This window comes from Symphodus melops, assembly GCF_947650265.1.
Source record: "Symphodus melops genome assembly, chromosome: 7".
Taxonomy (NCBI): Eukaryota; Metazoa; Chordata; class Actinopteri; order Labriformes; family Labridae; genus Symphodus; species Symphodus melops.
The window spans coordinates 19,598,891-19,740,959 of record NC_136697.1 but is presented as its reverse complement, the minus strand read 5'-3'; the positions used below and the strand labels follow the sequence as shown (position 1 = coordinate 19,740,959).

Genomic DNA, 142,069 nt, shown 5'->3' with positions numbered 1-142,069 from the left:
AAGACTGTACTTGAAGTGTTGAAGGATGTAGATTCAACAACAATTTAAATGATGTCATCAAAGACAAAAAATAGAAATGTAAATTCTAGGCTGTGAATGGGAGAGTATGCGTCTGCATGTACAGAGGTAGAAGTTCTTGTCACAGCACTTGTGGATTTGGGTCTGATTCCAGCCCTTCGCACATGTCATCCTTCTGGCTGTCCTATCCAATCAAGACAAACATAGCGCAAAAAAATAACTTTCATTCAGTTTGAAAGCATCTGGACCGTGGATTGTCACAAGAGGATTTAGAGATTTGTCATGCTTTTATTTATGTGTTCAATACAGGAACAGAGCATTAAATCTGTATAGGAGTGTGAAATCCAGCAAAGGAACAGGATGTTATTTTGTCCAACAGTATTAACAGACTCCTTTGAATGAGAATGAGGAAGACATAATTTAGGTTACAGCTCCCTCTGCTGGCTCAAGAAGGGAATTGTAAGAGGTATCCCTCAGATACGTCTTACAATAGCTTTACAATTTTCTACAAAGTACAAAAGTATTAAAAATGTATGAAATATAAAAGCTAAGAATAGGAATAAAATATACGCTGGATTTACCTTAAACATTCCATCTAGTCAAAAATGTGAGCCCTTTGCTGGAGTAGATGAACATTTGCAAAAAACAGTGATGACAGCTGTAAGTAAGCAGTATTGATATTGAGAGCAAAAAATCAGTGATACATATTAAAGTGCAATTGTGACAATCATGACTATAATGATGAATAAACATGACATATGAAGTGGACTTTAATGATACCTAAATTAAAGTGCAGGAGTGTAGACTAGTTAACAGCCGAAACTATTGACTAGAATAATAATGACGAGTATACAGACCGATAAAGTGAACTTGAGTGCAAGGATACTAAACTCACAGTTTTCTTTTGGTTGGAAAGATTTCCTGTATCTGTCCTTGTGGCAGCAGAGTTGGACCAATCTGTTACAGAAGATTCTCTGTTTACTGTCCAGTAGGTGGTGCAGAGGGTGATCAGGATTATCCATAATGGATACACGTCCTCCTCTCTGTCACTCTGGCCCCAGCGTTGCTCCCCCAACAGACCACAGTAGGGTACAATGCACTAGCCACAACAGACTGATAGAAAATCTCAAACATCTTGCTGCAAACATTAAAGGATTTCAGCTTCCTCAGAAAGTAGAGTCTGTTCATCCCCTTCTTGTAGACATTCTTGAGTGTTGGCCTTCCAGTTCAGCCTGTTGTCTATGTTGTTGCCAGGTACTTGTACCCCTTAACCACAGCCACATCCTCTCCCAGGATACACAGCGGTTGTGGCGCTGTCGTCTTCCTTCTGAAGTCAAAAGGTGTTTGTTTCACTTTAGTGATTTTTGGGAGGCAATAGTATTAGGGGGAGACACACCTCATTTTGTGTTTTCCACATAATGGTCTCACTGTGTACAGTGCGCCTTACATATTGGGGCCAATACCAAAAAAAATACAAAAAGAAAACCCTTTTCAAAGTGTCATCAGCAGACTTGCAGCAAGACAGAACTACTGGCAGTGTTTGTGACAGAACCAGAAGTGGTGGCTCACGAGTGATGGACCGCAATGATGACCAGTACCTAAGGACCTATACACCATTATGTTACTGCCACACAGCTCCAGGCCTGTTTACGAGAAGTGAGGTGGACTAGGGTTTCCAGACAAACCATTCACACCGACTCCACTGCTTTGGCTTGAATGCCATGACCGTTGCATGTGACTCCACTGACACCAAGACACCGTGGTGACCGCTCGAGTGGGCCAAAGACCATGTGACCTAGACAATGCAGGAGTGGTTTACTGTCCTGTTCACTGATGAGTGTCGGGTCACCTTGCACAGAAATGATGGTTGTCAGCATTGCTGGAGAAGGCAAGGTGAGCGATATGCTGAGGTCAACATGGTCCCCAGGGTTTGCTTTGGTGGAAGAGGCGCAACAGTCTGGGTGGGCATCATCAGTCAGCGCAAAACAGATTTGTTGATTGTAGATGGCTCAGTCACTGCACGTTCTTACCTCAGAGACATCATAGAAACCATCATTGTCCCCCAATTCCGCTAGCAGACCCCCAACTTTCTGTTCATTGATGATAATGCTCCACCACATTGTAGCAGAATTTTCACAATTTGACTTCAAGACGTCGGAGTGCCTCATATGCTATGGCTAGCAATGTCCACTGACCTGAACCCCATCGAGCACTTCTGGGACCAGCTGGAGCAGCGAGTAGATACTTGTTCTCCACCCCCACGTGACCTGGCAGAACTGCGTGTAGCACTTGTGGAAGAGTGGAACGCATTACCTTAGAACAACATCATTAGGAGCATGAGACGTCACTGTCAACCTGTCATTGTGGCAAATGGTAGAAACACCTGCTTTTTGGTTTTTTGGGGCTGTCTTTGTTATTGTCTAAATTTTTTGGGTAGTAAATATTGCACTAATGAAAATAGTGCTTCTCCTCATTCATTAAAAGTAATATCAAAGGGAACTAGTACTCATTTCTTTGAAATTCAAATCAAATAGAAAAAAAACTAATGTTAATGACAATATCCCTAACTTATTGTGAGTAGTGTAAACTACTCTCTCACAACCAGTTCAATTTCAGTATATCGATCTGCACCAGATGTTGAATAGGGGACCTTTTGATTTCCAAGCAAAGTCCTGAGAGACTTAGCTACTGCCACCCTCAATTGTGTAAAGTCTAAAATAATTAAATATTTCACCACTATTTATGGAATTCCTTTTAATCCAGGGCATTGGTTTGTAGCATTTGTTCTTTGTATTTTCTCAAGCATTATATCATTACATTTTGTCTGTACACATGGGGCACAAGTTAATGATTTGAACAGCAACATTAGCTGACAAGGTTCTAATGCAAATGATCTTTTTCTATTGTGAACAGACACAGCTAGGGAGTATTATTGAAGAAAAGAAGATTATTAGATTTATTTATTTAGCAAGATCCACAGTAGAGATAATGTTCATTATGAGCACAGCATCAACACATGCATTCCCAGAAAAACACTGTGAAATATTGATGAATTTTAAATCAATCTGATGCACATGGAAATGAGAAATATACAAGATGGGATTCACAGAAAACATCTAAGATCTGATGTGGTCAAGGATTTATTTTCTTGTGAAGGTCATACAGATGTTATTCACTCATCGAATTTGTAATGCAAAGTGATAAAGCACCAGAATGACAACAAGTAACCCTTTTCATGAAGCCATAATGTATTTTACAAATGCTTCATAATTAATGCATCCATTAGCATCCTCTTGGTTTTGCATGAGCTGCTCCACCTCATCCTCCTTCATCTTCTCACCTGCAGAAAGAAGATATCAAAAGATGTGACAGCTTAATCATTGCAAGACGGCTTTAAAAATCCAGCTTGCTATAAGACTGTTAAACTTACCGAGTGTTGCCAGAACGTGCCTGAGCTCAGCCCCCATGACTGTGCCGTTGCCCTCCTTGTCAAAAACCCTCAGACCCTCCACAAAGTCCTCAAATGTTCCACGGTCCTTTGCCTTGCAGATGTGTTGGAGTATGGGCAGAAACTGGTCAAAGTCAAGCATCTTGGTTTGCATGTCTGAGGGAAATTATTAAATTATTATTTAAAAAGATTGGATTCTAATAGTAATCTGTAAAGACTTCAGTCAAAACACTGTTTCACATATGAGTCTTTCAGATGCTGCTTTTGAATCTGATTATAGGTATCATTATAAAAAAATAAAGGGAACATTAAAATAACACATCCTTACACAAAGTCCATTGGTGGATGGAGCGAGACATGATTTCCCAGATGTGCTCAATTGGATTCAGGACTGGGGAACGGGCGAGTTAGTCCATAGCACCAATGCCTTCATCTTGCAGGAAATGCTGACACACTCGAGCCACATGAGGTCTAGCATTGTCTTGCATGAGGAGGAACTCAAGGCCAACCGCCCCAGCATATGGTCTCATAAGGATTCTAAGGATCTAATATCGGTACCTAATGGCAGTCAGGCTACCTCTTGCGGGCACATGGAGGGCTGTGCGGCCTCCCAAAGAAATGTCACCCTACACCATTACTGACCCACCGCCAAGCTGGTCATTCTGGTGGATGTTGCAGGCAGTAAAACGTTCTCCATGGTGTCTCCAGACTCTGTCATGTCGGCCACCTGTGCTCAGTGTGAACCTGCTTTTATCTGTGAAGAGCACATGGTGCTCGTGGTGAATTTGCCAATCTTGGTGTTGTCTGGCAAATGCCAAACGTCTTGTACTGACTGTTTGAGCAGACACATGCACATTTGTGGCCTGCTGGAGGTCATTCTGCAGGGCTCTGGCTGTGCTCCTCCTGTTCCTCCTTGCACAAAGGCGGATGTAGCGGTCCTGCTGCTGGGTTGTTGCCCTCCTACTCCCTCCTCCACATCTCCTGATTGGCCTGTCTCCTTGCGGCACCTCCATGCTCTGGACACAGCATACCTTCCTGCTACAGCTCGCATTAATGTGCCATCCTGGATGAGCTGCACCAGCTGAGCCACTTGTGTCGGTTGTAGACTCATGCTACCACAAGAGTGAAAGCAGCGCTAGCATTCAAAAGTGACAAAAACATCAGCCAGAAAGCATCTGAACTGAGAAGTGGTCTGGCGTCACCACTTGCAGAACCACTCCTTTACTGGGGGCGTCTTGCTAATTGCCCATCATTTCTACCTGTTGTCTATTCCATTTGCACAACAGCATGTGAAATCGATTGTCAGTCAGTGTTGCTTCCTAAGTGGACAGTTTGATTTCACAGAAGTGTGACTGACTTGGAATTACATCGTGTTGTATAAGTGTTCCCTTTATTTTTTTTAGCAGTGTATTATGTCAACGGCGGGTTATTCAGCATATTAATCTTAGTAAAAAACAAACCTTCAGGCTTGGGTTTTCCAAGGACATACATGATTTCAACATTCGTGGGATTCTGGCCCAAAGCTCTGATCAGATCACCACATTGGGCGTAAGTGATCTTCATCTCGTTGGCTGGTGTCCTGTCAAACAGCTGGAAAGAATCTTTGAAGTCTGGGGACAAATGAAACGGTTTGTTATTTTCAAAAGAGATTCAGCTCATGCCATTCAAGTGTGCATGCAGAATCTTTAAGAGAATGCCTTTAACTCTGCTGCATAGCGTTTAATGTTGGTGCTGCAGTACAAATTCAAAACACTGAAGAGGGTAGTCTACCCTGCTCCTTCCTCTCTAGAGTTGAGGCGTACACAGGTTGTCATGTGGCGGACACTGAGGCATCAGTGTTTAATGAGCTCTGCATAATTTCTGCTTTCTATTCTTTCTTCATTTTTCAAAAGCATTGCCAATATTTATCCTATTTGTACAACCTTTGTGGTTGTTGAGCTTATTAAGAAAGGCTTTCTATGTCAATTAGAATCAGTTATGTCTGAACCGGTTTGTTTGCTTTCTTGTTTCCATCACTGCAACACCTGTGGTTTACTGTTTGCTGGTCAACTGAGAGGCATCTAATAAAGGAATCTAGGAGTGTCTCAACGCTGCCTACCTTCTCTGGTCCAAACAAAGGCAGGCCATTCTTGGCTAGAATCTAACTTTATTTTAGAAGAAGGACATACTGGTTGCTAACATATTGCTCATTTAGATGCTCTAATGGAGAAACCATCGAAAAATGATAACCAGAGGTCCTCCACTCTACTTTCATTGACATCTGATTTCATCTCCTTTAAAAGGGATTGAGTCAGATGGATGTGTTTACTCTATTATGATATCATATCCCTAAACCACTGTATCATCAGCTGTTGCGAAACATTTCTCACACACTAATGGGCAGCTTGATCACACAAACCATTCAACCAGCCTATAAATAACTGATAGCCCATACGACAGCCTTACCCTCAATCTGCTCGGGGGTGAATTCAAGCTGAAACAAAGACACACAGGAAATTACAAAATGAGACGATTACTATGTTATTATAGTCTAGTTCATAAAGATAACAACTTTATAAGAATAATTGTGAAATTGTTGTGTGCACCCCATTGTGTCTTGGCAAAATATCCGGTTACAGTCAGCATCTGTTCCATCCACAGTGCATGGTTTATAATGACCTTGGGTCTCACATGCTCTTCTGTCAGTATGCCATTTGTTTGCTACAGCCAGATTATTTCGAGATTATTTGAGAAACAATTTTAAAAGACAATTTTGAGAACAACAAATCCCACTGGGATGAGTTATTAATTTACAAACCCATAAATTAAAAATGTGAAAGTTAATAAGGCAGTCCTCAACATGTTTTATTTTAAGTTTAGTATTAAGGAAAACCAAGCTTGCCCAGCTCACTAATCAAACATTTTTAGAGTCAAAAATGGTTAGGATGTCCTCTGATATTTCCTATAGTGTCAGTCTGATGTCTAACCATCGACAAACCTCCTCCCGAATGAGACGTCTGTAAAAATATTTTCCAAACACTTATCTAAGCACGTCTAAAAATGGATGGCGATGGATGTAATTATCTCTATTTTTCTTCCTCCCAGCTTTTATTAAACCCTTTTTTTTGCCCAGAGAGGAATGATGCAGGGTGGTCTGCTATTCATGGGCATAATGAAAATCATATTTTGTGGCTTTAACCATACTCTATTGTAACGTGGCAAGAAAACATTGCCCTGATGGGAAGGCGCCAAGTCAGTAGAAGATCTTTCCATGATATGTGCTGGTGTTTGGCCCTGAATCTCTCCTTAACATAAATCACAGATTCTTCTCTAAAACACCATTCATTACACATTTTTAAAGAGCAAGAATAACAGGAATTACTTGACGCTCTGACTAATCCTGTTTTGGCTGCAATGCCAAGATTATTTCACATGAGGTCTCTGATGCTCTTCAAACAGCAGCTTGACATGTCAGATGTATGTATATCTTGTATATCATACAAATAAAATCCTTCAATAACAACCATTTTTAAGTCTTAACCCAAGTGATAAGTGATAATTTAAGGATTAAAACCTTTAAGTGAATCTCAATTTTTAATTTCCTGTGCCTTGAACACAAATGTAATAATATATATTTTTTAAAAATGCCCCAATATATATTTTTGTTTCGTTTTGGTTTTTACCGTGACTGTTGTGGGGTCAAAGTCCGGGGTCTTAGGGCGCTCTGGCTCTGGGGCTTTTGGGGTTGCAGGTGCAGCCGGCTTCGGCTCCTCCTTCTTCTTCGGTGCCATTTCAGAAAGCTTTCAGGCTACAAAGGGGACGACTGACACAACAGTGAGGGATCCAGCACTGTGCATGAAGCCCAAAGAGGTCAGGCCTCTTTATCCTCTGTCCGCAGGTGTCATCTACACCCCCCTTGCCATGCCTGACCACAAATCCAACAATAGGGGGAGGACTATAAAAGGACATGCCTTTGTGCTTCTATTTAAGACAAAGGCTGCCGCGCATGTGGACATCATCAGTACATGGTTGATGCAAAATGATATTGGCTGAAACCTAGGGCCTAGAAGCCACTGTTAATCAGGCTATTCTTATCATCACAAGTGTGACCCTGAGTTAGCTCCCTAATCCTGGAGTGCTGACCTTGTTCAGCCAAGTGTGCTGGTTATTAGTAATAAAAGGGAGCCAGAAATTAATAACTGGCTGAATTGTAAGGGTGAAATTGTTTTAAACATGCCACATTGATGATTGTATGATGGACTAATCCCTATATAAATCCTTAATTACAGTCAAAACTCAGTATAAGCTTTATATCTCATGGTAAGTCTTTATCTAGTCTGATAGATCTGTAGGATTTTGAGAGCATTACTCATAAATTAGCTTGAGAATAAATGTCACAGGATGTTTAATCTATACTTCATGAGTGTAGTTTGAGGTTCACAAGCCACAAGGAGAACTAGAAGTCAAACATTAATCGATGGTGATGCTAAGTGCCACTTAGTGACGCTGCCGTTCATACTTGAGTGAGGATCGAGTACGTAGACAGAGTGCTAGCGTGGGTGATGTTTACTTTTGTTGTTGCTGTAATGATGAAATAAAGATCAGTTTGCTTGAGTGTAAATAATTGAAGAACATTCTTTAAGATATTTATTCAAAGGCCTTTCTTCCAGATGGCTTTCTAAACTACACACTGTCAGATAAGAACTATAAGCACACTTGGACATACTGAAAGCTTAAAGTGTCTTACCCTCAAACACTTTATCGCATTAACTTCAAGATTCTGTTTCTCACCTTTAGGGCCATCCAAATCACTGCACCACCCGCCTGGCTGTCCACCATGGCCCCCACCTCTGCAACTCAAAACACATCTTTTTAAACTTCCATATTCAGTCTGAACCATTATCCAACCTGTCTTATGGATCCCCTTAAAATGATTTTATACACTGTAAATTTGAATCTTTTAATGTTTATTTTGACAATTTATTGTTACATTGTTGTTCATGTTTTCAGCTTTAAAACATTTTATTCAATCACTTTCCCCCAAAATTATGTATTTTGTTTTTAGAGATTGATGGTCTCTTATGGAATGGACTTTGTGCTGACATACATGACCTGCCAGCTGCTCTGGGCTCATAGTTAAGCTTGGGCTCTGCATGCTGTTTGAAAAAACGTGTGTGCAAACTATTCAAGTCAACAGTGGCAAATGGTGAGTTTTGGCAAAGCAAGAAGTGAATCAAAATCATGGCCTAAATTATAATGAGTTTGCTCTTTCAGTGCCATACCACATTTATTTCTCTCATGTCCATCCATCTGCCTATAAACCTTTAAACCCTGAATAAACTAATGAGTCTGGAGGTTTCCTGTTCATAACAAAAAAGCAAAGACATTTAAATCAATATACCGGCATTGTATGAAATCAGAGATCCCTTCTGCTCTGCAATGACAAACACTAGTTATGACTACGATGTACAAGCTATAAACAAAATCATTTGATAGACAGTTTTGGCTTTTAAAAGGATTTTGCAGCTCATAAAATCATGAACGGCTGGAGAGCAAATTACATAAAGGATATGCATGGATTGCTTTTCGATTGTTACACATCTAGACCTTTTTATATCAGCTTGGGTCATGTTCTTCGCTGCTGCATGTTAATACACTAAACATTAACTGATATCCAGAATATTTCATCCATCAAATATAATGAGACATTTTTTTTTTTCAAATAATTTGGCTAATAATGCTTTATTTAGCTCTCACTCATGTGGCCTGATCTGTCCTGGAATAGATTGGACATTGGAGCAAAAAAATAATCACCAGATTAGAGCTGATGTATATTTAAGTCATGGCTTTAGTCTGTTTTTCATTAATTTCAAAAAGCACATGACTGAGTTTGTCAGTGTGTGGCTTGACCTAGCCTGCATAGAGACACACATAGAAACTGTGTATGTCAGTGTGAGTTTAAATGGACCCAGCCCTGTGTCACTCACTGCCAACCCTCTTTCAGATCCAATCAGGTGATTGCCATTGACAATCCTCAGCAACAATTCACAAAATGTCCAACCACGCAGTCAAGCTCTTGAGACATCCAAGACCTGTGCAGTTTGCTATTTCGGAATGAGTCTGTTGTCCGGCTGGCACTTAATATTGGAAAGGCTCCAACTTGGAACCATGAAACGACCTTCAGTGCAGCCTCTGCTGTACGCTGCTTTTACAGCGTTCCATTTTACTGAATGGAACCACAGCTGTTATATAATTACCCCTGAAAAAAGTGGTAGTATAATTCAGATGTCAGAAAAATTATATTACTGTTTTATATCAAGATGAAATCTTAGTTTGAAACAGCACAAAATAGAAGTTAAACGGATTAATTAAGCTTTCAGATTGACTCAAGTGTGACTCGTTGTTAGTTTGATCCAGGTGTCAGCCTGGAAGAAACACATTTGCCAAATCTGCCAAAGATAGCTTTTGGGATTGGAGGCATATTTTGGAGGGGGTTTTGGATGTTACCTGTAGTTTGTAAGACTTCTAGCCCAAAGTCCCCTTTCCGTGCTGAGCATTGTTTAGAGCAACGACTGGCAACATAAGAAGCTGATTAATAGCTGCATGCAGATATCTGCGATAACATTGAAGCCAGTAGCATTAAAAGACAGTCAAAAGCTTTCTGTATTTCTTTAATAATATTCCATTCTACCTGTTTTCCTCTTCAAACTGACTTTTACTTCTAGCAATAAAAAATTTGCATAAATACAGTACAATTAAGTGCAACTTCAAGATGTACTGTTTAGTGTTGGTACATTTAAATAACATTTTCAAACAGTTTCTTTTCATTGTGACTTTTTTATTCAACTTTATATCCGGACAAATCTTTTTAGTAATACTCTAAAAGATGTACAGCCAAAAAGAAGTCTTGAAAAGGAGATATCTTTTTGTACTTCTATCAGTCACATGAGACACACAAAGCGACAGACACATTATTACCTTTCAGTAAGAACTGTACTGCCAACCTTGGAGAGATTGTGTTTATTAAATAGCCAATTATTTCTGTTATTGAGAGGAACTATACTTTAAATTCAAGGTTCAAATGTAAAGGTTCTTGCTCTACAGCTCGGTGCTACGGATTTCTTGTAATTGGCTTATGAATCTCTTTTGAATAAATAAATTTTCACCTTGAAATCTGCCGAACATTCCTGATGGAGTCTTTGCTGTTCTCTTCTTGTATGATCCATGTGATTCCCTCAACAGCCATGCAAGTTGAATTCTACTGAGTTTGAGTTGGATGAGCTGGAGCTTTTTATTCATCTTTAACAATTTCTGCTGCTGGTAAGACCGACATGTCTTGTTACACATTATTTGACCTTTTCCAAAGGCTGCACATGAAAGTTGTTTGGATGTGTCATTCATCTCTTTTGCCTTGGTAACATCTTTTATGTCAACTAAGTTTAATGAATTTCACTCAAACCTTTAGTATGAAGAAACCTGCTGAAACCGGCTTTCCAGTAAAATTTGCATATCTTCAGACTGGTTCACATAACACTTTGATGAAGGCTGAACCACTGTCTGATGTTATTCTACTTCCCTTTTATTCCTCTAAGGCTGGATTGCTCAGTAATAGAAATATGGTTGTTGAAGGTAAAGTATTCATCCCTGAACCTTTTATTTACATATAATATCAGGTCAGCAGAAACCAATAACTCAGTGTCAAGGCTGACGTGATTCCTCTATAAGCCTGTTTCACTGTTGTCCACTAAGACCTCCTTGGTATCTACACTCACCTTGCTACATACATAGAAGTAACCATGAACTTTCTTGAAGATGGTTTTATGTTCTTTTATGGAGTCATCATTATTGAATTACATTGTTTTTGATAATAGGTAAGAAGTCCGTGCAATCTCGAAGAATACCAAGATGTTGTCTCTAAAGCAAATATGGCAATACAAGTGTTTGCAGATGTTTGGTTTCTCCTGTCACCAAACATTCTCAAGATCTGCCATTTTGAACGCCACGTAGCTGACAGTCAGTAATCAGTATTCTCTGTCTTGTTGGTCATTATAACAATGTGCAACAAACATAACAAACTGGATGTGAATGGTTCTGTCAGTGTTTGTTATCCAGGTTTGTGTTTTTTTTGTCTTTACATTGCTTATACTGTAAGCTAGTAGCACATGTGGTGTTTATACATTTCATTTAGGTTTCTGTTCTGTAAAACAGGTGTTATAGGACATGCTCCTTTTCTGAATTCTGCTTCTCCAAATGTAATGTTGACAACCATTGCAGTGCATTTGTAACAGAAGAAGGGTGAGGGTGTAACTAAAAAAAAAAAAGGTCTACCACACGATCATCCATTCATGTTAAGTGAATGAAAAAGGGTCATTAACTATCAGCAAGATTTCACAGAGACAAGGACACCAGGGCCATGAATTAAAAAAAAAAAAAGAATAAATATAAACCCCATAAAATATCAAGAGCGAGAAGAGTTTTGTTGAATGACTAAATATTTTGCTTTTTTTCTGGGTTTGTGTGTTGCTTTGCATGGTTTATGCATTTGTAGTGTGTTTGTTGTTTAATGATCTGCTTGAAGCTGTCTGAAGCAAGTTTTTCCATCTCCAGTACTTTCCTAATGATTTTTCACATGTTGATTGATTTGCATAATTATGTTTTTTTCCACTTTACACTTCTCACAGAAATCTTTGCAGCTGTTGCTGCGCATTAGAATGAAGCTCCTCCATAATGCAACTAACATTGACTTACAACACTGGAAGAGAGCAGAGAGACTGATCTGTTGCAATAGCTTGGCTTACCTCCTCTTGTGGACCAACGTCTGATGGATGATGGGAAACACGCCACTTATTGTGACTTTGATTTCTTTAAAATGCAGTATGAGGTGTCATATTAATAACTCACTCAACAGCCATGAACTCTCCTATGGCTTTACATTAGCTCTCTGTGCAGCTGTGGCCACACTGTTCCACTGTGATCATTTACCAGCAGTCAGGATATTGAGTGTCCAAGCCAATGCTAATTCTAATAAGGTGGTTAATATACACCAGCTGGATTCCTGGTAGATGCTGTGACGTGTTCACTATCAAATCCACAGAGCCGTCACTGAAATCCACAAGCATGTAATTATACTGTCCCCTGTCCAGCCAGGACCTCATGTGCTATCCAGCTCAGTGTGCAGAATTAGTGACAGTGCCAGTCTGCACAGGCTGCCCTCCAACATACACAGTGTTGCCATGTTGCTTGGCATGAATCCTTTAGTAAAGATAATATAAACAGGTTTTTAGGGACTCACAGCAGGATTTCCGTAAAAACATTTTAGCACTAATAAACAACATTTCTGCTTTTGCTGATGATGTGTTTGTGCATGTGCTGCAAATGGAGAACAAACAATTTATTGCATTTTGAACTATTCTTCTTTTCCAGACAACTAATGTGTTTTATGTGCAAAGAGTGTGTCATATTATGCATAGCTCTTAACATGGGGTTGGAAAGAAGAAAGAGTGCAAAGAACTGAATATTATCATAGCAGAAAGAAAAACAGAAAAAAGGGAAACAATGAGAGTACAAAAAAGGAAGTAAACATCTTCAGTGTCCGCTTGAGAAAAACAGTCATGCATCAGAGATTACAAGATTATGAAGAAGCAGAATATAATTTATTCACGAGCGGGATGCCACTCTACACGCCAAAATTATAAGTTGTCAACATCTGTGCTCTCAAACATCAGCATCTAAGCCCGCAGCTTAACCATAGCGCCCTCCTTTGGTCACAGGGGGGACTTACATGACCTGATACAAACACAATATAGTAAACCTTCCATTCAATCTCAGAATGAACGGGGAGCCTTCTGGGCACCATCACTGAATCATTATGAAATGTTCCAAGATGACTTTGTTTGTGTATAATCTGAAATCAAGTTGATGATAAATCATGCTCATTTCATTTTCTCAACTCTGTGTTGTTCATCTGCCGGCATCTACTCTGTCCCCTACAGTGAACATTTCTCTCATGGCATGACCTTTATAAAAACAACATCTGACCAGCTATAGTCTCTGTCCACTCATTACAAAACTGAGTGCTTTGAAGCAATGGTGTTTACCACCAAGTCATTTTGGCACCCACACTGAGTTGTGATCTCGGCACAGTGCAGACGCAGCATTACATTTAAAAACAAGTCTCTCCTCGCAGCTGTACTCCACTGGCCTGCTGCTGCAGTTTATTATTGATCAGAGAAATGAACCACATCCAACTTGTTTATTATACTGTTCTCTTCTACGGTCACATGCTCCTTTTTTGGTTCATTAGTGTCACTATGACTCGTTAATATTGATGACAACAGACATTTGCTAGTTGGTAAGACTGTGCACAGATACTTTAACCCTCATCAATGTCTTGTGATATAGACATCAGACATACACTCTTAAAAGAAGAAATTATTAATATAATAATTCCAAAGTGTTTTATATTAGTAATTCGTCAGTTGAGTTGATTTTATAACTGTAATGGTCTTTGACATAATTTGACTGAAAATACTTAAGTTCATGAAGTCATTAGAATCTCACAAAGCTCTAAAAGAGTCATTCACCTTTAACAGAACACAAACCTCTAGTATTTAGCACTTGTATGTGCTTTCTTTTTCTAAATGGGTTGTTTGTGTATAAAGGTTTGTCACCTAATTATTCACCTTGCTTCACAATAGTTAAATAAGAGAACGAAGAAAAAGAGCAAAAGTGTGATGAGTGGAATTTTGTAAAGTCTCTCTGAAAGTAGCTGCCTTTCCAAGTGGGGAGTTTTGCACACTGAAACTTTGCAACAGTGCTGATACTGACCAATCACAAACCAACACATGAGAGAGATGATAATACAAATCAAAATAACCTTTTTAGTTTTATTCACATTGTGTTGTCTAGAGTGTTTTCTGCGTAATTTACTCTCTTTTTTTTTTTTAGACATTTTACCATGACTGAATACCTTGAGCTTTATTATTTTCCCACAGAAACAGTTTTTGACTGTCTCCATTTAAAGCTACGGAAGGAGGTTAGTGCCACTGAAAATCTTTTTTCTCAGAATTCTGACTAAAAACTCAGACTTTTTTTGACTGAAGCTCAGAATTCTAACTTTTTGTCAAAAATTCTGAATTTTTACTTTTTGTCTGACACCAAGAATTCTGACTTTTTTCTCTTCAGAAAAATGTACGTTCTGACATTCTTAGAATTTTTTTTTTCTTCTGGTGGCTCTTACATATAAAGCTGTTCTGAAGTTTCTTAATTTTCTTAATTAAGGGACTTTTTAGTTTGGTATAATCTCTAAAACATGCACTGTGACTAATCATGGTCTATTACTTTTCAAAAGAAGGTCTTGTCATTTCTTTTTTAAGACAACATATCGTCGAGATTCTCGGAAAATGTAAAAGTTGAGAACCATTGTGTGTTGTGAAGAAAAATTCAAATTCAGACAAATGCAACTTTTGGTGGGAGTCGTGAGACCGTTCTGACAACTATGTTCTTCTTTTAATTTATGTGCCAACAGTTTTTCACTTGGACTTTCCCACTAGATGTTGACAGTAGTTACACCCTCACCCTTCTCTGTTCATGTGTCTGGTAGGGGTGACTTTTTTGCTACCACCAGTCATATTGCAAAACATCTTGGTTTCTTAGGAATCTGTTGACGATATTGGACATTGTTGACAGTCAAACACAACAACACATTGTATAATTAGAAAATGTGCTGATTCATGTTTTTGCACTGTAATTGCTTTAATTGTGGCTCTGAATTTTCAGTGTGATATTTAAATGTCTGCAGTGAATACTGTGTCAAGCTTTCTAATGAGGTGTTTTAGCATATGCCCTGGTTTGAATACAGCATTAACATCTGGCTTTCCAGTCCCACTAAACCTATAGCTGTTGTTGTTGATTCCAGATCACAGGCCAATAAATCAAAGGCTTGCTATTTCTCAGTTGTGTTTAGAGGTCTGTGAAAGTCACCATGCTGCCTTATCTTTTTAAACCATATGTTTGCTTTACATGGCCTCAGTAACTATAGATATCAAGAAGTATGAAAGACATCTGCAGTCATGAATGTTTCCGCAGCATCAGTGTGTATAACCCATGTCAGGATTTCAGGGATGAAGTTTCTTTGACCCCATTTGTTCCTTTTCTCTATTTCTGAGTTAAACCTTTGGGAGACCTGCGTGGGTGAGCTGTCAGCAACAAGACAACAAGAGCCGCTGCAGGACAGACAAGCTGACCCCGATCATACTGAAAGGAACCTCTTGAGGATTGTTTCATGACAAAAGAGGAACATTTCTTGTATGTGATGTTTGGTGTGCGAATCACGGTGACAGTACTGTATATGGGAATGATTAAAAATAAAACAATAAGGAAAAGCAATTGCAATCAGAATCTCAAGATCTCAAGTGCTTTTTTCCAAGGCACTGTGCGTTAACTAGGGGGACATTTCCATTCTCCTATATTTCTCCTATAGTGCATGTGAAGCATATAAATGCATTCTTCGTTTATGTTATAGGTAAAATGTGGGTGGAAACAAAAATAAAAGCTTTTTGTGACCAAAACATACATGTGCTTTGAATTTATGTGTTGCTTTTTACACACAAGGTATATGGTGGCTTCATACTTTTCAGTGAATATTTGAGGCTACTACAAATGGCATGTGTATAGATGCCTGCTTGTCCATCTGATTTTGAAAGATGTAAAAATAGAAAAACCATGTGCAGATTTTCCATTGGCAAAGATGAATGACAGAATCCATTGAAGAAGCCGGGATTGAGGAGGCTATCTAACATTTCCAGAGTGTTTGTGGGGGATTTAACAGGTTCAATTATAAGATAGAGAATAAAACAAAAGAGACTGATCCCAACCTGTGGCCATCTTTCTGGATGGCTGCACATTTCTCCTTCTTCTACTACTGTACTCCCATTGACAGTCTGAAAAAACTATGCCAATATGTAACCTAACAAAGATTCCACAAATGGATTTATAAAAGCTCTTTCTGACAAATGTGCACTTTCAGTGGATGCTTGGCTGGTCCAAATAATGACAGAAAATGACCACCTCTTACACCCCCAAAATATGTTCAATAATTGGCAGTATTAATAACCTCTTATGTGATTTGTTGCCTGCAGAGGATAACATTTTCCAAGGGCTTATGATACCTACAGGAGGTTGAGATGAATCATGCCAGATGGATTTCAATGATAAAAAGGGTTCCACAACCAGGATAAGTACCATGACCAGAAACAGTGGCACGGCGATATAATAACTGGCTTAGAGGCACGTCTAACCTTTCAAAAACAAGTGTCTGTTTTTTTTAAAAGAGGAACAGACCCTGAGACCCTGACAAATCGGAAATAGAGCTGAGATTATTCGCACATGTCATGAACAAGGGCTCCTCAATTAATCTTCTGTCGCTACAGTATGCGGAGATCCTACAGAGAAACAGTGGGACGCAATCCTCTGCATGGCACAGCAGCAAATGTATGCTCACATGTCATATTGCAATTTATGACAGCTTTCATATTGTTCTTTGCCTTTCACCACAGGAATAATAGGATCATGGTGTGAAAGATTACGGTGAAGGATATTTTTACAGTAACACTGAGAGGAAAAAGAGGAACAAAAAAATGAGAAGTGGAAAAAAGAAAGAATATTAATATTCTGAGTATCCTAAAAAGACATGCAAGTTCATTCTGCATGTATGAGTTAGAGTTGAACTGGTTCAGTTTTTCATGTTATCTTGGATATGTTGAGCAAGAGTCAAACAAGCAAAAATATACTGATTTTATGTTCTCATTTTTAAATATATTTCATTATTTGTATTTTACATTATGTATTGTTTGTATTCATATACATTTGATCCTTAATATACTGTGAAAATGTCCAATTACATGTCATTGATTTATAATTACAAACAACTATAATAAATGTATCGGACCCAGTGGTTTGGACCCTCTTGTTTATTGACAATAAACTTTAACTTAACAACAAAGGCAGAGTGGCTTAAAATAATCCTTAACAGAATTGTCAATAAGGACATTATGGATGCTCATAATGCACTTTCAAACTTTAACTCCCTTGACCTGCTTTTAGATTTCGGGTTATAAAGTCTAAGGACAATGTGTCACTTGACATAAGAACCTTAAACTTGTTATTGTCAGTGGGCCTTTAAATAAGGAGCTTTTGTTTAATTTTGTTTCATAACCACTTCATGCCTGCTTATGAAAGGTCTCGACGTAACACTGGTGCCTCTTTGTGACCCACAAAAGAAATTGAGACCAATCCAAAAATTTTAAAATGGACTTTTTCTAAAGTTATTCTGAAAGCCTATTCATGGGGATAAACGGTGTGATTTAAAAAAAAGCCATAAACAGCATGCCAACCTCAAGAGCTTTTGATAACATTTTCCCTGGAAAACTTTCATGGAGGGATGTACATTTGGTCGATCAACAGAAACAGGGGGATATTTTCCTTTCGAAAATACTTTGCAAGCATACAGAGGCCAGTGTCAGTGGAGATTGGACTTAGTCTTCAGGGACCACTGAAGTCATCAAATGAGGTTCCACAATGGTGATCGAGCATATAGGTCACTGATTAAATATGAGCCTTATCTCATCTGTAAGTCGTCACATCTTTGTTTCAGTGCTGTGTTCCTCATGCAGACAAACATGTCCGCATAACACGGACAAGTCTTTCATTTGCCTACAATTTCAACCATCCAACTTCCTCCAGAAACAACCATCCAGTCCAATATTGATCACTCGAAGCAACTAGAAGCTTTGACATTGCTGGGGTCGATGGATGAGCCAAACAACAAAGAACTTTCATCAAGAGGATCAACATGTACCAAACCATTGTACTTTTCCCCCCAAACAGAGGCTTGAGATCTTCTGCATCTCCTTTGAGACTAGAATAGATACCTTGTGTGTCTGCAGTGTGATACATTTGTTGCTATTTACAGATGTAAAGCTATATGGGTTTGGCAGATTAAAAAAAAAAAACGTGTGTTGGTAATGGATATAATAGGAATTAAAAATATATATATTTTTGGCACACCATTTTTTTGGGTCAATATGAGATGTATAAGATCCAATTCAAAGAAGAAGAATCTAATGTGAGGTTCAGAGGAAGACAACAAGTTGAAAAAGCAAAGAGATCAATCAGCAGGGTAACACCAGTGACTCGCGTTTATCACTTATTGCCAAAGTTGTCGCAAGGGAACAAAACAGAGATCTAAGTGTTAACTGTACTGTTTAGTTCCATGCAGTTAAAACAAACATACAAGGTTAATCATATAAAGGACCACAAAGTTATGAATTGATTTTATTTCACTTTATTTTACGAAACATGCTAAATTTAGGTTTTCATATGGAGATGGGGTTTTTTGACAAAGATATTCGCTAAAATATGCACAATATGTATAACTTATAATTATATTATAAACAATTAACTAATGTATATATACTTCTTCTCAATACCTAAAAGGGGGATCTAGACTATTCATATTTAATTGCATGTTGAGTTCAAGTCAGGGTCACATATGTTTCGATGAGAATACTTTTGGTTGCACATGTAATGAGGGCAGAATGATTAAAATTTAACTTAGTGTCATATCATGTGAAAACAGCATCAACAACGTGAGATTCCACCTCAGGATGGATGCCACGTGATTCGCTGTTGTGCAGAATCTCTGATTTCTGTGTTGCAGAAACACATGGCAGTGAATCACTGTGAACGATTTGAAAGCTTTGTACAGTGACTGTATTGCTGTTCTGCTGTATTTCCAACATTACAGTGAAGTGATTGGTAAATTGCACAATTATCTGCTGACATATAAAAGATTAAGTAGAAGGAATATTCAACTAATAGTTAAGCAGTAACATGCTTGTTGACTACCATGACCTCACATGAAAAAAAAAAAAGATTGGCCAGTGACAGTAACAGTATAATTGCAAGAATAAAGAACCTCAACATTTTTAGCTTCAGCTTTTGTCTCAAAAATCATACATAAAAGGATTCATTATGGAGCATGTCTCTGTCTTCTTGTATGATAAGTACAGTTTGGCTTTGTTACAAACTGACTTTTGAATTGTTGGGGGGGGAAAAAGCCTGTCTGACTGTTAGCCTCAGAAAAACAAAAAAATCTTTTTTCTATTTTTTTATAGATCAGTCAACACTACGCTATTCTCAGAATAAAAATGATTATTTCATTCACTTGATACATCGCAGATTCATGCCGTATTATAAAAACTACTTCTTTACAAGATTTTGAACAGAAGGCAGATGTCAGAACACATGGCGTTTGTTTTGTTTGGTATTAGAAAGAACAGCTGTGAAAATTGTATATGCTCCATGTCCTTGATTGTTGTTGACATAACTTTTTTATGCTGTACACAATGATGGAAGAATTATTCAGAGTATACTGCTTTCTCTCTTCATAGATTCTTGTTTTGACAACCAACAGTGCTCACAGAATCAATACAGTGGACAATACTACTCAGACTACGAGCAATGAACGCTTACAATACAAAATATTGATCAGGTTGCATTCAGCTCTTGTACTTCTATGCAGGAATTTTAGCCATTAGCTCTGTCTTTTGGGGCTGTTGGAAACGGTTCAATTCCTGGCAAAGACAAAATATGGAATTGCTACTGCATGGTTGAAGAGTTTCTAGTTTACACCAAAGAGCCTACTTCTTAGGCGCTATTTAGCAAGGCATTGCATCGCTCCAACTGCCAGGGGTGCCAGTCCCTGTGCATTATCTCACATCTGTCAATAAATTCACATTTGAGCTTAAGTGATGTGAAGTCTAACAATGATAATAATAATAATAATATTATTAATAATAATAATGTCATATAAATCTCTCCTTTTTTACCTTTCTATGTTTATGTTTTATTGTCTTTTTAAAACCTTGCATGTAAGGTGTCCTTGGGTTTTTTGAAAGGCGCCCTCAAATAAAATGTATTATTATTATTAATAACAGAGTAAAAAGGCTGATTGCCTTCAGAATATAGATAAAGTGTATAAAAGTGGAAGATTAAATTAAATAAAAAGGTTTCATTTAATGCTATAAGACCCACAGACTGCATTATAGAGAAATGGTTGGAAGTGTTTGGAGAGGAGAAACTATTCTGCAAACAAAATAATTGTTATGCAGATTTGTTTAATAGAGACATCAACAAGATCTTTAGACACATTGGTTTTGCTTTTAAAGAACATGTGCTGGTATTTATCCATTTAACTTGTTGAATTTCCTCATTTATTTTAAAAACAATTTTATTGTCACTATTTTCTAAAATAGTGGATTCAATGAAAAAGAAAGATAATAAAGTCTGAGGTCAAATAGGCTGCATTTGCTGCTATTATCATCATTCCTATTACTACCCATGCTGCTGTGGGGTCTGTGAGACCTCAAACAATAAGGAAGTAAATGTCAAAGTGGGGCCAAAGTCAACAAAACACACAAGTTAAAAAAATCAGGCTAGGATCAGACGTGTCACAATATATACGTCGGGGTAAAAAAAAAAGGGAAAAAAAACATGTTGCCTATATGCTACTGGCATGAAACAATTCATATTTCTTAAGTGTTGGATTACTAAAGGTCCAATGTTTAAAGTCCAAATATAAAGTCTGTGTAAGAAAAGTGTTAATGCAGCCTTGATTGAAATCCCAGCGAAGCAGCAGATTGACCTGTGTAAAAAGAGGGACGACTCCTGCATTATGTCTCGGTAATCCAATCCTACTAGATGCAACTTTTTGAGAGACTGCAGGGGGAAAAAGCGGTTTGGCATAGGCCCTGCGATCTGTTGAATGTGGAGTTTGTTTGAGGGGTGAGAAAATATGTCATTTCGGAGTCGTGGTTTATTCCCACGTAAGAGCTGGCGTACCAATCAGATGCCGTGACGCTCCACCCTACCTGCCTTCTCTCCGCCCCCCCTTTTCCATCCACATACTCACTAGTGAACACGACCTGCCGCCTGCCACATCTGGAGTCGCTCCACAACACGACAAAACTTCGACTTTTTACAACAACACTCAGGCGTGTGCGAAGTGTGCGTCCGTCAGGGTGACTTTTGGCTTTCTCTTGGGTAGTAAGTAGAGATTTAAAGTTAAGTTGACATTTCTGTCTTGTTTCGGAGATTTCTTTTTTGGGAGTTTCATACATTCTTAGCCACGCCAGTTTTTGATGATGCTGAACGCGATTTTTTCTCGAGAATAAAACAGCCTACATGATGACACATCTCCAAGTTGTGTCTTTATAGTTGTTTTTTTTTATATATATACAACAAGCCAGTGATAGTGAAGTGAAGCTTACCATATGTAGTTATTTACGTTCACGCAGGAGAAACGTGAAGGTCTGTGATTTCACGCTGTTTCTGTGGTTTAAATGCTGCATTTAAAGCCCGTTTTTGACCCTGCTGCTTCACTGCGCGTCAGTGGATCTATGCTGCGTTTATGGAGACATAAGTCACAGGGAATCAAACAGCGGAATTTAAACAGCGACTTGGTGATGGAGTGACACATTTAGGGCTTATTTTATTTAGTCCAACACTGATCTAACATTTGGAAAGGGGGAGTGGAACAAACCATAAGGCGCACGGCTCCATGCTGAAGTGTTTAAGTTAGTCTGAGGGGAAATTTAAAAGACCTAAAAATACAGTGTTGGTTTCTTTCCCTACAAAGAATCATTTGAACTTCCCACCGCAGAGCGAGAGCGACATAAATAGCTCTGACATGTGGATGTAATTTCAGAAGAAGGGGGGAAAAAAAGAGACAGATGCAGAGAAATAAAGAGAGGGAGAAAGAGAGAGCTGAGCCGGGCATATAGTAAGATTATAGAAAATTAAATCGAGGGCAGAGCGAGGCGATTACCGAGTTATGATTTCACAGGCAGCCGTAAGCATCGCGAGGCCAGATGGAGTAAGAATACACTCAAGTCACTCCACTTTGAAGAGAGTTAAGTAGCTTAAATTATTTCATCTGAGCATCATCAGCGTCTGTTTGAGGACTCTGAGAGGTAGAGCCGGCTCAGGTCCCGGGATGGGATCCGCTCTGCTGCTGTACAACCTGGACTTTCTGCTCATCTCACTGCTCAGCACTTTGTGCCTGGTAAGTCTGTTTTTTTTTCTCTTTCAAGAACGTATGCGTCCATATATCTTGTGCAATCAGCCAAATGGTCTCTTGATGTTCCCTTGATTTTTGCATTGTGGTCTGAAGAGGTACCGTCATACCTTCTCTCAGCAGAGAACATTGCAGCAGCCAATGAGGTGCCAGATTGGCAGCTATTATTGCAATAGGCAACTTGCATCAAGAGGATAAAATAACGAAATGACACATGCATATGTTGACTTGCAATTTACATGTTTATCTTGTGGTTTCAGCCATATCCACCATTAGATGCTTGCGAATCATGTGCAAAAATTTCTTGATTTGAAAATCACTGTCTTAAAACAGAGTTACAAGCTGATTTAAAGGCTCAAAAGAAAGTGGAGCAAAGGATACAATGGACACACGTTGTTGTTGTTGTTGTTGTTGTATTTGAGCTTCATGAATCAACTGCTGGAGACACAATTTTTTATCAGCACATGACAGGACAGAGGACTCTTAAAAGCTTGCTGGTGTGTTCCTATCCATGCATTTTTCAACAGTGTCATTACAAAACACAGTGTTTGTGTTCAGCAGAGCCTTGTGACCTAGTTCACTATATGATTGCCATTTTGTTAGTTGCACATTGTTGCTTTGAAAAACTCTCACCTGTTTGAAGAGAAGTGACTCTTACAGTCTGAATGGGAGTCAATATTTCATTCATAAATGCAGCAGAAGCAACTGAGCTTTTCCAATACGCTGATTGGGGTTGTCATTTTTTTTTTTTTTTTTTTTTTTTTGAAAGACAATGTGTTTGTTTGCAACAAGCCTATATTGAAAACAGCTATGGCAACAGTTAAAAGGACCGTTACAAATCACAGACACACACGCACATACATGCATACACAGTGCACAGGCAAAGCAGCGTACCAAGTTGGCTGTGTGTGTTTTGGCTGAGGCTGTTGTGCATTCAACAGGCAGTTCGCCCAGGCTCTGAGGTACGGTGCATTTTCCCACTGATGTGGTCCATCGCTGCACCGCAGTGGACCTCGAGGCTCATTGGTTTAGATGGCAGAGGAAAACAATTATAACATAGCTGTGTATTTATAGCTGATTCAACATTCAGACGTTAAAAGGCTCTGTCTGTGAAGGATGTTTATCTGCTTTTTTTTTTTTTACTTTGCTGTTTGCTTAGTCGTCGTCTCCACAAAAAGTCTTCTTTTTTCCAAACTGTGACCAAATGGGATGAAGATCTCACCGAAAGCCAAAATTAACAGTGGAAAGTCTGCGTATGTGTTTAAAGAAAGAAAACAAAATGTTTAAAAATCAGGACACGCAAGTTTGAAACTAAGGGGCTGTTCGATTCCTGAAGGTTCAGCGCATCAATGATTCGATGAACACAATGAACAGGTGGGAAACAGAAGTCGTTATTTTCTGACAGAAAGTTGCTGATAGGGGAACAGACAAGGAAACTGCCTCCATTGTGTTTTACACCTCAGCAGGCATGCTGCAGTGACGGCTCACTGACAAAGGACAACCTCGCAGAGCCTTTGTTCACTGTGACTGGCTGCCTCACTTACTCAGTTATTACATTTATTAAGCGGAAGCCGTGCTCGCAGGGAGCTCAGCGAGTGTTTAATTTCTACCTCATGACTGTGTTTTCCTCCCTGATGACTTGCATGTGTCTGTTCCACGATGGAATCATGACAACTTGTATCTACTATACAGCAAAGTGTAACCTCGGAGTGCGTCGACTGGGTTCATGGCTACGACTTAAACTTGACTTTTTCTCGAGAACAAATGGTCGTGTTCCTTCAACTTTCAAAGTAGTTATGTAAATGTTGTGATTGACTTAACTACTTCTACAATTTCACAAATCAAATTGTTTGTTTTTTTGAGGCAGAGCGCTATTCACAGGGAGGGAATAGCTCTCTGCTTAGTGTTTAGTGCATGCACACTTTGTGCTATCGTCCCCAAAGTGTACTGATGGACAGTTTTTACAGCATGTCATTATTATTTTCCCTCTCTCTCTCTCTCTCTCTCTCTCTCTCTCTCTCTGGAATCTACCCGATGTCCTTTCTCTAAACGAAGATACGAGACTCCCCAAGCTTAAAGAGGGAGTCTCTCACAAGATGTTCACAGACTTTTGAAATCACACAATATGAACTATATACTACAGATTAATTTAAGAAATACAATTCTACACTTCGTTTAGCAGACACTTTTATCCAAAGTGGCGTACATCCAGGTGTAAGTACATAAGCAAGGATCTAGAAAAGAGGAAACAATGTCAGTAAGTGCAAACGAACAGCTTTAAATCTGATTGGACACACAGGTGCTGACGGGCATTGCACAGAGAAATACAACATCAAAATGTACTTAATTATTGCTTTTTATACGTTACATCTCCTTTCTTTTGTCGTTTATAATGCAGCAAGCCTTTACAATTAGGGCTCCGAAAAGTACTAACTGTGTGACCCTGTAAGAATAGTCTTTCAGAGTAGCTTCATCCATTTCAAATTACCCCGGACGTAACTTCATAACGCTGATTAGAGTGTGGAATAATCTCTTCTCAATCTGTCTCTAGTAATTAGGGACAGCAGATTAGGCCTCTCTATGAGCTGCTGGTGTATTTTAGTGTTCATGAAAAAGGCTTTATATTGAACTGAATCACGAAGAAGAAAACTCCATTCTCCTTTTTCTTTAAGAAAAAAGAGAACTGAGTTTGGCCTGAAACATTTTTGGCAAATTAAGTTGTTGCTGATAATTTCAAGCAAAAATGCTTCAGTTCGTGTTGATTCCTTCTGGTAATGATAGTGACTCTGCAGCTCCATGCTGACAGTAAAATCAACCAAAAGGTTTCACAAATGATAAAACAGTTGACCCTGCTGTGTAAAGTTTGCTGTAATATTCTTAATTGCCACCATTTTAATTGACCACAATATGAAAAAACAATGTCAACATTTTTTAAAATTTATACATTACAATTGTTTTCATAATGTTAGAGATACATTGATGCACTTTGCAACATAAATGTGCACTGTGTTTGTTTTATCGCATCAGTTCTAATACTGAAAAGGTTTTGAAATGACTTCTGTCTTTTTTCATTTCAAGTACATCCATCCAAAGTCCATTTGAAAAGAAAGCTGAGTGACGTGCATGTGTAACCAGTAGGCTATTTCATGCTGCACTGAGTGTGCCACTCCAGACAGTTTGGCCGTGGCTTTGATCTGGTGTCCCTCTCATCAGGCCCCATTAAGACACAAGAGAGACAATAAAGGCCTGTCAGGACCAATGTGTTCATCTCAGTGTTCATTCAACTCGGTCTTGGGTCTTATTCCTTTTATTAAAAGGCAAATACATCCATATATATACTTCCCCAATAAAGGTTTCATATATCGGTAGTGCGGTTGGCATTTTGATTTGAAGGATCCATTTTCATTGTTTTTCTTACACGTGTGTGTGTGTGTGTGTGTGTGTGTGTGTGTGTGTGTGTGGTGCATAGCCAGACTTCATATTCTGACCTTTACTCCCGCCGTGTGTGAGAGTAGAAGCAATAGGAGGTGTGTCACCTCTGATTAAAGTAGCAGGAGTGCAAATTTGGATCAAAAAACGATCAGGATTTGTTTTGCTTCTTTCAGAAAGTATCAAATGTATATATTCCGCATTTTGTGACCTTCTGTTTTTCTTCTCAAAATGAACTGTTTTAACTAAAGGTAGTCCTTCAAGGAAGTCCCAATGTTGCAACAAATAGGCATTTAAATTCCCCCTAATCTCTTCCAAAAAAGCTGGTAAATCCTGAAGGGACTCATGATGTGATGCTTTGCTTGAGCTAATGTGAACGCTCACTTCTCCTAATGTGACATTACACAGACCAAGTCCAGGGAATACAGGCCATCTGGCCATTTAAATCCTTTTAACCCCCCCCCCACAATAAAAAAAATACAAACAAGCACATTATAAACCTTATGATGTACGCCATTAAGCAATTGTCTTCTTGACTTGGATTAACAATTAATTCTATGATAAGACATTCTTTTTCTCACTTCTTTTCCTGCTTTAACATGACTTTATAAACATATTACACATGTCCAATACAGAATGCACAGACACTGATGACTCAGAGTGTGCGGGTCAGACCGGCGATTAGCAAACATTTTGTCTTAACATTTGAAGAGTTAGTGAACTTTTGCTGACCGTTTGATAACACTCGAGAGCCTTTGTTGAAAGGAGGTGCCTGCACTGATGGCAAATTGCACGCGACAGTGGAGAGGATTTCTTGTGGTCATTGAAATTCTCTAAACATGGAGAAGTGAATGGTGATGTGGAAAAAACATCTTCAAATATCAAGAAAGGATCAAAATCTCAACATTCTCATAATTTTTGTCATCCTGATCGTAAGGACTAATTTGCAACTTACTATAATAATCATAATCATTATAATAATTAATTAATATATTATATTTGAGGGCGCCTTTCGAAAAAAAACCCAAGGACACCTTACATACAGGGTTTAAAAAAACCAAAAAGTTATGACCAGTTTAACCACTTATTTTTCTGAATAATGTTCATAAATGCACACAAACTCTGCTGATACGTTAGAAAATGTCTCTTTGTTGGGGGGTCTGAAGGTCTCTCAGAGAAGCTTTTTAGCACCAGAAAAGTCTGTTCTAACATACTGATACATTTTCGTACACACTTTAAAATGATTTGTGTCCTCTTTTGTGTCTTTAAATGTATTTTACAGTGACACATTTATTTGAAAACATGTAAGCTTTAAGTTCTTGTTTTTCTGTTCTATTTCAGCCCTGCAGAATCCCTTTGTTCATGTGTCTTTTTTTGACATCACTGGATTGACTTTAGTTTTGTTTATAGACTGACAGAACTTATATGATCACAGATGACCGAGTATGTAATTATTCTGTGACACGTGGTCATAGCAAGTTTTGCTGAAAAAAGATTTTCTATTCATAGAAGGGGCGGGACATTGTTGATTGACCGACAGTAACTATGGTTACACACTCTCCCCTTCCTGCTGCACTCTTAACGAGGAGAGAGAGCTGCTGATTGATATCACTTCGAGCAGCATGCATGGAAATACTGATTGTGATTGTACCAATTGTTTAATTTTTTTTTAATGTAAGTTTTTAAACATCGGACATCGCTCATATCATCCGTTTCAAAATGTCTTTACATTCTATATTTGGTTATCACGACAGTAACAGTTTTAACAACAGGATTATATCTCCATCAGTGACTGTTTGTTTGAGCTCTGCTCTGTTGGATTCTCAGCAGGCTGTTAACGTCTCTTGGTCTGGTCAAAAGAGTTTGTAGTATCGCCATCCAAAGTGCAAAGTGTTATTTTCACTTGTAAACGATCACATGTTATGTTGTTAATATCAGGTATTAGCTTACACAGCAAAGGTACCTCTGAACGTGTCCATGTTGCTTGTCCAACTTATTGCCAACTCTGAACTGAAATACCTTTAACTCAGGTGTGATGTGAGGTAATTGGAACGCCCCATTGTGCTCCCAACTCTGTGTTGAATTTGTGAAGTTGCTAAAGAGAAATACATTTCAAAACATCCAGTTAATCAGAGCATTTTTATTTTGTTTGGTAAAACTCAGTGTACAATATTTCTTCACTTCACTCTACAGAGCTAGACTTATTTGTCTTTATCCAAGGTTAGATGTGATTGGGTGACAATGGGTCAGAAAAGTCTTGAAAGTCGACTAACGTGTTAACAGGTTCAATAACGGCCTTCACCACAGGAAGCAGGAAGCTTGAGACAGACCTCACTTCTCAGGCTCCTTGAGCAAAATGTCATTCTTTGTGTCGCTTCAAAAACACCAGAAATAAAATTCTCTCAGCCCTCAGTCGTGTTGTTGTGCACGAGGAACTGTAGAGAAATAGAAATCAGCGGTATGGTGACGACGCTGAAGGAGTTTAGAGGGCGTTTTCTGGTCCACAGATGGTACTTATACCCAACGTGCTGAGATGTAATTCTCGACCCAAAGGTGCCACAGTTGAGACAGCCTGTTTGGTAATTTACTTTTAAAGCACGTAATGTGGATTTAAGCAGCACAGAGGTGTAAACTCTGTATCAGCTGCTGCTCTACACGGCTCAACGCTGTCGGTGACTCACCCGCTGTCGTCATTGGTCAGTTAACATGTTTGCATGAATTTTCCTGGGATCAGCAGCTCACAGAGGCAACTTGTAGTGTGGAAAAGCTACTCACACGCATAGCGTTATGCTGCGTATTTCAGTGCAAAGCTTTACAGTAGCAGAGTGAATTCCTGAAATACCTGCAGATTAATCTAATTACAAGAATTTTCAAGTCATAGCCATGGTTTTCTTTTTGTCCGGAATAACTGTCACATTTCTCCGTTTTTTTTTCAGGGCCTGTGAGTCAGACTCATAACATGCGTGTTAATAGGAGGGTCTTCAGTTACACCAGCCTGCTAAGGTTATAGCATGGCTGTGTTTGTTTCAGGAAAGGGGCTTGTTTTCTTGACTTACCGTGACCTCTGCCTTTTTTTTTTTTCGTGACTTTTCCACTTGAAGAATGTTAGGGTATGTGTAACTCAATGCCTTTTTTACACCTCAGTGAAAAAGTCACACCTCTATCGGATACTTTAATTATGTGCCAAGGCTGTTTGAACCTAAGCATTCTTACAGGTCTGCCATCAGCTAGCCTGTTGCCTTTATACGACTTATTTTTTAAAACCATCACACGTCATATTTGTCCTTTTTTTTCAATGAGCGATCCTGTAGATGAGGTAGCTCAAAAGATAAAGACTAGCTGTTGGATTTAGGTCAGAGTAGTTCAAAGTCAATATTTCAGATAAAAAAGAATGTAAGTTAAGTACTTGACACAGTTAGCAAAATAAAAGAAAGGACACTGAATGATCATGTTTTAAAAAAAAATAGAAATACACTATATTTAAGGCAAAATGAAAGTATACACATTTTTAAAGCTATAGAAATAGAAGTTCAACTAAAACCTTGATGGACTCTGATAAAAGATTGTCAAAGAAGGAACTTATCAGAGATGATATCAAAGATGCTTTCTGAAACTACATTCAGTTTCAATCTTGTACCTCGCCCCTTGTGATTTCCTTTCCTCATTGTGGACTTGTCAGAAAAGGATTATTTTTTTCCCATCAGAAACATCCGCGTGTCAGCTGAATAAAGGAGTCGTGAAGTCATGCTTCACGTCTGTCTTTGATAAGGTTTTCTCCTGCAAAGATGCTGTTGATAAATGGTGGCAGAAGTCTTTTCTCTCAAAAAGGTCTCTTAAGAAATTGTGTGACAGCCTTAAACAGTCATTTAAAACTGAACCATTCAAGAGGCCAAGGCCTCACTAAGTGGTTGTCGGTCTTTGTGTCTCATGTGGTCAGATTTTCCATCAGCTAGCTGCTGTATCAATATTGTGGTGCAGACTTCCTTGCGACAATATGCCTGGAATCTCATAGCACCTCAGTTGAGTGGACATGTGAAAATTCTCAACTATGTAGATGCCTTTGACTATCATTTCTGCTCTGCCCTGCCCCCGCTGTTTTCTAAAGGGATTCAATTTCAGATTTACAGAAGTTCCCAGACTTCTTCTGCTCTCTAAAAATTCATAAAGAATCCAGTGTGTAGACTGTCCTTTATCATTTACATGAATTATTAAGAGCAAAAATAGCAGGAGTTCACACATCCTCTCCAGTTGTTTTCGTGATTTGGAAGCAGCTCATACCTCGAGCAGGAACACTCCCCTGGCACACGGCTCATGGCTGAGAGGAGGGCACTTTTCTTAAAAGGACCTTTATTAGTTTCATTGCAAAAACTCTGGGGCTTATGGGTTTTCTAAGTATGCAGTTCACAGCTCCAGATTTTCCAGTAATAAGTAAGAAATCCTCATACAGCGGTACGAGGGAAATTCTCAGCCAGTTTACATCCAGATAACAGAGCAAAATTTGTCTCTTCTTCTCCTGCATTTTGGAGTTTTAAACTTGAGCCAGTGTGAGCACAACATCGTAATGTACTTGGACTTGAATTTAAATAACTTGTATAATACTGTAGAGACTTATTAAAGGGTTGGGCTGGACTGAAATGTTCTCCAATGTTAAGTTGTTAAAGGTCAGATTCATGATTTATTAAAAATGTCATCACAAAATATTGTGCGCGAGTACATGCTCAAACATGAAATGATATTGCTCATTGGTCAAAGTTCACTGTGTCTATCCCTGGTGGACTTCTGACGTGTGTGTGTGTGTGTGTGTGTGTGTGTGTGTGTGTGTGTGTGTGTGTGTGTGTGTGTGTTTAAGGACAGACACAGCCCTGTGGCACTGTGTACTCAGTGGCTATAGTTAGAAATACATTAAATGGCTAAACCACAGTAATTAGGTTGAAAATATTTGAGCAGTCTGGGATGCACTTATTATTTTGTTTTGTTTTGTTTTGTATTCAACCAAGCAGGTGATTCTGTTCATGAACTTCAAGTTTATGTGATTGTTGTTCCATCCATACCTACTGTATGTTGCACTTACAGAAGCTCAAAGGAAACGACAAATAAATAAATGAAAAAGGAACACATTCATTAAAAAAGATAATCAGACAATTAGTAAAACAATAACTGCAAATCAGTACAAGAAATTAAATGAGGCATAACAATATTTACAACATAGTACGGAAAATAGGGCCCCACCGATATGGAATATTTGGGGCAGATTCCGATATCGAGAGTAGGAAGAGGAAATAAGAGAAGATTAGATATCTTTATTGTCATTGTACAAGTACAATGAAATGCTGTGAGCAATCCAGTGCAACATATGCCATGTTAAAGATAATAAAAAAATAAATGTGCAAATATACAAACACTATAACAAAATGTGCTAATAAACAAAATTATAAATCATATACAAATGAGACTGTAAGAGTATGAATATGGGTCATTAATGCACTCTAAATAGACAGTAGCAATTAAATATACACAGGTTGAAGGTAACATATGCTGAGTAATAAATATATTGCGATGAATAAACCGTATCTGTAGAAATAGATAATATACACATTTATTGCATTGCGTCCGTAAAACGCAGTTATCAAACAATTATGGGAAAAAAAAAATTAAAAACAAAATGTTTTTTTCAATCCATATAGTAAACTCTGCTGACACGGGCACATATCTACGATAAAATGAGCCAATAACAGTAGTCACTTGATATGCTAATATCAGCCATTTTCATTAGCTGGCAGATCTGGCGGGTTCAAATGAAAATCATTTAAAAGGTAGTGTTTTTGTAGGTGTGGTGACACTGGCTGTTTCACCATCTTCTGGTGTGTGGAAAGCTGTTGCATCTTCTGGCTCTCTTCATTTGAATAGTGCAATATCTCCTACCAGATTGCGGGAGATCAAACAGTCCACTTGTAGGGTGGAAAGAGTGTCATACAGTAGATTAAATTGCATTCTGCATCATCAAGGGGAGAGACCCTGATTACTTTCTCATTACTTTCCCATCGTGCAAGGCTTCTTGTCAGAGGCACTGCAATCTGCCATAGGTACGAGGATCTAATTCAGCTTGTCCGGACACTCTAAACAATGCCCAGATAAAAGCTGATGGTGGTGACGATGATGATGATCCTCTTATACCTCCTGAAGAAGTGAATCCTCTGCTGCACTTGCTTGACCGGGTGAGCGGATTTCTAAAGCCATTTCACATATTGGGGGGGGGGGCTTCCACACAGAAGTAGCGGGCGAAGCAACAGAGTCAGCTATACGACGCTATACTGATAATATTTGCCTTCATATCAATTGCTATGTAGTCCAACGGAATGAGGACATCAACATGAGAGGACAGCACCATACTGGTGAACTGAAAACGTAATGCAGCTGTTGAATTACGTGCATGAAGATCGTAGCGGTCGCGTGCAGACACTTTATGCACCATTTAGAAACTTCACTCTATCTCATATCGGCTCGAGGGGAATTCTCTGTGTGGACTTGCTGCAGAAGAGAAACTCCGGGTGCCAGAGTCAGAGTGAGAAATGTGGCTGTTTGCTGTATGCATGTACAGCATACAGCAGATGGGAGATCCCTAGCGATATGGACGCCAGGAAAGTTCATGCTGACCCTTTACACAGCCCAGCCGCTGATGCACATTGGGGAGTGGTCAGCAGTAGTTCTGAAACTCACAAACTTATATTTTGTCTATTAGACATTCAGAAACAGATGTCCAAACAATATCTCACCAACCTCCACTCTGTAGGCTGTCTCTCTGTCGTCTCTGACGAGTCCCACTACAGCTGTATCGTCTGCAGACTTGATGAACTTTTGCACTGGATTTGGCCATAAAGTGTTTTGTGTGCAGAGTGAAGAACAGTTGACTGAGCATGCTATACCCTGAGGCTCATGTACTCAGTGTGAGGTTTTGTGCGGACACAGACTCTTTGAGGTCTGTCAAAAAAAATCAGAACTCATATTGCAAAGGTTGATATTCTGGCTTCTGTTACTTTGAGGCTTGCTTTGATGTGATCCGTGAATAGTTTTTCTAAGGATTTCATGACAGATGTCAGCGCCATATTACGACAATCATTCATTCAGGACATGGTTGATTTACTTTCTTTGAATCCTCTGGGTACGACAGCTTGCTTGAAAGAGACGTTGAACATGTATGTCGAGATAACTGCAAGGCAAGCTGAGCAAAACTCTCTTAAAAATCCCAACCAGGGTTGTAGCAGGTCCTGCAACCAGCATGGTTATTGTATTAGACAAGAACCTGAGCTCAGTGTGAATTGAGGAACTTTACTTGGTGTGCCTTTTATGTCTGTTGTTCTTCAGGAATAATTTGAATCACATTCTTTATAGGACACAATTATTGACACATTATTTTTCTATATATTAAAAAAAAAACCTAAAGTTGCTTTTATCATATTCACCTTTTATATCTCCCTAACTTTTCCTGATTCCATATCCGAATGATATCTGTCCAAAGAATCCCAGTGATTAGGTTGAGAAAACCATTAGTTTGAAAATGAAAAAATCTGTCAGAATGGAGTGAAAGAGAGAAAGAAGGAGCCTCGAGACTCAGGGAGGCATTCGACCATAGCATGATGTTCTAGCAGCTCCATCTGTACTCTCTGTATTGGTTTAAACAGGAAAAATGATTTCATAGAATGATTAAGATCATTTCACAGTTAGTGCAGTTACACATCCCTTGAGTACTCTTCAAAGATGAAACTATTTACAGTCTCAGAATCTACATTTTTATCTCTAACATTGTGAGGCCTGTTTCAGTTTAAAGAAGGGCTGAAAGACTTTGCACGCGCTGTGTTAAACTTAAATAGTGCTTGACAATGTGGTATCATCTAGATTTCATCCTTGGAAAGTTTGATCAATGGGAAACAACCAGCTTTGTATATGCAAGGAAAAAGAAAATCTAATATATGCTTAACCTTGTTATGTAGTATTTAATGAATCTCACCACGCTGTATGATACTGACTTACTCTGGTCTCACTCGTCCTACACTGGTTGCCTTTTGCCACAGACTCTGCCTTTAACACATGAATACAAGTCATTTTCAGTCAAATAAAAACACGGTTCACAGACCTCAGCACCGTTGACCTTGAAGTAAGTGGAAATTGAAACGCTGATGCTGACAGGTCAGTCGCAGGCCTCTCAGTGCACGGTGAACTGTGTATTTCATTACTGACCGTCTGAACATCTTTATCCTCATCTGTTTGCATTAGTATTTTGTGTCCCAGATATGTATCCCAGCTCTGATGTGATATGTATATTTCTATGTAGTTAATCCTTTAATGGCTCAGGAGATCTTTTAGTGGCTTTATGTGTGGAAGAACAGCTTTTTAGAGCAACCAGGCCTTAGAGCAACAAATTCAAAAGCGGTTCAATAAACTGAGTAAAAATATGAATGGTCAAAGCATACTTAGGGTAACAGAGATCTAGCAGTTAAAAAAAAAAATCTGTTTTGAATTAAGGCTCTACTGAAGCTATTTGATTTTTATTTTATCTTCTTTAACTGCACGTACTAATGATAATTGAAAGCTTTTCCCTGGAAGTCACTAAGGGAATTATGCTACGTGTTATTTATGTTAACCCTTTCAGCTGTGCTGAAGGGAGAAATGCAACATATGCAAATTTAAAAGATCATGTTGAATGTCATAGCAGGGCCTCCATGTTTATTCATTGTTTTATTCTGCAGAAAAGCCGTGGAGTAGGAATGTTAAATATAACCGCGTGCTTGAAATAATTAGCAGTACACTTAACTAATTGGCCTGTATATACATTTGTTTCAAGACACAAACAGTAGTTCATCCATTAGAGCTGTTGTATGTAATTAGTGAGCTCCGACATGACTTATTCTAAATTCTACTTGTTCCAGAATTATTTCTCTTAGGCGCTTCTACTTCAGCTGCTACCTCAGTCGATGAGTTCACTCTCAGCGGCCCCTTCAATAAGCGAATCAGAAGGGTGTGTTATTAGCAGGCAATGGGAGACACCTTGGGTGATTAAGTTCAATTTAGAAGCTGCAATAGGAAGCTACTTACAATTAGCAGTCTTGTACAAACAGTGACCTTGTCCTAGTTCTTGTAAGTAGAAAAAGGGGCTGATTGCTTGGAGTGTTGTCCTCCACGTGTCACCTTTTTGCCCTCAGCTCCTTCTGGACTGAGATTGTTAACCACGGCCAAAAACGCTGATTGCTTTGTGTTTTGCTCTCACTGGTAATGGCAGCGATTGATACAAGCTACACGACGGATGCTGATGAGTAATTGTAAGGCTTTAAAGCGAGTGTCGCACTAGGCTTCAAGGTGTCCTCTGGCTTACTTGGTACAAACCATGCTGCAAAATATAACTACCTCATAGACCATAAAATACAAATGTCTTGTATTAAACTATGCAACTATGTTAATTTTACTATTACACAAAACAAATGGAAAGAAGGAAATCCACATAATGAAGAAGCTGAACCCATCATTACTCAATATTGATCATAAAATAATTGCCAGGTAATTTCTGTCCATTAACTTTTGCTGTAGCTGGAAAGGGTTGATAATGATAAATTAAAGGGATGTATGAGATCTTAAGAGGTTCACAGAATTGTATACCTGATTCTTCAGTAAAATGTCCTTTTTGCATCTCTGTAGAAGAAAATGATGTGAAAGTAGTTTCACGATTGTTGACACTCTGTCTTTTGTTGACTCGATCTGTGCGAGAATTACAGGCATGAGCAAGCAGACGGATATGCATGATGAGCTCGTCGAGTGTGGTTCGATGATGGCTGCCCTTGCTGCTGTTTAGATTCGTGAAAGCGTTTGTCTGTAATGACACTTCTGCATTCATGGGGTTCAACAAAGGGGGAATAGCTATTGAAGACTCCCTGCAAAGGGCCAATTATGACTGACAGTGAACTGAGAGATCCAGCAGCGGCTCAAGCTTTTGTAAGCGTGCTGTTTTTGGTACCTTAGAGACAGATATATTGTGTCATCTGTAAAGAGTCTATACCTGAATGAACAGAAACAAGATCGTCCACCTAAACCACGAACAGTGACCTAATCCTATGTCATCTTTCATTTATGAAAATCTTACCTTTGGAAAGCTTTCAGACTTTTTTCTTGTGCCGGTGAGTATTTTAGTGAAACTCTGATTTAAAAATGCATGAATCCATTAACATGTACCTACTGTCAATTCTAATCAATTATATAGTGCCCTACTTTCTGCAATCTCACCTTTTCTTTTTTTTTTTTTACAATAACAGTCAAGGCAATGTACAGGTAATACAAGTAACTTACAAATGTGACATTCCATACTACTGCTATGAACTAAAGAAGAATATAAAACATATTTAAATGATAGACTGTAATGATTACAGTGTTAACAAATATGATGTACAGTTTCAATGGATGTTTGACTGAACAATGCTCTTTGAAAGCTAAAATGAACTTAACTGTGGTGATTTAGAGGATTATTGCTCATGTTGCCAGGCCTCTCGTGTCAGGCTATGATATGCCATTAATGCCACAGTGTGTGTGGTCACACTGCATGGTTTGTTCTTTCAGCTGATAAAAAAAGCTCTTATGGAGGATAAATCCACATCTAAACATATATTTTTGACTCATAATTCTCATAATCCACATATAAAAAGACCACCATACCCTTTGTCCTTGCTAGTTATTACTCAACACTTTTGAGGTCCATTAAGATATTACGAAATATCTGGTGCATTTGATTGTTGCATAACCATTAGTAGTTTTTAAGCTTTTGATGAAAATTAAAATGCGGCATTTGCACGGCTCCATACTTTGCGTATGAACTCACTTACATAATGAAAGAATAGTCCGTTTTAATTTGAAAAAAACAACACAATCAAAGCTAGCTTACATGAGATGTTTGCTGCCTCTCAGAGTGAGCACACACAATGTTTCCATCAAGGACAAAAGTGCTGTTCTTCAGCCTCACGACCAGAGCAGGGGTATAATTAGGAGCTAAATGCTGCTTTAAGTCAGAATGTGGTCTGCGAGCATTTCCAAAGGACAACCAGTCTTGTGGTTTGTGGTTTTTATCATCAAATGCAAATTGCACAGTTGAAGAGGAGTGGCACTGACTCATAGAGTTTAGAATATCCAGGAACCTCATCCGCTAAAACATTCATGCGGTGCAATATGTCAAAAGAAACATATTCAGGGTTTTTTTTTTTCCAGATAGCGGACGGGCCATTAAAAACAAGATTCAGCAGAGGTATAATTTTCGAGGACCCTCCCCCCCCTCCCCCACCCCTTATTTTGTTGAGAAAAAAAACATACAGGAAAGTTCAAAAGCCCTTGGGATCCAATTTTGAAAACATGCCAACAACAAGGAAGTGAATGTTAGCCTACAGTGTAAAGAATGGCAACTGACCAAAACAAGTACATAAAACAAACATTGGACTGTATTCCCATAATAGAGGTGCTTTATAGTGCGCAGAGTAAATATGAACTGTATATTATTTATCATCTATGTGACGAAGTGTGAGCTGGAGAGGAAAGTCTCACTTAATACAACCATTTAGCTAAAAAATCTCATCCTCAGTGAACAGATCGGCAAACAGACAGAGGCACCATTGGACGACTCTGTGCTACTAAAACAGCTTTGGTTTTGATTTCAGTCAAATTAGTAAAAGACTTCTAATCAGACAACAACGTACTAATAAAAATGTTCTAGTTTAAGATTCATTATGCACCATGTGTTTAGGATAAAGTCACCGGACCAGCACACCAAAATCTGTTTTTGGTATTGAGACAAATGACACGTCATTTTGTCTTTACTGCTCCGTAACATTTTTCATTTATATCACTCGTGAGAATTTCTAATGTTGTTTTCAGTCTGCTCTTAAACATTCTTTGTTCATGTTGAAGATGAAGACTGAGGGGCTGTCTAAATACCAACTGTTGTTCTGGATGTCAGCCAGCATCTGACTGAGTAAAGTCTGGACTCTAAGTGGTCCTTTGGTGCTGAAACCATTAAGCTTGCCTTTCAGCTTTCCAATGAACTCATCTCTTAATCTGACAACCTTCCCCTTAGTGCCACCATTCGGCTTAAAAACTTTGGCGGCTCTCTTGAATAAAACACCTCAATTAGTCTGCACCATCCATCACTTTAAATAGGCTGTGGTTGATTTTCTTAAAGATTGATGTTAACTGGTCTTTTACTGGTCTGGTACTGCTGATCAAACAGGTTTCAGTTGGATTTATATCTTTGTTTGAGACATTGAAGGATATTCCCTTGAACAACCCCAGCTTAGCTATTTTGGCTGCCTTTTTTTTTTTTTTAGTAATTTATGGTGTGAGTGTCTTTTGTGATTCATTTGTTATAACGATCACTTACACACACCAATAAACTCTGTTAACCTGCAGCATTATGGCAATCCAAACCATTGGTTGGGTTTAAAAAAATAGCTATATTTTTCTATACTAAATCTTTTTAAGACACTATAGCACAACATAATCATCTGCATCAAGAAGATTCTAAATAAATGTGGAAATATTTTAGATGGTTTTTAAAAACAAAAATGATCACCAATTGGCCTTCTCACATGGGTAAACTTAATATTAACAAGTATTCGTTTTGACCTTGACTTTTAGTATGGTCAAAGCAAAGATCACAACCCTGGGAAGTATCTGAAATCCCTCTGGTTGGATATGGGTTTCATTCTCTTGATTATTGTTCACTACTTAATAAGACTTTTGTGCAGTCTTTTTCTTTTATGTATTTTATGGTCTGAGTCAGTGCTTATGAGAGCAATGGGCTGTACTTGACTTGCAATCCATTGTTGACTTGCACAGATAATTACACTCCGTTGGACTCTGTGGTGTTTGTGTGGTTTCTTTAAACTTATTGGATTCTCCAGCTTTTGTTGGGTGTTTTGGGCTTTCAAATGAAAGTCTACCTCACAAGCTCCAGCGTTTGACTTTCTTATTCACTGTAGGGTATTTCAGGAAATGACTTTGGTTAACCACAACTCTCTTGAAGAAAAAAAAAAGTGCAAGGCTGTCTACAATCAGAACTGTTGGTAACGTACCGGAAATCTAGTGAATCCACTCAATGTATGCAAGACATCTATGCTTTTCCACTTAAGTTAAATCAGTACACCTATTAACATTACGTTTAAAATTTAATTTTCCCTTTGGCTAAAAAAGGAATAGTTTTTGGGAATAATCAGGGGGCACACTTATTACCCAGAAATAAACATTTGAACAGTCAAGATATTAATATGTGATACCAAAAAATCCACATTTTTATATTTAAAGTCATCTTGGGATGAAGTTACTAAAATAATTTATACACCAAATGTTGAAATAAGACAACTAAAAACGAATCTGTAAATGTACAGTACTTCACTCTCATACTGTATAGTGGCAGTGTTTAGTCGCTGTGGTTTAACTCCTAAATACAGTTCTCTCAATATTGGTCCTATGTCCTTGCAGGCAGCAGCAGTTGAGTCCATCCAGCCGCAGTTTGCAGAGACAAATACAAACTTGTGGTTTATTCAAGTGGAGTTCGTATTCTAGGCACCAGTGATGAAAACACACACATTTATACGCTGTGTATTTTTCTAATTTTCCTTTTGGCACACACTCGAAAGCATTCAACAAAAAGATTACTGTTTTGATTGAAATGCAGTAAATAAGAATGTCCATGTTTCTCCATGTGAGAGTCATGTTTACGTTGGAGGTTTGGAGTCGGGCCAGCGGAGGAGGAATAGTTTTCGGGAATAATCAGGGGGCACACTTATTACCCAGGGTTCTCTTCTTTAAATTGTAAATGATACTCATGGCTGCATCTCTGCGAGCAGAGAGTGAGTTTAATGTTTCCCAGGAGCTCAAATTGACTTGCAAAGGTTAAGATCTTTGTTTCTTAATGTGTTGGCTCTACTGAGAAAGTTTATGGGATTTAAAAGTTGAGTAAACTTGCTGACAGTTCACTCTACTTTGAAGTGTTTGACTGTCATTTGTTGTTGTGCCAGTTGGCACAAGATTCAAAATATCAGCAAGAAAGTATAGATAATGGATGGATGTTAGAGGGAAAAAAACAGTAACATACATTAATAGCTTGTTCTTTCTATTCAAACTGTGAAACTTAAAAGTTAATTATACAATGCTGTACCAAACAGGGATGACAAAGATACATGTCCTGAGCAGTTTCCATCGAGATCAGTTTTTCTGGCTTTCTGCAGCGTTCACCTAAAGTAACACCATCCAGTCATTCAGATGAAAATAGCGCAGACACCTCAGGAGTGTTCAGTGGAATATTCTAAATTGGCATAGTTGGTAAAGTAAACAGGTAGTATCTATCCTTGTTCGCCTGCGGTCCAATGTTGTTCCATCTGTGGTTATTTGCAGTGCAAAGCCATAAACGTCTTCATTCTGTAACCTTATTCAGCCTCAAACTGGACATCCTTATTTCTGGCCTGAAATGAGTGAAAATATTGATGGATTGAGGTATTGTGGTTTTCAGTTTAGAACCAGCACGACAGTTTGGTATTTGCAGTTTAAAGTTAAATGAGCAAAATTACACACTGGCATCAGAGACAATGTACAAAACATGCCTGCTTCCCTCAGCTCAGTATACATGTTTAAAAGTGTCTTAACTGCTCATAAATAGGAACCAGACAGGGTTTAAAAGTAGGAAGAAGATATAGGAACGTGGCTTTGCTTCGATTGTTTTCCATCTTAAATTCATTTTCTCTAATACTTTGACTATCTTCATTACAGCTTTGTAGCGAGGTCAAAAACACAAGGGTTTTTGGATTTCTTTGAGAGCTGTAAAGTCTTTTTGAATCTACATAGAAAACACAAAGTCACTGTCAAGCATTTAATACTGTTTATACTTCAGACTGCCTGACAGTAAAGCAGTTAAAATGATCACCCTCCCGACCAGCTTCAACCTTAACATGCTGCATTCAAATGAAACACAATTTAAAAATCTGTCTTATTCCTTGGGGCGCCGGTGGCGCAGCGGCAGCGCGCGCGTCCCATATAGCGAGGCTTTGCTCCTCGCGCGGGCGGCCCGGTTTCGCATCCAGCCTGTGGCCCATCTCCCGCATGTCTCTCCCTGCTCTCTCCCTGTTTCCGACTCTATCCACTTTCCTCTCACTATCAATAAAGGCCAAAAATAAATCTTTAAAAAAAAAAAAATCTGTCTTATTCCTAATGCTACTTTGACTTTTCAGACTCTAAGTAAGTTTGGATGCTAATATGTGTTTAGATCTTTGGTAACATTTTGAATGCAGGACATTTGTAGGACAAAAGTCTTTTTACCCCCCTTGAGAAATGAAGATCAGTCAAGCTCTCTTTACTGAAAGCCATAGATATTATCTTAAAGCCCAAATCATTATCAGTGCCAAACAGAAACATACACATACATACAATGAGATTATTTCTGCTTATTAGACCTGGCTGACTTGTTGTTTTGAAACTTATTTTTACATCTACAATGTTCTGCTGTTGAGCTCCTCTGATTTTGTACAGCACATTTCTACACTGTGGGGCAATTAGATGATAATTTAATCTTCTCTGAATATCTTCATCTCTGCCTTTGATTATGTGAACTCAAGCAGAGGCTACAGTCAAATCTTGAATTTTAATTTGTTTAATTTTGAGTATTGAAGATTGCAGTTCTTGCGGAAACATTTTTAGCAGTGTAACTAATAGCATAGGTGTGCACAATATAACCTGTTCACCCTCTGTTTCGTTTCATTTCTTTTTTTCTCAGATCTTTGTGACTCAACTGCCTCTTTCTAATTGAATTTTCCTCACTGCATAAATCTCTCTGTCTGAGCAGAATTTGGAAGGTTTTCATCCACCCATGTAATTTCTTTTGAAAGTGAACAAACACAACAGCAGACGACTGAGCAAACGTCTGTTTTGAATCTGTTCTGTTTGCTCTGCATCACTGAAGCAAGAAGAGGGTTTTAAGCCTTACCTTAAAGTACTCTGTCTGTCACATGTTGGTGTGTGTTATTGTGTGGACACTGCTGAAATATGACTGAAACACACCATGAATACTTCTATCTATCACAGATATAAAATCCTGTTTATTTATGCAATGATATTAATTTTAACTGCAGCACTTGGCACAAGTTTTTATGTTTTATTTTCCTCTTTTCTTGTCACACTAAGTAAAAAAATAACAATGGTCATTAATTATTACATGTATATACTGTACTGTATACAGTCACATACGTTATTGCACCTTACTGATCTATGGACAAAAAGCAAGTTAGTCAGTGTGACATTATGGAAATTATATCCTTGACTGGAAAACAACCACGCCACTCACAAAATTTCACAAAAGCTGAGAAAAAGCTTTAAGAACATTGTTCCAAATACAATGTTGTTCATGTGAGACAGTTTTTCCGTCATTTTTGACTATTGTGAGCACATAGTGAATACAACCACAGGAATAAAAGCAGTGCCTTTTAACAATGTCTGAGACTGAATCTGACAGGTAAATGAAAAGCGAGGTCTTGTAAAACCTTTTAGCATTTTAGCCCCAGCGAAAATCCAAATAAAGACGGTGTACCTTTGTGCTCATGAACACTGTTGTGGTCAGACCACTACCTTAGATGACCTTCAAGATAAAGAGCAGGCTGTCTTACATCCAAGACCACCCTGTTTCTTCCTTTCTTATCCCTTCGGAGAAAATAACTGTGGTGAAGATGATGAGGATTAGTTCACCAGAGGAGATTTATTTAGAAGATGCTGTCGATAGGACTATGACCAGGGATGTCAGAGGCAGCGGTCAGTGGTTTGTGGGGCAACTGCGAAGAGGACATAGAGACATTGTTAACCCATCACTGAATTATAGTGAAAGGGATTTGAACATTATTGAAGTTGAAGATCTAATTTACAAGAAATTGGGTAAATATTTGCCCCAACATTGTTCAGTCTAATATCATATGTGGAGGGTTAGGGTTGGGATATTAATGAACAAACAAACAAGCAAATGCAGTAGCCAGTATGTCCTCCTAATGTTGATTCTGGTCAATATTTGTTTAACACCAGAGAAGCAAAGCAATTTAAAGCTAGCCCCACACTGCCGTTTGGACGCCCCTTGTATGCCAGATATGAGACCAGTTATCACGACAAATCAACAGGTGTTGCAGCAATAGAAATAAGCAAGCACACCAGTTCAGATAAAACCAAATACATAAAGAAATACAGTAAAATTAGAATAAACATGACAATGCTTTTGAAAAATGCATATGCGTATAGAACACAGAAAGGTTGACAGGCAGATGCAGAGCTGGCTAAACACTGAAGCTTCTGTGCTGAAAACGAGATTGGGATCTATCTGGAAGATAAGTGACGTTAACACTTACATTTTTCCCTCTACTTACACTATTTAATTTTTTTTCTTTTCTCAGGTCAATGCAGATGATGTCCTGACGAAAGAGGAGCAGATTGGCCTGTTGTTCAGAGCCAAACGGAAGTGTGAGGGAAACATCAAATCCAAGCACTTAATACCTGGTGAGTAAAACATAGACTAAGAGTCGGAAGACACGAAAACAGTGGTGTGTGTCACAAACATCGGTGATATGAGCTTAACTCCGATAAAAAGACAACACTAATATGTTGATATAGGACAGGTTTTTGGCACATTTATTCTCTAAGGTACGCATTATATCATGCTGTCATGCTAAGAGGTGCTTAAGACGTCATTCCTATCAGCAGAGGCAGAATGACATTTTAAGGATTTACTGCTACTAACTTATTTGACAAAAATTTGACTTTGTAATGAAGATGGTACTGAAGTAAAACATTAGGGCTCAAGAATACTGTTGATACAGTCAATCCTCGGGAGGTCTATAATGTGGCTTAAAAATATCACAACAATCCAGTTAAACTTTGTTGAGAGTTAAAAATTTAAAAACAAACCTCATCCTGAGAATGTCACTGGAAAAAAATTCAAAACTGTAATCACTTCAGAACTGGTTCGTTCTGTTTAATAGTTAGCTCCTGTAACCAGCATGAGATGTTAGGGATGTAAAGTAATAGTAATATAGTAAATTGTGATACTAAATGATAGAGGGATTACAGCCATGATATTTGACATGCTCAACACCCTATTTAATGAGTGTGTTGGATAGAGAAAGAGAAAATTCATGAGGCTGTCCATTGTGATTTGTCCATATTGACAGAAAAACCTTGTTAATCAACACAGAAAGCAAGCCGATTATGTATGAGATTTTGACACGCTAACGCAATGATGAGGCCAGGCACTGGCGAAGAGAGAAACATTTATCACATCAAAATGGTTTTATTTGTCTGAATACGCTCGGCTCAGGGATGTCCCCTATGAATTACAGCTGAAGTGAAAAGGTTTAATAGAGAGCGTGATGAAACCTCTTGGGATTCAGACAGAGGTCAACCTTACGGATACAGATTTGAAATACGTGCACAAGGCGAGGGTATGCCAATAAGATGTAGGAGGAGGAAGACGTCCATTGGGACAAATAGTAAAATGAAACAGAAGCTGTGTCGGTGAAGCAGCATAGCAGGGTGACAGTGTTTGTGCCTCAGGCTGTATAACCTGCCCTCTCGTCCTGATTGAACGTGATTGGTGATTTCTTTGAATGTGATTGGTGATTACAGGAACTAATCAGCTGATTTATGTGCCAATGTTAGAGCTCTGTGACAACTACCTTGATGTTTTTTAAAGTTAAACAATGACTATTTTTTGCAGATACGTTGATCTTATATCCCTGTTTCATTTGAAAAAGCTTTTTGAAGCTGTTTTGACACATTTTTCTTTGTCTCCTTCGTCCCCCCTGTGGGTTACACAAATGCTGGGATTGAATATGAGGCTGATCCAGAGGTGAAATTGTGTATTTATGGGTGTTCATTTTCCAGGCGACCCCAGCTTCTACTATATCCCGCTGTGGTTTCTGCCTTTTTCCCAGTTGATTGTTCAGAGAAAGATTTTGAATTCCACAGCCAAACCAATCATATTATTTACTCTTTAACCCCAGTGCATTGTGGTTGCATGGGATTCTTAGACCCTCCAAACGATACCCCCTTGTAAATGAAACACATAATTAAAAATGTTTACTTCCCGGCTAAGAACACAAAAGCTTTTGTTGACCCTTACCACTAGTTACATCGGGTATTTCCCAATTTTTCATGGTTTGGATAAATGTCCACAAATGTGAAATTACATGTTCAAAAATCTGACAGAATTGCTGTTTTTGGAGAACTGTAGGCGCCGAACAGCATCTTGTGTGAGATATCCGGGCTTTATATAACAGCTCTATGTTTTTTCTCAAAGTCTATTAAACAGGATGTTATCACAGATGTTAATGCAGAGCAGCAGGTCAAACAATATGTCCCTCTCAGATAAGAGTCTGCTGTTCCTCTTACCTCCATCAGTCCTGATTCATCCTGACAGGTGGTGGTGACTGGCCAGCCTGGTGTCACACTTAATACTCCACCTTCCAGCAAAGTCACTCCATCTTCTCATTAACACAAGAAATATCTTAATTGTTTTCTTTCAGAGTGTAAAAATAATGTCATAACACTTGTGTCTGAATATTAAATGTGAAAAACAGCTGGTAGCCAATTAAGAAAGATGTGCACAGTATGAATTCATGCTGATTTAGACCTGATTTCTGACTCATATGACTGATTTTGAAGCTGAATTTCAGCAATGTACTTAAGACATAGCTTCAATAAAAAGCATGAAACTGATATGCTGCATGAAGAGTATAGCTATTGCTAATTTATAAATCTTGTCGCTAGTTGAGTATTAAGAACATGAAAAATCAGAGCTATTTAAAATAGCTGTGGAATCTGACTTTATTGTCTTTTAGTGACACAGTCTCTGTCTGGACATCAGGGAGGATATTAAAACTGAACCTGGACTCTAACGAGCCCATCAGGAACATCTGACTGATCCTCTGTGAGCTGCAGCCAGAGCTGCTGTTCTGAGGCTTTCTCAGCACACGAGAGCTGACCTGCTTACCTGATGATGTGGACAGACACTGGATGAGACTCATTATTTATCTCATGGCTCTTTCCTGACCTCTTTTAGAAGGTTGCACATAATGCTCATTCATATCACCGTCAGCAGTTTACCAGGATTAAACGTAAACATTGTACTCTATGACTAAATTAAGCACATACATGCGCTCATTTAACGTGCTTGAGTTGAAAATGTTTCTTACTTAATGGCACATGAATGACTTTGACTTCAATTCACTTGAACTTGATTTGAACTAAAGTGGCTCATCTGGCTGTTTGTTTGTAATTATGTCAATTAGAGATCATTTCAAATCTGGGACGTGGTTCGCTTGATGCTCACTTAGATTGAGGAGACAAGTCAAGATTTGACTCATAAAATAGCTTGTGATGTGCATATTGTTGGTGTTCATGTTTTTTATTGCCTTACCTCCCCCAGAGTTTTTCTCTCTGTCCCTTTAAACTGTTGGTTTAACTGGCCTGTTATAAGAAATGTGGAGTGTGACTTTTTTAAAATGCCAGTCTGAAATGAGCGATTGTGTAATGACTTGATTCTGCAATTACAGGTTCACTGCGAACGGATCGAGTCCTGTGTGAGCCTAAAACCTTAATCTTGGTTTCAACATTTAATCTACTTGTTGTTATTTCTCCTTTGTGCTTTAAATACACAAAGGTCTCCATTACATGGCTAAAATAAGGTTTTCTTGTAGGAAAACACTGAGGTTTTCCTTGAGAGGACAGTGGAGGGATGTGGGTGCAATGCCCCAGACCTTGCAGTGTGAAAATAGCTCAGCCTTCAAGCTTGTGGTCTGGGCAAGGAACAACATCAGCAATCATTATAAAAAGGCTGCATATATCATGAGAAAATGCAGTCTGTGTTTTGACATCTGCAGGTCAAAATCAAATGAGGTGGGGGGAAGAAAACCTTATTAAAAACCCCATTGACATCACTAATACCAAACTCCCTGCGTAGTCACGTTTATATTTAAACGTGGTCAAGAAACGTACGGGAAATGCTATGTGTGTGTTCAGTGTTTAATTTGAGCCTGGTAGTACAGTAGGTGGTCCCATGGTAACAAAACCTAAAGCAATTCTACTTTTACTCTCAGGATGTGTGGTCAGTGTGATTTTTTTTTCTCCCTCAAAAGATCCGTCAGACTCTGACAGCTCTGTGCTGTCTACTCTTTAATTTCTCGCTGTAAGTGACATGTGAAGCAATGACGGCATGCTTTTTATTTGCCTGTTTCTTTGCAAGTTTGATTAAAGGAATGGGAAAATAATGGATCTACTGCAAAGAGAGGATAGTTTTAGTTTTATTCGTAGCTACTTATTAGTGGTCACAGTGGGGCAGATGGTTTCAATAATACAACATAAAATGCCAAACCATGAAGGAGGCGATTGCCAGAAATCTGTGGGGAAACAGACTTTGCTTCCACTATCAGAGAGCTTTACAATTAAGGGGCTCTATTCTTACAAATGGCCATTTTTTCCCCTTTTGAAATCTGCAGCTCTTTGTCTGAATCCTGTTTAGATGTCGCAGATCCTTTCACATTCTGCACTAAAAATAGTCTTAGTGATCTGCGAGAAAAACACACCATCAGCAATTTTGTTGGAATCCTCAAAGGTTTGGGGAATAACAAAATAATGTTGTTTTAATGATTGCACGCCTTGTTTTTATGATTCACCACAAAAATGTTTCAAGTCAGGCTGAATTTTTAAACAGCCCGCTCTGAAATCGAAACGTTCAGGCGTAAAGCGTTATTTAAGGATGTCACTCTTTTAGGTCTAAAATGTTTTCCTTGATACAATTTTGTTAGTGAAATACAAATGTGACAAAAGAGGAGACATTTCTAACACTTATTAGAAGACAAACTTAACTAATCCTGTGTGTGGGTTTTTCTTTTTTTTTTTTTTCACACACTGTTATTGAGACATCCTACACACACACACGCACACATGCACACATGCACACACACGCACACACACTCGCACCCACAAACAGGATCCTCTGTACACGCACTGATGTAGAGATATCAGAGTGAGGGGGCTGCTCAAAATGATTGCTCCTGTTACTATTGCTACTCTTGTTTTTAACAAGGACATTTAAAAGCTGCTCGAGGCAAAAAAAAAAAAAAAAACCTCTCTCTCTCTCTCTTTCTCTCTCTGGTGCTGAGAGCTGTTCAGCACACACCAGTTAGTGTTGTTTGGATGTATAATGATTGCCTGTCTGAGACATAGATAGCTGAATGGAGCTGACAGTTAGAGTAACAACAGTTGGCATACATGTTTTGTGTGTCATTTGGTGCTTAGAGATACGAGGTAGTAGAAGGAGACACTGAAACATTCATGTTGCTTACTGCCACTTAAAGAAACGACCTCTAGAACACCAGGACTCCATGTTAATAGTAAGAAACATTTGTAGGCTGTATATATCAGATCATTAACCAATAAACTGATAGTATTAAACAATTAGAAACATGTTTATATTTATTTTATATTAAAGGTGATGTAAGTATTTGTTTTCAAAAAAGAGATAATCAATGGAGAGCATACAGGTATGAAACTTAGGTCACATAAAATGGGCTTCATTCAGCCCCTCAATGCAGTCTTTGTTGAAGGGAATCTTTTAAATGAAATCCATACTGAAACCAATTCAGGACAAAATAGAAACAGTATGATGCCATCAATAAAAGTCTTTTTTCAATCTGCTGCAACGAACAAACACACCCTTAATGAATACATGGATTCAATGGACTACTTGTTTTCAGCATGCTGGGAATTCCATGATTGCGAGTCCTAATTATAAAACAATAGATCAGTGTGACCCATGTCTGTTAAAACAAACAGTCAGACTCAGCACATAGTAAGACCCTGCTCTGCAGCGCTCTTTCATATACAGTGTAAAGTTCATTTATCCGGCCTGTTTCTTAAAGCACAATAGAACCCATGCAGCACTCTTCTGCTGTAAGAGCCTGCAGCCATTTAACGCTTGAACCAAGAGAGGTACTCCATCTTTAAAAGTCAGCCCTGCTCTTGTCTCTGCAGATGGTTTCTGCTCACCAGAATGGGACGGGATTGTTTGCTGGCCGGAAGGAGCTCCAGGAAAACTTGTATCCACTACGTGTCCAGAGTATATCCATGACTTCAACCACAAAGGTAGGATTGACCAGGGATGAAATCAAAGCTCATTTTACCTGCGGAGAAGAGCACCAGCCTAACACGAACCCCGGAATAGGCCTTTATAGCACACACTCATTACGAAAACCTCTTTTGCAGTTTTAGCGTTAATGTAGATTTGACGTAGAAGCAAACTGAGGATGAGTCATCGACTGTGTTGAGTAACAACTTGCAAGATCTGTAATTAAAGCGAGACTTTTCTGTTGGATCTGTAGGACTCGCATACCGTCGGTGTGACAACAATGGATCATGGGAGCAGGTTACGACCAACAAGACTTGGGCCAATTATAACGAATGTGCAAAATTCCTCTACCATTACAACCACAGCCATGAAAAGGTGAGGGGAATATAATCATTGTTTACATGCTCAGTCACACACATACAGTATCTTCCTTTACAACAATTACGAGTAAAAGCCTTACAGCCTTTAACCATCCATTTTCACCCAGCAATTACAATCCCTTTGTGCAATGAACGACACATTTTTATACATGTCCTCTCACTAATGCACAGTGTAAGTGAACTTAACTCATGTTTGATGAAGCGTCGAGATGATGACAGCGGGAGTAATGACAGGATGGTAACGTGGTCACTCTGTGTTAATGTGAGGCTGCGTTCAGGTTAATGTCTGTTCAAACATAAACTCAAAACATTGTCTAATTAGTTTTAATTGCAAAGTGTAAAACTTGCCAGAAAGCATTCCATTCAGAGGGGAAAAGCACTCACCAATTATGGCTGACGCTTGTAGCAGCTCACGCCACAACTAGATAAGAGGAAACTCAGATTCTGCAGAGTGGACTTAAAATAACAATAATTTTTAAAAAAACGTTGGTTGTTGCATCTCACCAACAATATTGAAGTGTTTCTTTGAATAACTTTGTCTGATATGTGTCTGCAAGCGCCTCCCATTTTGACTTTGCAAACAAAAAATCCAGTCTGAACCAAACAAGCTGGCTCTCAACTAACTATACTAACATATATTAGCATCCTCATGCTTCGTTGTGACTCTCTCTTTCTTTCTCTGTCTGGTGCTGAGAGCTGCTCAGCTCACACTAGTTGCAATTTCTCTCCCTGCGACCTCACTTCCTTCCTTTCTTGTGCTGAACACAGTATCTCAGAAAGGCCTTGAGGAAATATATAAATTTACACTGATTTTTTTTTTTTTTATCCTTATCAGAAATGAAGCCAATTGCAGTTGAATATTTGGAGAAAAAAAAGATATCTAGTGTACCTACTGACCAGAACTAAGAAGCTTGGAATAGGAGAAATTATAAATGATTTTCCCTGATGTTGTTTGCTGTTGGTTTGATTGAGTCAAACAGTTTCAGGATCATTACAGTGACAAAGCCAAAAAGGAGTTTCCTTTTGTCAACCTTTTGTAATTTGTTACAGCTGTTTTCCTATTGTGTTGTTTCCATTATGTTATGCAGTGTTTTAATCTCTTAAACACAACCACCCCCACACACACACACACCCACACACACACACACACACACACACATACATACACACACACACACACACACACACACACACGTACGCACACACACGCACAAACACACAGCAAATCAAGGGGAAATAATTGTCTATAATGAGCGTCGCGTGACTGTCAACAATTCTCTCCCAGCTCTCTAATTTCTCCAACGTTTAAACTCTTCAGAAACAACACCTTTATTTTCCAACTAAAACCCCAAAACCTTTCATACTGCATATTAGCAAAACATAATAATCAGGCTTAACCATCTGTAACATAAATCAGCATGAGGGAGTCAGAACTGGGGATCATAAATACCAACAGCGCTGACATCACCGTCACACCACGGCACATGTTGAGAAAACTCTTTTTTTTTTTTTTTTTAAGAGAACACAGCAGCCCGTAACTCCATCATTCCCTTGAGACTGACAAAGGTTGGTCTGATCCTGTATGTGTGTCTTTCTTTCGCATTCTAAGAGGGTTTTATGTTGTAACCCTTGTAGTGAATAAAACTGCTGGGAATAGAAACAGCAACATCCTGGCTCTTAAAGACAAACTGACACTTTTAGCTCTTACCATGTTGTGCACTTTTTACTTCTACTTATATGAAGCACAGCTAGTAGTTTTTATGTTGTATTTCCTTAACTCTTATGGATGTTCATGTGAGTGCAGATGAATACGGTGACTCTTTTATTTCCATTTTGTTATGACATTAAAAGCATTCTGTACTGTTCTGCTGTGCATGGAAACACTCCACATGTCTCACATATGAGAAGCTGTATAGCCTTGAAATGGACGAGTTGCTCCGTCTTTCGGGGTTATCAAACACCTCTCATATTGACAGTGCATAGGAGGCTTACAAAAAAGGCGTGATCAGTCAATACATTGTAACTGACTGCAAAAAAAGACGATTAATTATTATAGGTTTGTCTCTTGAAAATCTGAAAGCGTCAACAGCTGTCCTTGATTCATATTTCTCTCCCGTGCTTGCATGTGAAGCCGGGGATGTGGGTATAACCTCATCATGGCGCCCTTCAATCTCTTTCTGACATCAGATGTTTACGATGATGGGCTCCAGAGAGTGCGGGCTGCAGCAGTTAATGACAAATGCATATGCACGAATGAAAGCCCTACACATATCTAACTGCCATACCGCGGACCACCACCACAAGTGAGGCGCCCATTTCTTTTTCTTTCTTTCTTTTTTTTTTTTTGTTGGAGTATGTTTTTTGGTGCAAGCTTCTGATGCTAAGTGATAACAGCAGTGGAGTATCTGGTTACATCACACAGGGCTCTTGGCCTCTTCGTGCTTGTTGACGCACAGAGGGGTCTGGTTAGTGGCTCTCCTTACAGCGTCCTCTGGCTGCCAGCTCGCTGCTGGAACATCACGCTGCTCCACCCAGCCTTTCTCAGCTCCACCACCCGTGTCAGATGTTGTTTCCATCAGTAACTTCTGGGTGCTTGAAACGTTCTGTCGCCAAGAAGAGACATGTTTGAAAAACCTCTGACGCACAAATATTTGAGTGGGCTTAGTGATGGGTTAGGGGTGGAGGGGATGTGCCGATATAATGTGAACATAGTAAACAACCCTGTTCATTGAACTGATTGAAACTTAGTTTAAAGATGATAAAATACTGAATCAATGCTGTTTCTTCGGGTTTGATGAAGCCACCTGTACAGAATAGGAGCTATTTAAAGTAATGTGTTTATTGTATGGTGCTCATTATTTCTTATAATCTGGCAGTACCATCCTCCTCAGTGTTCATATAAAAGAGGGAACAGATTAGATCAACGGAAAAGCCTTCCAATTTGTGGTTTTGGTTGATGCCTTGTTAAATCATTTAATATAAAATAACTGATCAATGTCTAACTTCATCGGAACAAATTCATTGGTGATCTGAATACATTTTCTTACACTGTGGCTGAAAACAGAATAAACATAGAGCTGTATAGACGTAAAGCAACATACAAGCGAGGATCTGGAAAAGAGGAAACAATGTCAGTAAGTGCAAAAAAAAAAGCTTTAAGTCAGATCGGACACACAGCAGTGCACAGAAGCACAACATTGACGGCTGTTCTTGGGAGCTTAAATCAATATAGAAACCATCTTAAAAAATCATCGTTATCAAACAAAATCAATAATATCAAAACCATCATGACCATCACCATTCAGGTTGTAGGTATTATGTTTCTTTCAGTATATCTAACGCTGCAGTGAAATAAGGTGATGTTTTACAACATTTTTGCTGCCCGGCTGACATTCTCATAAATAATGCTCTTTCAACAGGAGGTCTTTCACCGTCTCTATCTCATCTACACTGTGGGCTACTCAATCTCCCTGGGATCACTCATGGTAGCTGTGGTCATCTTGGGATATTTCCGGTGAGTCAGCGCTCTCGCTGCAATTTTTTTCCAATCAATATTTTCAAACAGACGCTGCCAAGACTGGGAATTGCAAAGAAACAAAAAAAAAAAAAAAAAAAAAACAGGGTGTTTAGGTTGTTAAGGTTAAGGTTGGAGCAATTTTAGGAGGAGGGATCATAACGGGGATTCTTAATGTTTCATGGCATGATGGACCAGTGTCTGATCATGATGTCGTTGCAATCATGCTGTGCTACAGAGGGCATATTAATTTCAGGATGACTTAATGAAAAGAAAGAGGCTCTGCATGAAATCATGCAATCAGCTATACAATCATGCAATGCAGTGTATTAGCTGTCAAGGCAAAAACATGAAGCACGCAACTGTATCAAACATTACCTTTGACTTTTAAGTTGACTTTTAACAAACCATGATATGTCGACTTTTGAAGAAGAGTCTGCCTCCAGGCTTGCAGTAATGCGTGTTCCATCATCTGACATTTAGGTTCTTGTGTTGTTTGCATGCTGATTTCAGAATTCTACACATAGACACGAAGCTCTGTTATTGTCTTTTTAATCCCACCAAGCTGTAAATAATGTCAGTTATGAAGCCGCAGAGAATCACGATTTTTTAACGAGAATGTATTTTTCATCCTTATCTTGCCTTATTGACAGCAGTATTCAATGGAGAATACCCTTTTATAAATACAAAAGGCCAGATATTTTTTCATTTTTTGGGACTTTAATTTGTATTTCATGAACTTTAAATCCTGCACATACCTGCAAAACTACACAGCTCCTCCAATGCACCTTTTGTACAATTTATGCATTTTTTTTATAGGTTCTTAGCAGTGTGGTTCCTGAAATACAAATCACATTAATTTTCTCTATGGTCGATTTGGATAACAAGCTACCTGAGTGTGAAATGATGGTTTATGCTCCTGTATGATATCAATGGCGTCTGAAAGAAACGTCACTGGAGGATTTGAATGTACTTAACCACTAAAAAAGTAGGTGGTCACTGTTGAGCGCTGTCCTGTTATATTTAAATCGCTTTTTCTATTTGTATCTTATTTTGTTGAAGTTTCTTGTCAGCAGGAGCACTGCTGTTGTATAACTTCTTGCTGTTTTTCTTGCAGTCTTTAGTCCTTTGCAAATAAGTAGTTTTTCCACAAAACACCAAATCAAATTCCTTGAATGTGTGAATGAACTCGGCAACAGAAAACTGATTCTGACTCTGAAGTAGTTAACACATCACCTTTTTCACTTTAAAAGTAGCTTGTTGCTTAAAACACATTCGCTTGCATTCTAAAATCGCTTTAAAATTATCATTTCGCTGCCAAAGCGTCAGGCTTAACACTTAATGCAGATGATTGATTTTGCATACTTGTGCCTAACAACTACCGGTATAAAATATGAAAATAGCCTTCTATAAAATAATGACTCTTTAACAATCAAACAGTTTACGGAAGTATCAGCTGACGTCCTATTTGTCAGCAGTTAAACAGACTGACGTTCTTCTTGTATTGGAACGAATAAGCTGTAAAACATTAGTTCCTTTTGTCATTAAAGGTCCAGATTGACTTTCTGAAAGACTCTGATTTGGCCTACTGGCGACTAACTGCTTAGGTCTGCCCTCAAACAAGGTTGAATTCATTTTTTTTCTCTATTTGCTTATTTTGTTTAGAATGGGCAAGTATCAGGAATCAATGTAGAATCACTGTTTACCAATGTTCCTAACAGCGTGCCTTACCGTTCAGGCCAGCAGGCAGACAGCTTCAGGAACGCTTTCCAACTGGCACCAGGAAATCTACGGGCCAAATGAGTTTAATAAGTTATCCCAGGGGCCCGCCTGACATTCTGGCCCATGCTGCGGAGCGCTCCGTGTCTCCCTGTCAACATGTCAGTATGTAGACAGGAGAACTCGTAAATGTTCTCCGGGCCGAGAAAAGGGATACATCACATTAGCAGTCGTGTTCTGTATTTTACACCAGGGAAATGTCTGCTTGATTAGTTTCAGTTGACCAATCCTAAATCAATACTTTGCAAAGGGTAGCTCAACACATCCAGTATTATGTCAACTAAACTCTCATAGGAAGAAATATTCAATTATAAATATCAAAGGGATCATTGAAGTACCTGAACTTTTTGAATTTCTAACTTACATTTAGTTCAGAAATCATAACTCACTTTTTTCTTTGTTGACTTTGCAGTGACAACATTTTACAGCCTCTAATCACACATCTGATTGTAATCTTTATCATGACCTCAAAGTGCCACTCCACAGTAAACTCTTAAACAGGATGTTTTTGAGGAGCGTTTGACAGATACATTTGTGCTCGTCTGCAGAGGGAAATTTGCAGGCTTCACTCGACACATGCTTGCAATTTTGTTTTTACAGCTCACTTTGAGGCAAGCAATTCAATATTTGAGCATTTCAAGCCCCTAAATCTACAAAAATGTGTTATAGTCAGCGTGGAATTCAGCTGGCTCTAATTAAAATCAGGATCTTTTATATGTGTGTGTAAGTGAGTGAAAACTCTCACTCTTACTTGAAGGTGTGCCGGCCCCGAGAGCATAATCACACACTCAAAGAAAGACACACAGAAGCAGGATCTTTTTTTTATTTATTTTTTTAACTTGTCACTCATGTTTGTTTTTTTTCACCCCCAGACGATTACACTGCACCAGGAACTACATCCACATGCACCTTTTTGTGTCCTACATGCTCAGAGCTATCAGCATTTTTGTGAAAGATATCGTGCTCTACTCTGGATCAGCCTTGGAAAGCATGGAGAGAGTCACAGTGGAAGACCTCAAGTCCATCACCGAGGCACCGCCAGCAAACAAAACACAGTTTGTGAGTACACCAGCACAGCTCAAACACACACGCACACGCACACACGCACACACACACACACACACACACACACACACACACACACACACACAGATAGATAAGGTCAAGAGGAACATGGAGCCTGGAAGATGGGGGGGAGGGGCAAGGCAATTTTATTTATATAGCGCTGTTCAGACACAAGGCAATTCACAGTGCTTTACAGACATAAAAATAGAAAAACATTAAAACAGAGCTTAAGGAAAGAATGCAACAGTAATTTAAAACTAAAATAAAATAAACCGGTGCAAAAGAATCATACATCATTAAAAGACAGAGAGGATGTAAAAATACTTGATAAAGGAACAACTGTTAAAAACTACTAAAAAGGAAGAATGTGTTGCAGTAAGGCAGACAGTATATTTCTAATTGAAAGCCTGAGTGAATAATGTAGTTTTAAGGCAGCAGTCCTCACGTGTTCAGGGTGTTCACGTGTTTTCATCTTTATATTTCAAGAACTGATAGTATCTGTTTTCCGGTTGGAAAAAAAAGCAAGTGTGTCCATACAAAGTGTATAAGAAAAGAGGAGACTGATTTTACTTAGATAAAATTATAAACGTAATTATCCTCGTTTGATTCCATTACACGCTCAGATAATTTGATTTGTGGAGTAGTTGGGCGTTAAATGTTTTGCTTGCAAAAAGGAAGTGGTATTTCGCTAGGTCTCACCTGCTTTTCAAGCAGCACTGGAGCAAATAAACTGCACTGTTTGTCAGCATGCCAAGCTTTTACTAGGCCAGGACTTGGCCTTCGCTCTCGGAGTCGAATTTAAAAAATGGGTAAAGACAGGGAACTTTTCATGCATGCTTTAATATGCAAACAAATAATTTGCGCAATATATTTAGCTGACATTTTTATCCCGTGACTGTGCATAATGAGTTATGATTAAAACAGCTTCATTAAAGTTGCAGATTTATGTGGCAAATCGGAGGAATACAGGTATGTATACCTTTGCATACTGTACTTTAGTGTGTTTATTAAATTAGACCTGGCAGCCTTAGAACAATGATCCAAAAATGTTGTTTTGTTTTTACCCTGAAACCACTGTACTGTAGCTTCATCTAAAAAATGAACCCTTTCTGTCAGCCTAGATAAAACAGTATTTATATATTACAAGGCTTATTCACAGATGAAGGGTGCAGTGTTTGGAACATTTCATTAGCTGACTTTTTTTTTTGTGCATTGATCATAATTTGATTAGCCTGTTTGAATCATGTCTTCGTTTTTTGTTTGGTCTTATCTGGGGGAGGAGAGGCCAGAGAGAAGTGTGTGTGCACAAGATGCTGCAGCAACATATGTTTCTGTTGTTTCTGATGTTTTCTTCGAATTGGTGCGATACAAATGATGATGGATGGATGGATTGATTGATTTGCTCACACACAGAAATAAGGCAGATGTAAAATTATTATTGGACCAAAAACAATAATAATAAAAGAAACCAACAAAAGCTTTTAAGAAAACAAGCTGATCAAAAATGAAAGTGATGAAAATGAACCGAGATAAACACACAGAGAGAAAAGAGGAGCACTCAAAGGAATTCTAAAAAGGATTTCATCACAATACGGCAGCAACAGCTGAAGCTGAAAGCCGCACGGAGGTCGACTGAATCAATGACTGACTTAATCAGTTTGGGATGCTGGGATTTACCCACCAACTGTCAATACAAAAGGACATAATAAAGCCCGCTGTAGCCATTGATAACAAGGTTGAAGTCAATGAATTGAACAATGTATCTCTTAATGCAAAATAAAACAAGTAAGTAGGTCACAGGGGAAATTCACTCCGCCCACAAAGAAACTATAAAAATGCATCAGCATGTTGCTGTGACAGCTGCTGGTTTCTAATCATCTCCTCCGAACTAGTTGAAGAGGGTTGTATGATAAGTGGACCGTGTGATAACCTTTCGTTTCACTTATGATCAAGTAAATGATGCAGATAGGACGAGTGATAAAAGATACAACAGGAAATTCAAAGTACTTGACATTTTCAAATCTGAAAAAAAAAAAAAATCTGCTGCTTCTATAGGTGTACTTAAACATATGCTTGGAATAAAGAATAGGTATGATATTGACATTTTGTGAGAGGCTGCCATGAAAAATACTTGTGCCGTATAACTGCACTAAATGTACTTAAATATAAAAGATGTTGATTATAAACTGAATTATTTCTCTATAATATCACAACCTTCATGTTCTTTACACATCAAAAGCAGTGTTGCGTCATGTTGACATTCACGTCGTTCTCTGCAAAAACATCCACTCAACAATTCCGCGCAAAAGTAAGTCTCGGGAAAATATAGTGTGTAGTTGATATAGTGCAAAAAAAGGTCAGTACATAAGACAGGATGTACAGACGGCGGTGAAAAGCTTTTAGGCTGCAAAGAGTGGAGTCGTTTTTTTTTTTTCGAACAACATGGTGGCAGCAGGCTGAGCAAGTCCACCAAGACATCTCTAACCCTAGCAAACATCTTCCAGCTCCTCCTCGGGGAGTCCAAGGCGTTCCAAGGGCACTATGGAAAAGATAATCCCTCCAGCAAGCTCTGTGTCTACCCTGGAGCCTACTTCCAGTTGGACAGGCCCGGAAAACCTCCCGAGGGAGGTATCCAAGACGCATACTAATCAGACGCCCGAACCACCTCAACTGGCTCTATTCAACATGGAGGAGAAGCAGCCCTCCACATGTCTCAACTTCTCATCCTATCTCTAAGGCTGAGCCCAGCCGCCCTCTGGAGGAAACAAATTTTGGCGAAACTGATACTTTGGCTTACTCAAATACTATAATGTATGGAGCATTATGAAGAAGAAGATAAGAACATCTAGACCCTGAAATGTTCAACGGCTGAAATCTTACATTGGAAAACATTCTACACTCAAACAGACAGAAAACAGTCTCCTCAGTTTCCTAACAAACAGTGTTGAGATGCAACAGACAAACATGCCCTGTCTTAACTATTTTCAATCGCCCCCCCGCTATCATGTCCTGTGTCTCTCAATCTCCGGTTGAAAAGATGCTCCCTGGCAAACAACCGGCTGCAGCTGAAGAGTTGTTAGATTACAAACTGTGCTCTCTTTTTTTATCGTCCCTCGATCTTTTCTCATCAGAGATGAATGGGTTTCTGATAATGATGAAATTAAAAACATGTAAAGAGCAGGACGGCTGTGTGGAGGTCCACGTTACAGATCAGTTTCACCCCTCATTAGGAGAGCAAGCAGCTCCTTTTTTCATCCTTATTCGATACACAACGTAACTTTACTTTTCAGCACTCTTAAGAAAAATCACTAGCAAATGCAAAAGTTTTTGTGCTGTGATAGAATTGAACTTTTATTGCTATTTATTGCTACATGACCCAATCAGAAGCATGATTGAATTTGGATTCCATTTAAGTGTGCAAGTCACTGCAATAACTGTTAATAACAGAAAACAAAGCAAAGCAGCAGCAGACAAAGAAGAAGAAATAATTCCTTTGAACAGTTGTAAACCTTCGAGCAGACCTTGAGTTTGTTGCACTTTGTCTGTTTTTTCTGCCAGTTTGTTCTCAGTAGGTGGTCGCATAAATTGTCAAAGTCGCTCCTTGATTAGTAAGCAGCTCTGCAGGAGGGGAACCAGTCTCATAGTACGGTTAAAGTGTGAATCTTTGTAAGAGCATGCAGCTGCCTTACGTCCCAGATCAAATCTTTAGGGACAGAAAATCTGCAAAGATCTTAAAGTGGTTAGATTTGATCCATGTTTTTCAGTCTTCTTTGGACTAGCGATCAGTATGAAGAATTAGATGCAGTTTTTTGATTTTATGTAGTTTTCTGTTGTCCACTCCACATCAATAAGTGTCCGTTCAATATTCCAGTATTCACTGCAAAGGCAATATTTCGGCACAGACCACTGAATAACGACCCCTGCTGTAAACTGCTGTGTAAATATGGAAACAATTGATACTGACATATGAAAAGCATTTTTTTTCCCAGTGTGACTATTGATTAAATCTGCTCTCCTTGCTGTTTGTTGACAGATTGGCTGCAAGGTGGTTGTGACATTGTTCATGTACTTCTTGGCGACCAATTACTACTGGATCCTTGTAGAGGGACTTTACCTGCACAGCCTCATCTTCATGACCTTCTTCTCGGACAGAAAGTATCTTTGGGGATTCACCCTGATTGGATGGGGTGAGTCTTGTGTTATTTACATTTATCACATATACCGCTAGATGTTTGTAAAAAGCGACTTTTTGGTAGCCGTATTGGAATGCAAAAACTTTGAGAGGCGCTTTAAAATCAAAGCTGTTTTTATGAATAAGTAGACAAGGATATAGGAGAATGCCCCATTGCATGGAAATGGGCCTTACAGTTCCTGCATTGTACACACTGTGCGTAAAACTTACATAAGCACAGCGCATACAATGTGGATGCTGTGCTACCCAGGTTCTACATATATACACTTTTTAAGGAGCTCTTTCGTCATCTTTTAGGAAGTTTTCTCAAAGCAATGGCTATTTTATCAAGTGTGTGTATATTTTTGACTTTATTCTCCAGGAGTACCAGCCATGTTTGTGACCGTTTGGGCGACTGTGAGAGCAACATTTGCAGACACAGAGTAAGTGATCCTCGTGAACATTTTTTCAGTTCTTCTGAATATTCTTTTTCTTGAAGTGCTTCACCACACAAATCGTGGAGCAGGTAGGTAAAACTCAGATGCAAATTGATTCATGAAAAAAATAATTTTTTTCTGGGCATGGTGAGGTATGAAACTACACGGCTTTATTCACCTTCCAATTTGAAATAGGTAGAGCTTTTCACAGGGAAAGAGGCCTCGAAACCAATTTGGCGGGCTTTAAAGCCCTTCTTTGCACAATCTGCAGCCTCCACATTTTGTTCCTGTATCCTGGTTGAACATTGAGGACTTTGGATCTAAGAGCTTACAACTAAGCTGCCATGCAGGAGTTGCCCAATTGCCCTTAACCTCATGCAGCTATAGTACTATATAGGGAAACTTTGTGTTGTCAGTTCTGACTGTGTATGAGTGTTGTGTAGAATGCACAGATACGTTTTTCTACGCCATCTTTGAGCCATCTATTGTCTTCACACAACAAGCGACTGTAGCACTGTAATAGGGCCATCGCATGAAAAGATATCCGCCTCAAAATGAAAAGGATTTAACTGGAATTCAAGAAACAGACATGTTATAAAGAAATAAATATAGCTGTTCTTGTTCTTGTTCTCTGTGGAAAATAAATAAATTAGTAAAATTAGTTTGTAAACAATTAGTTTGTCATAAATACTGTAAATTCCTTTAAAACATCATGATACAACACAATTTAATACAACAAGATACGATACACAGTTTGTCATGGATTCCAGTGCTGGGTAAAAAACTTGATTTGAACAGAACCTATTTTTTCAGTGGTTGGTTACCTGTGGTCCTTGATAAATGGGAGGGAGGGAAAACACTGGGCATCTACTCTTAATTTCTTTGATGAAGGATTACCAGTGTTCTCGGATTATCTCAGCTCGCAGCCTGATCCTTACTTAGGCAACTACTGATCCATGTTGTCATTGTCATTGATCCCTGCAGGTGTTGGGACTTAAGTGCGGGCAATTTGAAATGGATTTATCAAGTGCCTATCCTGGCGGCCGTTGTGGTGAGTACATGTTCACTGCTTGCACATTTTCCCCCTGCTGCTGAGGAAACAGCAGTGATTTGCTGCACCTGTGGCACTGCAGCTGTCGATTTGGAACCCCTATTATCATCGCAATGACATTATACCATTATGTTTCTATTTACAGGTCAATTTTATGTTATTTCTGAACATAATCAGAGTTTTGGCAACCAAGCTGCGAGAAACAAATGCTGGAAGGTGCGACACACGACAACAGTACAGGTAAAGAGTGTTAGCATTTTGCTAATTGTGCTACACTTAATAAAATAAGTATTTATTTAATAACACTTTAAGGTTTTTAGCTTTGTCAAACTAAGACGATACATGTTTGTTCTGTCGCTGATACAGAAAACTCCTGAAGTCTACATTGGTGCTGATGCCGCTGTTCGGTGTGCACTACATCATATTTCACGCCATGCCGTACACGGAGGTGTCTGGAGTTCCCTGGCTGATCCAGATGCACTATGAGATGCTGTTTAACTCTTTCCAGGTAAGGCGGCAATGGTAAAAAATGGTCAGTCTTGCTGAAAAGCTCAGATGGTCGTATTAAATTTATTTATCTTTTGAAGTTAAACAAAATGGAGAGTGTGGTTGTGCTAGATCTCCATTAAGATACATATTTTTTATCTGTTATCATGCACCAAATTAATGTATTCTACACATCTCATATATATTATATTTGCTCTATGGTAAGAGTGCTGCAGTTAAGTTGTGTTCAGTTTTTGGTTTTATTTGTGATGTGCAGACAGCACTAAGACACATTTCTGATAAATGTAAACCCACTTTACATTGACTCGTATTCTAATTCTTATAAAGAGGAAGAGAGGGTTGTTGGATGTTCAACTAAAACTTAATACAGATTGGTACTTCTTAAGTGCTAACTGAAGCTAACTACCCTCTAAATTCATGGATAGTGTCAATAAAACTTTCTCTACCTTTTTCAGGGATTCTTAGTGGCAATTATATACTGCTTTTGCAACGGCGAGGTATGTACTCTGTAGCAATTTAAATTAAGATAATTCTGCATGAAATGTAGTTGTCTAAACAACTTCCTTTTCTTTCAAGGTGCAAGCCGAGATCAAAAAGTCGTGGAGCAGGAGAACTCTGGCACTTGACTTCAAAAGAAAAGCTCGGAGTGGAAGTAACACATACAGCTATGGACCCATGGTGTCACACACCAGTGTTACTAATGTCACTGCCAGAGGACCGCATGCCCTCCACCTCACCACCAGGCTGGGTCCCGTGCCTGTGAACGGACACAGGAATCTCCCCGGGTACGTAAAGAACGGCTCGGTCTCTGAGAACTCCATACCTTCATCGGGACAGGAGCTCCACCTGCCTGATGAGGAGCATTCTGCAGCCACGCGGCCTTGTGAGGATGAGAAACCCTCACCTGTGGTGGAGGAGGAGAGGGAGACAGTCATGTGACCTGTGAAAAATGGGGAAAAAACATGAAACTGTCCTGTGCGGAGAGCTTCACCATCAACACTGCCAGTTTTTCCATCCTGTGAAGCATTGGAGAGGGATGAGGCCTATGTCACAAAAAAAGGTTTCTTAAATGAGCCTGGCTGCCTTAAGTTGAGGGACGGTGTCCCTCATTTTTGTGGCAAATTCCCTTAACTTTCCCTCTCTCACCAACCACCTGCCACATCGAATGTGTAATAAGACAAAAACCGACTGACATTTCTTATTTCTTTTCCACTGCCAGAACTGTTGTTTTCTTCTTTTTCGATTGCATTTATTTCTGCTCAGCTTTCATGCGTAAATCTAACCGGGGTTTGTTACAGCAGTCGCCATGAGCGGCCTTAATCACCTAAAAGCCAGGTGGATGTCTGAGTGCATTTAGAGGCAGTTCCATCAGCATGTTTTCGTACAAGTCAGCAGTAGACTCGGCTTAAAGATTATTATTGCTACCTTTTAAAGCATCTGTTCATGCTCTGCAGCATGGCATCTCAAATGACTTAAGTCCACTTCAGTGTTAAAGGGAAGGTACTCAGGTAATTGAAGTCCTCTGTTGTTGCACACCTATTTTTATACTTTAGAAGTTATGTCATAGTCAGCATTTCTCGGAGGATAATCATGTTTTATAGCTGTTTGAGCTTTTTTGTTGTTGTTTTAAATGTTGTACAAATTTAGCTGTTTAAGAAGAACCTGTTTTTTATTTCTCTGATTTCAACACATGTCAAGGAGTTTAAATGAATGTTTCATGTTTAGATTTTCTCCAAAAATCCCTTTTCTCTCTCACACACACACACACACACACACACACACACACACACACACACACACACACACACCTACACACACACACCATGAGGCCAAAATAACTGACTTATTTGAGAGTTGTTTCCCTCTCTTTGGGATCAGTGTCAGCTGAGGTTAGGAGGAACTTTATGGGAATGAGGGGGAAAAAGTGATCATATGATCTCACACATTTTTCAAAGCAGTGAAAATGTTTTTAAAAAACCGTTTGCAGGAAATAGTCTTCAATTCCACTGGAATGTTAATTAAATGAGGAATTCAAGAAAAAAAAAAGATAACAAAAACATTTGTGCAGATTATGAAGGAAAACCTGGAAGTGTATAACGTGTTACATTTTACAGATGCTCCAGTGATATGCTGCTTTTTGATGTAAATACAAGTCATAATGTTTACAAAGATCAGAAATACATTTTAATTGTGAGCTAATAGTGTTCATGTGTATTAATATGTTATAAAGCTATGTTTTTTCCCCATGTGTTGGTTTACAGAAGTTTTGCAATATTTGATGATGTACAGTATATAGTCCCCAAAGAAAAACTGTTAAGTATATTTGCAGGGCATTCAAACAAGTGTTTCATGAAGCAGGATTTCAGGATATATTTGAAACTCTTTAACTTGTCAGTTGTTCTGAACATTTCGCAGGCTAGATGACATTTAATCTCACACCAAAGGAAAAAGGCATGGTGTGATGTCAGAGGAAGTTATATTGCAGCCTTTTGTTTTTTTAAACCATGATGTTGTTTACAGTGACCAAAAAAGTCTCAAAGTTGCAGTAAATTGGAGCTGATATTAATAATAGGAAAGTGTCCAGATAGAAGCACTGAAACAGAGCATTCTAACATATTTTATAATTCATATGTTTCATCTAAACAGCAGTGAGGCAGACGAGAAAACCCGAACAGTCCGCAGCTCAGTGACGATGGACTGAAACTGTCAAAAGTTGTGTTGTTGTTTTTAAGCCTGCGTCTAATCATGGTCTCTTTCACCGATAGATTGGTTGCTCTTTGTTTTGGAGCGAAATGGTGATTTGGAAAACAATTCGGTCCATTTCAAACACAGATTCAGTTTCCTTTTTTTGATTGACTTCGTACTGACTGATTTATTCTCCCAGTTCCCTAAATCTATGTTTAAATCCATTATGGGGTTTGCTTTCAATTATTATTGAAAGGTTAGAAACTAGTCTGTTTGCAGTTTTTACTCCTTAGAAGTCCGTCCAGCAGGTTAATAAAGCGTGTTGGATAATGAATACTATTTCACATTTGATTTGAACCAACCAGTGAACCTTACCAGACTCCTTGGCTGTTTACCAAGAAGTCACATTTTAAAATGGTTAGGTTGGTAATATCAAAACACTTAAATACCTACTGGATCCATGTCAGCCACGGATATAAAACTATGTTGATGTGTGTTTGCAGTTTGAAGATTCAGAAATTTTAGGAAGTGCTTACAGTCCTCCAAAAAATCAAATTAGACCCTTTAACTTTTCCAGGAAAATCAATCATTGCTGCTAATCAAGGCTAAGTGGACGGACTCATACTTTAATTGCATGTTCCTACAGGCCACAATGATGGAAGACTGAGGAGACCTTTGTCAAATAATGAAGCAGTGATTTACTTACACTTAAAAAATTAACTTTTAACTGGTCTCTTTCATTTTGAATGTATTGCATTTTTATCCATTTTCTGGGAACCTGATTCTGAATTTTGTTCCCAATGAAAGAGTAAAGATGTGATACATAAAACATTTTCCATTACATTTTTTTTTTTTTTTGTAATTCAAGCTGCATAAATTGACATTGGGTATGTAACAGTACTGTCATATAAATCAGACATTTGTCAGTAATAGTGTAGCCTGTACAAGAGCATGAACATCTTAAATTAAAGAAGAAACACTCCGAAAATAAAATTTGAGCACTTTAATGCTATAAAAAAGTACCTTTGTTCTGATTGTAACATGTAAAATGATTGTGTTTTGGAATCAAGTGTAAAGAAAGTCCCATAATCATAGAGCTAATGTTGTATTTCATTGTATTTTAAATACCTCTCATGGAAGTATACTGTGTGTTTCATGGTTGTTTATTTATCTCAGTGGAGTCCAAATGGGTCTTGATGCTTCAAATGCAGTATGTGGAGGAGTCACACCTCATATAGTGATGAAGGCACGCTGTAGATATCAGTGTTAACTGTTCTCTAGTCTCTAATGTTTCATTGGTGAATTGTGATTATAACAATAAATCCAGAATTTTACTGTACCATAATGTTCTCGCAACTTTCTTGATAGAGATGTAGACAAATGATTCATTCTTTTGTGTAAAATGTTTTTGTTTATTTAATATAATGATGAAAAAGTCATCTTAGAAAAAAAAACTCCACAAGAGCTAGTAGAAAACCAACAAGTCAGATTTCATTTTTGAGCTTTCTTTGCTCCCCCTTTAGCCCCTCCTTTGCCTCCTTTTTCTCCTTTGTCCCCCCTATCTTCCTTCTCACCAGTTTTTTTCCCTTTACCCTCACCAGCGTCTTTCTTCGATGCTCCCTTTTCACTCTTTTCACCTTTGTTAGCATCCTTCTCAGCCCCTTTCCCTTCTTTGGCACCCTTGCCTTCTTTTTTGCCCTCTTTGGACTTCTTCTCTCCTTTTTCACCATCCACTTTCCCCGAGACTGTTGTCACCTCCTCCTTCTCTTCTGCCTTTGCAGCTGCAAACATACAGGAAAGGTGCAAACAGTTAATAGCTGCTTCAGGTAAGCTATCATCATGGTCCTGCCTTGAGTGCTAATTGGAAGTAATAATGTAATTCAAGAGAGGGCCTGGGCTAAGTAGGTTGAATGTAATGAAGGCACATCTGTTTCTCTCTGTACTAATAAGCACGGTCTATTTATTCTTTTAATGGCATGGCTTTGAGGGCTTTACTGTGTGAAATAAGGGGAACACAAGTTAATAGTCCGCTTTGTGTTGAAGACCGTGTGTTCCTCATTTATATTCAGGATACACACATTTAGAATCAGAGAATGAGGATGGCTCCTCTCCTTATAGACGTAAGACTCTAGTTAAGGAAAGGAAGCCAACATCCAAGTAGCACATTATGAAATATAATAATGCAAAAGAGAATGATCTTCTGGGATTAAAAGTGCATTAGTTTTAAGTAATAGAATGAAAGAAATCAAAGTTTTAAATAAGAAGTTTGTATGTAAAACATGAAACTGACTGTTAGCTGAGCCTGGCTGAGCACGAGATAAACAGGAATGCTAACTTGTAGCTAGCTCTGTACAGAGGAGACCAGCAGACAGGAGATTTTTTTTGTAACCACATTATACTGAACAAGGCACCTGTGAAATATTTACACTATGCTGTTTTATAGTTATAATAGTTAAATGTGGTATTAATGAATTACCTCCAAGCCCCACATGATGGTGTCACCCATTGAATGGTTGTATTGTATTGTAACTGAGAGTGACCACTCTCATTTATTGTTCTCTTCTCAGTAAACAGGTTATGATGTTTATATTTTACAGTTCACAAATGTGTAATGCATGGAGCACCCTAAACACCAGGTATGGTAAATGTTATAGTGGAAGGATTTATTTATTCATTCTGACCTAGATTGACAATACTTTGCAATCTGACTGGGACTGTCCTGTTTTCCAGCTCTATATTCTAAGTCCCTACAAATATTTGTCAAATATCAACATTGTTTGTCTATATGTCAATTAATGTTGTTACTGTGGCTTTCGCTGATTTAACTATGGAAAAACATCACTAGTGCACCACAAGTCAAAAGTCAATCCTAAATGGTGTCATGCAACGAGGAAGTCAGCAGCCAAAGTCTTAAAGTGTCTTATGATAACCATGACCTGCTGAAGAATACGAAAACAAATTATTTAAGTATATTTAATTCATTTCTTACAGTGTCAGAGTCTAGAGTTAAGGTACACCCCTCAAGTAAAGCTGAAACTGAAGCTTTTGGGCTTCAAAAGACCTCCTAGACCTAGCAACCACATGTGAGACTGTAACCATAGCACCTGTGGTATAGATCAACAAGAAGCATTAGTGTGATTTTTCTCTTCAGCAACTATTGTGTAAACAAACGCTGTGAAAATTGCTCAAAGGACAGATTTCTGTTGATGCCAAACAAAGTGTCAATGCTTTTTTCCCTTCTACAGAGGCCAAGAAACCCAACAACAAACACTCACCAAAAATGTTTTTCTGTAGGGGGTTCAAGCAAACAACAATTAATGTTGTGAATAGATTTTGTGTTTTCACTGATTTCTGATTTTTTCTGCTTTTATTCTTGTATATTTCACCTGCAGCCAGGAATAGGGCAGATGTTCTAGTGTCTCCGTTGATTTTGGTCAAGAAAAAGGCGACGTGAGGCGACGCCAGTCGCCCTTTATTGCCACAATTCTTTGTCTGCTTGGTGTGTCAGGACCTTTACTCTGTGAAGATCTTTGGTTGACCTTAGTTGTTTTTATGTGGGCTTTATAAATGAAGTTCATTTGACTTAGCAATGCAACTCTAGCCCTAAATGATGTTTCCAGAACAATATTTCAGGGATTATTTGGCGTCATTTTTGTACAACTGGAGGAGGGGGAATGGTCTCTTCTATCTTTATATGCAGCCAATGCTGTAGACAGAACTAGTTTAGAAATTAGTATTTAGGGATTTAGATTAGTGAGAATAATCTCAATCCCTGCTCGCACGCTTCATACTTACATACTTCTAACTAATAAAAGTGTTCTACTAAATCTACGGAAAATAAGATTCCTTTTACTCCCAAATGAGATATTTAACTGTATTCATTTAATGGTTTTCTGTTTCTTTGATATATTTTTGAGGTGGTGGTGTGCTGTTCAAGGACTGGTGGTCGACAATCTCCTCAGTGTTTCAGGGCCTTAAAATGAATTGCCAAATCCTCACCCCCACCCACCTTACCAACAAAAGGTAAAGATCCCCCAGGTCTACAACATAAAGGATTGTTGTGTCATTTTGAAGCTGAAACTTACAAATATGTAAAGGTCAAGTGATTGTTGTATTTCCTCTCTTCACTCCTCTTCCACTTTACCTGTTAACATGGAAGAGGCAGAGCCTATACTGCAGCAAGACAGTAGGGGGAGCTCCAAATGTTTTGGCTTCAATTTTATTCTAGCTGACATGTGCTCCATCTTTTTATACAGTCTGTGATCTACAGGTGACAAATACAACACATTCAAGTAATAATATTGGGTAATAAACACATTCACAATTACTGTACTGGGGCCAATAAGTACTTTTAAAATGAATTTCTAAAGGTGAAGTCCATCCTTCCTTGTCACTGTGCTATGATCCTTCAATTATTTTTCCCTCGCTGTCTATTAAGAGATGTCTATGTGGATGGACGTATGATTGGGTTTTTTGATTTAAGAGAAAAATGTTGAGAAAAGCTCACCATCCAGCGAACTGACTTGGTACTCTGGAAGAAAACAGGTTCATGTCAGATACAGAATGAGTGATACGCTATAGTTTATAAGTCTGTCTCTTGAGTTCAGGTATTTTATTCACTGTTTGTGTGAGCACATGGGAGATGGTGTGTTTGCAGCAGACACTGTGAAACTGAAGAGGCTCACTGCTTTCTTTTCTTGGGAGCGTATTGACTCAGACGTTGTACCGCTTTCAAACAATGTGTCAGTGGTGGCAAAAAGAAATACAGAAACATGGATCTTTACAATCAGTTCATGGTGTGAGCTTTGTTCCACGGTCATAATATTTTCTGTCCTCGAATGCCTCATATGATAATTATCTCTCAGTAGTAAGCAGTACTAAGCAGTAAACAGATTTGACCAGCTTCTGTTACCCATGCACTCATCCAAAAGATAAAATTGTGTATTTCTTGATCCTCATTTGCAAAATGTAATTAAGTTATGTTTGATGTTATTTTTACTTTATCCTCAGGAGAACCGTTTCATGAGTGCACTGTTGTTTTGCATAATTGAGCCCTCATTCTAAAGCTTTCTCAATCTGAATTTTAGAAACTTTTTTTTATAATTCTACGGCATTATTTGTTGTCGTGCAGCCGAAGCATCAAGTAATCTCTCCAGAAAAGTAGTCATTTGCATGTTTGCTATAGAAGATGATTGTTGCTTTCCTTCTTAGTTAATCCTTAAGCAAGGATTATAGCATGGTTTGTTTGCAGTTTATGCTTGACATCAGCTATTAAATATGTCTTTATAAAGGCTGCAGGCAGTGTGCCTCCCCTTCAGGCCCTCCTTCAGCCACACGGATGATTGGTAATATAGTCATAGAAGAGGATTCAGACCTTAACTCTCCATGGTGCCACTGATGATTGAAGAGTTACATTCTTTTGCCACAGTAAGATTAGCACGTGGTTTAATTAAATGCATTAATGCCCCTCCCCCCCAAATTGCACAATAACTGATGGACGCATGTGTGCATACAAATGCATAACGTAGCATGGAGAGGAACAGGCAGAGACAGATGTCAGTCCCTATTTGTCATGTTTTTTAACCTGAAAAGGCAGCTGAGATAGAAAAGATCCACACAAAGCAACACACCAGATTCCTGAGAGGAAAAGAAAGGGGAAAAAAAAGAGCATTCAATAACAGCTGAGACCCAGGTTGCCGGCAAGAGAATTCACATTTTATTTACACTTGTGGCAGACTGAAAATTGTGAGTTTCTTAAAGTGTGTTTTGAGAAAGCGACCGGACAGGTTGTGAAATAAACAACCACATACAACATGAATGCACTTTCATTTTCACATCTGACAAAAACTTTCAATCGTGTCATGTCCTCAAAGTTGCCAGCTCTAGACAATTTCATGCAAATATTCATGAAGCAAGATATGTGACTCTGAGAACAATGACAGCCTAAGAAATTACAAAAAGCATTATCGACAAAAGTCCAGCTGCCCTGAAGAAAGCACATTTGCAAAAGCCGAACAATAAAAAAATGTTGCAGCACTTCAAGACTTGGAGGATCTTTATACTGTCTTTTTTTGTTTTTCTTACTCTCTTTTCAAAGTTATATAAAAAGTATTTTGAATGGAGGCTCCACTTTTGCACACTTGTTTTTGTTCTTATATCGTTCTATGCTCTATTTGCAACATTGGCTTGAAGGACTACTGCGTAGGATGTCTGACTGCGAGATGCACTGAAAAGAACTTTCAAAAGTGGCTACCAATTGGGTTTGTGACATTTAACGACTGGTGATGGACAGTATACACCACATTTTATAGCAACGACAAAGCTGAGAGGATCATCTGAAAGAAGATAAGAGCGGGGGAAAAAGATCATCCTGTGTCTGACAAAGTGAGGGAGCTGGGTTGCTCCTCGCTCAGCCTAACTATGGAGAGCTGGCTATTATTAGCACTTTGGACCTGCTCAGAGACTGTCTGTACTGCAGGAGCATCTGTGGTAGCTGAATGAAAAGAAGGGAAGGAAGAAGAGGAGAAAAAGAGAATGGAAGAGAAATTTAATATAGCAGCACACAAACAGAGCAGAAGAATTGTAATGAGTGCAGCATGCTTTGTGAGGTGAAAAAAAGGGACAATAAAACCTAAAATATAAGATTCACTAAAAAATAAATGTGAAAGGAAAATCTTTGGGTCAGACATTAGGACTAAAAAAGCAAAGAGTCGTAAGACCACGTAGATTTGAAATATGGTTTTAAGAAGCATCTCAGCCCATACATAATGACCCAAATTAAAACTGTTGCTCTACATACATAGTGGGCCTTCCTCATTTCTTTATTTCCCCTCCCCTCCAGGTCTGTAGGAAAAGCTTTTGTGTGAAGCAATCGCAGATTGCTCTAAAGGGACAGAACATACTCTGCATAATGAATTGGGGATTTTTAGTGTATAAACTTCAATCATTTTTCACACATTTATCTTTCCTTTTTTTCTCATTTAATGTTGGTCTGACTGTTAACAATAAGCAGAACCATTCTAATGGAAAACACCATAGTCCTCATCTGACTGAACTATTAGGTTAATGATTGTTCATGATGAATGGATTGATTATCAATTAAAACGTGTCTCAACAATATTCAAAGGGTTTTAAAGAGAAGTACTTACATCCTGGTATCTCTGTCAGCTCATTCAGGGGTGGCACTGTCTCTAACGTGTTGGCATATTTTTTGGCGGCCTGTCTCTGCGCATGCCGTGCCTCGATTTCCTTTTTGGTTCTCGGGATTCGACACTTGAAAATACAACACAGAGTGATAACTGAAAGAGAGGGTGACACAAACAGAACATAATGGGTTTCTGTTCTCTATTTTTCCCATACACATTTTGGTGGAGTCTATAAATGGAAACACATGTTCACATGCTAGACACACTCAAACAATGACACTTTAAGATACAGATAGATTTAACACATTTCCACATTTGAGACTGTAACTTATAGTTTGCATTTAAGTTTGGTCAGACTTAAAGCTGTTTGTTTGCACTGACATTGTTACCTCTTCTCTAGATCCTTGCTTGTATTGTACTTACTCTTTGCTGTATGTCGCTTTAGCGTCTGCTAAATGAATTGTAGAATTGTAGAACTGTAGTAGGTTAATACAGCATGAAACAAGGAGAGAATACAACCATTTCTATTTGTCTTCACTCCTTAAAAGACCATGGCCGACTAGAGTTTTACCTGAACATACACCTGAGCAGGCTATTTTATTTTTTGTTATTTTTCATTTCCCCTTGTGTTCCTGCACAACCTGAGTTTAATAACTTTTCTAAAATATGTTCATCAAAAAACTTGTAGCAAGGCTTAGTTTCAAAATAGAGGACTATACGTATTCATTTTACTATTTTGGAAGTCTGACTCTATCAAACAGATCATTTCCAAGGTGCTCATTAATTGTGTAATATTGAAGCAACAGCCTACCATTGTCATGTATCCCATCATGCTTTGTGTTTAACTAAATGCATGGTTTGTAAAACTTGTTAGTAAAGTCAGTATTGAGAGGATTTAGATTCATGTAGTTAATTAATTAATTACAGTCATTATAGTGTTGATATAATCATACGTCCCTACCGACCGTTTTCCTGAGTGGATTGCTTGATTTTTTTTTATGCTGTGTCTTCCTTAGACCGCTGTACAATACTTACTTTACAATTTACTGGTTCTAAAATAATCCTCTGTATCTTTGCAGAAGCCTTGTCATTATGTCTTAAGCAATATAAACTATGGGACCCTTGTTTTCTTAGGAAATAGAAGTGATCCCTCTGATTCATGATAAGACATCTCTGTCAGTTCCACTGGTTACACTGTCACACTGATAATTACAATATGGACACACAATTACATGCTTGAACATCTATGGCCTCCAGTTATTCCTAAAGATGGCTGTCTTTTTCTTTTTGTTTTGTTTAGAGCAAAACAAAGAGATTTCATTACATATACTGACCAACTGCTAAAACAAACACAGAGAAGATGCCGATGACCTGCCATAACCTCAGCCCCCAGAAAACAACTGTCTCTGAGTTGACGGGGTCGGGCTTCTTTGGGGGATCTGTGGGTAAAAGCTGTGCACAAAAAGAAAGAACATTGATTATTTTAAGTACCTGCACTCGACAATTAAAGCACTTTGAGGGAAAAAAGCTCAAGGAGTAAACAAGTATTTATTTAACACAGGCGTCACACCATTTTAGAATTTAGTCACACAACTCACTTTTCAGGAAAATAGTTTGTTTGGCCTCAAGGCTCAGACCTTAGCACTCCTTACAGTTTAAATGTGGCATGCAAAAATGTGAGATCTGAGTGATGGGGTGATATCTTAAACCACCTAGTCAGAGCCTACAGTTTGATGCTGGTGTGTTTTTTTTTCAGAGCTGGCAATGAAGGAACAGAGTAAGAGACCAGAAATCCTCCAGCTTAAAGCACACATTCAGATTCTGGTTTAAATTGTTTTTAGGTCCTGACAGCAATTACTAATTAATGTGAAAAAGTTTTAAACGGGTAAGAACTTCGACCAATGTCGGAACCCAACCATGTTTTATAAACCAATATAACCGAGGATGCAACTCTGAAATAGACCACAAATTGGATGGAGGTGAAGGGGGTGTCAGGTGATTGTGGATCATGATGCATGTCAAGTGTGGAATCAGTGCAACTTGAGTTGACTGCCTTGGCTTGCAGGCTTATATGTTCAGTTAACCTTCTGTTAAAGGAAACTCAAGGCAGCGTGCTTTTTTCAGTTAGATAACTGGGGTTCGGATTTTTCAGTCGATACTCCATCTTTCCGACTTTTTTTTATCTTTTGGATGTTTTTTATCAACAAGTTAGTCAATCCTGCAAATTGTTGACATTGTTGTTGACACTGACTGCTAACTGTGCGATTCTTGGACTCACTGAATGCTCCATTCTTCTGTATCATGCTGAGCTTCTTCCATTAAGATTTCAACATGGGGTCAAAGTTTACTCTGAAATATATTTTTTTAATTAACCTTTATATAACCAGGTAATTAACCCATTGAGATAAAGATCTCTTTCACAAGGGTGACCTAGCCAAGAGGTCGCAGCACATAATGATAATACATGACATCCATACGTACAATACAGCAGCAGATATAAAGAGCAGTATATCTGTATGTATGCTGTCAATCTGATTGTGTAACCCATTATTTACAGTCTGTGGTGTAACCATGTGTTCCATTTACTTTCCAATCACCATATTACCCTTTGCTCTTTCAAGAAAAGTCAGATACTGAAAATTAGCCACAACATGACACACGTGTTTCCTGGTTCATTACTGTCAGCTGGCAACTCATTTGAAAATTAAGCAGACACCAAAAACATCCCATGTTTTGGATATTTATGGGATATATTGTACATATACATGTATGTCTGACCCATTCTGGTAACTGAACTGACTCTTTTGTTTGTGATGGCTCAAATGATGAAAGAAAGTTTCACTGAAAATCAACCGATCGATTTTGATCAGAGAGCGGTAGGAGTGATTATTGTGCAAATGTGTAGACAGTTATTTTTAATTTGTTGCACACATTTACAAAAAAACATGTGCTGTTTATCTGATGAATTAAAATGTCTAATCTTTCTGAAAAAAAAAAAAGTTATTCTTATTGGAGAACTGAGCCTAAATAACGAGGCAAACTGTAACTCCATTGACAGGAAGAAAAAATCAAGGCTTGGTATATTTTTTAAAGGGTAAAAAGAATGACATTATAGTGACTACAATGACAAACAATAAAAAAGTGAGACAGTTGACAGAATACAAAAAAGCCATGTGAGACAATGACTAAGGGCTTTGACCTGCTTTGTAAAATTTATCGAGATAACATTTTTAATATACAAAAAGATTAAAGATTGACTGATTGATGTGTGGATGATTTATATATTCTAGCAGTTGTTCTTTGGAGTTATGGAGTTGTTTAAAACAATCATGCTCATGTGAATAAATGAACAAATAGAATACGAAGATGATGATGAATCAGAACAGGGATGAGGATTAAATATCTGGATATTAAGTCAAGTAATATGATTCTGCAAAGAAATGAAAAACCTACGTGACCTTTGTGTTTTTGTGTTTGTGTCTCCGGTTTATTACTCTCTTTACTCAACTTATATAAGATGGCATGAGAACATATACAACCATAATTATTAAAACATTTAAGTGTTCCAAATGTCAGTCACATTTCTAGCCATATCTCTCTCCAGAGCTGTGGACTGGGGAGCAAATTGTATAAGAACTAAATTTGTTTTTGTGGGAGTAAATCAATAGTTGGATCACTTTGCCAGAGCCAGCTAAGCATTGGTTTTCAGATAAAGATCACTGTAAGGATTTCTCCTTTACTGTACATTGATCATCTGATTGGATGAAACATGGTTGTCCTGGAAACTCTAAACCTGGGTCCATAAACCTACAAGCATTGGGTCAGAAATGGATACTCATTACATTTGCTGTCTTCGCAAATAACATTATGATGTTGTAAAATAGAAAAATGCTCTCACAATAAGCTCTGACGGCGAAGAAGGTGAAACCAGGGACTGAGAATGTAAAGAGGCTTAAACGGGACATTAAATTAATTTGCTATGATATAAACTTAAATATTTTAGATGGAGTATGATCTCAAAGACAGATTGAGGCAACAAAAAATGTGTTTTTATACCCGGGTGCTCTTCTTTTTCAAAGTCTCTTTGTATTCAGACCCTAAGCATCAGGGGAAAATAACCTGTTTTTTTCTCAAATTAAAGCGAGATTTACTGCCAAATTGAACTGTACGAGATGCCATCTGGATGACACAAAATAGGGGCTGCAAACTTTAGAAAAGACACTTCAAAATAAACCTTCTGGAAACACGGTCTTGAGCAACTTCAACAGCAGGATTAGCCTTCATATAGATCTGCAGCACTGCGCTTCGATACCACGAATCTTTGCCTCGAGGGTGATTATGCAATGCTAAGTCCTTTGCTCTGTTGGGCCATTTCATATTCCAGGATTAGTGGCTATAATCCTTAAGTTTTCTTCTTGTGTAACAAACAACACAAATTTATTGCATGCTGAACAAAAATTACCTCAAGTTAATTGTTAGATCATAGTTTGTTTGTTGGGTGATTGGTCTTCTTTTCACCACAGGTCAAACTTATTGACATGTGTGGGTTTTCTTCCTTAAGTAACTGTTTTGTTTTTCTGAGACCCTCAAAGGAATAATCAATTGAGAATAGTGTGATCTAATTGGGGATTAACATCTAAAAGCAGAGACAGACTTTAACCTGCTTTATTGGTATTTTCGACTTAAATTTTCATACTTGTGCCACATAAAAGCCAGACTGACTTCATCAAAGCACTCTTTGTGTCTTTGTCTGGCTCTTGTGAGTATTGATCTCCCCCTCAGTAATCCCATGGCTTCCTTATATCACTCTTTAAGATCCTTCTTCCACCAAAACAGCCAATACTTGATCTTATTTTGAATTATCTGAATGCATCATACACAAGGGCAGAGAGAGTCCTGGAAATGTCTGGTGCTTTCTCTGACCTTTCAGCGTTTGCTTTAAACAGAGTTCAGAGTTCAGAGGACATGAGTGTCACATATGCAAGCAGGGTTAGAAAGGTGTATAATAAAGAAACCCTTGTATTTATTGCATCCTTCTGAATGCATACAGGAATTTAGATAAATAGCATTTCTCATAATACAACATTAATGTCCTAAAATGAGTATAAGACTACATTTATTCATAAGACATGGCTTTTTCTCTATAACAAGGAATTTGCCCTTTATGGTACATGTTTGCATTGTGTACCAGCCTTTGTTTAGTCTTAGTCTTATTCTCTGCAATGCTTCCTACCTGTCTTAAGATAAAGTACAAAAATAACCAGGTGTCACCACATCCATCCTCGTGTTTACAACCTTTATAACAGGTGCTAGGCTGTTCATAATGTAACAACACGTTATGTATCAGGTTTCAGCTTATATGCACTAACTCCTCATTAAGTTAGACAAGCATGAACCCTAGCACACAAACAGCAACTACTGTTAAAAAAGCATCCTGAGCGTACCCGTCACACAGATACGCTCAGGATTATTCCTGACAGAAACCTGTGGAGGACTCTGTGATGTATCAGGCTCTTACCTCAGGATCCGGAATCTGGGACAACACGGGGGATATGCACTGAGTCAGCAGCACTGCTCCCCAGCCCCGCAGCAGGAATTGAGGTGGCCACACAGTCTGATCCCCAGCCATTCTTTGCCCCTCTTTCTTCCTGCAGCCACCCTGCACCCTCGCTCTCTTCCCCTTCTTCCTCTTCTGTCTGTCTGCCTGCCTGCACTGGCGCCGTTTACAGGACAGGACCACAATGGCCCTGGGTGATTAATGGCTACAATGGTGCTCACGGCTTCCTCCCATCCACAGATGTCTGCTGAAATTCTCCTCTATCTCTATTTCTCTTTCCTTTCTGCAGGAACTCCATACACACCAGGGGTTCACACTGCGGGCAGAACAAAACTGCCTCACTTCAATAGAGGGAACCAGCCCTGCAGTTAGATACATTAATTAATTAATAGACCTGGTGTGGTTTACAGCCTGCTAGGGACAGGCAGTTAACACAGTGTGGGGGGATGGGCTGTACAGTTAACCATGAGGATGGCCTGCGCAGGACAGTGAAGCAAATGGCTGTGAGCGCCATCTTATTTATTGCTTCACTATCAGAAGCATAAAAATCTGCACAGCCTTTGTTTGGTGTAGTGAAACTAAAGACACTGCACCAGTGAGAGTTCTCGTTTGTGTTTTTAGGGATTTGATTATGAAGCTCCATCATCAAACAAATGTATTTTATTGTGAATGAGGTGTTAGTAGAAGCCTTAACATGATAATCTTAGCAGTTTACACATCTCTTGTGTTTACACTTGTTTGTGAATAACCAACATACAGTATATATGTTCTAAAGTAATAATTCTTATCTGTGTTTGAGTCTCGTAAAAAATAAAATAATTGACCCTACAGGTCATTGATTCAGACCATCCCGAGCAAGCAACATTATAAACTTGATGAAAACAGATGCCAAAAATGAAATGGGCTTTTGATTGTTTTTAATTTTATCCATTTAAGAGATTAACTATCCGGGATCAAATCAGTCTGCCCTCGATCACTCCATCCGTTCTCTTTCTGCCTCTAGCGAGACACATGCAAACACGAAGCTTTCCAAAAGTTCCAGTGCAGTTTAGAAGCTCTAACATAGGCTTTTTGAATCAAACTGAATTACTCTATCAAAACAATCTGGGAGAGAAAGGAAGCGAGAGAGAGAGCACAGACTGATTGAACACAGCCAGCAGGGTTGCCAAATTGGCGACTTTCCATATCCTCTTTGTGACTTTTTTTGTCAAAAGCTACTAGCTAGCGACTTTTTATTTCATAAAATGATGCCTATTTCAATAGCAAAAACAAAAAAAACAAGAATCAACAGAAGAAAGTTGATTTGTAGTTCTTAACTTCTTGTCAATTATGCAAATTAGGCAATTATATATATATATATATATATATATATATATATATATATATCCCTTATAATAATAAGTGAGTCTATGAGGATTTCTTTTCCCTTTTAGAAATACACCAGGACTCACTCATTCATCACCATAGAAACTGAGGCACAATACAAAACGTTTATTAACAGAGAAGCATACAATTTGACACAGTGAATGTCTTCTTAAATTGTGCGTCCATGATGAGGGATAAGAGATGCATGCTAGCAGCCTGAACGCCTGCTGCTTGGATTTTTTATTTGGTAATAACAAGGGCCCTTCTTCTCAGCCTTAATCAGAATCCTGAGAAGAAGTCATTGGCTTTTGTGAGATGTGTGTGAAGCAATCGCTGAAAGATTATGATTTAAGATTAAGATTCACCTTATTAACTTAATTCTGTTAAGTCATGCAACACACACATAGGCTGAAATGTACAAATGCAAAAACAAGGATCCATATGGACATGCTCTTATGGTGAGATGTCAGATTGGTTTGGCTTTCTCTCTCTCTATTCTAAAGGCCAGTTCTGAGTAATCTAAACTGAACCAGTGCTTGAGCGTGTATAATGGAGAGATGTGTCATCGACTGAACAATCAAACATTGAACTGCAGACCACAACTTTAATCTCCTAGGGTATGTCCTTTATCTCAGACACAGAAATGTATTTTCCTCACTTAGACCTTATACATCCTGACAGTTTACCGTTAATAGTTGTAGCTTGAAACACTTGTCTACATTATACATGTAAATATTATGTATAAGTAGATGAGTATTTGTAAGTGTTCTCTTCTCTTCCTCAACATGCCCAAGTGTCAAAGTTTTTTAAGGCTTATTTTCCATTCTGAATTGACTAATGTTCTTTAAAGTTTAAGTTTGCATAATCGAATCACATGATTACATTTGATAACGCATGAAGATCTGCTTGTGCTGAGACATCCATTTGCTGGAGCTCTGTGCAGCTAGCACCTTCCTTCCGCAGTGTTTATGTATTTATGTATGCACCATCGAATTCTAGATGACACCAAGGACGACTAGTTGCAATTATGCAGCTGCTACCACATGGACAGATTCAATGACCCAATCTCTTAATTCATGCATATTTTGAAACTTGGGTGTTTTTTCCAAGTGAAGTATTTCTTCCAAGGATTAAATTAAGCTTTAGATAATCAAATTGTTATAGTAAAATCATTTAAAAGCCTTTGATAATATACAGTTAAAGAATCGAAACAACACATTAACAAGTTACTCTGTCCAGGTAATTGCTCAGCAACCAAATGTGCATAGAGACTGCTCTTGTGTGTGCGTCACTTTCGTTAAAAATCAATTGTCTAAAAATAAAGACCATGAAAAGATGATGAAAAAAAACGAAAGTAAGAATCTTCCTCAATACTGCATAAGCAAGTTTTAAGAAGAACAGCTGATGAATGAGGCCCAACATTTCCTGACATTTTTTAAGTCATAATCTCATAACCCCCCCCCCCCCCCCCCCCCCCCCCCCCCCCACACACACACACACACACACTCACACAATGCCGAGGCATTATAAAGGAAGCACTCGCTAATTTAACTTGGGGATATTAGTTTTTAACAATCTCATTCAAATGTTAGATCAAGTGCATTTATTATCAGAAACATTATAATGCTGCACTTTCAATTCTTACTGTGAGATCCAAGTTCTCTAATGAGAGGGACATTGCACAGATAGGGAGAGCGGCATGAAAGATGGCTCAAAGTGGGGATAGCAACTTCAGAAAGGCCTAAGAGAATGAGCTTGATCTTGATTTTCCAAAACTAAGAAAGTTTTACCCAAATCCTGTGAACTTGCTCTGTCTCGTTGTTGGTTGCAGGACATGTACACTATAGTATTTCCTAAAACTTAACCTGCATCAGTTTCAACACCAATGTCAAACGGGAGCAAATAGCATGCTAGTTTTTGCTTTCGAGAGGAAGTAAAGAAAAGTCAGAATATAATGTGCAGGTGAAGGGTTTTTACATGAAACAAAGTTCTAAGACCAGGATTAATTAGTTTGATTTGAAATGTTTTCTACACTTTTGTAACCTTACTTTAGCCTAAACCAACATATTCAGTAGGAATTGTAATTCTGTTAAAACAGCTTAATGCATCATAGTTATTTTAAGCCCTTTTTTCCATTCTCCAACATGATCTTCTGTACAAAACAACATATGCATCGTATTTTGGTAATAAAATAGAGCAGTTGTAGAAGAAAAAAAAACAGAAGAGAAAAAAATGCATGTGGATTCTGACCAAGCTTGACTTCTATTTCTCCCTGCATTCTGTCATAGCTGATTTTAGCTTTTTTGCCCGTCAGTCTTTCCCTTTGCTAACTCCTCCTAAAAATCCCCTGCTGCTTCACTTTAAGTGGATAAAACACTATTTAAACACAAAAGGTCAAACCACTTGTCTGATTCTAATAAAGGGGAGGCAAAAGGCCTCCTCCGGTGGGGACGATTTTTTTAAATGACATTTTTTCCTATGGTTATCTGCTGAGTGAGATTCTGTGTGATAGAAGAATCTAGCTTGGAGTCATTAAAGCTGGGTATCATGAGGTGGAGGGCGATTAAGGAGACAGCGCTTCTGCTCAAGGCATTGAAATCGGTGCTATTTTTAACAAGGTATCTCTCCTTTTTTAACCAAACTGCATTCTACTGTATCTTTTGTGCCAGGGACTAGTTACAAGAAAAAATGGAGGCAGCTGAGAACTTGCAGTTTGGCTGTTTCAATGATTAAACTCATTTAGAACTGTTTGTAGAGCTTCAAGAAAGCCTTGTGTGTCTATATTAAGTCATACAGTTTGTGATTGCATGCCTCCACTCATAATATTACTATTTGGAAATTCTGTTCCAACATAATGAGGACCCATTTAGTATTAAATAGTGGATGCATTTAAAAAAAAAAAAAAAAAAAAAGTTGTATATGCTTTATTAATACCCGAGGGTAAATTCAGATTTTACACTCTGTTGTTCTGCTTTTCACATAAACAGTCCTGAATCACACACATGCACATACACAACCTGTGGACATGCATTAATGGAGAGATGTCAGAGTGCAGGGCAGCCCAGAGGAGGTGCTGCTGAGCTTGTGGGGTTGGTGCCTTGATCAGCCTCGGCAGTTCTCGAGAAGTGGTCTGGCATCTCTCCAGCTACCAGATCAACTTCCATATTGGTCCACATCGGGACTTGAACCGGCGACCTAACCCAAGTCCCTACGGACTGAGCTACTGCCAGTGTGTCAAAACAAAGATCCAGTTATTTATATTCACAAGGCACAGAGAAAGAGAGAGAGATCGTTTCATTCAGCAGTAAGCCCTGAGGTGGCTCAGCTGGTGTGTCATTCCCTTTTGTCTCTCCCAATTATTTTTCTCTCTCTCTGTCTCTCTGCTGTGAAATATCAGGTAAGGGTAAAACCATACAGAAACATCTTCTGCCTGAGATAAGCATCACTCATGCACTCATCTCCAGAAGGCAACAGATTGTATCTTGAGTGAAATGTCAATGCGCCTTGTGTCAGCATGTGATAAATGCTGTGTAAAACAATTACATTCTATAAGGGACATGTCCTCCTATTGGCTGATAAACCCCTTAGGATATCTGCACCAGTAGTGATTCACACACATGACACAGCCAGTGAGTCAAACATCCAGGTCTGATGCATTTTTTGGATATCAATAAATAGGATATGTCTTAATGTGCACTGTGCATTAAAATGCAACAACATCAACATTCATGAGTGGAATTTTTTTCCTGGAGGATCATGAGATATGAGATGTGAGTGTTGCAAAAAAAAAAAAAAAAGTATGCTTCTGGAGAGCTTTTTCAATTTGGAGTTCTTTCTTTTCTGAGGTGAGGGTGAGGTGAGGAAGAGCACACAGTCAAGATTTGCAGTTACTCTAGTGATTTGGAGAGGAAGCATTCTTTGAAGCAGGGCATGGAGGGCCACCATGGCATGAGGCTATGTTTTGACAAACTACTGTATTTTCAAAGAAAGTCCCAGCCATCCTTTCAGTGTTTTGGAAAAAATGTTGTTGTCTTTGTACTTCTTTTTTTTATTTCTTTTTTTTTTAATTATTATTATTATTTGCATTTCAAGAGTTTATTCATATAAAGACAAAATTACCACAAGACACAACATAAAAACAAACTAAGAAAGGCAAACTAAACACACCAAAGAGAACAAAAAGCTATAGACAAAAAGAAAAGAAAAAGATTAAGATCTTCCATGTAAATTCTTTCCAATGGTTTGAGTTTGTTGTTTCATGTATGTTTTTGCACATTTGTTACCAATCATTTGGAGATATATTAAACAGAAATGTGTTCTCTTGTATCGATCTATTTTTAAAAATATCAGAAAGGTAACTACTCACTTGGAAGAAACTGAATAAATGGGTAGACCATAGAGTAAAGATAATTGTCCAAGACTTCATTCTGTATCCATATTTACAGAGACCTTCAGATTCCCATTTTACAAAAGCCTGATTAATTTTGTTTGGAGGAAAGTCTGGGTCTGTTACTATATCTTTTAAGAGAGTTAAGCCTTGATATATTCTCTGATTCTGGAAAACTTCCTTCTAGACCTGAAGTGTAGCAACTACCCATCTGTTATTATCTGTTATATAAGTCTTCTATATGTGATATTTTATATTTTTTAAAAAGGCAAGACAGTTAATGGCATATCTCTAAACTTATTTTGATCTTTCTCCAGTCTTTTATATGGGTGCTCACATCCACACTTAATATTACTAATTGTTGCTGCTTGATAATATATTTGAAGATTTGGCAAGTTTGGAAGTCCATCTCTTTTGATAGTTTTTTGGTTCCATATAAATTTCCGAATAATAGAATCCCATTGTTTAAACAAACTAGGAGCTATTTAAATGGGTAGCATTTTAAACAGAAATTAAAATCTTGGCAAAATATTCTTCTGTATGATTTTAACTCGTTCACAAAGAATAAGGGGACTATGCTCCATCTGTTTAAATTCTCTTTAGCTTAAGTGATTAATTTTTCAAAATAAAATCCATATTTCAGTTTGATCTACTCCCCAATTGTACGTCCTGTTAGCGTTAGCATGAGACTTAATTATATTGCACTTCTTTCTTTTTACAGACTTAGAAAAACACAGCAGTTAAATTGTATTGTAACTATCCTGTATTTCTGCAATCGAGAACAATGTTTCTTTATTTTTTCTTGCTTGATTTAAATAGGAAAGCCAGTCTACAAGTTAATGTATCATATCTATTCACCTCAATGCTTCTAGACGCAGGGAGGAAGCGTTCTTTACATACTATTGATTAAATAACCACGAGGGTCATCATAAAGGCAATAAACATGTGCTAAATTGAATAGACTGTAGAGCATTGCTGTACAATATATTCAGCTGATTTTATATCTGTAATTGGCAATGTGTGGCTCTGCAGTTAAGATAACAAATGAAATAAATATATGAATATGAAATAAGGGAGCAAGAGTAAATTAAAGATCAGACAATGCGCTGACAGAAATACTCTTATCAATGTGGGCAACATTGGGAAACACTTCTTCAGCTCACTTGCAAAAAAAGAAAAGAATGAAAGAAAGAAAGAAAAAAAAGTGCTTGTCTCTGCTCCAGCCTCTGTCTTAGCAAAGATAACAGCTCATTACTTGATTTCTACTTACTGTAAATGAGCACATTAGGAGCTCACTGTTTATTTTCTTTCCATTACATGTAAATGAGAGGCACCAAGAGATGAATGGACTCATAGAGGGCAGAAACCGTTTTCTGGCCTGAGTAAAGTTCACAGATCCCTCATATACTGATGGCTAACTTTAACCTCTGCGTTCACAGCTCCACTATTTACTTTAGTTTCTGGATGCAGTCAATGGTCTGCAGGAAGCATCAGTCCAGAACGAGGGAATACCTCTGAGGAGAAGGATGGAGAAAGGAGTCATTCAAACCTGGAATGACAAATAGGTGAGGCTGTTTACGTACGCTGTGTTTACATAAGTTTGTGTTTGGTTTGGTGGGTTATTGGGCATTTTGGAATAAATCTACACCTCTCTGCGTAATACAGCTACATAAAACAATATTAAAATTGTCCGTTGAAGTGCAGTTTATTTGAAAGTGATGACACTCTTTAATCACTGAAGCAAACAAGAGTGGTCAAATTAATCTGTGTCAACTTTGGTTTTTGGCGGAAATTACTAATTAGCAAAGAACAGAAACAAACTGTGTGTCAACTCCAATTACTGTTTATATTGGCCTCGGTCCTATCAACTACACATGTTCAAAATAAAAGCTTTAGGTTATACATTTGGGAAAAAATCCCACACGCTCACACACACACAAACACACACATTTCTTCAAAATGTGTGTTATGGAAGATAAAAAAAAACAACCAAACAAAAATGAATTAAGTTAAACATTTTCCCTGGAATCAGATACAGTAAGGGACCATGACAAGTATTTGCTCCATCAACACCCTTCCTGACGCACATCGCGATATTTGATTCACATTTGGCAGTGCTGTAGGCTAAATAAGTTTAAGTTATCACATCTACTCTTCCAATGACACATCCCACTCCGCTACATTAAAGCCGGCCTCACCTCCTATCCAGGAGGTATTCAACACAAGCTGTTTTTTGTTGCTCTGAGCATAAAGGCTTTCTTCATCATGTCCAAACTCTGATATTTTTGTCTTGTGGCACTTTCTCGCTCAGTCCAATTGGGACCTGCCAATCTCCCACAGGCTCCTGGAAGAAATAGTGCGGTATTTGAAGGAGCACACTAACTCAGCCATGGTTTTAAATTAAGCGTGATGTGTGTGTGTGTGTATGTGTGTGTGTGTGTGTGTGTGTGTGTGTGTGTGTGTGTGTGTGTGTGTGTGTGTGCGTGTGTGTGTGTGTGTGTGTGTGTGTGGGGGGGGGGGGGGGGGGGGGGGGGGGGGGGGGGGGCTGCTGAAATCCTTTTGGCTACGTTGGAAGAGAAACTCGGATGTTAGTGTAAATGCAGAGACTTGGCATAACCAGACAACCTTCAGATTAAGAAGCTTCCAAATCACACACTGTACATACATGTGACATGCTCTGGGGAGGGTTTAGGTGACTACAGTGGGAGTTTGTGCAGCTTCACTCTGCATTCATTTACAACCACTATTCCCACGTAGCTAGTTTCAAGTCAGAACTGATTACCAGCGACATGAAAAAGACATAATTTGGAAACTATGCTGATGATTTCTTTTTACTGTTCGGACTAGCCTGTAAGATTCATGACAACCATCTGAATGTAAAAACATTAGAAATTGGAAGATTTGACCTTTTCATTGATTAAACTCAATTTCAGATGCTTAAGCAAACCATTAAAAAGACATTGTTGGTTTCTCTAGCTGGCTCTGAGCAGCAGAAAGACATCTGAAGATTTAATAAAAGGTGACAATGACAATTTTAAAACAGCAAGCAGATGAGACATGAAACAACAAGGAGACATCCTGTCAGCATCATACATTTGTGTAATCAGCAAGAACACTTGTCTAACGCAATCAGGGTTACGTTAAAAACAGCTGCTATTAGAGGTACTCAAGTGGTTAAACCCAGGTCACAGCAGGCACAGAAGAGCCATCACGAAGCTCCTGTGAGGGGACCTATATGATGTCTGTGTGGAAGAGAAGGGGAGCCTGTTTCCTGCAGCCTGCTGTGTGTCACAGTGACAGGAGAAGGTAGAGCTCAGCTGGACGTGAGGCTGAGCAGGAACCAGCCCATTTCCCCTGCTTAGTGTCTTGTCTGGACAGTCACAGAGCCTGCAGAAAAAAAACCACGCTTGACTTGTCTCATCACGTCACAGCCGGGCCGCAGGTCACGGTGGAGAGCGCTCTGTAGCGATGCCCTCAGTGGCTGTTTCCTCCAGCTGAATGGCCAGCAAGGAGACAACATACAAGAGCATGAGCGTCATGTGCAGCCCAGACATGAAGGTCAGAATGAGCTCTGTCTGTAGGCAGAGTAACCATTGACATGCATCATTATTTCTGTGGTGTAACTTTTGATTCTTGGAAAAAATTCAAATGTCCTGTTTCGCAGAAGAAACCAATAGTGTTGCCATGACGAGAATACATTTTTTAAGATATTTGTTGGCCAGTGTTTTCAGGTTTTCTTTTGACAGTCACAGCTGCTCAGAAACTCCTGCCAACCCGCTTTAAGGGACACCACTCCTGAGGGTCAAAATAGTAATCACCAGTTGCTATAGACAACACAGACCAGTGGGGATTTCATGAGTGAAGGCTTTTAATAACTGTTTGGAACTGGTACATCATGCTTTCACATAACATTGGTGTATAACCTCCTAACCTTGCTCCCTGCACAGAACTTACTTTGGATTTAACGTTGTCCTCTCCAGCTGCTGCTCCAGGGATCGCTTTCCTTTGGTGTACCTCCAGGTACTTCTGTCCAGACTCCAAAAAATTCTGTTTCATGTCTGTGTCCCTGAAAGATTTAACATCTCTTACAGTTAGGAATGAGTTGAAATAATGAATGTCATTTCTGTTGATGAGGATTGGACTGACTTATGAAACGTCAGGTGAAAACAGATACATGGTCAGGTTTACTTACTGCATTTACAAACAAAAGCAAAAAACATTTGCCCTATATTGCATAATAAAATAGCTAATTGTCTCCCAGAGGGATATTTGTAGTTACAGCCTTGCCCAGTTGGTACACAGGTATTCATATATAAGCACTTAACACATGGAACAAACATATAAACAAAAGGAAGAAACAAATAAAAAGTGACTGGAGCCAGTCAGTGTTAAAGTTTATTATGAGGCTCGATAGCCGAGGGAACAAATCTGTTTTTAAAACGTGTCCTCTTCACAGTCCCAGTCCTGTATCTCCGACCTGATGGCAGAAAAGAGAAGAGTGGATTGAATGGTTGAGAGTCGTCCCGGGCTATGTTGAGGGCTCTGTGTGTCAGGCCTTTGTAGTTGAGATGCGAGAGGTTCTAAGTGGGCAGACAAGCAACATTTGTGATACAGCAGAGTTTATTTTTGTTTGCATGTTGAGGAATCAGGGTGAGCCATAAGAGGAGGATGGGTGGGATGATTTAAACACAACACAATAATCCATAAGACATCACATTTAGTATGACCTAGTATGGGAAAAAGAAGATGTGTTGGTTTGTCTTGCCTTCAAATTCAACGCTGGAGTTTTGGCCAAATTACAATAAATATTTACATACTGCCATGAACTTGAAAAACTTGTGGGTTTATTGCACACAAATTCATGATTTTGACTCGATACAGGAATGAAATTAAATAATTGAACTAGTAAAACAATCCTGCACTGTTAAAATTACAATATGTCCATGGTCTTGAAGTAAAAATGCTTTAACATTGGACAGAATAATCAAAAACATTTGAATCTAAAGAAACATAACAGAGAAAACATTTTACTTTGTGTGTATGCTGTTAACCACTCTGTCCTGGTCTGCATGAAGTGTATTATATTCTTCACAATGTGTCCTCACCAGCATGCTCACATCCGCTGAACATTGTGGACATTTTAAAGAGCTTGAAGTCCTGAGAACAGAGGATACAGCATGAAACAAAAAGTTTGCTGTTGAGTCATTACACAGCAGCATGTGAGTAGATATGTAACAGATGTACCAAAAAACCACAGTATCTTTTTTTCCACTCACTTAATTTCTATACTGCTTCCCACAGCAGGCAGCACTAGTTTATGTCCAAATTTAGAGACAGACCTGGGAAAAAATGGCAGCTATATTAACAGAAATCCTAACAGAATACGCTGTCAAAGATGTGAGACAAGATTTTCAGTCTTACAGTAGCAGTGATAGCGAAGGTGGTATATACATAGGATTAATAATCTTAAAGGCTGTCATTAAAAACAAGCTTGTAAGTAAACAACAAATATTCAAACTCCAACTCATCCAGCACTAATAAAATTAGCACACGTACCCTGACGATGTCATTCTCTTGTTAATGTCGCCCTCTTCAGGGGGAAATCTTGAACTACACACTGGTGGTGTCTTGACAATGGGATGTCTCTCACTGCCCTCTTCCTGCATCAGCTGCATACATGGTTCATGTGGATGACAGAGAAATGTTTAAGTGGACAGAAAACTTCTGAGTTTACATGTCATTTTGCTTTAGTAATTTGTAGAAACCTTGAAGGGGAGCTGCTGCATTTCCTCCTCTAGTTCTTTGATCCTGGCATCTTTTAGAGCAACCATCTCCTTTAGTTTCTTTACCACAGCGCTGTGCTCTGAAGACTGTTGGGGTTTCTGGATCGACTGGGTCTCTTTGCTCTGTACACTCTGCTGTTGGCTGAGATTTTTCAACACCTCCTGCATCTGGGACTGCTGCTTCTGCCAGAGAGAAACAGTATATGGGAAGATGACCTTGGGAAATTTTGTTTCAAAATACTGAAATTGGAGTAGTAGTAGAGTAGTAGAGTTTTTTCATTTAACAAAAAAAAACCAACATTTGATTGCCTAACAAATGAATTTAAATGGTAATGGTAATCTTAAGACTTACCTTGAAACAAAATAGACTTTGAACTCAAGAGTTTATATACACATATACACCACAGACGAGAGGAAGAAAGCTTTTCTGTATAACCCCCCAAAAATTCCATGTTTAATATAATAATTGAAAATGTTCTACTAACGTCTACAAACCATTTAATGAGGAATATAACAGGTACAACAGTGGGTGTGAACATATTAAAAGTACAGATTTCTATGCTAGAATTCCTCACCAGCAGAGCTGCCACGAGCTCGTCATCATGTTGTCCCTTCTCCAGGATGGTGGATATCTGGACCTTCAGAGATTTCATTTCAGCAGACAGAGATTTATTTCTGGCTTTAGAAGCTTCCAGCTTTTTCTTTACATCCTCGTGGTCTTTCAGGAGGGCCTCATACTCCGATGAGATCCTCTTCATAGTTTAGAAAAATTTGCATTATTAATTACAAATTCTTGTTTTAGTTTCAGCATACTTACTGCATACACACCTCAAAAGCTTCTCTCTTCTCCTTCTCCATGGAGCGGATGTAGCTGAGGTTCCTGTTTTCAGGAGGGGTTTTCTGCAGGACCCCCATGCCCAGAAACTCTTCCTCTACACTGAGGACACTTGGCTGCCTTTGCTGGGTCGACTGGTTCAGCTGTTGCTCAAGGTCCCTCACCTGTTGCACAATGCAGTGTAGTCAGTATCCAATTGTGTAAATTGCTCTATCTTTCTCAGATACTTTGTAATGTACGATTGTACTATTTCACTATTGATTGAATTCTTTGCTTACTCTTGTCTGAAGAGCGAGGATCTGCTGAGAGCGACCTCTGAAGCTTCCTGGGCAGTTAAGCAATTGCAGAAAATTGACCTCCTCCCCGACTTCATTGATCAAAACCTACAGCGGCAATAGCAGTTTTTCAAACCCAAGTTTTTCATTTCATTTGTAATTTCAAAGCTAGAATAGTTCATTTGTTTTACAAGCATTTGTTACATGTGTACAAATGATCTTTCCATGCAGACATTAAACAATTAATCCAATGCTTGATGGAAAATAAATAATCTGATGCCATGAAAGGCTGTAAGAACTGCATTTAATTTATAAAGAATCATTAAACCATAACAACAATGCACTGACATCCTGGGCTTCAACATATTTTCCAGTGGATACTTTTAAAATCATATATACAGTTGGTTTCTACAGCTACGTGCCAATTACCTTGTGAGCTACTTTCAACTCCTGCTTGAGTGATTGAACCTGGTTGCGATACTCAATCACTTTCAGCTGGGCAGCAGCGAGTTTTTCTTGTAGAGCTTTCACCACTGGATTTTCCTTCTATGTGAAAAAATAAAAAAAAATAAAAAATCTGTTAAAGAAACATTCTTCAAAGTTGGAAACACAAAGGTAGATTTCTACATTAATAATTACCTCACAGTCTTCAGAGGAGTTCTTATTCTGTGACTTCTTATCAGTATTCTTCACAGGCGCTGAATTAACCAAAGCATCTTGCAGCTATAGAATGGAACATGAGTTTTTCCTTTTTTTTTGAATACAATATGAATTAAAATCCATATCCTATAATATATTTGTTCATCCTACAAATCAAATGCAAATAATGCATTCAAATCAAAACTTTACCTCTTTCTCAAGATCTTTCATTCTGTTGCTGTTTTGCTTGGATTTAGTCTTTTCTCGCTCTATTTCAGCAGTCAGCTCTCTATTCCTTTTGGAAAGCTCCACAATTTTGGTTGCTGCTTTATCGCCCGCCAAGCCTGATGTGCCTGAAAGAAGAAGTGGACGAGGAAAGAGGAAATTCTGATGTGACTATAACATGACTGTGGTGCCAAATAAGTGAAAGTTACAGCTACCTGTAAAAGCCAGTCTTTCTTCTTCTCTTTTCTTCATCAAGTGTTTAATTTCAAAATCCTTTTCACTGACGAGCTTGAAGAGCCGACCATTTTCATCCTTCAGTCCTCGCAGCTGGTCAAGCAAATTTTCATTCTCATTCTGTAGCAGTCTATGTAAGGGTTATGTAACAAATACTTAATGAGAATAATTCACTGCAATCTAAAAAGACACTTATTTAAGATTATTAATGCAGGCTGTATGATTAATGCCCTAATCAATGTTTTATGAAATGAACATACCTCTTACTCAATGTGTTTTCAACATTGTCTACTTGAATTCCTTGCTTAGATAAATCCAAATCCTCCTGGTTAACACTGGCATTAGGCTCAACCTGTTCTTTCTCCTTTTTCTTTTCCAGTTGTCGTCTTTCTTGTTGTTTTTGCAGCTCTTGGAACTGAAGCCGCAAATTATTCAGTTCATCTCCATGCTCCATGATCTTTGCTTTTAAACCAAATAAGAAAAACATTTAAGGACGGAGTTTATTTATAAATAATAATAATGTAGAGTGCAGAGAACAAAGTGGGGAATATAGTTGTGTGGGATTTGGTCATCTAAATAACATGGACATTTGATGATATTCACGCTTTTGAGGGTAGCAGTGCAGTGAAAATATATATTTTTTGCTTTAGTTAATCGCAAGAAACTGCATCAGTAACCCTGGCTTTATCATTAAAGGAATTTCTTTCTTTTTCTTTTTTTACACATATTTTTATCATTAAAAGTATTTATTTCTTTTTCTTCTTTTCTTTCTTTTCTTTTTTTTTACACATATTTTCATGTTTGTGGAGGTAGGTCCACTCTAAAAACAAAATACTTTCTGTCAGGTTTAAGGTTGTCTATGATCATTCCAGTGGTAGCCTACATTTCACGAGATGTGAGGAGTACTTGTTAAGAAAACACATACAGTACAATGCAAGACGTTACGACGATATAGCCAATCTCTCAGGGCAGTTTTTAACGGTTCAAACTCCTCTATAAGTACCAAAAGTTGAAGTTTTATAACGAGAAAACAGTTCACCTGTCTTTTATCCGTGCAGCGCCCTTGTAAACAACAGATCAGATGTTGTTCATAACTGAGACACTCAGTGGTTTTACGCTGATCGCGACGCTCCTGTCGCCTTGGCAACGGTAGACAAGAGGCCCTGGACAACAATCTCGCGGGAGCAAGACTGTAGTCACGGGAACAAAAGAGCGAGAGTCCTTAGGCTACACTAGGCGCTAGATGTTTAATTTTTTTCTCAATTTTCCGCTGCATTTTAGACATATTTTTTTGAAACTTCTTCATAATTTGGCAGAATTTGAAAGGTTGGGGTAGTTGAGAAGTTATTTAATTATTTCCAAATGTTGAACTTATTTGCAAGTTTACAACTTTAGGCTTCAGCAGGCTTAGATGTTTGAAGTTTATACACTAGTGAACATAAATATAGCCTACATTTAAATCTAAGATGTTAAGGTTATGTATAAAATGTAGCCTAAGCCCAAGTGTTTTTGTTATTTAATATTGAACAAATAAAATGTAGTCCGCAAAAATAGTTAAAACATTAGCTAATGAGTGTTCTCTGTTTTCATATAAATGTAAAAGATCAGTTCGTGATGTGAGACTATTACTCCTGGGAAATGAAGCCTACAAACTGAAGCTAAGCCCTCATCTTTGTATAGGCTAATATCTACAAGGGAGAGAAACTACAAAACAGCCAAACAAAGGTACACTCGGTGTAAATTAGTTTAACAGAGTAATATATGTTGTCATGTTGGATAATACAACATGTCAATAAAGCCTATAATTCAATTAAAATGTCCTTCAAAATAATAAAAAAAAAAAAAGTAATCCACATTAGATAGTGACCTCTGTATAGGAGCTTCTCACATGCATCAGTGATTCTTCACACTAGGTTTGTTGGTAAGAAATAACCTTAATAACTATGATTTGACATAAAATCTGGATATACTGTACATGCATATATAGATAGTTTTTTCAGCTGGGTTATCATTTTAAATGACTAAGCAGTCAATAACTGTAACGTCCATGACGTTATAGGTGAGCAAACATGCAGTGTTACGAGACACTTTCAGTGTTTCCTGGATTTCAATTAGAGTCATTGACATCCTCATGAGTAAAAGACCTGTTATGCAATCACAGAAGTTTCAGAGTCTCAATGACCCAACCCTCAAGAGAATTCTGGTATCTTTAAATGTGATGAGGTACTTCCTGTTTAGATAAGATCTTAGGGTGGAAAACTACAGTGAAGAGGCAGATAAATGATGTTTGATGGGAGTTCTAAGGAAATGTTTTAAAATGTGCAAAGGTTTTATTGGTTTGCCCTTTTAGATACCTACTATAGTGTACAATAAAATGAGCACTACGTGGTTCTTCATTATGATAGGCACACATATCTTAAACTAATACAAGATCATCACCAAATCCAATCTCAACAGATTTAATGTGAACCTTTTAAGAGACGGAAAACAGAAGTGCAGGTTATTTCTGAGACTGTAGTTTGTTGTTGTTAGACTGCGTTGCGTAATAATAGTAATAGGTGTAACAGAACAGACAAAATCTAAGTGAACTGTAGCAGAGTGTATATTTGCACAATTATGCCAAATAGTCAAATGTCAAAGGACATCTTAGTGCAACACAGAGGTTTCAAAATGATAACACTTTGTCAGAATGACGAGACAGATAGTTTTTTATTTTCAAAGAAAAAAGTAAAATCTTCAAAAATATCCCTCTATATTTTACACAAGAATTCAACTCAACTTTGTGAAGGATTTAATGAGGCATTATATATTACAAGATAGTCGTACAGTAAGATATTCCTAGTCTGTAGATATGAAGCTGATGTAATGAAACATTGGACCCCTTTTTGCCACAACATAATATTATAAAAAAGGACCTGGCCTTTAAAAATCAACATATTCAAAGATCAGTCACCGAACCACCTGCTTTATTTGGGTGGTTTTGTTTGATGGAACTTTCCAACATTGTAATAACTTTCTATTCATTAATTAGTTTTGTGTGATAATCTGAAACTGTTGAGTCCGTTTGTGTCCTTTTGAAAACTAAGGCTTTCAGAAGACGAGATGTTGTCAAAGCCATCAGTGTCACGCCCCCCAATACTTCGGCATACACATCTAAAAATGGCCAAAGGTGCAAGAATTCTTAATTTGGCAAAAAACCCAATATTAGTACACCAAAGAATACAGTTGGAAAAAGACAATACGACAGTGACAAAGATAAAAGAAAGACACTTTCTGCCATTGCTTTTTATATCTTTGCTGAGCCTATCAAACTGCTCTACTGTCATATCTAACGCACACATTCAAACAAAGGCAGCAGAACTCTGTATCATGTCACCTGACCACAATGATTGCAAACCAGAGGGCTTTACAGCTGCAAATAAACAGAGAGCCACTGTAAAAACAGCTGGGATCAATGTCTTTATCATCACAGGACTGATGGCTTGACCAACTGGTACACTATCTTAAAGATAGGAACTGTAATCAATAAGTTATAAATATATACAGTAAAGGTTGGGTGGTGAAGGGATGTGTTCATACAAAAATTATGACACGCCTCTAAAAAAATAAAAGGTTTTACACACCTTAATATGAGGTAATATTAAGGGACATAAATAATCAGTGCAAGAGTCCATGTTATTTGTGTGTAACTGCTTTCTGCTCTTCTCTGGGTTTGACAATGTAGTCTCTGTACATCGTATATATGACGCCTGGAAGAAAAGGGGGAAAAAGTTAAATCAGTCTTTATATCTATAAAAACATCAGGTACAAGCTAACTGAGATGTATTTAGCAATGTGTCTCCCAAGTTTCAGTACATACCAATAGTCATGGCTCCAACTACAAATCCTTGTGCAGCCACACGCATGTGAATCAGGTGAACTGACATCTTCGTATCGCCGCGACTTTTCATTTTCAGCAGTCTGTACCCAACGATGGCAAAGAATCCTGCCATTCCTGCAAAAGACCAAAAAAGACCAATCGTTATAAGACAGAATAAGGATGTTAAACTGGAGCCAAAAATGACAAAACATTGAGATGCATTTAACAGCATGCTCCCAGACAACACAGTTTTGTTACAAGTAAAAGTTAAGAAATAAAACCCAGGTATGGCTTTCCCCACATGATGTAACCTTTAGGACACAAGATGTAGCCAACTCACCCACTGGGACAAATGGATTTTCCTTTGCTTTTCGCATGAACTTGGACTCATTCTCTTCATAATCAGACATCTTTTGACTAAAGAGAAAAGATAAGAAGGAAATAAAGTTAGGTAGAGTAAATTGTCTGATAGATGGTTTTCATAACATAGCCTGTTAGCTCACTCATTGTAAGGAGGACAAGTGTTACGTTTAAGCAATTATTCAACGGAAAACGGTGTTTAACTTCAAGTTAAAAGCAATAATAAATGAAAATAAATACAAAGAAAACTGTTTTAATTCTTACTCCCAGCTGGTTTGTAATAGTAGTCGCTCTACACAGCTAATGTTAATACCACACGAACTGCTCAGAGGTTACGCATGAAGGGCAGAGAGAAGTCACATCCCTGTGTAGGCCTAAATCTCTAAACATCTGGTGTTTTGAAATAATCATAAATGATTGTGCAATCATAAATTACAGTATCTTCAGTGGAAACAGTTTGGTCAAAAGGCCAAAGATCAAAATTGATACAATTCAGAGCAAAGACTCAAGCAAGTTATAAAGCTTAAACAACGCCACAGAAGACAAACGCGAGGCTTACCTGTGTGAGGAGTGAGTAGCTGCTAAATGGCCAGTCAAATAATTATCCAGAGGAGGTTTTCGGGAGTCTTATCGAGCCACTGATCGCATGAACTGTGAAAAAGGAAATAGCCGGCTCCTACGTGATGTAACTACACGCAGATCTGACGTGACGTCAGCAGGCGGTCACCCGTATGTTGTGTTCATGTTCAAGTAAAAAATGGTAAAGATAAATGGTTTCTTGACATGTCGAGGTTTTATTTCAGCTCATGTCAAAATTGTTGGTTTAAATTGATTGTGTGTAGAAAAGAAAATATTATATAAGTTAACAGCCAGACTAGATCAATTAAGTCTGTGGATTTAACAAGTATAACAAAACAATTTTCGAAACGAGCTACTTTTCTTTTACTTAAAATACTATCTTGTGAAACGTTACATCACACCGTTTTATAAAATGCTGCTGTTTACCTTGTTTGCATAATGAGTGGCGGCTGCTTAACTGTACTCATTTAAAACGCAACATAATGTAGGTAAGCTGTAAGTCAGAGGTGCATTGAACGCAGCATCGTTGGAGCACGCCCCCCTTGCAAACCAAAGACTGGGAAGCTGATGTGAGATGGTACTCCGTATGGTTTGTTTCACGTTAAACAAATAAAACCCTTTTTCACACAGTCAGCAAACCTTTTACATCTACCAGGCTATGAGTATAGCTCCAACTGTCACATTAGTATTGTAGTTGGACAAACTAAAGAAACAAAATACTCTTTAATGGATGTTCTCATGACAGACTATGGCACTCTGTCTGGACCACAGTCTATGCTCTGGACCCGTTTAAATACCACGGATGTTCCCACTTTTCCATTGTCTCTCATTTTGTATATAGTTTTTGGAGGGTGGAGGGAATGCTCTTGAATACTGAAGTGATCTCTGGGATGACGCAACGGTGGGCCCAGGTCAGGAGGGCTCGTGGTTGCACGTTTCTGCAACGTGCGTTATCTGCCTGAGAACCAGCGCCATGAGAACGAGCGTGTCAGCACCGTGCACGCGTGATGCGTGCGTGAGTGAGGTTGGTGTGTGGGCGGTGCTATGACTAGACCTACAAGTAGACTGAAGCTGTATTATTGTTGTTACAATGTTGTTGGAATCTAAAATTAAGAGCATCTTGCTCATATCGGTTTTTAATGAAAATATATGAATTTGCCATAAAATAGTTTAATGCTGTATAGCACCCAGGTGTTAAGGCCATTTCACTTATAATTTGTTTACTTGACCACTGGGTGGCGCTGTGAACACAGTGACCTATATTGCATTCAGTGGTGCTTTCAGGTGTTTCACACAAGAGGTCAGTTGTTGTTGTTTTTTTATGTGGCAAGTGGGAGAGTACATAATCACGTAATTTTATTGTTTTTTTATATGAATGGATTGTCATGACCAAAGTGAACTTTAGCGTTATGAAGCAGGCTACTGTTTAAAAGATTATTTTGGACTTGTGCCATGCATTCAAACCTGACCAAGAAAATGAAAGGTGCCTCAGCAGAGACCTAATGAGCATGTGACGTTTCATTCATGCAATTATGAGGAATCTGTTCTTACTTATCTGGCACCAAGCAGACCCTGATGGACTGTAGATGAAAGAACAGAGATGATTGAAAGTGTGCTGGGATCGACAATCATTCATCTTCCTGACAACCCTTTATGAGCATAATTTGATAAACACAATTTATAATCATTTTAACAGTGTAACGTTCCACTAATGGAGATGCAAGATTGTAAATAAGTAACCATATCTCCCCCAGTAGTGAGTTTGTGCATCAGTTAAGGTGAAATGCTACTAGCTATTTATTTTACAATGTCCTGTAAAGGTGACAGAAGTTTACTAATCATTACAGTGATAAATATTTTGTGAAACGAATTTACTTGTTTTAGTGTAAAGTGGATGTCACGAAGCCTAATCTGTACTGGAGACTGAATCTGTGGTCACAGCGGCACTGCTCCATTCATCAGTTTTCTCTGCTACCTGTATGATTATCAACTGAAATCTTAAAATAAATGACTTGATATCTGATGAAGGGAAAGTTGGTTGAAAACCTCAGAGATTGCTGTTTTTGTGTATCCTCTTGGCCCACAGGGATCCTTCAAACAAGGAGGAAGTAAACATAAAAGTACGAGTAGGCAACTGAGATATATAGACTTTGGTTTAACAGTCATCATTCTGCCATGGATGTTTTGTACTCCGCAATCCAGCAGGTGTTGCTAGAGGTCCACGAATATAACTTAGCAGTGATACCGAGAGCAAGCAGATGACGCTCCACTTAAAAGATTAAAACCCTATGACATTCGTTCTGAATAAATATTTCATTACTTTCTTGTGTAAAAAGCATAATGAAAACAGAAATTGATGAATTTTGTTCTTGCAATATTACTTCAGAAACCTCCATATCATGTTCTTAACTTCATGACTATATGTTTTGTGCGCAGAGCTTCATACAGCTGCATTAGGTCCAAAAAAAAAAAAAAAATAGAAAACCACATAAGAGGTCAACTAAGTGCAAAAAGCAAAAATACCTCCTAAATATTCAGTGTTAACCTGACAACCAGACCCAGCAGAGATTCTGAATATTTGCACACATCTGACATCACTGGACTTTTACATTATAAGTCATGGTTTAAATGTCCTGAATGAAGTGATGATTAACTTTGATATAAAAAAAATATACTGTGACTAGATTAAACCAATATTATAAGTAGTTGAAGGGTCAGAGTTTTATTGACAGTGTTTCCACTTAGCTGACTGTAGTTTATGCAAGAGCAGTTATACACATATTTTGCATGAACATTTTCTGGACATTTTTTCAAAATTTCCAGCTCTGTGCACCAACTTTGACAAGTAGTCTACCTATGACCAGTGGTGGCTAATGCGTATGGCTTTCAAATAAGAACAGGGCGGGGATCCCTGTCAGCCCCATTCCACAATCCATAGGACCCTCTCTGTTTCTCCAGCACTTCATAAAGATTCTATCTCTTGTAATGTACAGGAGCAAATGCTCTTGTTCAGCTGATAGAGCAAGGCAATAGAGGCCCTGATTATTGGAGTCTGGAGCCCAAGACCAAAAATAGTCACCAATCAGTAACTTGACATAGAACGTTTTAAAGCAAAATTTGATTGCAGATTTGAAATTTGTTACATTCGTTGCCCTCTTACCGTGCTATCCATTAATGAAAACTCATGGAACTAATTCTGATTCAGTGAAGGTCCGTCATTCTCAAGCTGCAACCTCTTGGATTGAAAAATAAAACCAATGTGGAAGTGCAAAATCCTGCAGTTTGTCAAATATCCACTTGAGACTGACCGCAGAAGCAAACAAGTCACATGCACTCCGTTTGTTAAAAGTCTTTTTGTTTTGTTTTTATTTTGTTTGGTTTTTTTTGTTAGCAGAAATGAACATGTTTTGAGCTTGGTTAAAAAAAATGAAATGGGTCTGACAAGCTCATGTCTCGATCGACACACACTCTTCAGAGAGTGAATTATTTGTAAAATCATCTGTTTTGATTAAGAAGGATTTGTTTTATTCACGCTATATAGCTAACCTGATTGACAGGCGGGTGACCTTCCTCAGCACCTGCTCTTTTCTGAAAGTTAGGTTGAGACAGCATTTCCAGCAGAAGGAGACATCACTCAGGCTTCGTCAATTATTATTCAGAATATTATTATTGTCCTTGTGGGGAGTGGGTGGGCGGTGCTCTAGCGCTTCCGATTACTTACTTTGTGACTAACCATCATAGCTAATGACCTAGTTTAAGATATGAATTCCATGTGATTTTCAGTATCATTTCCTTATCAAAAACTTGGTCAACTTTTAGACACAAACAGTACAGCTGGGAGGGTGTTACGTTATATATTATTTCAAGACTCTCTGTACTTTCTTTGGTGCTTGTAAAGGAGAGTCAAGGTAAACTGGACTTCAATGAGTTTGCTGTGCATCTGATGCAAAGAGTTTTTGGCTACAAAGCGACCACACTGTTCTCACTTCTAGCAACAAGCACCTGAAAAGGGACGGCCTGGAGGTAATGACACAAGCTATGATGAGCAATCTGCAGAACCTCAGCTATAGACCAAAAGTTAGTTTATGTACAGCTACAATAATGTTTTTAGGGTTGGCTACTTGTCTTTTTATGGTAACAGGCCACCCAAAAAGCTGGATATGACCAGCTATTCCCCAACCTGGCTTATGGGGTCCTGACACCGAGAGGAGATAGGTGTTGCTCTGTCTGCATCTCAATGCAATCAATCGTGTCAGGAATATCGGCCTCACCCCAATTTCAGACTCCTTCAGTGAACCTGTAACCATTTACTGTCACTAGTTTTTCTAGATGGTCAAAATATTGTAAATATTTGTAGCTCTCATTTATCAAATCAATTACAACATGTCAGTTAGAAAAGCTTTACTAACAAAATATCTAATTATTAGGGTTTCATGTTTACCTGCCTCCCAGACATCAACACCTTTACCTGCCTGGTGAACATCACCATCGCATCCTCCCCTGATTGGTCTGAAATGTTTGTATAAAATAGGGATCGACAATTGTTGAGGTTTGCTGCAAACAAAGAAGCACATTTGAATATTAGTAAAGTGTTCAGGTACATATGATTTACTTTAGTATATTCCTAGACATTATATCTAGACATTTTTAGGCTGTGTGGGGTAATCCCCCTGCTATCTAGCAGTTTAAAATAGACCTTACAAGCTTTTTTACAACAGTTTAAATATTATTCTTTTGCTAATACCATTTTACTTCAGCATTTATGACAATGCTTGAAATAACCATTCTTTACTTGGTTTTAGCAGCAAATATAATAGAACTAACTAATCAATAGAATGGTAGACTTTTTTTATCGCACAAATCACAGAAACTATTTGAAACCACACTCCCTCTGTGTACCAACTTTGAAAACCCAGTGACCTTGAGTTTGACGTAAGTGATTACATGTGACTTTCAGTATATGCTCGTTATCAGAAACTTTCTCATGAAGACATACCTTTAGACACAAAAGTCCTTACTCAGCCAGATTCACTCTACTTATAGACTTAGTCTCACATCATGTTCAAAATCTCTGGTCTACTGAAATAGCAGAAGATTTTTACAGCACTGAAATGTATAAAACTATGTTTCTTTGTTGTTGCTGTAAATGCAATTACTATAGGGATCAAAAAGGTTCAGAAAACAAATCGTCTAATGTTACAGTAAAATGTGAATCTCACTGTTTCCTCCTCAACTGGTTTAGGGTTATGTCATTTTCTGGAATGCTAGAGGGCGGAAATAGAGGGAGGAGCTACATACTCTTTATCATGCTGGATTTGGACCTTCACTTCAAATCTCTGTGTGGCTCAAAGAGAAATCAGACATGGGGCTGCTGCTGCCAATCCTTCTGAGCATTCTTGCTGCCTTGATCGGAGGGTTGTACCTCCTCGGTGTGTTTCGACAACGCAGACCAGGAGAGCCTCCTCTGGATAAGGGGCTCATCCCCTGGCTGGGTCATGTGTTGGAGTTTCGCAGGAACACATTGGCCTTTCTGGAAAGAATGAAGCAGAAGCATGGTGATGTTTTCACGGTACAGCTGGGAGGGTTTTACATTACATTCTTTCAAGACCCCATGTCGTTTGGGGCGCTTGTAAAAGAGAGTCGGGATAAACTGGACTTCAATGAGTTTGCTGTGCATCTGGTGCAAAGAGTTTTTGGCTACAAAGCTAAAAAGAGCGACCACACTGTTCTCCAGACTTCTAGCAACAAGCACCTGAAAGGGGACGGCCTGGAGGTAATGACACAAGCTATGATGAGCAATCTGCAGAACCTGATGTTGCACAATCTGGGATCAGCTACAGACCAAAAGACCTGGATGGAAGATGGACTGTTTATGTACAGCTACAATATTGTTTTTAGGGCTGGCTACTTGTCTCTTTATGGCAACAGGCCACACAAGTCAGAAGGAAGTGAGGAAAAAGCTAAAGAGCAAGACAGAGTTGAATCAGAAGCCCTATTTTACGAGTTCCGTAAATATGACCAGCTATTCCCCAATCTGGCTTATGGGGTCCTGACACCGAGAGGACGGAGGGAAGCAGACAGGCTTCTGGGATACTTCTGGAACACTCTGTCAGTGCAGAAAATGAAAATCAAGGACAACATCAGTCGCTGGGTGTGGGACATGCAGCAGGCCAAAGAAGACTTAGGTGAAAGTGAGATGATGATAGACAGGTACATGTTTGTACTTCTGTGGGCCTCTCAGGGGAACACCGGGCCTTCTTCGTTCTGGCTGCTCCTCTTCCTTATGAAGCATCCAGAAGCTATGGCAGCAGTGAAGGAAGAGGTTGATAAGGTGGTGAAGGAGTCTGGACAGGAAGTTAAATGTGGTGGTCCTCTACTTGACCTGACGCGTGAGATGCTATTAAAAACACCAGTCCTGGACAGTGCTGTGGAAGAAACCCTTCGACTCACCGCTGCTCCCCTTCTGACAAGAGCTGTGATCCAGGATATGACCCTGAAGATGGCCGATGGACGTGAGTACTCTGTTCGCAAGGGAGATAGGGTTGCAGTCTTCCCTTACAGTGCAGTTCAGATTGACCCAGAGATCCACCCTGACCCACACTCATTCAAATATGACCGCTTTCTGAATCCAGACGGATCGAAGAAAACAGAGTTTTACAAAGCAGGGAAGAAGGTGAAGTATTACAACATGCCCTGGGGTGCCGGCGTCTCCATGTGCCCTGGGCGCTTCTTTGCCACCAACGAGCTGAAACAGTTTGTTTTCCTCATGCTGGTCTATTTTGAGTTTGAGCTCAAGGACCCGGATGTGCAGATACCAGGAATTGACTTGAGGCGGTGGGGTTTTGGATCTATGCAGCCTGTCAGAGATGTTCAGTTTCGATACAGACTCAGATATTAAACCAGTCATTATATGGTTATGAAACTTTGATCATCTCTGCAAGCTTAAATTCCACAATCATGTTTCTTTAGTATGGCCAAAGTATTTATCGAAAAGTTGGTTGTAAAACACATTTAACTGTAGTTTATTGGCTGCAACATTTCTAGTCACTTCAATTTTGAAGCACCTTGTTATACACTGCAAAAGCCAACACTTTTCTGATTTGCTCTGCGTAATTCTGTCAATTTGATTAAAATATATGTATTTTTATTTTTACAAGAAACAACTTTTTTAGTTAGAAAAAAAAAAAACTTTGTAAGTATTTTACATGCAATTCCCTGTAAGGTGACCTTGGGTGGCTTGAAAGGCGCCATCAAATAAAATGTATTATTATTATTAATAATCTTGTTGGACACTCACCATGACAGCTCTGTTTGTTTTACCTGATGAATTTAAAGAGAATTATCAGTTACTTGCTTTCTCAACATTCAGTGATCCTACATTGCCAAAGCTTATGATTGTAATGATGTCAATTTAATTCCAGTAATGTTTCATGAAAAATGGCATGCCTTTGTTTGTTTGTCACATCACTTTCCTGTTGGACCATGACATCTCGGTTTGGGTCTCATGCATGCACAATACTATCTGTGGAGCAAGATAAGTCACATGCATAAATAGAATGCCATTGGACTGGTTAAACTAGAAATCATTGATATTGTTTTGTTTTCTCCTTTTTTCAGACACTGTACCTTAAACCTGCATTAAAACTAACCGTAGCTTCTCCACACTGCGATCTTTGACCTTTAATTACTCATTCACTGGAACTCTATTTTAGTCATTTTTAGTTTCCCACTAAACAACTGTTTGATAAATAGCATTATCAGTTCTTGCTGATCATTCACTGAGCATCAAATTCAGTTTGTCAATTCAGTTTTGTAAAGCACTATGAATTGTTTATTGTATGTATGGGGCTCTATTAATAAATAAGCCTTATATATTAAAAAAAATAAAAATAAAAAACTTAATCTGCTAAAAATCTAAAAGTGTATTTTACTCCGTAAGTGTATTTATGTACCTTAAACATGTACGTTTATGAATGTGTATATCACTGTTTCTACATTGTATATCAAGCCTTACTTGATGATCACATGTCTGGTTATCAATGGGGGTGGGAAGTGTGTTTCTGATGTTATTGCTTCATTACAGCGTATCACAGGATGAATAAAATACATTGTTGAGTAAATAGTCTGATACATTATATTTTTTCTTTAAGGTTACCTTGCAATACAAAGCATCTCCTTGTACAGACATCTCATATCTCACAGAGCTGCAGAGTTTACACTAACAGTTCTCATACTTCCCGTTTTCTCTCAAATGAGGCAATAAATTACTGTTGTTTTATGCAAGGATGTTTCAATTGGAAGCATTTTTTTTATAAAGTGCTTCCCGAAAAAAATTAGTTTTACGACCAGAACAAATATAAAAAAGTCACATATAGAAGAAAGTCATTCACCCCGGAGGTCTCCCTTTATTTACTGTGACTGCTGCTTTGATATTTCTTGAAACATTCACTGACTACTCACACACGCATAACACACATGTGCAAGACACACATCTGGAACTAATTATTACCATATGAGATTGTTTAAACAGACCTCGTAAAGTACCATTTCAAGTAAACCCAAATTACAAAGGGGGTTTGTTTTTCTGTTTCTGACCTAGATTATTTAGCAGTTGTCCGAAAATGAACTCTGTGCAAACAAACAGATTCCAGGGTCTATCTTTTATCTTCAACTCTGGCTATTATAAAACAACCTACCAATGTAATATAAAGTGCATCCATTTTCTGCAATAAAGACTGATGACCTTGTGTTGTAGTTAATTTCAATTTCTATTTCCATGGTAAAACAAGTTTTAAATATCCATTGGTTACTTTTTCAAGAATCACGTGACCATGTTTGTCTACACACGTGACTACACACAACTAAGCTAATTCTCTTATTCTTGCATAACAACAACAATTTGTAAATACTGTTAGTCTAACTAAATTGTAAATATTATTATCCACCCTTCAATTTTCTAAATAAGAATAATAAGCACTCACAAATATAAGCCTTGATGCAGAGGGCCTGATTCAGTAAGAATGGATTGCAGCTGCTATTGGCTCAAGAAATTATGCATCATTTGCTTCCTCTATCTGCTTTGTCTCATGGTCTAATTCACCAAGTATATAGCAGTCATGTACTTCATCTGTCTGTGCCTTAACTCTGCATGGAGCTGTGCTCTCATCATGGCAGAGCTTTTAGGAACATTATTTTAGGTAATGGATTTTTAGAAATATCAAGCTAAAAAAATGTAAAATGAGTTTTGACGTTTAAAACAAAGGATTCTTTCTGAATGATGTGAGCAAGAGCAACTTGGGGAAAAGAAACTGTTGCTATTGAGGTCTGTAAGGCATTAGACTGCCCACCCACAACCTCTCAGATCTCAATAACAAAGCAGAGACAAATAACAAACAGAGAACTCACGAAGCACTCACCCCATACCACTCGTGTTTTTGTACCATCAGGTTACAGATAGTGTTTGACCTGGAAAAGGGAATGCTTCAAGGAATACTTTGCAACCTCAACTATTGATGCCCTATACAAACACATTGACTGTTATGTGTTTACTGTGTACATGCGTACAATCTGTACAAGCGGTTACTACACATTTCTCACAGGGTGTACAATGAAGTGTTGTATTGTACTGAAAGTTTGTGTGTGACATCTCCTACAAAATACTAATGTGCAGTAACCACATGCATATATAGAAAATATAAATACATTTTATTTATTTTTCAGATTATAGTGTTTAATTTTCTGTGGTGTCTTTGTCAGAAAGCTTTTTAAACCTATAATGTAATTTGTTACTTTATGTCAATGTCATGCTTGGTGGAATTTTAACCTGCATGACTAAGCCGAACATCCATCCATCCATCCATTTTCTACCACTTATCCGGGGCCGGGTCGCGGGGGCAGCAGTCTAAGCAGAGACACCCAGACTTCCCTCACCCCAGACACCTCCTCCAGCTCTTCCAGTGGGACCCCGAGGCATTCCCAAGCCAGCCGAGAGACATAGTCTCTCCAGCGTGTCCTGGGTCTACCCCGAGGACCCCGTGGACGCTGCACCGATACGTCTGTCGATCTCACGCTCCATCCTCACCCCACTCGTGAACAAGATCCCGAGATACTTAAACTCCTCAAGCTGGGGTAAGGACTCCCCACCGACCCGGAAAGGGCAAGCCAACTTTTTCCGGTAGAGAACCATGGCTTCAGATTTAGAGGTGCTGATCTTCATCTTAGCTGCCTTACACTCGGAAGCAAACCGCCCCAGTGCGTGCTGGAGCTCCAGGTTCGATGGAGCCAACAGGACCACATCATCCAAAAAGTAGAGACAATATCCCATGGTCCCCAAACTGGACTCCCTCCAGCCCCTGGCTGCACCTAGAAATTCTGTCCATAAAAGTTATGAACACAACCAGTGACAAAGGGCAGCCCTGCCGGACGCCAATGTGCACAGGTAACAGGTTCAACTTACTGCCGACACAAAGCACGTGGACTTGTTGGGCGAACTCCCATGAACCCTCGAGCACCCGATGGAGGTTGGTGCAATGTTCCAAGGCCGGGACGAAAACCACATTGTTCCTCTTGGATCCCAGGTTCAACTAATGGCCGGATCTTCCTCTCCAATACCATGGAATAGACCATGGAGGTAAGCGAGTGTTATTCCCCGGTAATTGGAACACACCCTCCGATCCCCTTTCTTGAAAAGAGGGACCACCACCAGGGGTGCTGTCCCCGACCTCGACGCGATGTTACAAAAACATATCAACCATGACAGTTCTTGCACATCCAGAGGCTTAAGATACTCAGAGCGAATCTCATCCAACCCCAGAGAGGAGCTTGTCAACCACCTTGGTGACTTCGGCTTGGTTGATGGACGAGTCTACCTCTGAGGACTCAGAGACATTGGCTTTGGCTGAAGTAGTTTTGTAAAAAGGATTTATTTTTTTTGGAATAGCAATGAAGACCTGTATTAGCCTTGTTGAATTGTATTAAACACATTTGTATCTCAAGTAGCCTACAGCACTTCACTTTTTGATACAAAAAGAGAACAAGAGGTTAAACAGTACAAACAAAAAGTTGTGGTCATCAAGTGTTTGTCCTTCCATGACGCATTAGGAAAAAGGAGTTGTCACGCCACATTTCCATCAGTTATTAAGAATAACTAATAACTCTCTCTATCCAGCTAAGGAAAAGTATATGTTTCTTGGCCTTGATAATAACCTTTTAAAAAAACAAAAAGAAAAACATCTTCAGCAAATTGTTAATCACAGTAAACGTTTAGATTTATAAAATGACTGAACTTGCAAAAAGCACTGGAGGCTGACTAAATAAAATGAGAATGAATGCTGGGGATGATTTAGTAGTCATCTACCATTATATGTGCACGAGCCCTGTTGAACTTTCAAATAGCCTAAAAGGGAAACACAAGGTTTTGGAGTTCTGGAGCTACGTCACTGTTAGTTTCTGGGTGAATGAATGGGGTAGTAGTGGGAGTCATCTTGAATGAAATAATCAGTGGACATGGAAAAGCAGGCAGACGGGCTGGGAAACAATGGGGCCTTTGGCAGAATTGCTGGTCTCCTGAGCATCTGCCTGTACTTGGTGGTGAGGGGTTTTGAAGAAAAATGACCCATTGTCTCTCTCATCCTGCTTTTTAGCCTGAACAGTGAAACGATGCCCCTGGATGCTCGCCCAGGATCACCTACCATAAAGACTAGAATACGATCCTGCTTTATCCACATGGACAGGTATGTGCAGCCTTATATTGTTCTTTGTTGTCCCTTTTAAAACTTTGATGGCTATGTTATACAGCTGTTGGCTACTCCGTATAAAAAAGGGCTGTTATTTTTTTTATCTGAATATGTAGAACCTCATAGGGAAGTGAATGGTAGAAAATAAGAAAGGTGGCTTGTTTACTGTTTGCTTTCATATAATCTTTTAATTTCTTTCAGTTTTTTTGTGAAACTCACCATTTGAACCCCTTGTGTTTATTTTTAAACATTCAGAATTTAACCCTGATTACTTGTGTACCATACATCATAAAAACACTTTCTGTTGTGATTCTGTAATTAAACTGAATGTACTTATTTAATTAAGGGCTGGCCAGGATGCAACATTACTTATGCTTATCAAGATATTGATACCCAACAAAGCCTTGTAATCTGTTTGAACTAATGGTCTTCCTTTCATGCACAATGCCAACATTAGCAGTGATTAAACTGACAAACATGAAAATGTTAACATTAGCGCCATAATTTAAACTGAAATAAAGCTCAAATGGACATTAGAAGATAGTCATGCTTTTATGTTGTCGACTCGTCATTACTTCTAGAATCAGCCTGCGGTCATTGCCCCCACAAACAGAACTGCTAGTCTTTGACTTGGTCATAACAGTCTAAACAGGTCATTTACCTCTATTAGTTTCTGTGAAAGTCAAACAGTTGTGAAAATCAAAGAGGAGTCAGTAACAGTTAAACACGTTACTGCCACCCAGTGGATCAAACATCCAATGACAAACAGACACAGATATCCAACACACTTCTGAAGGCCAAGCGAACATACATGAAACAATACTGGTTCATTTGTTTGTTTTTGGCTGGTGCATTGCTCACTATTTAGATGGACATTATCATAAATCACTTATGGACCTCAAAGGTTTTTTAAGGAACTGTTACGCCATTTTCTTTTGCTCAACAAATTGCATTACCAGCAATTTACCAGGTTTAATAGTTTATCCTGTAATGTTCCATGTGTTAAGTGGTACACTTTAACAGTATACTTACATGTGCAGTTTGATCAGAGCTTTAGTTGCATAAGCAGAGAGATGGCTATATTGCTGTTATCAGTGAGAGACCTGCAGCATCGCTATCAGTGTGTGGAGTTCACTCAGTTGGAGGATCGCAAGACCACAAAGGCGTCTGGAAGGAAGGAGCTGCAGTAAACATATCTCTGCTAGTCCAAATGACCCTGACTAGGTCTGCTGCTCCTTTGGGCCTGCCCAAGATAATCCCATGACATAGCCAGTTAAGACAAGATCATGTCAAAGATTAAGGGCTCCCAGCTCTGCAAGCAAAGAGCTCTTTTTTTGTTTATTTGGAGTGGTTGTGCGTTGGAATTTGCCGCCTTTACAGTGAGAGTGTAGATGTGAATGCAAGGAACAAGACAATATAATGTAATGGCCGTTGTCATTTATTAAATAAAATACATTATAATTTACAAGTTAAGCTTTTAATTATTCTATTTTCATTTGCTCAAAGGATGCAACACTTTCGCAGTTCAAGATTTGCCTGTTAAAGGTCCAATTTAATGATGTTTTTATCCAAATCCTCCTGCCCAGACTATAATTGACAGGTTTTGGGTTTTTTTTAGAATAAATTAACTTATTTCAGAGTAAAATAAAATAAATAACGAGGGACATATACTAAACTTAATTACATGGTCCTGGTTATGAAAATGCAAATTCTCTTTCATAACTGACAGCTTGTCTTTCTTTATTTTATGGATCCTTAGTGTCCAAAAGCTGATGAGCTCATTGAAGGAAACTGTTATCCACGTCCACATCTTGATACCTTGCCAACAAGGTGAACAGTCTTATATTGTAGTGTCAAGGATACAGTTCATGGACACGGTGAAATCTGAAATTAGCGGGTAATGTTAGCACCTACAAAACCCAATCATGATGTGACCTCATGCATCTTATCATTTAGACGACAGTCATCATGAACAAAGGCCACTTTAAACTGCTGATCAAAACCACACTTTTCCAATATTTACAACTTTTCTGTGAATGATGTACTTGGCTCACCGTGTGTGTACGTGTGTGTGTGTGTGTGTGTGTGTGTGTGTGTGTGTGTGTGTGTTTACTGTGTGTACTTTTTTACATTATATTTTTACAACTTGATGCAACAATGATGCAAAATGTTATGGCTTCCCACTCGTGAACATAAATTGGTCATTAAATTGGACCTTGACATTGAGCATTTTGATTGTCTGATAACACAGGTAGAGTACGTTGTTATCTAAATTATGAGTTCACAGTATGCCATTGCATTCTTTTAGGACCATAGAAAGGAAACTCCCTATGGGGAAATTGCATCGTCCCATCACAAGAAAACATAATCTCATTTTTAAAGCAAGAAAAAAAAAAGCTCTACATCCTCATTTGCCATTTTATGAGGATCCAGAAAAATGAAAATGAAGGCTTATAGTAATTAGATATTATAAAACATTGACCCTATTTTAAGGTTTATTCTTTTGGCACTTTCAATAAACTAAAAAATAAGAATATTTGTGTTTATCATTTTGTACAGTAGTGTCAAGGTGTAGCTACATTTTGAGCATGTGACAGGTGTATTTAAATCATCTTTAATCGTTTTTGTGAGTGTGATGCTTTAACAATGTAATGCACAGCCAAAACAACTTCCTTCGCTTGTATGTGGGAGATGCAGCGCCCTGGCTGAGGGAAGTTGTTGGCATCCACCTCAAGGCTTTTCATCTTAGTGGCTTCAGTGAAGTCCAGCCTTAGTAAAACTGGCACGGGACGCATTCTGCCCAGGGGTAGGATAGGCTCAGCTGAGAAACTGGGAAGAAAATGAGCAAATGAGATGGGACTGCCACCACTCTTAGGCTGCCTATGGGATAGCCTCTCACAGCCTGGAGAACACAGCTTAATGAAAGCAAAAGAAGAGATGGGGGGGGGGGGGGGGAGAAAGGAGTCAGTGCGCAGAGTTGCATGCTTTAGCTCTGTTGTCTTGTGTCACTCTTTTTTCTTGGGGTGGGGAGGTGGTGGTTGGGGTCGGGGGGGGGGAGACTTGTAAGTCACATGGAAGGAGCTTGATCTGTTACATAAACGCAGACCTCCACCGCCCCAAGTCTGCTCACATCAACTTTGTTCAGTAAATACATAAGGGTAAAACTCTTGTAATGACATTGGTGGCAGCCAAGGAGAGTTGGTGAGATGTTCACTCCTCCGTGTTGCATCACTTGTACACTCGGCTATGCTTCAAACCCTCACAGCTCCCAGTGACCTCATAGAGGTGAAACTGCCTGGGAATTGAAGGAAATACTGATCTTCATTTATTTTTGGGGTCAACAATACACAATTTTACGAAATTAGATTCACAGGTGATTCATAAATAGGAACAGCAGCAACTTAAAATATATATATATATTTTAACAATTAATTGAGTCTTAGTCGTGTAGTTTGTTGCCATGTTTGTCAGCTGTCATGTTGTATTTTTTCACAGCTGTTTCCATTTCACAGATGTGGCCACGGACGGAAAAAATGTGAATCTTTTTTCTTTTTTTACATTTAACATTAAATATAACTTTGACCTTATGAATATTAAACACTCCTATTAGGCTGTCACAGGATGCCAGTCCTTGTGACAACAGCAATGTCAAACAATGTCTCACAGGGGAATGCTGTTATATTTTCCTGGCTCTCGGCAGTCCAATCAATATTTATCAACTCGAAACACAGTTTCCCAAAGCTAGAGTAGCCTGACATGTCCGAGGACACAGTAACGTTTTTCAAACTAGAAAGTCATTGACTCAATGCATTGGTGCTCTCAGTTTGGCTATTCAAACATTTTCAGACACTCTCATCTTGTTTCATTAATACTGAAAGCAGAGCAGTATGAAAAGTACTACACAGTTCATATTAAAGACCTGCATATCATGCCTCATTCCATCAAAGTCAAGCAGATAACATCTCCACAAGTGTTTATTGTAAATTCCATTATCCTTCACCAACTGTCCAGGAACTCCAAATGACTTTGACTTGAATGTTTATTTATTGATGCTTTGCCCGGTATCATCTGTGTCTTTTGGAGGGCGTAAAAAATGTGTATGAAAAGGAATGCACTAGAACTACAAAAAAAATAAAATAAAATAACACGTGCATATCCGTCCCTTAGGGTGAGCACATGTCCAAACCCCAAATGCTCTAGTCATTCCAGCAGCATGCCCCGTCTCCTTCTCCCCGGTGCTGCACCAGCGGTGCTCGATACGCCACATCTCCTCCGTCAGATGGAGAGGGGAGCCCCGGAGGCGAGGCCTGCAGAGGACAGATCCTGCAGGGCCCAGATGGCTAGCTCTCTGAGCCTTCTTCAGCACACAGACTAATCAGACTAAATACCATCTAAATGACTTGTACAATCTATTTCTTGACATGTCTTGCTGCAGTTCTCTTTGCTCTCTCTGAGACTGTCTCATATTCTCACAATTTATGAAGAGACAGGAAATGAACTCATTCTCATCCTCATTCACAGAACTCATCTGATTGATGGTGACCTTACTGATGTTGAACGTTATTCTTGGCTTTATAGCTACAGGTCATGACTAAGGGTTATTGAGGGCGATGTTAGAGTAATAAGTAATAAAAACATTTTTTGGTCACTGTGATATTGAGCAGACACATTTCATTAATGCAAGCCAGACACTAACCCGTTTATCTTTCCTCTATTAAAAGTAGATGAGTTAAGATCACTTCCCAAACTTAACGCCAAGATTTGGCACACAGGAGAAGGAAATGGAGAAATTCCTTTCCGATTCTGACCCTGCATGAATCTCCTCTCTTAATCTGTATTTCGTCGTGCCTTGTTTCTTCAGAACAAAAAAGCAATTAAAAGTAGTTTATGTGCAGGAAAGTCACTTGATTTTATGTCGAAAAATCCATCACATGCCTCTAAGCCACGTGTGCTACTATGCTCCATGAGCCATTTTGTAGAAGCATAAACATGAAGTCGGAAAACGAGGTGCAACGGTGGAGCAGAGTGCGACTTATCCACTGTTCTGTTTTCTGGCCATCTGCCTGGATGGAGGATCTAAATATTATGACACTTGATATGACGGAGCATACCTGCTGGTTAGATTCTGGCGGATCTGCACTGAGGCAAGGTGGCTAATGTCTCTGTGACATTTCTGTCCTCAGACTCCCTGTATTTGTCTCCCTAAAGTTGTTTTTTTTTTTCACAACTGTCGCACATTGTAAACGGTTTGGCAATTGACAAACAATATAGACCTTGCGAGTCTGCATTCACTGTGGATGTGTGCGTGTGTGTCTGTGTGCATGTGTGTGTAGAGAAAGGGAGAAACATTTTGTTTTTTTTAATTTATTTATTATTATTGTTTTTATTTATTTATATTCCAAATAAGCTTCTTCTGATGTAGGTGGTCGGGGGGCATGAAGCCTTTAATCTGCAAGAGGCGCTTAGAGTCATAGATGGATGGAGATTTGAAGGTGTAGAAAGAGAGAGAGAGAGAGAGAGAGAGAGAGAGAGAGAGAGAGAGAGAAAGTGAGATAGTCAAAGATGGATGGAGATATCAAAATGTAGAGGGAGAGAAAGTGAGAGAAGAGAGCAAGAGAAAGACCCTCATCATCTGTGTTACAAATGTTGCACATGAGTGTTGGGGGGAGGTCGGCTGCGTTGCGATTAACACGCTCTCTCAGCCCGGTGTTCGTTTCAGTCTGCACTGAGATATCCTCAAGTCTGAACCCTGGGATGAGGGTCACTCGCCAGAGGATTTTCTTCTTCCTCTCTGTTTTTTATACTTTCTTCTTGGGCAGAAGGCTGGTGTAATAGAAACCAGACACAAGTCAGAATGTAAGGGATTCACAGCAGTGAGACCTCACTTTTTTTTACAGAGTTGAAGGAAAACAGGATTAACAGAAAGTCTAGAACAAATCAACATCCAAATTGTTCCTTGTCTATTTTTTTTTCTTTCTTACCAATCTGGGAGTTGTGTTAAGAAGAGGAAGGCAGGACATGAAGATGAAAGAGGTGTTCAAAGGATCAGATCGTCGAGGGGATCTCTAGAGAGGGCAGAGGAGACATTCAGGATGGGAAATGAATGTGTAACTATTCCAGGTGGGTAGTTTTTTTTTCAGTTGTCCCTGAATTTTGGCATTTTAGATGCAAATCTTCAGACTGTGAACTGCTGTTTGATGTCCTATGTTTTCATTAATCATGTTGAAAGATAATGTAACACAGTTGCAATAATCCTTTCAATTCAAATAAATATTCTCATATATCGTAAAAAAAATAAAATAATAATTGAAACAGTAAATAATATGTGATCATTTTTTTTAAATGTATAATGTGATGCATGCTTCCTCAGGTTAAACATATTAGGCCTGTATTTGCGTCAGTGATTAAATAGCTTGTGTTTATTAGATCGGAAAATGTCATACAGTATTTTCTAAACTACCCCGTATTCCTGCACCAGGTTTGTTACAGTAATCTGTCGATGTCCTGATCTTATTTCATTAATTGTGTAAAAAGAAAAACTGTAAAAGATTCAGAGTATTTTGTTCTGTATGACACCTTTGTAGAAATAATGAAAACGAAGCAGAAATCTAAACACGACCTTGAATGATGTTTTAAGTGGAAATACGTTTGTTTTAATAAGTATCTTTTCTTTTTTTTATTTTCATGTGAATTGTCTTTATCATCAGTGTATTTGAATCTTTTTCTAACTGAAGTGGAAAATCCCATTTGAGGACAATCGACTTTAACAACTGTAGGGACAATTTAAGACAGGGTAGCAAAACATCTACATCACAAGCAGTAGAATAAACGTAGAGTTGTTTTTTTTAGGTTCACTGGAATGACATAATTAAAGATTTATGTTTAACACTAACGCCATGAAAACAAATTCATTCAAACTTTAGTGTAAATTCTCGGTAGTCTCCTCATGTCATGCCATCCTGAGGCCCACATGAGCTACCCACCATATAGGTGCCATCTGTCTCCATGTGGCGGTCCCCCTCCCCAGTCAGGCTGGATCTGGAGGGGAGGCCTCGTGGCAGAGCAACAAGCCTCTCCTGTTCACTCAGATGGCAGGGGAGATGGCACATCCCACGCCAGGGAACACAGTGCCGCAGTCATAAGATCAACATGAACTCTGCAGCTCTGAAAGGGGAGGACAGAAGCTTTACGCTGTCTCCTCCTCGTAGCTTCATTCACCTCACAGTCTCCAGTGACTGAGACAGCGTGAGGCTTCATGTCATCAGTTGTACTGTGTGTGTGTTTATTTGTGTGCGCACGTTTGTGTGAGCCTTGGCATGATGTGTTGAAAATACGGAGTACAGTATGTTCCTGATGTAGCACTTCATGTGGAGCACAATTTTTTTTTTATCCATTCAGTGCTCTGTCAGCTTCAGTTTGTGTTCTCAGTCTGTCACACTCGTGTGTTTGCTGTGTTCCAGGGTCAAAGCTACAATCAAAGTGATTGTTGTTGCTGGTGGGGTTTTGTGTAGTTGACAGAGTGTTTATTTGTCATCCCTTGCTATGTTTTGCCTTTAACTCCCAATCTATTCAAATAGGATGTAGATTTACTGAGTGTAATGTCATTACACGGAGTGATCGCCTCACTCACTGATTTTATCAACACAAGTCATTGTCTTATATTTGACTGTGCAATCAATTGAAAATCAATGTCCCTTCTAACAAGTTCTACTGTGCTAAACACTGTTATTTACCACTCTGTAAAGTATATTTAACCTCACAACAGACCAGATCCAAGGACCCCAAGGTTTGGTTCATATGATCAGACTGAGCACAAATGTAGTCTGCTTGAAGAAGTGGTCAGAGGAGAATCAGGTGTACACAAGTACGGTCTGCAAGGGATGTGAACGCAATCATGTACAAAAAAGAAAGTGGACCGCTCTATGTAGCTTCAGAAACTGTTTCATCAGCACAGCATGGGCCCATTTAGTCTTCTGAGCCGCACTGTAGATTTGGAAGAGGGTCGCTGATAGCATCTAAGAAATAACAAAAACATTCACAGTTAGCAGTATAGACTTGTTGGTGTATTTGCAAACCAATCATGTGCATACTGCCCCCTGCTGTATCAGACTGTGTATATACCCAGGTGTACTCAGGCATGGAACAATATTACTAATGTAATTGTAGACCAATAGGGGAGAGGGGAGAGGATGCAATTGGGCTCCGGCACAGTATGAAACAATTGTGCGTATGTAGAAACACCCTTATATCCTTTTTAGGTCTCATCAGAATCAGTCCGTATAAGTGTTGATTTCAGAATGTTTCATAACCATTAAAAAAAAAATCCTCACAGGAGCTGTAAGTTCTTTGACAATGCCATATATTTCTATTACTACTGTGATAGTTATTTTAATGTCTTTGGGTTTTTGAAGTGGCAGTCACAAAACAAGACATTTGAAAATGTCAGTTTTAGCTCTGGACATACTGTTGGACATACTGTGGCAGATATTTAAATGTTTAAAAACTTCTGCAAGTTATTACTTCCAACAATTCCTATTACAAAATGTCATGAAACAAAATGTGTTATCAGCAAGACAAACCCTATTGCAGTTCATACCAAATATTAAACAATAGATCTCAATGAATTCCTTTATTCTCTTTCCAGATTCTAGTTGAAAAGCTTACCAGAGCAACATGAGCTGGAGCTTTCTCACTCGTCTCCTGGAAGAAATCCACCACCACTCCACCTTTGTGGGGAAGGTGTGGCTGACTGTACTCATCATCTTCCGCATCGTGCTCACAGCAGTCGGAGGAGAGTCGATCTACTCGGACGAGCAGACAAAATTCACCTGCAACACCAAGCAGCCGGGCTGTGACAATGTCTGCTATGATGCCTTTGCCCCTCTCTCACATGTCCGCTTTTGGGTCTTCCAGATCATCATGATCTCCACTCCCTCCATCATGTACGTGGGTTACGCGATCCACAAGATTGCCCGAATATCGGAGGAGGATCGCAGGAAGCAAGACAGGCTCAGAAAAAAGCCTCCTCCTCACTCGAGGTGGAGAGAAAGCCACCATCTGCAGGACGTCTTAGAGGAGGATGAAGACGACGATGCTGAGCCTATGATCTACGAGGATACACTGGAAGTGCAAGAGGCCAAGCCTGAACCCGTGGGCAACACAAGCAGAGACCCACCAAAGCACGATGGGCGCCGAAGAATTATGCAAGAAGGGCTGATGAGAATCTATGTTCTTCAGCTCATGTCACGTGCTATTTTTGAAATTGCTTTCCTGGCAGGACAGTATCTCCTCTACGGATTTCGAGTTAGCCCTTCATATGTATGCAACAGGATCCCCTGTCCTCACAGAGTGGATTGTTTCATCTCCAGACCTACGGAGAAAACAATCTTCCTCCTTATCATGTACGTGGTAAGTTGTCTTTGTCTAATTCTAAACGTGTGTGAGATGCTTCACTTGGGAATAGGCACCTTTCGGGACACGCTTCGTATGAAGAGGATTCGGGGCCGACGGACGTCCTACGGCTACCCGTTCACTCGCAACATCCAAGGCTCCCCTCCAGGGTACAACCTTGTGATGAAGACAGACAAACCTAGCAGGATCCCGAACAGCCTCATCCCACACGAGCAGAATGTGGCCAACGTGGCGCAGGAGCAGCAGTGCATCAGCCCAGATGAGAACATCCCTTCTGATTTGGCCAGCCTTCACCGGCACCTCCGGGTGGCCCAGGAGCAGCTTGATATGGCCTTTCAAACTTATCAAACCAAAAACAACCAACAAACCTCCAGAGCAAGTAGTCCTACTTCTGGGGGCACAATGGCAGAGCAAAATCGAGTTAATACAGTTCAGGAGAAACAGGGAGCAAGGCCAAAGTCGGCCACAGAGAAGGCTGCAACTATTGTAAAAAATGGAAAGACCTCTGTCTGGATATAGAGGTGAATCTCCTTTAGTAAATTAACAGAGAAAACATTAAGGACTTTGAGACTGCAGGGAAACACAGCTGGAGGATCTGTGTTTGAGATGCATTTTAAGACAATAACAACTGAGAATTTCAATCACACGAAGAATTACAGTTCAGTTTTGGGAATTAAAAAAAGAGAAATACTTTAAGGAAAATATCAAAGCGAGTATCATGAATCTTCTTTCTTACTGTTGTATGTAATCCTATAACATAGTTTTTGGAAACATAAATACCTAGTAAAACATCTCTAATTCCAGCTAAAATATCGAAGTATAAACAGACTGCTTAGAGCTATTTATCTGATCTACCCTTGACTGCCACTGAACTGGATTAACATGAAGACATTTAACTTTTGTAAGTGTGTGATTGTACCTTCAATCCAAATGAGAAAAGGCGATGAAAAGCACTACAAATGCACAGAGTCACTGCTTAAGAATGATGATTGTTGTTGGAAGGATGCATGGAAATTTTGAGATGTTTTTTTGGGGGTGTAGTATGGATGAGTGAAGCTGGAAGCAGATTAAAAGTGAAATATTTTGATAAAGATATTGAAAAAGGGCTGTGTTACTGTAGGTTCTTGTGGTCAACATCTGCTCAGTCTGTTGGTTTTAGGTCATAGCGTACAAAGCCTTCATCTATTCTATATTTTCCTCAACCCTGCTGTGTCATATTGGAGAGGGTTAGTGCATAGCAAATATTTTGAAAGTAAAAAAAAAAAAAAAAACAGATTTTCTGCAATCTGAAGCAGACGATGCATGCTTTACAACTGGGAACATAGTATACACATACTGTAGGTTACAATAGAAAACCCCACCCTTAGCTACTCAACTTCATTTACCTTGTGTTACGGCATGTTTTCCGTCATTAAAGCAGTATGTTTCTAGAATCGGTTGCAGAGTAATATTTAATCCAGCCTTCAGTGTTCTGATACTTCAAAGTGCCTCAAACTTTTAAAGACTGTTCGAGTATTTTAATCAAGAGGAAATAAACCTATTTCAACCCTCATTTCATGCCTCTCTGTTTTTTTTTTATTTTCATTTGTATGACGATGGTTTGTTTTCTAAATTTCAAAATGTAGAGGTTGTTTTTTAAGGATGGAAGGCTGTTCTTCAAATTACATTTAAGATATGTTGAACATCTGTTTGTCACAAGTATGCTGAGAAGATGCTATGTAAAAAAAAAAGACAATAGCCCATATAAAAAAACCTGGTTTGTTGTTATATATGTTGTTGATATTTAACAAATCTTAAAAATTAAGACTTTCACATGACAGCCTTTATATAGCCTACTCAGACTTGTTGCTGTAAATGACATGTTTGGCTTAAACCTGCCTGATAGCATTTCGTACAGTGAGGGTCAAAACAAAACAGTAACTAACATATAACTAACTAATATAACTTTTATAGACAAAAAGTTATTATAGTGAAAAAAACTAACCATCACTGGAGAAGTGTTCACAGACTGAAGCAAAACAGCGTCACAGACCATCACACGTGTTTGAATATTATCGAGCAATGCATTGTGGGATGGCAAAATGGAGGCGTCTATGGCTGTGTGCAGCATTATGTAGTCGTCCACTGTGATGAATAGTAGCTCAGACCACTTCATTTAGTTACAAGTTGTAATTTAACATTAACATACACTATGGGGCTTTTGTTTTTCGGCAGAGGGTCGTTCACCTCCGCTCACCGTCTCGGTGTTTACGCCAGAAAATACTGCAATCGACATGTCTGCGTAACATTGAACGTGTCCGGTGCTTCATCGTCTCCGTCAGGACTCCAAGTGAAGAGGTTCAGCAGCCAGGGGACTCATAACGGAGGAGATGCACCTGGACAGTTTGTGTGCTACCACATGTGTCACCGGAGCTTACTGAAGATCCAGGGACAAGACACGAGTCCGTTTCTTCAGGGGATTATTACCAATGACATGGAGCTGCTGGAGGAGCCTGCACACAAAGTCATGTACTCACACATGCTGAATGTACAAGGAAGGACACTGTATGACATCCTGTTGTTCAGGTGTAGTATACTTCTGTTCTCACTTGTTTTCTTAGTAAATAACGAGGGTGCGGCTCCTTATCTTGTGCTGGCAGACAGGCTCAAACTTTACAGCTATCACCAGATGACAGTTTAAAAACTCAAACTACACACTTGTCTTCACTTTAGATTTTATTAAATACTTTTTCAGATCTAATAGTTTTTTTATTTTTTATTTTCAATCCCCTTGAAGGGCGTAACCAAACATCCCTAATAATATATAACAAGACATTGTGTTGCTGAACATGATACATATTCGTTTCTCCTATCTAGTATTATGTTATATTTTATAATTAATCAAATTATACAATACAATAATTATGTTATTATATTATATTCTACTATTCTCCTGTTCTATTCCTATCGTTTGTCCTTCTCCAACGTTTTATTCAATGTCTCTATTGACACGTTCGTCAATAAGTCAATACAATGTCAGACTGTAAGTCTTTGTAAACTGTTATATATGGGTTTGTTGTTTATAATGTGTTGCCAAAGTGACCATATTAAGATGAAAGTGATCACAGCCTCTATTTTTTCTTAAAAGGGATAAAAAAAAAAAAAGACTAATTCAGCCAGTGGACTTTAATGTTTCCATAGATGATAGGAATCCATTTTATTTCAAGTGTTAAAGTGTGAGCTGTGCCTGCACAATCATGCTCAGGTCAAGGTTTGATCCAGATGGTTTATGTAGGTTCTGTCAAATTAGTAGTTTTTATTTTTTATCGTCCTTCAAGATCAAATAATATCTTCTTTATCAAATCATTTGGCAGATATAGACGTCTGTTTACAATTTCTTGTGATTGAAAAAACAGTGTCACATATAAAAAGCCCCATCAAAAATATGGTTCATGGTGAATTTATGAACAGACTGTGTTTGGTACAAATGTACTCAAACCGCTTTTTTTACTGCACCTGGAGAATGTGTACGTTTATCTTATGCATATAAGGACATTAGTGACGCTACGTAGCTCTATTAAAGATACATACTTTATTCTTCCCCTAGGGAAAATTCAGAAGTGTCCTGAAGAAGCTCCAGGATACAGTAACATTTCACATTTTGCAGTGCTGTATTTTCCAAACGCGTGCCTTCTGGGAATCAGCAAATCCTTTCAGAAAAAATATAATTAATTCAGGTCGTCACACAGAGCAACATATGTTCAAACTAAATTCATATAAGGTGCATATGTCTATGTAAACGTTCTGTATTTCCTTTCAGTTTAAAAGAAGCTGAAGCAGGACAGGGGGTTTTCCTGGAGTGCGACAGCACAGTTAAAGACTCAATCTTGAGACATCTGAAGGTGTACAAGATTCGCAGAAAGGTCAACATAAACCCCTGTCCAGACCTCTCTGTATGGGCTGTACTTCCAAAGCAGAAGAGCACGGCTGAAGAGGCGAATAAACCGGAGCTCTCCTCTCCAGAAAAAGCTTTGGTATGGGAGGCTGATCCTCGAACTCAGATGATGGGCTGGAGACTGGTGGTGGACAGTCAGGTTGACCCCTTACATGTCATTTCATCATGTCAGAAAGGTGACACAGAGGAGTATCACAGACATCGCTATGCACTGGGTAAGACACATCAAGTCATGGTACACATGCTGTTTGCATTTGAAAAAGTGGTGGGTTGAGGGTAAAGGATTTGCATGCACGTGTGCTCTCGACATTGTTTTGACAAGTTTTATTTTCTCTGCTGTCGTTGTTGTGTAGGACTTCCTGAGGGGGTGAAGGACCTTCCCCCTGGGATCGCACTACCACTAGAGTCGAATCTGGTCTTCATGCAGGGTATCAGCTTTAGCAAAGGCTGCTACATTGGCCAGGAGCTCACAGCCAGGACTCATCACACTGGAGTGATTCGCAAACGCCTGATGCCAGCACGCTTGTCAGCTCCAGTCTCAGACCTCGAGGACGGAGCTTCCCTGCAAACACAGTCCGGCAAGCCAGCTGGGAAGTACCGAGCAGGGGTTGGAGAGCTGGGTCTGAGCCTAATCCGTATGGCACATGCCAAAGAGGTATTGACGCTTAAATCTTCTGACGACACCACAGTGACACTTGAGGTGGCTGTGCCAGACTGGTGGCCTAAAGACGTGAAAGTCAACTGACGGCAAGGATGTTTTACACTTCCCTCAAATGTGATGTACATCAAATCTGACTCGTCTCTTGAAAAGAACCCTGCAGTACAGTATGTTACACTGTCATTGCTTAACAGCTGCATGGCTCTGACCCAGAAATACATTGTTTGCAATAAAACCTACTTTAAGAGTGATTTTTCCAAATTTATGAAGATAATAGAAAACACAAATATGATACTAAAAACATATTTCCAGCACTATACAATTATGTATATAGTGGTTGTTGAATAAATATTTAAAGAGCAAAACCAAGTCTGTCCACTTGTGTATCTTTTATTAACCTTTTTATTGTTCAGTGCAAATAAAAATCAAAAACATTCACAAGCAACACTATGAACTGTATTTTACTCCAAACTAAAGGTGAAGTATCACCTTTACCATCACCTTTTTCATAACGTACAAATTGGCACTTGTCGTTCAAGCTATTTCCAGATGATAAATACATTGTTGAGACACCACTGCACATCTTATTCCTGATATAGCAGATGCTGCCCCCTGGTGGATTGTATGGTGTCACGAATTTGCTGTAACATGGTTTCTGGCTGCAAAGTCAAAGATGAATGATCCAGCCGCTTAAAATCGTCATTGCAGAGTAGGCATTCAATAATATGAGCCACTCTTTGTAGGTCAAAGGCAGCATGGTAAGGTCCAAGGACGGTGAGGGTTTCTGATAGTTGTCGTGGGTATTCGGACGACTCCCCAGAGGAACAAGCATTCAGGAAAGCCATTCTGTTGTTGGCAATGATCTTTAAAAACGAGGCAAATTCTCCATAGTTGATACCAGAGCAGGCTTTCATGATGACCTGAAAATGTTAAGTATGACATTAACTTCACTTATTGCATTGCAAACATTCCCAGTGACAGAATGTTGTTTTTCAATTTTTCAAAAAAGCGTGCAGGCTGAAAAGTCCTGTCAGGACAGTACCTGACAGTGCTGGTGCCACGAGTCCATCGTGTTTCTCCATTCATTAATCTCTTTCTGAACAGACGACAGCTCATTCTGAAGAAACTGCCACATTATGTCTATGTTGCAGCCGTTCAACCAGTTGTGATTAATAGAGATGGTGTCCTCCTGCAAGATAAACATATAAAACAGATAGATCCTGTCATAATGAGATAACAAGCCATAACGTTTATAAATGTAATTTTTTTTTTAGTTTTTTTTTTTGTAAGAGTTCTTACCAGATTATAAACTTGATGGTGCCAGCCACTGGGCACAAAAATGATCTCCCCTGCCTCTTGAATAATTTCAAGAGGTTGACAGGCTTCATCAGAGTGTGGAAAAAGGCCTTTATCTCTCAGTTCAGCTGATGTGACATCATAAGGGAGGTTCCCGTGAGTGTCTCGTAAAAACTCCTCCTGACCAGGGGGGTACAGGAGCCATTTTTTCCTGCCACAAATGTTTGCAGACCAACTGTAGGAGCGGAAAACATCAGCGTGGAATGGAGTCCTGGTGATGAGAAAATGCATCAACTAGCATACTCAGTTTGTCACAACATGTCTGGTATGTATTCTCATACATTTGCAAAGATGTTTATTTTTTCCCCCACCATGAGCCTTTGGGTCCCATGTAGACAAAGCGATAATCGTCCACTTCAAGTGTATCCCAGTATTCATTCAGCCAGTCAGAGGAAAAGAAGACGGGTGTGGTGTAAACATTATGTTCTGGAAAGTCTCTGCAGAACAAGAGAACAGAATTGACCATTGGTGTGTAAATATGTTGTACATTGTGCAGTTAAAAAAAAAAAAAAAGGAAAATTATCACAATCATTACCTTGACATGTGCCAGTCTTTAAGATAAAGACATCCCTTAGGTGATGAGTGGCCATTCTGGATGTATTCCCTCCAGTATTGTATAAACTCTTTGAAAGGCATCACTTGTTTTGGGTTGGCATTGTACTCCTTTGCGTTGCAGTTTGCCACAGGAACAGGAGTCTCATCTGTCATGAATAACGTACAAGTCATTGACAGTTCGTTATATCAATGGCAGCACCTGCATGTGGATGCATTGAAGCAAGTAAACGCAATAATCATACGTGGTTATTTACCAAACTGTTGTAGTAGTTTCTGGAAATTAGGCTTCCCCTCCTCAGACACCCACTGTTTCCTACAAGTCCAGTCGTCTGTAAACCTCCTTGAAAACATACACGGGTGGTTCGGCAGCAAATATTTCTTGAAAAACTTGGAATAGCTCAACTCCTTGTCAATATAATCTAAAAAATGAGGAGACCAAAACTGGTCATATGACTGTCTTGTTATTTTTGCCAAGCTGCAGCAATTGCGATACGCCTCCCTGTCCATGATGATACACATTCAACTCCCTCGGCTAGCCTGTTAGCGAGGTTAGCTGTCACCGTTTTTAGACGGCAATAAACGTGATAATAACACTAACAGTTCGACTGGGTTAACATTATATGGCACATGTCGCTTTTACATTCACAGTAAACGTGCTGAACAGAGCTGGAAAAACTCGCATTGTGCTAAAACGTAATATTAGTTGTCGCTGTCTTGACAACAGGTCGCTGCGATGGACTCCATCCCGAGATGTTCCTGATGGAGGCACCGAGTCAACTACGGGTCTAATTATGTAAGCACAAACCTCTTATATGGTTTTAAGTATTAAACCAATGCATGCCATCCTATCTACTTAGGTTACCGCCGTCTAATGATATCAATTGACCTTAAAAGCCTTGATGAATTTTCCAGTCGAACAGTAAATACTGCCGTGCTTTGACATGACGCCACTTCCGTAATAAACATCAGCGGCACCTTACTGGTGAGAGTATGGGGTAATGTTTTGCTATGTCTTACAAGAGCATATTGTCTGTTATTGCTTTGGGAAACGTTTCGTTTAAATGTGAATTGATAGGTTACATTTTGTGAGGCACTCGTAATGTGTGCGGTTGAGCGATAATGTCTCTTCTCTGAGCAGAAGCTGCCAATGTGAACGAAGCTAATTTGCTGCCTGCACCCTATATAAGGCTTTTTAACGTTATGTTTTATGTTACTGTAAGGATAATATATTATTTTCGTTGTTATGTAATAATAGATTCAAAGAGTATCACTGTGTGTGTTATTGTTTGGTAAATGTGTAAGAATTAAGTTTTTTTGCCCTTCTAGGTAAAAATAAAGTGTGTCCTTCCAAAATGAGCCGGATCACCCCCATCCACAGCTGGCCTGGCTCCTATTACATCAACAGTGAAAAGCGATGGGAAAGTGGCACCCTGGCCATCACCAGGACCATGCTGTACTTCCACTCATCCCACAGTAAGGAGAGTCTAGCCGCTTTCCGCCTCTCTAGAATCATGGAAATCAAGATGGAGTCGTCTAGTTTCATCTTCAGCACTCTCACTGTGCTTGAAGAGGGCAACGTGAAACACTGGTTTGGTTCCCTTAAGCCCAACAGGGTGGTGGTTTATAATGTGTTGGAGCATTTCTGGAGAGAACACCTTTTGTCCCCCAGCTCAGAACCCCGGGGGGCAGAGTGTAAACCCTCTAAAGGCAAAGAGCTGATCAGCCTGGTGGCAGGGGCTCAAAAAAGACTGGAGGACACTGGCAGAGTCCTCAGCCACCAAGGAGACCAGTTTGACAACATGATGCAGGGACTGGAGAAGATCGACTCAGATCTGGGAGTGGCCGATAAGTAACTATTGAAATATTTAACTTGTGAAAGATATAATGCTCTTATTTGTATGCAGTTTACTAATAATCTGCATGCAAAACAAATTTTAAGTACTGAAATACGTCAATTCATACACTGATGTTTCTGACGTGTCCGTTCTATACTTTTGTGCTGTGTTCCAGACTTTTGTCAGAGCTTGAGTCTCCTCCCTGGTGGCCTTTTGGTAAACTCCCCTGGAAGTCTCAGCAGGAAGCAAAGGCTGAGGATGCTGCAAGAGCTGCTGCTACAGCTGCTGCGGCAGCCAGCAAAGAATCCGGTAGAAATAAGGTGATCACAAGCATCCCCGCTGTGGTGACCAAAGGCGGGGACTCGGACTTAAAACCTGGATGCTTGTTGGTGCTGGTGTCCTCGCTGGAGGTACGAGACACAAACTGCCAACTTCTTCACCGCTTCGAACGCAACGAAGTCGACGAAATCAGGGTGAACAGTCCGTATGAAATCACTGTCAGACAACGGTTTATTGGGAAGCCAGATATATGCTACAGGTTCCTGTCAGCCAAGATGCCAGAGGCACTGTCCGTTTTAGAGATGCAGTACAAAAAGAAGCTGGAGCTTACAAGTCAGTACACTGCATTTAAGGCAACTCCAGTCTCGTCTCCGTCTGACGCAGAGGGAAAAAACTTGAACGAAGGTAAGGGACAGAAAATATGAAAAAGCCTCCATTATCTGACTTTTTCCATGTTTAGTATAAAATTGACCACTGAGTGGCAGTACAGGTCTGTTTTTCCACATCTGTATACTTAGGTGTGTAGCCAAATGTAAAAACAGTTTACCCTCTTGACTTTTGGACACTGTCATTGGTGTCTGTCCCTGACAGAAATGTGTTTTGATGAGTCACTCTACCCTGATTGCCTCAGTTGCTGTACTCTGAGTTTACTGTCTGGTTTCCTCATAAACAACATATGTACTCTGCACTTTTTCACCACCTCCTCCACCCATGGACTCAGGTTTGCTGCGAAGGTGCCAAGAGACCGAGCTCCCACTGGAGGTCCCAGCAGGAGATCTCTCCCAGTTGCAGGTGCAAGTCCTCCAGCCATCTGTCAGTCAGGCTGAGGCCCAGGAGCTTAAACAGGTGAGACCTGTGTGAAAATATGACATGCACTACTGTGGCATTTATATTTCTGTACACATAGTAAATAACTCCATGATTGCAGTTACCCATGTTTTGATGGGCCCATTCAAACCCATAATACACCATAATGATTTTCATTTTTTCACTGTATGTTTAAAATGTTATTTAGTGAGACCACAAACCAAAGTCCATCCTGATTTTAAGAGAGGGAAAGAAATCTATTCAGTCTTTTGGTCAGACTTTACAACATCTTTCCATTCAGAAGCATACAACAGAAGAAATGTTTCAGACATGGTCTGCGGTGGCAAAACCTACATAGTGACGCACATCCAGAAGTATGGTTCAGGCCTTTTTTTTTTCTATTCCAGGTAACTTCAATAAATGTATTCGGCTATGTATATTTATTTTCCTATCAAAGGGTTTTGGTCTTGTTGCTCTATGTCTTACCCAAGAGGTGAAGTCCGAACAACCTATCCTGTGATCAGTGGTTAACCCACTCTACCTTTCTGAGCCACAGCCACTTTGGTAAAGCACAGAATGTAACCAGAACCATCTGACCATTTGTTTAGTTACAGCACATTTAAATACATGTGACATGCGGTTGTAGACTAATGAATACATTTTGGTTAGGCTCTAATAGCTGCTGTTAAGACTGTGTGACAGTTAACATATTTAGGTGAAAGAAAAGAACAATGGCTGCAGAAGATGCAATGATGCAATCATTACAAATGCCAATTAGAATTACAGACTTAAAATGTGTGGGTCTCCAATTCATACAATTATTTGGACAACACATGCTTTGGTTGTATTTCTTACCAATAGCTTTTTTAAAGGGGCATAAAAGTGGTATTTATTATATCTTTGAACTACATACAGTATGTACTGAACAGGAAAGTTAACATTTAAAATGAATCTTTATAGTGCTATGTGGTTGACAAAAACAACAAATCTTTTGCAAGTCAGTACTACTATTTTACAGGCTTTTTACAATAATACTAATAATAATAATAATAATAATAAAAGAGCTTAAATGAACATGTATAGCGTTACAAGGGACCCAAGGACATTTACATCAGAACACACCAACAGAAAAGATCCTATTAACAACGCCTTAAGCTATGTCCATATCAGAGATATGTTTATACTGTATCTCCCAATGTATTGACCTAGCTAGTCTAATTATTACTATTTGATAATAAACAATAAATGGTAAATGGACTTGAGCTTATATAGCACTTCAGACAACTAAAAACACTGCAGGTCACACCAGTCACACCCTTTCACTCACTGATGGCAGTGGTTGCTATGTAGTACCATCCATAAGAAGTAACTAATCCATTCATACACCACCACCGAAGCAGCAGGAGCAATGTGGGGTTAAGAGTCTTGCCGAAGGACACATCGGACATATTGCTCAGCCGGGGATCGAACCCTCGACCTTCTGGTTGAGACGGCTCTACCAACTGAGCCACAGCTGCCCCGATCATAAGAACTTTGATATTTGAGTTATGAAAGCATTACAAGAGAATTGTCTGCAGGTTACAGAGATATTTGATGCAGCAAGGAAATGAAAAGACAACATGATGCAGTTGTTTTCTTGATCAAATATTTGTTGCACTCCATCACTTGGGAAAAGCATTGTTAACACTTAGCAGCTAATATGAAACAGCACTGTGGTTGGACTGTCTCTTGTTTGAATAAATCACATATTGTCTCCAGCTGTTCACACTTCAAAGACTGACAGTTTGGACCTAATGCTACGCTTCTGTACACACCCTGCTTTTACTGTAATCCATGTCAAGATTCAAATCTACAGCTGGGCGACTTCTACAGAGGGTCACTCAGTTAAATGTCAAGTGGTAATATTCCCTTTCGTGCAAGCATCTTTATAGAAGAGGCTGCCGTGAATAGATGGACACAGGCTCACTCGTGAAAATAAGGATCTTTTTTTTTCTTTGTATTTTTGATTTAATCTTGGCCCTATCATGCATAAGACACACGCTCTTTAGGTCATGTATTTTTCTGTTAGTTCTCGCCTAAATGTTTAATTTGTTTTTTTTTTACATGACTTAAGTCCTCTAACCATTGTATAAGCAGCAGCTAAAAATATTCATGTTCTGTGTTTTTCTATGACACATCAAACTGAATGTCAACTGTAAGGTGTGATTCCATCATGTGCCCCTGCTTGAAACTGTAAAGTCAGACCTGAGTGAGGGAACACAGTCATTCCACCGTGTGTACTGACATACTATCTGTTTTCAAACTGCTGTCTGGAACTGTTTCTGTGACATAATGTCAGTGGGTGTGTTAGTGTGTAGCATAACATAATATTAGTTTAGAAACCATGGTGGTAGGGTTTGGAGGAGGGTTTATTAGGTTTTGCTTGGCACATCACAGTGTATTTAAGTTGTTCCATCACAGCTAACATACACCAGAGCTCCCAAAATCCACTGAGAGCAGAAAACAAATGGTATTTTTATGATATCAAAGATCCCAGGAGATGAGCAAAGATGTCTGTCTGACTATCTTCTCATGTTCCGTAAACTGAAAAAAAAACAACAATGAATGTCATGTGATTCGCTGTTTTTGCATCGTGCATCATGTTACACTTTCATGTTTTTTCTCGACAGACATAAAGCAGTAGACTCTACCCTATTTTCTTTCCCTTTTAACTAACACACTCACTTGTACCTCCCTCACCACATCTTTGCACCTCTGCACTGATGGTCCACACATTCAGCCCTGCAACAGCTCACCATTTTTTTTCTCTAGGTTTCAATTCTTCATTTATTCGTCTCTTGCTTCTTAGTTTTCCACTCCCATCGGAGGCTGATGTGTTACTCCCCAAACTAAATTGTGTGTGTGATTGCAGATGCTGATGCAGCTGAAGAATCTTGCCCTGGAGGCGGAGACAGAACTGGAGCGGCACGATGAGGTTCTGGACGTGCTGACAAGCTCCACAGACCGGGCCACCATGCATATCGAGAAGCACACCTGCCGCATGAAGAGGCTGCTGTAGTTCTAACAAGCAGACACATGGCACCTTCTTAGACTATCAGGTCAATCAGTGGGAGAAGAAAATATGCTGTAAATAATTCAAACGACTGTTTTTAGTTGCACTTGATGTTTTAATCATAGTCTGTATAAAACATGGACATTTTCATAATGACACTCTCCATTTGAAGCCCAAAATGTTCGTCCACATGTTGGAAATGCTTGCTTACTTATTCCGCCTTTCTTTGGATCAATCTCGCTGTAGGGAAAGAGTTGAAGCTGAGGCAGGCCTTAAGCTTGCATACAGCTACATGTTCTCACTCAACACAGTCTGTCCTGAATTATTTAAATGTATAAACAACATTTAGCTCAAATATCAACAAAGTGGCCAGTTACAAAAAAACACACCTGTTCAATTTGTGCAAATGAAGAAATGAGCTATTCAAACCAAAATTAATCTTCGACCAGGCTGTTGATAAATATGTAGAATTCTGATGTAAAAAAAAAAAGAATTTCAACATCGGACCTACAGTGGATTCATTGGCTGTTGCAGCCACCCTCAAGTGGACACATTTTTTTGCACACTGACGTAGGCTTCATTTTTCAACACACAAGGTTGCTGCTTAGTTATAATGACATTCACATGGGTTAGAGTTGCAAAATTGCATCAATGTTTGAAAAACATGCTCACACAAAACACTGACATTTGCACATCAGTAAAAATGGCTGAATACATTTGAAAATAGAAAGATTGTTCTGACATATTGTTCCTCATGTGTGGGCTCATGCATGTATGTGATGCCTTGGAAAAAAACATGTGAACCCATTTTTTTCAAATTCAAAATAGTCAGGTTTTTAAAATGTTAGTAGCTGAGTAAATGAGTCGTCTTGATGAAGGGTAGCATCTGTGCTCTGCTCTCTGAATATACGTCTTTATGATTATGAGCTTTAAATGCTGTTCAGATGCCATTGGCTCCACAGCTGTCATCTCAAAACACTAAAATTTTGTAAAATTACATTTTGTCGTCAACTTTTGGTTCTGATTCTGTGGAGAGGACGTTTCAGTTCAGTTATTGTCTCAGCACCTGAATACCAAATAGGACTAATACATCCCACAGCTCTGTTGAAGTCTGGGGAGGAGACTTTGGTTTATAACCCCACCAGGATTGTTGATTAGTTGTTGTTTGATGTTTATTGCCCTCTATTGGTTGTTTGTGGCACTTGGTTTACAGCCAACCTCCAAAAGACCCATCCTACAAAGGACCTAGCGTTGAATATATCCTCAAGAGCCGCATCAGAACTAGTTCATACAACGGACACAAGGTTATTTAACCTGCTGTTTTAAAGATAATTTGAAGGTTTTTTTTTTCAAACAATATATTTCAAAATGTGCATTTATTCTGTCAGCACCAATGTAAAGTGCACTGCATGTTGTTACCATAGATGTTGTTTAAATGATAAAGGGAAACTATACAATCATTTGCAACGTAAAAGACTGACAGACAAAATGTTCTACAGTGTGGTCTCAGATCTTCTGATGATTCTGGTTAGAATGCTCTTCACATTCTATAACTGTTTTTTTAGGTCCAATGTGCCACTAATACTGTCTGCACAGTTACTCTGTAGCCTATGTTGCATGTCCCTTATAACTGCTTTGTATCGCATCAAGTGACAATATTTCACCAATGTCAACATATAGCAATAGACTGTACATGTTCATCTAAGTTCTGGCACTCACGAATATAAATTAAGGCACTATTATTGGACTTGGATTCAAAAAGAGTATGTTGAAGATGATAATGTCCCTCATGAGGCTGTTTATGTCTTCTTGACTGGCACATTTAAATCTTGTTCAGTGATTTGAATGGTCTGTTCTCACTCAAAATTATGTCAACTTGAAATATATTTTCCATATTTTTAGATTATTTGTTCTAAAGATGCATCCATAAAATAATCTTTAAATATAAAAGACACAAATATGTCATATTATTTAATTTGAAATGAAGTCTGTAATCATGATATCATAAATAAGATTGGTTTGATTGTTCTTGTGCTTTTTTGTTGTCTTAGCTGCTTTTCCTTTTTAAATTAAGGTTTGAGTCGCATTGAGAAAACACGTAAAAAAAAAAGTTAATATCTGTCTCTGCTAATCCCTACAAGTGTGTTTACATTTTTTGAGTCACTAATAGTTGTAATCAGGATTTCTAGCATCAGCAGTATACAGACCTGAAGATCTGTCTGTTTGATACAGACAGATCCTCAGTAGCATTAGCTTGTCTAGGAATTGATTTTAACAAGTAATTTATGAATGAGGCTTAGATTTACATCGTGTATTACTTCTGGGCAGTTTCAGTTGTATTGAGATTAAAAAGAATACTGTTTACTGATGAACTGTTTACTGAAAGAATGCAACATCAATAAAAAAAAAAAAAAAGATCTGTGCCTCAAGCGGGGGTGCACAAGCATTTATGTGGGCGAGCCGGCCCCCTATAACGACGGGTACGGCAGTATATCTCTGATGAATCACTCCATGCTTTCTATCCAGAGGGGCAACGTTAGCATTCAGCTAGTGAGGAAAGCAGAGCTTTTCTCATTTATATAATCTCATACTTTCTCAAAAATGAAACTACTTTCTAAAGGTTTCCTGTTTGTAACCGTTTTGTCTATCATGCACAGAAAACTGGGGTAAAAACTATTAAACCTCCCTGTTTAGTTCGTGTTGGAATGTGAAGGGTTGAATTCTCACTGTTGAGTGAAAATGCTATGCTTCCAGCTCTGTTATTTATTATCCTCCGATAAAATGAGAGCCATGTCCGTTGCTTTGAGATTAATTTCTAATGACAGTTGAATGGCCCAGTCATCGCTTCCCTCTTATAAGGTGGGCTTTTTATCTTCATGTCAAGTTCCTCCCACTGTGAGGCCAAGAATCACCAGATAGCTTAAACTTCACAAAACTAAGGTAGCTAAAGAGCCTTTTTCTAGCGTGAAATGAGATAGTCACACATTTACTATCTACATACTATTTAGATAAACCATTGAAGTAAATCAGGAAAGTAGTGACTGACACCTGAGCTTAATTTGGTGCAAAAGACGAGGGCTTTTCAGAGGCATAACAACAGCAATCAAAAGCGACACTTGAGGTGGACTTAGTTTTCAAGTGCCATGACCGTCACAAAGTCGTTTTTTTTTTTTATCTATAAGGCTGCTGTGCCAACCTATTTTGACCTGGTCGCTGCTGCTGCTCTTTTAAATGGATTATTGGGAAAACGTTATCAGTATTGTGGGTACATTTACTAACTCTGTTAACATGGACTACAGTGATTTCAGGAAAGCCTGTCAGTTGTTGCCTTAGTGCCCTCTAGTGGTAGAAGCAAAACTACCCTTTAAAAGCAGCAAGGCACGTAAGTGCACTGGGTTTTCCAGGTGCATTGATAGAACTAAGAGCAGAGTGGATTTACCTGCCAAACGGTTTAAGTTGTGTGCGTCACTGAAGAAATTGTAAGTAAACTTGGATGTGTTCAGATTGAAAAGAACGTGTTGAATGTTCTCAGCATTTATGTTCAACTTATTTGGCTTTTGAAGTTATGCTGAGCTCACAAACATGCTTCTTTATCCAGCGAAAAGTGTCCAGCTCGGACACTTATCTGCAAATTCCTACTTATTTTTGATGGACATCAGTGTTTGAATGGATAGGTGTGATATGTGGTGTAAGACTAGAAAAGCGCTATATAAGCTCAAGTCCATTTTACTATTTACATCCTGCTGGCACTAAGACTGTTGGCATCAGAGCCTCCATGCCTCCCCTGCTTTCTTTCAATATAAGAAGAGACTATTAATGTCAGCTGTGGAGCAGATTTGATTTGGCAAGTGCTTGAGTGATCAATCATGAATCAAGAAGACGCCTTACACAGAAGAGTGACAGTCTCACTCAACAGTTAGAGTGAACTTATCGCTCCTTTTAAACAAACCCGACATGAGAGACGGAAGACTAAAAGCACATGCACATAAAAACAAGGGACGCCTAACGATGGCATCAAGAAAAGTTCCTCCTCTGTGGATATGTTTTCACTGTGGACTGATTATTTTGGTTGATTTGAGTGATAAACAGTGAGATTCTGGAAGTCCCAAACTCCAGAAGCACAACCACATGGTTATGTGAATTCCAACCCTTAAAAAAGGGTTAGGGAAACAGAGCGCACACTGGCGTGGTTTTCGGCGCAGCCTTGCAATACGAGGAAGTGGTGGCGGTCTTGTCTGACCACAGATACATGAGATCCGGCTTTGCCTTCCTAACGGATGGTATGGAGACACGAGGGATTCTGCTGGCCTTGACTTCCAAGACTGTTTACTCGATAGTTCTGCGGCGAGCGCTCTCATTCAAGGAGCGTGTCAACTTTGATGGCCAATCAATCAACTCTAGCTGGGGAAAAAAAGCCAAAGTTTGTGGGCTGCAAGGGCACTTTGATCCAAACTATGAAGCCATGTGACTGAAGAACAAATAGACTGCAGTCATCATCCACAGGACTGCTTTTCAATTTCTACTGGTCAAATTAAAGCACTCATTTTGCTTTATTAGAAAAGTTTATATAACCTAACAATTGTCATTACTTTGGTAATGTTTTTCAGTAATCTGTCATCACTTCCACTAATATATTTAAGAGTAATTGTTGATGTTGTCCAGACCTAAAATATGTTATAAAAAACATATTAGAGAAATTTCACTATTGGACTGCTTGTGCTTCGCTGTTATGGGCTGATTTTTGACTCACATCCTGGCCAGCCTCTTACTGTTGCAGGTGTTGCAGAGTTTCTTCTTGCTGTGGGAGTTTCTGGTTTCAGGAAATAAGGCCAGTTGGTTAATGTTAGGGAGAAAACGTTATTGGAAGGAAAGTGCTTGAGTCCAACCAGGGGGTGTACTGTATAGAAAGTCTACAACAGGGATTGATATGACACGAAACATCATCTTCGTGTCAGCACAGCCAAACTTTTCTTTTTCTGTTTAAGATGGACTATAGGCATATATTTAACTGTGGATTTAGATTTGACTATTTCATGTGGCTATACATTCTCTGCATATTCATTGTTTGGATTTGGAGCCCTCTTTGTACGTATGAGCTTCACGTGGCTGTTAACATGGTACTTTCCCAGATGCTGAGCTGCATGATGATATCATCTGCTCTTGCACTTATTGTTATGTTTCCTTGGTCTATGAGGTGCTCTTTGGTTTTCTCGCATATGTCTCACAAACTTTTCTCATTTCTGTACAACAAAGTTAACCGCTAAGCAGCCAAACCAAACTTGGCTGTGGTGTTATACAGTAGTATCAGTCTCAAATCAACTCCAGGTGAAATCCCTCAGTGCAGCCCACCTGAACTCTATTATTTATCTATGCACAAACCGTACTGTAGTTACTTTTACAGTTGTATAATTTATGTTAGATTGCTCAGCAGAAAAAAAAACAGATTTTTTGTTTATTATTTAAATTAGGTGGTATTAATGACTTAAAGGAAAAATCCACTTCTACTGTGTTTTTGAGTGTTTATTTGAGTAACCTGAGTGTCTATCGACCCACAAAATGTGGAATAAATCTATCCAGTTATATGTTTGTGGTCTGCGTAAGTCTTACCACACAGAGACAACTGCTCTGTTTCAAATTTTCTCAGTTTGTGACATCACAAGTCGGATTCTGGTAAGAAAATTCCCTGCTTATTAGCACAGGAAAATGGAGTAAGTAAAATGTATAGTTTAATGTCTGCTTAGGGCTTCCGTAGAGTTGACATGTACAGTAAATAAGTGTCAATGCATTATTTCATATGAAAACCTCCAAAGAATAGAATAACCCAACATTATTTCTTGAGGTTCTCCCTCTCACTGGATTCAGGCTCTTGTTTAAATAAAAATTGGCAGTGTAATCATTGTGAACATTTGGGCACAGTTACAGTATGAGAATTGTATTTGACCCTCCATATAAGGTGGATAAGAAGAAAACATCCCCAGTGCAACACGTTTGGCCAATGTGAGGACTCCATCCACTGTGTTTGAGATTTGCGTTAGTATTCTTGAAAGCCTAATCTACACAGCTCCGCAAACAAGTTGTCAGGCAGTGAGCCAGTGCACACGGCATCAGTACTTTAACAAGTGGGCCCCCCCAGAAACCTACAGCCAGGCTGCTTTTAGTGGCTCTTACTGCAAATGGAAACACTTAGCTCCCACAATAAATTACCCTCCCTACTGATGCCACATTGCACATACCCACACCTAGACACACACAGACTATAGATTTATATTTTTACAGTAAATCCTCCTGGATTCTGATGGTGACTTTGAGTCACATGAGCTTACATGAGGGATAGAGAAAATGAATCATACAAAGGTTGTTGCACCAGTGTTCAGCCTGCAGGGCCAGCAGTTTGATTAAAGTTAACAATGTGCCCCCTCCAACCTCCTGCACCTCACGGAGGTTGACACAGAGGTCATTTGGGGATAAAAATAGACTTTTTTTATTACTTCTTTTCCCCTGGAAAGTAAATAGCCATTAGTACAGCAGGCCAGTGATCTCAAAGGCAAGGCCAGCGTTCAGTCTAAACTATTGTTTATACTGTGGATGCATGATTAAAAGAGACAGCGGGGTACAGTCGGCCCTGCTGTTAAACAGAGCATCCGGGCACAAACAGTAATAATGGTGCTGCTGTGAACTGAGGGGTCAAGTTCAGACACAATGAAAACACACTCTCATGCACTCGCCTTTAACGCTTGTATTAAATGTGGAGGTGTGTATGGGGAATAAGAACATTGGGTAGGACCCTCGCTAAGACTGCCTGTGAAATAATCCTCATTATCATTCCAGCAAGCTAATGTGGTCGACCACCTAGTGATGGCATCACAGCTGACCAAACAGATTGTTGTTGAAATATTGCCCCGCTGTTATAGCTCGGTTGTGTCAGCGTTACAACCATAACAAACACAGCTGAATGTGGGGTTTACATTTCAGCAGGATGACGGTGCACGCAGAGTCTGGGTGTGACTTAGGAAAAGGAGCCCCGGGGCCGGCGGCCTTGTCTAGATCGCTGCCAGCGTAGTAAGAAACAGGCTCGACAGTGTGAACATGGGACGTCATTGTCCAGATGCACCTATGAAAATGAATGAATGGACCCAGTCGATCAGCACAAGGCAAAAGAGGATGGTTGGAAATGTGTGAAGAGCGATGCCAGGAGGTTAGATTGGGTCTGTGATGAGGGTGTGGACCATCAAATTCAGGTTGGAAATTTTATGACGTGTTCTGCGGATGACTTCTGAAAGGAAGCCGCCTGTCTAATACCATGGGCTGGGACTTTTGAAGTCAATGCAACTACTAACGGAAAGAATAATTGTAACCATCTTTGGGCTTAGAATGGGTTTAATCAAGAAATAAAGGGAAACCAGTGAGATGCTTGCGGTCTACCAATTCTTCCCTTTCTTTAATTCAACTTATAACAAATGAGCCTTAACAGTGTCTGTTTTCACTTAAATTTTCCTCTTCAATTATTGCACTTAATCGTCGATTTCCATGATGAAAAGGTTTTAAACAAAAGTCTTGTTTGGACACAAAGTCAAGCCCATACGCTCGCCATGTCTCGCCTCAGACTTTGTATTGCTTCCTCTTTTTGCGGCCATATTTTCCATAACTGCAAGGAATTTTTGGAAAACACCTATCACATTGAAACTCCTTCCGCAATCCCGAAAGGTTGTCTGCGTAAGTTAACCTCAGGGGAGCCGGCAGCAACGAGGTAATTTGAGAAGATTGAGTACACAGAGAGAGACCGTGCCCTGGTGAGCTATTGAGAAGTTGAAACAAAGATTACCAGATGTTTACTCAGCCCAGCCATATGTGAGCTGCTTTCTGAACTCATGTGTAAGATGTGTGAGTGGCAGACAGAAGAAGCATGAACCTTTGACCCAGTGTCCATTACAGGTACAAACAAAAAAAAATTCACAGTCCGTTGACCATGAAGCCAACCCAAAACAATGACGTGTTACCCTGTTTGGTTTTCCTTTAAAAGGAAATCTAGTGTTCCTCAGGATATCGCTCAGGAATCCCCTTTTTTACTGATGGAAACCATGGAGCCGTCAAAATAAAGCTCCGCTGCCTGGTTTCAATTAAAGCATTGAATATCAAAGACAATCACTCCCATTTTAATGTGCATTTTTTATGTGTTCTAAGTTTATTTTGACGGAAAATTTGTGGGTGGAGCACTTGCTAATTGGTATGGAAAGCTTGCACCTGTGGTAGACCGATGTTTTTGAGAGTCAGAAACGTTGAATATTTGGGTTCCCGTCATGTGAGAAGGAGACCGACTTTGTCCAAAAAACAATTCCAGACTGGATCTGATGTGTGAGTTTTGTCTGGAACGAAACGGTTACACTGTGATTGGGAGGATTTTGAGCTTTGATTTAACACCGGCCTATAATTTGTCATTAATCTTGACCATTTAAAAAGCATTTAAAATGAGTTATGGTCTATCAAAACCAACATAATCAATCTCTGATACAAGTTTATTTGATTCCAGTCATTTTGAAGCGAAGCAAAAGTTCATGTTACTGGTTTTACGCTGAGGGTTATAATAGTTAACACTGATTCAACCAGCCCTTCTACGCACTGAGTTTTAAGACATGATGTAATTGTTTTGGCAAAAAACATCAACCTTCTGACGTATCCTGAATTATTTCATGGCACTTATAGAGGGAAGTTCAAATGATTTGCACTGCTACTCTCACATGACGCAATAAACAGCCCATCCAACACACCCATTACAACAACTCGGCCGTTTTGCTGCAGCAGGACAAGCGTCTTCAGGATGTGTTTTTGTGAATGAAATCTTGATGTCTGCACAAAAGTTCCCAGTTGTTGTTACTGGAAGGAGGCAAGTATCACTTCTTCCTCCATTCTGTCAACGAGCTGTCAGTCCACCTCAAGTTAGAGCCAGTGTGACTGATCACACATGATTATGGAGTCAATTTAAAGCCATTTTTTCTTTAGCATTTTTTGGTTTGTGATATGGACTGGCTCCATTTTTTTGCAGGTAGTCTTCTGTGACATTTTTTCCCCCCCACATATTCCTGTTTCTAGTTCTCTGCTTGTGCTAACTGCAGCAGGGCTGAGGTGATAGTGAGGAAAGTCTGGCTCTGGTGAGCTTAGTCAGATACTGTTTTCTCTTTTTCTCTTAACTTTACACAAACTGAGAACATTTTTTGTTTTGTTATTAACTTGCCATTTTCGGCCTCTGTAGCTGTCTGTCAACATCTGGATATTTTTACAGCATCAACTCTCAATCCACTGAAAAGGCTTCATACTCGTATATAGTGACACGTTTAGAGCATTGACAGGGAAAATTAACAATGCGCAGTTGCTCTTTCTTTCACAGTTTATGTATGCCGACTGTAATGAAATGCACACGTAATAAACATCATATTTGCATGAATTTTAGGATCTTATGTTGCTGTTATTTTCCTGCTCGTGGGCAGATCTATCACGACATTCCTTCCATTCTGGTAAGAGAGAGAGAGAGAGGTGGAATCACCAGGTCTATATATACGACAAAGTGCGTCACTCTCGGGCCTCTTCTCCCTCTCTGTGGTTTTCAAGACTACAGGCGCAGCTTTAAGCTACCGTGGTGTTCTGTTATTAGTGGTGAGATTTAATCTCCAATTAGAGAGGTAGCTCATTAAATATTGCTTAAGTCTGTGAACAGAGGCACATACTGTATAACTAAAATTGTCTGTTCAATAAAACAGCTGGCTGTATCGTGAGATTTTGATGTTGTATTTTGCGATGCATCTTCAAGTAAAAATTCTGTCACCTGCTTTATGGCATTAGACTTAAAGATCGTGGTCTCAGTCACTTTAGCTTTAAAAACTACTATAATGTTTTTAAATTAGTCCATTGAAACCTAAAATTGCATATCGAAATAAAATGTTAAGAAGTTAGTTGCAGCACAAAGTTGTCATACCATGTTGTAACTTTATGAAAAATCATGGCTTGAAGAAAAACTAATCAGGTGTGTCTCCTTGTGACATACATCATTTCCCTACACTTGATTATCTGTGTGATTCGCTTAAGAATTAGCAGATGTTACATTAAGATTTAAGCTTCAGTTTGCTCACATCGTATTACAGTCGACATATTGTATGTTATACACTGTGCATTATTTCATTCTTATGAAACTCCAGAGAGGAAAAGGCCGGAGATTTTGGTGGGTCACAAACGTGCTCACACCCATTGTTGTCGAGTTCACTAACTTGATTTATAGCAGTGTAACGTTTCATACTGTATTAGTTAGAGTTTATTACTTTGGTTCTCACAATTGGTTGTCCAAAGAGATTGCGTCGACCTCTGAGGGAATGAGAAGTACAAATTTGTGTTGGTTAGATCGGTTATGAAGGGTCATCAGGGTCTGCTATCACTGAAGCAGAGAGACATATCACTCACTGACGACATGAGAACATCACACGGAGGTGATACCAAAACCAACCACTTAATCGAAATTACATCATGTCTCTGTGACGAGCGGGCCAACAAAGATGTCACAGCTTTGCGTAAGCAGTTACTGGACCCAAAGAAAATGTCTTGTACACTCGCACGACATCTGAACTGTTTTGGAGCGCTTTACGATAATATTTCTCTTCATGGCTATAGACCCAGATTAACCTCCTTGGATGATTGCTTCAGTTTAATGTGCCCTCTGTGGAGTGTTATTACAAAAAGAAAAAAGTCCAGGTGTCTCATAAAGTTATTAAATCTCTTTATTTTTTAAAGTCATATGCCATTATTTTGGTACGCTTTTTATAGGAGCACACCTGCTCTTGATATATTCTCCTCGCAGCCTGTGGGGAGGTAATAACCGCCATCGATTACGTGAATTCATGGGACCCATCCTGCATTTTTACAGTCCATTGAAAAGGTACAGAGGAGCAGAGAAGCAGTAAAAAAGTGTTCAACTATGACACCATGTCTGGTTTTATTATTATCCTCATATGTCAGTTCACACATACGCTCATTATCTTTCACATCATTTAAAGAAACTGTACATTTTTTAAAAAAGCATCTTGATTCATAGCCAGTTTCTTTTTCTTGCTCAATGATCAAGGGAGTCACTCCGTACAGCCCTTTCAGCAACGTTTTTGGAGGTTTTCCGGGTCCTCTCCCGAGTTCGACTCTCAAACTGAAGCTACATGTTGGATTATTTCTCTACAGTGACCAAGTTGTAATTCAAGACTTTCAACTGACTATTGGAGGTGACGACCTCTTGTGATTTGGGCTTACGCTGCAGCTTACACAAGGCCACCACACCAGAGCCAGGGGGGACATGGGTTGAGAAGGCCCACCCACAAGGAGAGCACGACCATTTCCTCTCCATAAATCAAAACGGACATGCTCTGTCTTGGGGCTTTAAATACTCACAGAGCATGTACATTTTTTAAAATCTAAAAAAGAGGACAAAGTTAACTTTTTGTGCATCAATTTTTCATTTAGTTCAATGCTATATGAACATGTTCGAAAACAACAAATTAGTCCCAGAAATTTTACCACAGGAACAAATCCTTGAATAATAGCACAACGAGCTGTAAACTGCAATTTTACTGTATTTATTCATCAAATATCTTAACCGTTGCAAATTATACATACAGCAGAAAAATAACAAAATAAAAATGCTTAAACCACTGTGTAAAGCTCTGCTGAGTTATGTAATTATGTTGTTATGTTGGTTCAACAGTCTGAGAGACATCTTCCAAGATACTGATGGATTCACCTTGTTTATATAAATTGAATGATTGATGTGTTTTCCGGTCAGTAAAGTAGTTTCTCTTGTTGTGATCATTTTACTTCTACTCCATATGTTTTCCAATATGCTCTCCATCTTTGCTTTGACATATCTTGATTCCTCCTCCCATCACAAAAAAACAATTACCACAATTTTCCCTGTAATAAGATTCTCTGCGGGGACGAGAGGTTATTGAGCAAACATACAGACGAGTCATGACATGACTCACCCTGCGAACAGCGTCCACAAATATGTTCTCAGGGATGTGAAAGCTTTTGGTATCCTAGACATGGTGTCATCGATATCCGGCACATATCGGACAGTAATTACACATTTCCGTTGAGATTTGGAAAATATTAAAATGCTTTTTAGATGTACTGGCAGTGATGTGTCACTGCCAGATTTGTGATTTGCAAAGGGAGAAAAGGCAAGAAATTAAGAAATAATTGTAACCCTATGCTAACGTCTGCTAGCTACTTACTGCAACTGGCAAGTAAATAATCAATCCCTCGGGTCCCCTGTGTATTGGCGAGTTTGTGAAAAAGTCAGTAAATGGAAATCCATTTTTCCAGTGTAAACTCACAGGAGGATGTCCTGGAAAATCCAGCCAAAGTGCTTGGCTGAGACTCTGCAGAGCTGCGTTTGTGAGTAATT

General features: G+C 38.9%; 10 protein-coding genes and 1 long non-coding RNA gene across 19 annotated transcripts; 5 read left to right on the top strand and 6 right to left on the bottom strand.

Annotated features, from left to right (window-relative positions):
• Positions 1–3,141: 3,141 nt before the first annotated feature.
• myl13 (myosin, light chain 13) lies at positions 3,142–7,287 on the bottom strand. Its single transcript, XM_079349187.1, has 5 exons — positions 7,129–7,287; positions 5,912–5,939; positions 4,927–5,076; positions 3,449–3,622; positions 3,142–3,358 (listed from the first exon to the last, which is right to left on the bottom strand). The coding sequence occupies exons 1-5, from the start codon at positions 7,234–7,236 to the stop codon at positions 3,252–3,254; spliced, it is 567 nt and encodes a 188-aa protein (XP_079205313.1). The 5' UTR covers positions 7,237–7,287; the 3' UTR covers positions 3,142–3,251.
• A 14,145-nt stretch (positions 7,288–21,432) lies between these two features.
• pth1r (parathyroid hormone 1 receptor) lies at positions 21,433–64,541 on the top strand. Its single transcript, XM_079349313.1, has 13 exons — positions 21,433–22,568; positions 43,454–43,556; positions 49,089–49,199; positions 49,436–49,557; positions 52,982–53,076; positions 55,728–55,914; positions 59,954–60,107; positions 60,474–60,534; positions 61,513–61,579; positions 61,725–61,819; positions 61,946–62,087; positions 62,542–62,583; positions 62,663–64,541. The coding sequence occupies exons 1-13, from the start codon at positions 22,500–22,502 to the stop codon at positions 63,023–63,025; spliced, it is 1,611 nt and encodes a 536-aa protein (XP_079205439.1). The 5' UTR covers positions 21,433–22,499; the 3' UTR covers positions 63,026–64,541.
• A 1,721-nt stretch (positions 64,542–66,262) lies between these two features.
• tmie (transmembrane inner ear) lies at positions 66,263–77,819 on the bottom strand (the record flags this gene model as incomplete). 2 transcript variants are annotated; one of them, XM_079349022.1, is made up of 4 exons in its annotated part: positions 77,435–77,819; positions 73,251–73,368; positions 71,920–72,069; positions 66,263–66,552 (listed from the first exon to the last, which is right to left on the bottom strand). In XM_079349022.1, the coding sequence occupies exons 1-4, from the start codon at positions 77,543–77,545 to the stop codon at positions 66,263–66,265; spliced, it is 669 nt and encodes a 222-aa protein (XP_079205148.1). In that variant the 5' UTR covers positions 77,546–77,819. The 2 variants fall into 2 exon arrangements, with proteins under 2 accessions (XP_079205148.1, XP_079205149.1); XM_079349023.1 differs by lacking the exon at positions 66,263–66,552 and adding an exon at positions 70,473–71,264.
• A 9,801-nt stretch (positions 77,820–87,620) lies between these two features.
• Positions 87,621–92,346, bottom strand: ccdc13 (coiled-coil domain containing 13). Of its 4 annotated transcripts, none has more exons than XM_079348543.1 (14): positions 92,256–92,346; positions 91,477–91,678; positions 91,198–91,346; positions 90,968–91,110; positions 90,758–90,841; positions 90,548–90,664; positions 90,122–90,226; positions 89,837–90,007; positions 89,584–89,760; positions 88,991–89,191; positions 88,782–88,894; positions 88,502–88,564; positions 88,257–88,382; positions 87,621–87,805 (listed from the first exon to the last, which is right to left on the bottom strand). In XM_079348543.1, exons 2-14 carry the CDS (start codon positions 91,668–91,670, stop codon positions 87,775–87,777), a joined length of 1,674 nt encoding a protein of 557 aa, XP_079204669.1. In that variant the 5' UTR covers positions 91,671–91,678; positions 92,256–92,346; the 3' UTR covers positions 87,621–87,774. The 4 variants fall into 4 exon arrangements, with proteins under 4 accessions (XP_079204669.1, XP_079204668.1, XP_079204670.1 ...); XM_079348542.1 differs by having other exon boundaries at positions 87,626–87,702; positions 88,991–89,185; XM_079348541.1 differs by having other exon boundaries at positions 87,632–87,702.
• A 1,456-nt stretch (positions 92,347–93,802) lies between these two features.
• Positions 93,803–96,152, bottom strand: higd1a (HIG1 hypoxia inducible domain family, member 1A). Its single transcript, XM_079348637.1, has 4 exons — positions 95,995–96,152; positions 95,416–95,492; positions 95,076–95,210; positions 93,803–94,965 (listed from the first exon to the last, which is right to left on the bottom strand). The coding sequence occupies exons 2-4, from the start codon at positions 95,483–95,485 to the stop codon at positions 94,892–94,894; spliced, it is 279 nt and encodes a 92-aa protein (XP_079204763.1). The 5' UTR covers positions 95,486–95,492; positions 95,995–96,152; the 3' UTR covers positions 93,803–94,891.
• A 5,165-nt stretch (positions 96,153–101,317) lies between these two features.
• LOC306826521 (5-beta-cholestane-3-alpha,7-alpha-diol 12-alpha-hydroxylase-like) lies at positions 101,318–104,134 on the top strand. The gene has a single exon (XM_079347885.1). The coding sequence runs from the start codon at positions 101,377–101,379 to the stop codon at positions 102,910–102,912; it is 1,536 nt and encodes a 511-aa protein (XP_079204011.1). The 5' UTR covers positions 101,318–101,376; the 3' UTR covers positions 102,913–104,134.
• A 3,350-nt stretch (positions 104,135–107,484) lies between these two features.
• On the top strand, positions 107,485–118,866 carry gjc2 (gap junction protein gamma 2). Of its 3 annotated transcripts, none has more exons than XM_079348085.1 (3): positions 107,485–107,746; positions 113,752–113,869; positions 116,394–118,866. In XM_079348085.1, exon 3 carries the CDS (start codon positions 116,423–116,425, stop codon positions 117,677–117,679), a length of 1,257 nt encoding a protein of 418 aa, XP_079204211.1. In that variant the 5' UTR covers positions 107,485–107,746; positions 113,752–113,869; positions 116,394–116,422; the 3' UTR covers positions 117,680–118,866. The 3 variants fall into 3 exon arrangements, with proteins under 3 accessions (XP_079204211.1, XP_079204210.1, XP_079204209.1); XM_079348084.1 differs by having other exon boundaries at positions 113,742–113,869; XM_079348083.1 differs by lacking the exon at positions 113,752–113,869 and having other exon boundaries at positions 116,394–118,865.
• Positions 115,519–119,232, bottom strand: LOC306826635. Its single transcript, XR_013779460.1, has 3 exons — positions 119,145–119,232; positions 116,414–116,577; positions 115,519–115,764 (listed from the first exon to the last, which is right to left on the bottom strand). It is a non-coding gene; the product is annotated as an uncharacterized lncRNA (long non-coding RNA).
• iba57 (iron-sulfur cluster assembly factor IBA57) lies at positions 119,229–122,121 on the top strand. The gene is made up of 3 exons (XM_079348086.1): positions 119,229–119,725; positions 120,960–121,309; positions 121,448–122,121. The coding sequence occupies exons 1-3, from the start codon at positions 119,352–119,354 to the stop codon at positions 121,837–121,839; spliced, it is 1,116 nt and encodes a 371-aa protein (XP_079204212.1). The 5' UTR covers positions 119,229–119,351; the 3' UTR covers positions 121,840–122,121.
• A 24-nt stretch (positions 122,122–122,145) lies between these two features.
• On the bottom strand, positions 122,146–124,185 carry jmjd4 (jumonji domain containing 4). The gene is made up of 6 exons (XM_079348077.1): positions 123,918–124,185; positions 123,644–123,809; positions 123,420–123,545; positions 123,052–123,319; positions 122,795–122,941; positions 122,146–122,672 (listed from the first exon to the last, which is right to left on the bottom strand). The coding sequence occupies exons 1-6, from the start codon at positions 124,180–124,182 to the stop codon at positions 122,337–122,339; spliced, it is 1,308 nt and encodes a 435-aa protein (XP_079204203.1). The 5' UTR covers positions 124,183–124,185; the 3' UTR covers positions 122,146–122,336.
• Positions 124,186–124,387: 202 nt separating this feature from the next.
• snap47 (synaptosome associated protein 47) lies at positions 124,388–129,794 on the top strand. Of its 3 annotated transcripts, none has more exons than XM_079348079.1 (5): positions 124,388–124,456; positions 124,990–125,512; positions 125,674–126,182; positions 126,499–126,623; positions 129,496–129,794. In XM_079348079.1, the coding sequence occupies exons 2-5, from the start codon at positions 125,016–125,018 to the stop codon at positions 129,640–129,642; spliced, it is 1,278 nt and encodes a 425-aa protein (XP_079204205.1). In that variant the 5' UTR covers positions 124,388–124,456; positions 124,990–125,015; the 3' UTR covers positions 129,643–129,794. The 3 variants fall into 3 exon arrangements, with proteins under 3 accessions (XP_079204205.1, XP_079204206.1, XP_079204204.1); XM_079348080.1 differs by lacking the exon at positions 124,388–124,456 and adding an exon at positions 124,567–124,645; XM_079348078.1 differs by lacking the exon at positions 124,388–124,456 and adding an exon at positions 124,622–124,658.
• Positions 129,795–142,069: the final 12,275 nt, after the last annotated feature.

Excerpts from the sequence above, each read along its gene's own strand:
- myl13 (XM_079349187.1), bottom strand. The coding sequence starts at position 7,236 with ATGGCACCGAAGAAGAAGGAGGAGCCGAAGCCGGCTGCACCTGCAACC. Across the intron at positions 3,623-4,926 it reads TGGAAAACCCAAGCCTGAAG|ACATGCAAACCAAGATGCTT; the intron begins GTTTGTTTTTTA and ends AATTTCCCTCAG. Across the intron at positions 3,359-3,448 it reads GCACGTTCTGGCAACACTCG|GTGAGAAGATGAAGGAGGAT; the intron begins GTAAGTTTAACA and ends TTCTTTCTGCAG.
- pth1r (XM_079349313.1), top strand. The coding sequence starts at position 22,500 with ATGGGATCCGCTCTGCTGCTGTACAACCTGGACTTTCTGCTCATCTCA. Across the intron at positions 22,569-43,453 it reads TGCTCAGCACTTTGTGCCTG|GTCAATGCAGATGATGTCCT; the intron begins GTAAGTCTGTTT and ends TTCTTTTCTCAG. Across the intron at positions 62,584-62,662 it reads ACTGCTTTTGCAACGGCGAG|GTGCAAGCCGAGATCAAAAA; the intron begins GTATGTACTCTG and ends TTTTCTTTCAAG.
- ccdc13 (XM_079348541.1), bottom strand. The coding sequence starts at position 91,670 with ATGGAGCATGGAGATGAACTGAATAATTTGCGGCTTCAGTTCCAAGAG. Across the intron at positions 91,111-91,197 it reads AGAAAGACTGGCTTTTACAG|GCACATCAGGCTTGGCGGGC; the intron begins GTAGCTGTAACT and ends TTCTTCTTTCAG. Across the intron at positions 88,383-88,501 it reads GGAAGCAGTATAGAAATTAA|GACTTCAAGCTCTTTAAAAT; the intron begins GTGAGTGGAAAA and ends CTCTGTTCTCAG.
- higd1a (XM_079348637.1), bottom strand. The coding sequence starts at position 95,485 with ATGTCTGATTATGAAGAGAATGAGTCCAAGTTCATGCGAAAAGCAAAG. Across the intron at positions 95,211-95,415 it reads AAATCCATTTGTCCCAGTGG|GAATGGCAGGATTCTTTGCC; the intron begins GTGAGTTGGCTA and ends GGTCTTTTGCAG. Across the intron at positions 94,966-95,075 it reads AGTTGGAGCCATGACTATTG|GCGTCATATATACGATGTAC; the intron begins GTATGTACTGAA and ends CTTTTCTTCCAG.
- LOC306826521 (XM_079347885.1), top strand. The coding sequence starts at position 101,377 with ATGGGGCTGCTGCTGCCAATCCTTCTGAGCATTCTTGCTGCCTTGATC.
- gjc2 (XM_079348085.1), top strand. The coding sequence starts at position 116,423 with ATGAGCTGGAGCTTTCTCACTCGTCTCCTGGAAGAAATCCACCACCAC.
- iba57 (XM_079348086.1), top strand. The coding sequence starts at position 119,352 with ATGGGGCTTTTGTTTTTCGGCAGAGGGTCGTTCACCTCCGCTCACCGT. Across the intron at positions 119,726-120,959 it reads TATGACATCCTGTTGTTCAG|TTTAAAAGAAGCTGAAGCAG; the intron begins GTGTAGTATACT and ends ATTTCCTTTCAG. Across the intron at positions 121,310-121,447 it reads CAGACATCGCTATGCACTGG|GACTTCCTGAGGGGGTGAAG; the intron begins GTAAGACACATC and ends GTTGTTGTGTAG.
- jmjd4 (XM_079348077.1), bottom strand. The coding sequence starts at position 124,182 with ATGTGTATCATCATGGACAGGGAGGCGTATCGCAATTGCTGCAGCTTG. Across the intron at positions 123,546-123,643 it reads AAAGACTGGCACATGTCAAG|AGACTTTCCAGAACATAATG; the intron begins GTAATGATTGTG and ends CTTGTTCTGCAG. Across the intron at positions 123,320-123,419 it reads ATGGGACCCAAAGGCTCATG|GACTCCATTCCACGCTGATG; the intron begins GTGGGGGAAAAA and ends TCTCATCACCAG.
- snap47 (XM_079348079.1), top strand. The coding sequence starts at position 125,016 with ATGAGCCGGATCACCCCCATCCACAGCTGGCCTGGCTCCTATTACATC. Across the intron at positions 125,513-125,673 it reads GATCTGGGAGTGGCCGATAA|ACTTTTGTCAGAGCTTGAGT; the intron begins GTAACTATTGAA and ends GCTGTGTTCCAG. Across the intron at positions 126,624-129,495 it reads AGGCCCAGGAGCTTAAACAG|ATGCTGATGCAGCTGAAGAA; the intron begins GTGAGACCTGTG and ends GTGTGATTGCAG.